This window comes from Thermothelomyces heterothallicus (assembly GCF_042370625.1).
Source record: "Thermothelomyces heterothallicus CBS 202.75 unplaced genomic scaffold P884_scaffold_3, whole genome shotgun sequence".
Lineage (NCBI taxonomy): Eukaryota > Fungi > Ascomycota > Sordariomycetes > Sordariales > Chaetomiaceae > Thermothelomyces > Thermothelomyces heterothallicus.
The window spans coordinates 1,230,828-1,356,006 of record NW_027192564.1 but is presented as its reverse complement, the minus strand read 5'-3'; the positions used below and the strand labels follow the sequence as shown (position 1 = coordinate 1,356,006).

The 125,179-nt window shown below is 57.1% G+C and overlaps 42 protein-coding genes across 42 annotated transcripts; 21 read left to right on the top strand and 21 right to left on the bottom strand.

The window, feature by feature from the left end:
• Positions 1–104: 104 nt before the first annotated feature.
• On the bottom strand, positions 105–2,463 carry P884DRAFT_192482 (serine carboxypeptidase S28-domain-containing protein; the record flags this gene model as incomplete). The annotated part of the gene is made up of 7 exons (XM_069437681.1): positions 105–366; positions 486–840; positions 953–1,128; positions 1,241–1,557; positions 1,669–1,823; positions 1,955–2,090; positions 2,218–2,463. The coding sequence occupies 7 exons, from the start codon at positions 2,461–2,463 to the stop codon at positions 105–107; spliced, it is 1,647 nt and encodes a 548-aa protein (XP_069300755.1).
• Positions 2,464–3,508: 1,045 nt separating this feature from the next.
• P884DRAFT_237404 (uncharacterized protein) lies at positions 3,509–7,561 on the bottom strand. The gene is made up of 3 exons (XM_069440035.1): positions 7,122–7,561; positions 6,099–7,051; positions 3,509–6,039 (listed from the first exon to the last, which is right to left on the bottom strand). Exons 1-3 carry the CDS (start codon positions 7,404–7,406, stop codon positions 3,753–3,755), a joined length of 3,525 nt encoding a protein of 1,174 aa, XP_069300754.1. The 5' UTR covers positions 7,407–7,561; the 3' UTR covers positions 3,509–3,752.
• Positions 7,562–8,372: 811 nt separating this feature from the next.
• On the top strand, positions 8,373–9,835 carry P884DRAFT_267317 (uncharacterized protein; the record flags this gene model as incomplete). Its single annotated transcript, XM_069442096.1, has 4 exons — positions 8,373–8,501; positions 8,581–8,609; positions 8,641–8,981; positions 9,081–9,835. 4 exons carry the CDS (start codon positions 8,373–8,375, stop codon positions 9,833–9,835), a joined length of 1,254 nt encoding a protein of 417 aa, XP_069300753.1.
• A 398-nt stretch (positions 9,836–10,233) lies between these two features.
• On the bottom strand, positions 10,234–11,743 carry P884DRAFT_282875 (uncharacterized protein; the record flags this gene model as incomplete). Its single annotated transcript, XM_069443618.1, has 4 exons — positions 10,234–10,619; positions 10,752–11,014; positions 11,120–11,630; positions 11,668–11,743. The coding sequence occupies 4 exons, from the start codon at positions 11,741–11,743 to the stop codon at positions 10,234–10,236; spliced, it is 1,236 nt and encodes a 411-aa protein (XP_069300752.1).
• A 1,067-nt stretch (positions 11,744–12,810) lies between these two features.
• On the bottom strand, positions 12,811–15,748 carry P884DRAFT_289941 (uncharacterized protein). The gene is made up of 3 exons (XM_069444030.1): positions 15,245–15,748; positions 14,728–15,134; positions 12,811–14,561 (listed from the first exon to the last, which is right to left on the bottom strand). Exons 1-3 carry the CDS (start codon positions 15,527–15,529, stop codon positions 13,013–13,015), a joined length of 2,241 nt encoding a protein of 746 aa, XP_069300751.1. The 5' UTR covers positions 15,530–15,748; the 3' UTR covers positions 12,811–13,012.
• A 1,490-nt stretch (positions 15,749–17,238) lies between these two features.
• P884DRAFT_192654 (uncharacterized protein) lies at positions 17,239–21,560 on the bottom strand (the record flags this gene model as incomplete). The annotated part of the gene is made up of 7 exons (XM_069437693.1): positions 17,239–18,919; positions 18,995–19,734; positions 19,809–19,875; positions 19,938–20,128; positions 20,279–20,683; positions 20,724–21,040; positions 21,101–21,560. The coding sequence occupies 7 exons, from the start codon at positions 21,558–21,560 to the stop codon at positions 17,239–17,241; spliced, it is 3,861 nt and encodes a 1,286-aa protein (XP_069300750.1).
• Positions 21,561–22,364: 804 nt separating this feature from the next.
• Positions 22,365–25,836, top strand: P884DRAFT_267313 (fungal-specific transcription factor domain-containing protein; the record flags this gene model as incomplete). The annotated part of the gene is made up of 4 exons (XM_069442095.1): positions 22,365–22,526; positions 22,698–22,980; positions 23,052–23,501; positions 23,870–25,836. 4 exons carry the CDS (start codon positions 22,365–22,367, stop codon positions 25,834–25,836), a joined length of 2,862 nt encoding a protein of 953 aa, XP_069300749.1.
• A 204-nt stretch (positions 25,837–26,040) lies between these two features.
• On the bottom strand, positions 26,041–27,787 carry P884DRAFT_275255 (uncharacterized protein; the record flags this gene model as incomplete). The annotated part of the gene is made up of 6 exons (XM_069442825.1): positions 26,041–26,505; position 26,665; positions 26,777–27,372; positions 27,452–27,519; positions 27,593–27,631; positions 27,706–27,787. 6 exons carry the CDS (start codon positions 27,785–27,787, stop codon positions 26,041–26,043), a joined length of 1,251 nt encoding a protein of 416 aa, XP_069300748.1.
• A 516-nt stretch (positions 27,788–28,303) lies between these two features.
• Positions 28,304–30,592, bottom strand: P884DRAFT_217808 (uncharacterized protein). The gene is made up of 4 exons (XM_069439361.1): positions 30,361–30,592; positions 30,257–30,288; positions 30,118–30,197; positions 28,304–30,057 (listed from the first exon to the last, which is right to left on the bottom strand). Exons 1-4 carry the CDS (start codon positions 30,440–30,442, stop codon positions 28,716–28,718), a joined length of 1,536 nt encoding a protein of 511 aa, XP_069300747.1. The 5' UTR covers positions 30,443–30,592; the 3' UTR covers positions 28,304–28,715.
• Positions 30,593–32,085: 1,493 nt separating this feature from the next.
• On the top strand, positions 32,086–32,667 carry P884DRAFT_192231 (cyclophilin-like domain-containing protein; the record flags this gene model as incomplete). Its single annotated transcript, XM_069437658.1, has 3 exons — positions 32,086–32,247; positions 32,304–32,410; positions 32,475–32,667. Coding segments are annotated over 3 exons (462 nt in total), but the record flags the coding sequence as incomplete, so codon positions are not given.
• A 261-nt stretch (positions 32,668–32,928) lies between these two features.
• On the bottom strand, positions 32,929–34,512 carry P884DRAFT_327487 (RNA polymerase Rpc34). The gene is made up of 2 exons (XM_069445548.1): positions 34,154–34,512; positions 32,929–34,086 (listed from the first exon to the last, which is right to left on the bottom strand). Exons 1-2 carry the CDS (start codon positions 34,414–34,416, stop codon positions 33,087–33,089), a joined length of 1,263 nt encoding a protein of 420 aa, XP_069300745.1. The 5' UTR covers positions 34,417–34,512; the 3' UTR covers positions 32,929–33,086.
• Positions 34,513–35,299: 787 nt separating this feature from the next.
• P884DRAFT_289935 (uncharacterized protein) lies at positions 35,300–36,303 on the bottom strand (the record flags this gene model as incomplete). Its single annotated transcript, XM_069444029.1, has 4 exons — positions 35,300–35,466; positions 35,523–35,641; positions 35,676–35,756; positions 36,065–36,303. 4 exons carry the CDS (start codon positions 36,301–36,303, stop codon positions 35,300–35,302), a joined length of 606 nt encoding a protein of 201 aa, XP_069300744.1.
• Positions 36,304–37,361: 1,058 nt separating this feature from the next.
• Positions 37,362–38,508, top strand: P884DRAFT_327485 (Ser-Thr-rich glycosyl-phosphatidyl-inositol-anchored membrane family-domain-containing protein). Its single transcript, XM_069445547.1, has 2 exons — positions 37,362–37,782; positions 37,877–38,508. The coding sequence occupies exons 1-2, from the start codon at positions 37,508–37,510 to the stop codon at positions 38,070–38,072; spliced, it is 471 nt and encodes a 156-aa protein (XP_069300743.1). The 5' UTR covers positions 37,362–37,507; the 3' UTR covers positions 38,073–38,508.
• A 1,455-nt stretch (positions 38,509–39,963) lies between these two features.
• Positions 39,964–41,867, top strand: P884DRAFT_193168 (RmlC-like cupin domain-containing protein; the record flags this gene model as incomplete). The annotated part of the gene is made up of 5 exons (XM_069437731.1): positions 39,964–40,043; positions 40,121–40,401; positions 40,504–40,771; positions 40,879–41,384; positions 41,494–41,867. The coding sequence occupies 5 exons, from the start codon at positions 39,964–39,966 to the stop codon at positions 41,865–41,867; spliced, it is 1,509 nt and encodes a 502-aa protein (XP_069300742.1).
• A 1,023-nt stretch (positions 41,868–42,890) lies between these two features.
• Positions 42,891–44,858, top strand: P884DRAFT_192396 (amino acid permease-domain-containing protein; the record flags this gene model as incomplete). The annotated part of the gene is made up of 3 exons (XM_069437672.1): positions 42,891–44,162; positions 44,244–44,641; positions 44,720–44,858. The coding sequence occupies 3 exons, from the start codon at positions 42,891–42,893 to the stop codon at positions 44,856–44,858; spliced, it is 1,809 nt and encodes a 602-aa protein (XP_069300741.1).
• A 709-nt stretch (positions 44,859–45,567) lies between these two features.
• P884DRAFT_289932 (uncharacterized protein) lies at positions 45,568–47,954 on the top strand. Its single transcript, XM_069444028.1, has 4 exons — positions 45,568–45,811; positions 45,882–46,189; positions 46,251–47,485; positions 47,575–47,954. The coding sequence occupies exons 1-4, from the start codon at positions 45,741–45,743 to the stop codon at positions 47,725–47,727; spliced, it is 1,767 nt and encodes a 588-aa protein (XP_069300740.1). The 5' UTR covers positions 45,568–45,740; the 3' UTR covers positions 47,728–47,954.
• Positions 47,955–48,043: 89 nt separating this feature from the next.
• Positions 48,044–49,078, bottom strand: P884DRAFT_297230 (nicotinamidase; the record flags this gene model as incomplete). The annotated part of the gene is made up of 2 exons (XM_069444499.1): positions 48,044–48,700; positions 49,013–49,078. The coding sequence occupies 2 exons, from the start codon at positions 49,076–49,078 to the stop codon at positions 48,044–48,046; spliced, it is 723 nt and encodes a 240-aa protein (XP_069300739.1).
• Positions 49,079–50,943: 1,865 nt separating this feature from the next.
• P884DRAFT_297229 (3-hydroxy-3-methylglutaryl-CoA reductase) lies at positions 50,944–54,561 on the top strand (the record flags this gene model as incomplete). The annotated part of the gene is made up of 2 exons (XM_069444498.1): positions 50,944–54,101; positions 54,189–54,561. The coding sequence occupies 2 exons, from the start codon at positions 50,944–50,946 to the stop codon at positions 54,559–54,561; spliced, it is 3,531 nt and encodes a 1,176-aa protein (XP_069300738.1).
• Positions 54,562–55,741: 1,180 nt separating this feature from the next.
• On the top strand, positions 55,742–57,967 carry P884DRAFT_193238 (major facilitator superfamily domain-containing protein; the record flags this gene model as incomplete). Its single annotated transcript, XM_069437739.1, has 3 exons — positions 55,742–56,384; positions 56,496–57,290; positions 57,408–57,967. 3 exons carry the CDS (start codon positions 55,742–55,744, stop codon positions 57,965–57,967), a joined length of 1,998 nt encoding a protein of 665 aa, XP_069300737.1.
• A 789-nt stretch (positions 57,968–58,756) lies between these two features.
• P884DRAFT_267301 (S-adenosyl-L-methionine-dependent methyltransferase) lies at positions 58,757–59,836 on the bottom strand (the record flags this gene model as incomplete). Its single annotated transcript, XM_069442094.1, has 1 exon — positions 58,757–59,836. One exon carries the CDS (start codon positions 59,834–59,836, stop codon positions 58,757–58,759), a length of 1,080 nt encoding a protein of 359 aa, XP_069300736.1.
• A 2,129-nt stretch (positions 59,837–61,965) lies between these two features.
• P884DRAFT_297226 (uncharacterized protein) lies at positions 61,966–62,328 on the top strand (the record flags this gene model as incomplete). Its single annotated transcript, XM_069444497.1, has 2 exons — positions 61,966–62,058; positions 62,260–62,328. The coding sequence occupies 2 exons, from the start codon at positions 61,966–61,968 to the stop codon at positions 62,326–62,328; spliced, it is 162 nt and encodes a 53-aa protein (XP_069300735.1).
• A 622-nt stretch (positions 62,329–62,950) lies between these two features.
• P884DRAFT_297225 (uncharacterized protein) lies at positions 62,951–64,084 on the top strand (the record flags this gene model as incomplete). Its single annotated transcript, XM_069444496.1, has 2 exons — positions 62,951–63,519; positions 63,682–64,084. 2 exons carry the CDS (start codon positions 62,951–62,953, stop codon positions 64,082–64,084), a joined length of 972 nt encoding a protein of 323 aa, XP_069300734.1.
• A 951-nt stretch (positions 64,085–65,035) lies between these two features.
• Positions 65,036–65,804, top strand: P884DRAFT_255750 (uncharacterized protein). Its single transcript, XM_069441015.1, has one exon. It carries the CDS (start codon positions 65,080–65,082, stop codon positions 65,350–65,352), a length of 273 nt encoding a protein of 90 aa, XP_069300733.1. The 5' UTR covers positions 65,036–65,079; the 3' UTR covers positions 65,353–65,804.
• A 212-nt stretch (positions 65,805–66,016) lies between these two features.
• P884DRAFT_297224 (uncharacterized protein) lies at positions 66,017–67,915 on the bottom strand (the record flags this gene model as incomplete). The annotated part of the gene is made up of 1 exon (XM_069444495.1): positions 66,017–67,915. One exon carries the CDS (start codon positions 67,913–67,915, stop codon positions 66,017–66,019), a length of 1,899 nt encoding a protein of 632 aa, XP_069300732.1.
• Positions 67,916–70,436: 2,521 nt separating this feature from the next.
• Positions 70,437–72,441, bottom strand: P884DRAFT_237371 (uncharacterized protein). Its single transcript, XM_069440034.1, has 6 exons — positions 72,046–72,441; positions 71,846–71,941; positions 71,602–71,769; positions 71,354–71,473; positions 71,043–71,218; positions 70,437–71,022 (listed from the first exon to the last, which is right to left on the bottom strand). Exons 1-6 carry the CDS (start codon positions 72,341–72,343, stop codon positions 70,684–70,686), a joined length of 1,197 nt encoding a protein of 398 aa, XP_069300731.1. The 5' UTR covers positions 72,344–72,441; the 3' UTR covers positions 70,437–70,683.
• A 4,283-nt stretch (positions 72,442–76,724) lies between these two features.
• P884DRAFT_255741 (60S ribosomal protein eL42) lies at positions 76,725–77,696 on the bottom strand. Its single transcript, XM_069441014.1, has 3 exons — positions 77,432–77,696; positions 77,302–77,366; positions 76,725–76,812 (listed from the first exon to the last, which is right to left on the bottom strand). The coding sequence occupies exons 1-3, from the start codon at positions 77,645–77,647 to the stop codon at positions 76,773–76,775; spliced, it is 321 nt and encodes a 106-aa protein (XP_069300730.1). The 5' UTR covers positions 77,648–77,696; the 3' UTR covers positions 76,725–76,772.
• Positions 77,697–78,083: 387 nt separating this feature from the next.
• P884DRAFT_217781 (uncharacterized protein) lies at positions 78,084–80,009 on the top strand. The gene is made up of 7 exons (XM_069439360.1): positions 78,084–78,294; positions 78,377–78,435; positions 78,491–78,519; positions 78,594–79,155; positions 79,223–79,492; positions 79,570–79,659; positions 79,718–80,009. Exons 1-7 carry the CDS (start codon positions 78,258–78,260, stop codon positions 79,976–79,978), a joined length of 1,308 nt encoding a protein of 435 aa, XP_069300729.1. The 5' UTR covers positions 78,084–78,257; the 3' UTR covers positions 79,979–80,009.
• Positions 80,010–80,209: 200 nt separating this feature from the next.
• P884DRAFT_297219 (uncharacterized protein) lies at positions 80,210–81,169 on the bottom strand (the record flags this gene model as incomplete). Its single annotated transcript, XM_069444494.1, has 1 exon — positions 80,210–81,169. The coding sequence occupies one exon, from the start codon at positions 81,167–81,169 to the stop codon at positions 80,210–80,212; it is 960 nt and encodes a 319-aa protein (XP_069300728.1).
• A 1,877-nt stretch (positions 81,170–83,046) lies between these two features.
• Positions 83,047–84,796, bottom strand: P884DRAFT_267294 (glycoside hydrolase family 26 protein; the record flags this gene model as incomplete). Its single annotated transcript, XM_069442093.1, has 4 exons — positions 83,047–83,106; positions 83,207–83,398; positions 83,481–84,484; positions 84,604–84,796. 4 exons carry the CDS (start codon positions 84,794–84,796, stop codon positions 83,047–83,049), a joined length of 1,449 nt encoding a protein of 482 aa, XP_069300727.1.
• Positions 84,797–87,296: 2,500 nt separating this feature from the next.
• P884DRAFT_192252 (uncharacterized protein) lies at positions 87,297–89,442 on the bottom strand (the record flags this gene model as incomplete). Its single annotated transcript, XM_069437660.1, has 2 exons — positions 87,297–88,605; positions 88,769–89,442. 2 exons carry the CDS (start codon positions 89,440–89,442, stop codon positions 87,297–87,299), a joined length of 1,983 nt encoding a protein of 660 aa, XP_069300726.1.
• A 2,203-nt stretch (positions 89,443–91,645) lies between these two features.
• On the top strand, positions 91,646–93,928 carry P884DRAFT_316125 (major facilitator superfamily domain-containing protein; the record flags this gene model as incomplete). The annotated part of the gene is made up of 4 exons (XM_069445277.1): positions 91,646–91,860; positions 92,040–92,398; positions 92,541–92,865; positions 93,036–93,928. The coding sequence occupies 4 exons, from the start codon at positions 91,646–91,648 to the stop codon at positions 93,505–93,507; spliced, it is 1,371 nt and encodes a 456-aa protein (XP_069300725.1). The 3' UTR covers positions 93,508–93,928.
• A 354-nt stretch (positions 93,929–94,282) lies between these two features.
• P884DRAFT_267291 (ferric reductase like transmembrane component-domain-containing protein) lies at positions 94,283–96,862 on the bottom strand (the record flags this gene model as incomplete). The annotated part of the gene is made up of 4 exons (XM_069442092.1): positions 94,283–94,824; positions 94,903–95,378; positions 95,430–96,140; positions 96,315–96,862. 4 exons carry the CDS (start codon positions 96,860–96,862, stop codon positions 94,283–94,285), a joined length of 2,277 nt encoding a protein of 758 aa, XP_069300724.1.
• A 1,135-nt stretch (positions 96,863–97,997) lies between these two features.
• P884DRAFT_297213 (ribonuclease E inhibitor RraA/Dimethylmenaquinone methyltransferase) lies at positions 97,998–98,943 on the bottom strand (the record flags this gene model as incomplete). Its single annotated transcript, XM_069444493.1, has 4 exons — positions 97,998–98,276; positions 98,367–98,537; positions 98,600–98,774; positions 98,882–98,943. 4 exons carry the CDS (start codon positions 98,941–98,943, stop codon positions 97,998–98,000), a joined length of 687 nt encoding a protein of 228 aa, XP_069300723.1.
• Positions 98,944–101,202: 2,259 nt separating this feature from the next.
• On the top strand, positions 101,203–102,730 carry P884DRAFT_297212 (uncharacterized protein; the record flags this gene model as incomplete). Its single annotated transcript, XM_069444492.1, has 2 exons — positions 101,203–101,328; positions 101,405–102,730. The coding sequence occupies 2 exons, from the start codon at positions 101,203–101,205 to the stop codon at positions 102,728–102,730; spliced, it is 1,452 nt and encodes a 483-aa protein (XP_069300722.1).
• Positions 102,731–104,021: 1,291 nt separating this feature from the next.
• Positions 104,022–105,934, top strand: P884DRAFT_255728 (major facilitator superfamily domain-containing protein). Its single transcript, XM_069441013.1, has one exon. It carries the CDS (start codon positions 104,362–104,364, stop codon positions 105,835–105,837), a length of 1,476 nt encoding a protein of 491 aa, XP_069300721.1. The 5' UTR covers positions 104,022–104,361; the 3' UTR covers positions 105,838–105,934.
• A 1,071-nt stretch (positions 105,935–107,005) lies between these two features.
• Positions 107,006–108,238, top strand: P884DRAFT_217771 (flavoprotein-like protein). Its single transcript, XM_069439359.1, has 3 exons — positions 107,006–107,232; positions 107,325–107,410; positions 107,482–108,238. Exons 1-3 carry the CDS (start codon positions 107,206–107,208, stop codon positions 107,984–107,986), a joined length of 618 nt encoding a protein of 205 aa, XP_069300720.1. The 5' UTR covers positions 107,006–107,205; the 3' UTR covers positions 107,987–108,238.
• Positions 108,239–110,261: 2,023 nt separating this feature from the next.
• On the top strand, positions 110,262–112,024 carry P884DRAFT_327464 (nucleoside phosphorylase domain-containing protein; the record flags this gene model as incomplete). The annotated part of the gene is made up of 3 exons (XM_069445546.1): positions 110,262–110,281; positions 110,356–110,696; positions 110,796–112,024. The coding sequence occupies 3 exons, from the start codon at positions 110,262–110,264 to the stop codon at positions 111,860–111,862; spliced, it is 1,428 nt and encodes a 475-aa protein (XP_069300719.1). The 3' UTR covers positions 111,863–112,024.
• Positions 112,025–112,051: 27 nt separating this feature from the next.
• P884DRAFT_316096 (uncharacterized protein) lies at positions 112,052–114,009 on the bottom strand (the record flags this gene model as incomplete). Its single annotated transcript, XM_069445276.1, has 6 exons — positions 112,052–112,135; positions 112,233–112,291; positions 112,362–112,469; positions 112,539–112,934; positions 113,054–113,320; positions 113,382–114,009. The coding sequence occupies 6 exons, from the start codon at positions 114,007–114,009 to the stop codon at positions 112,052–112,054; spliced, it is 1,542 nt and encodes a 513-aa protein (XP_069300718.1).
• A 1,091-nt stretch (positions 114,010–115,100) lies between these two features.
• Positions 115,101–116,196, top strand: P884DRAFT_316094 (uncharacterized protein; the record flags this gene model as incomplete). The annotated part of the gene is made up of 3 exons (XM_069445275.1): positions 115,101–115,349; positions 115,452–115,833; positions 115,922–116,196. 3 exons carry the CDS (start codon positions 115,101–115,103, stop codon positions 116,194–116,196), a joined length of 906 nt encoding a protein of 301 aa, XP_069300717.1.
• A 607-nt stretch (positions 116,197–116,803) lies between these two features.
• P884DRAFT_316090 (uncharacterized protein) lies at positions 116,804–118,404 on the top strand (the record flags this gene model as incomplete). The annotated part of the gene is made up of 2 exons (XM_069445274.1): positions 116,804–117,576; positions 117,690–118,404. The coding sequence occupies 2 exons, from the start codon at positions 116,804–116,806 to the stop codon at positions 118,303–118,305; spliced, it is 1,389 nt and encodes a 462-aa protein (XP_069300716.1). The 3' UTR covers positions 118,306–118,404.
• Positions 118,405–120,830: 2,426 nt separating this feature from the next.
• Positions 120,831–122,366, bottom strand: P884DRAFT_192848 (uncharacterized protein; the record flags this gene model as incomplete). The annotated part of the gene is made up of 3 exons (XM_069437708.1): positions 120,831–122,023; positions 122,107–122,273; positions 122,329–122,366. The coding sequence occupies 3 exons, from the start codon at positions 122,364–122,366 to the stop codon at positions 120,831–120,833; spliced, it is 1,398 nt and encodes a 465-aa protein (XP_069300715.1).
• Positions 122,367–123,439: 1,073 nt separating this feature from the next.
• Positions 123,440–124,051, top strand: P884DRAFT_327461 (mitochondrial 37S ribosomal protein uS8m; the record flags this gene model as incomplete). The annotated part of the gene is made up of 1 exon (XM_069445545.1): positions 123,440–124,051. The coding sequence occupies one exon, from the start codon at positions 123,440–123,442 to the stop codon at positions 123,929–123,931; it is 492 nt and encodes a 163-aa protein (XP_069300714.1). The 3' UTR covers positions 123,932–124,051.
• Between the last annotated feature and the right edge of the window lie 1,128 nt (positions 124,052–125,179).

Here is a 125,179-nt window from a genome sequence, read left to right as displayed (position 1 = left end):
AAAAAAAAAAAAAAAAAAAAAAGAGAAACCAGTCAGTCAGCTTCCCACACCGAGCAATCCGACAAACCTGCCTAAAGCGCTAATTAGGCAAGCAAGGTGCCCGGTCACTCATCCGAGCCCTCCTCGTCGCCTCCGGGTCTGAACTGGCCGACCCACTCCTTGACGATGCCGACGCTCTGCTGCTGTGCCTTGACCACCTCCGGGTTGACGGGCAGGTTGAGGTTGGCCAGGCCCGCCTCGGTGAGCGCGTCGTCGGCGTGCTCGGCGTTCTTGATGACGAAGACGTAGACGTCGCCGGACGACTCGAGCGGGCCGCCGGGGCGGAGCTCGCTGGCCATGCTGGTGGCCCGCCAGGGGTCGAACTCGCTGATAATTATTTGATTAACGCACACACTCTCTCTAGTCGTTGGATATATTATATATGAAAGGAAAGAGGGGGAAACAAAAGAACAGAAGGAACCCAAAAAAAAATAGAGAAAACTCACCCGACGGTCCAGATGACCCTCCTGGACTGCCGCGCCCAGCCGCCCGCCACCGCGTTGAGCGTGTCGGGGGTGCGGACGCCGTCGGCGCTGCCGTACTTGTGGCCGCCCACGGCGGGGAAGTGCGTCTCGCACTGGGCCTGCCAGTAGGCGGCGTCGACGCGGCGCGAGACGACGGAGGGCCGGTCGCGGGGCGCGCCCGTCGCCCACGACGCCAGCGGCTCGTTGCACCGGAACCAGATCCGCGTCCGCCACGGGTTGCCCAGCGTGCGCGCCTCGATGAAGGGGTTGAGCGGGTCGTGCGTGTCCAGGCACCACAGCGGGTCCTTCTGGCCCCAGACGTCCAGGTACGTGCATGCTAGAGGTTTTTTTTGGTTTTTTTTTTTCATCTTGGTTAATCGAGAGGAGGGACGGGAAGGTTTGGGGGAAATGAGGGGGGGAAAGGGGGGGGGGCACGGGGTCACACTCACTCGAGTCGCGAAAGTTCGTCTGAAAGTAGGCGGCGTAGTTGCCCACCGAGGACGGGATGGTGCCCAGCACCTCGTGTTCCTCGGTCGCGTCGGAGCCGACGATGCCGTCGCACATGTCGAGCACGGCGCGGTAGCCTCCGCGTTCTTCCCAGTATCTAAAGGGCGTGGCGATGGCACTGGGGGAGAGAGGGAGAAAAAAAGGAGAGAGAGAGAGAGAGAGAGAGAGGTGTCAGCGTGCTCACAGACAAGGAGTGATAAGTCAATGAAATAAGTTAAATGAGCACCCACTAGGCAAAGTCGTCGTTGGCGATGGGGAAGACGGCGCCGAAATACTGCTTGAGCGCGTCCGTCTCGGTCTCGTTGACGGGCGACGCGAGCAGGAAGCGGTCGACAAAGTCGACGACCTCCTCCAGGGCGGCGCTGCAGCGCGTGTCGTTGCGCAGGGCGTCGATGCCCTTGCGGATGGTGTCGTAGTAGTACCAGTTCTCCGTGTTGGCCTGGACGGTGGCGCTGCTGAGGTGGTACGCGTGGAAGACGCCGGGGTGCAGGTGTTCGATCCAGCTCCCCAGAGTTGCCGAGTACGAGGACCCCCAGTACACCCAGGGCTATTCTCTCGGGAAGAGAAGGGGAGAGAGAAGAGAGACCGAGAAAGTCAGTTCTCGAGAAGATAGACATGCATATGCGTGTAATTAGTGAATCAATCAATGTAAACTCACCACCTTGGAGGCCACGCTGGTCTGCTCCTTGTCAAAGGGAAACGTGACGTTCTGCGCAAAGTTGACTAGATCCGCAGCCGCCTGCTCCAGGGTGAGGTACTGCAGCGTCTCGGCGTCGAAGCCATCGTATGGGGAGGATCCGCCAAAGTAGCGATCTGTGTAGTGTTCCTGGGCCTTAGCGGGCCATTTCCTTGTTCTTGAGCTCCGTTTCGAGTACGAGCACGGGCACGAAAGTAAGGTTGCCGAGGTCAAGCAGGCAGGGTGTGTAAGGTATGATATTACGCACGCTCAACCACGACAGCGGCGGCCCCGAGCTCCTGGGCATACCTGCCCGCCAGGGTCGTGTTTTTCAAATACGAGAATCCGCGCGCCGAGTTGACGGCCCACGTGATGGGCTCGCCGCCGGGCGTCATGAGCACGACCTAGTAAGACATCCAAGAACGGTTTTAGCACAATGGCAAGACGACGCTCGCCAAAGCGGGCGGAAAGAAAGGGGAGAGAAAGAGGAAAAAGGGGGGAGGGGGGAAGGGGGAGGGGACCGCTGCTTACCGGAGCCCCCGGCGTCCACCACTGAGGGTCGACGCAGTAGATCTGCTGCCACGACTTATTATTGCTCGCGTTCTTGTGGTCGATGGGCTGCGTGAACCATTCGCAAGTCGCGCTGGGGCCGGCGGCGCGCACCACCGCCCGGGCCGACTCGGACAGCGGCGTGCCGTCGGGCGCGCTCCGGATTACGGCAGCCTCGGCCGCAATCCAAGCCGCGAACGGCAAGATCGCCCTAGCTGAGACCTTCATCGTGGGCAGCTGCTATTTCTTGTCTTGGTAGCCGCTGAGCTCGAAAAAAAAAAAAAGAAAAACCTGTCAAGCCGCAACTGTTGAAGTTGATGGATGCGGTCCAGGGGAGAGAGGTGGTGGTGTCTTCGAGAAGCCCACACACCGAGAAGCAAATAATAGTACCCTCTCGAACAAGACCCTGGATGGGGAAAGGGGTCAACAGGCTTTATCACTGCTCACGGCTGAGCTGTCTAGACTGCGTGCACCCTGGCCGCACATTCTCTCAAGTACCGAGCAGAGGGTTCTTTGCGGGGAAGCAGTGTAACGGTACGGACGAAGGCGTTGGATAAGTGGCAAGGCCGTTTCGAGAGATATTCCTGGTAAATGGACCCCTAAGGCCATGGTCAATTAGACTTAGAGTGCGTCCATGCATGGCTAGTAGCTTGGCAGGCCGAGTCGCCGGTGGGTGGTGTTTGGTCGGTGTTGTGTACTTGGATCACTCTATCATGCTTTTTTCCTTGTTCCACTGGGCCCGTGATCGGCCAAACCTCTCTGTTTATATACTGTGTGACCCTTAGGAGAGTCTGACGGCCTGTTGTTCTAGAAGATCGCCGTTTTTGCAGAGAACGTCGTTCCTACAGCGCTGATCCGGAATCCTGCACGGGCATGAGATGGGCGGGCTGAGGTCCCTTATTCACCCGGCTAAACATGCATGCCGCCCGCTGCCCTTGTCCGATCTCCTATTGCCGTATTCAAGCGGTAATATCTGTACAGTACCAGATCATAGCCACCAGATCATAGCCGCCCAATGTTATTGCCACCCGCGCAGTCGTGGAAGGGCCAATCTAAAAGCCATCGGGCGGACTCAGAAGAAGAGAGCCGCGTCCGGCTGATGCACACGCTCCACAAATTGCGATGCTCGGTAATATGGGATTCGGAGCTGCCAAAAAAGTCCGGAAACAGGGTCAGACGAATGGTCTGATCTGCGATGAGGAATAAGTACCGAGTCTAGAAACAAGTCGGGAGGTAATCGGAGGGTGCCTGGTTGTGAATGAGCAGGATGGGTAGTAACTATTGCGTAGACTTTGAGCCGATTCTCTTGACTCAAAGTATTAATTAATCAGCTGAGACGACGAACCGAGATTCTGGTCGACCAGTGTTTTCAGACGACACAAAACGACGGGAGAGCGGTGGGTCCTTTTCGTGTTGCCCTTCTATTGCTGCACATGAACGGTTGTAAATAGATTACGTCTCTTTTTTCCTTCCTCTTTCGTTTACCTTGTAATTATTCCAACCTAAGATCCAGCCTCTTATGGCGCGGCGCCACCACGGCCCCCTATACCACCCACCGCCAGGGCAGCCAGCACCTCGGGCTTCATCTCCGGCAGCGGCCGGCCCCTTCCAGTCGGCCTACCCACAAACTTGATCTCGGCCAGGTACGCCAGATACCTGCCGACGTCCTCCCTGCCGATGCTTTGGCCCGTGCTGTCGTCGACCCCGGTCCACCGATCCGCGTCGGCCTTGAGGATGGCCACGGCGTTGCGGTCGTCCATTTCGGGCGCGCGCGTGTTGGCCGGCAGGTCGTTCATGCAGAAGTGGTACAGCGGCATGAGCGCGTGCTGCTCCTGATCCTTCTCCAGCGCACCGGCCGAGACGAACTTCTCGAGCTCCTCCTTCCACGCGTCGTACGTCACCTCGGGCGTCTTGTAGCCATAGTACTCGAGGATGGAGAGATACTCGTTCATGCGGAGGCGGGGGTGGGCCGTTACGTGGACGACATGGACGCCCCCGGGGAGCGGGTTGAGCGCCGACGCCACGACCACACGGGCGACGTGGTTGACGGGCACCGCATTGACCGTGTTGATGATGCGGGGGCGGGCGGATATTTGGATACAGCCCTTGAGCATGCGGATCAGGAAGTCGTCGACATTGCATACGCCGGTTTCGGAGTCGCCCAGGATGTAGCCTGGCCTCACAACGGAGCCGAGGAGGCCGCGCTTTCCTGCCTCCCTGACGAGCTGCTCCGACACCCACTTGGTCTGGCCGTAGCCCGTGCCAAGCCCGGTGCGGCTTCCGCTCATGTCGTCGTCCTCCATGATGGCACCTTGCCCGGTGCTGGTCTGCTGGTCCGACAGGCGGATGTAGTACTCAGTGTCCAAGACGCTGGTCGAGCTGACGAACGTGAAGATCTTGGGCTTTCCTTCGTTGCACAGCCGCATCGCGTCAATGGTCGAGAGAACGTTGGACGCCATCATGTCTTGGTACCGCTTGACCCAGTGGACAGTGGCACCGTTGTGGATCACGACGTCTACCTCCTGTGCGAGGCTTTGCCAAGTGGCGTCGTCGATCCCCAGCTGGGGCTTGGACAAGTCGCCCACGACGGCGCCGAGCCTGCTTCCCCATTCCTCCCTCCAGAGGCCGTAGCCCTGCAGAGACTTCTGGAGGCGCGAGAGCGCCGCCGACGGCTCCTTGACGCCCCGGACATGGGCAATGAGCTTGACGCTGCGGGCCGTCCGATCCAGGATGTCCCGCACGAGGTAGGAGCCCAGGAAGCCGGTCGCGCCAGTCAAGAATATGGTCAGCTGCTCGGCCGAAGCGAGGGCCTCGCCATCGGCAGACTGATACTTCTCCGGCAGCTGGTGCAACAGTTCGTCCAGGGACTTTGCGTAAGCAGCCTCGCCAGCTTCGGGACCCACGGGACCGGTGCCGTGTTCCCGGATCTTATCGACCTGAGCACTGAAGCCGGCAAGACTAGGGTGCTCGTAGAGGGTGCTAATTGGGATGTCGGTGCCCAACTTCTTACGAATACTCAGCAGGAATTGCTGAGCCAGCAGACTGTGTCCGCCGAGGTCGAAGAAGCCATTCTCCCTCCTGACCGTCTTAGGGTTCAGGCCCCGGATGACGTCGGCCCACATCTGGGCAACCGTCCGCTCGGTGTCGGTAAGGAGTTCCCAGTTCTTGATATCTTCTTCCGACGCATCCTCGACGCGCTCGGCGACGTCGGGGAAGGGGAGGTTGGGCTTGTCAACCTTGCCGTTGGGGTTCAGGGGCAGCTTGTTGAGGACGATGTAGATGGTGGGCACCGCGTAGATGGGGAGCCGCGTCTTGAGATGGTCGCGGACCTCGGTCTGCATTCTCCGGTACTTCTTCAAGTAGACCGTGACGGGACCCATCTCGACGCCCTCGTCCTCGACGTCGGCCAGTCCCCGGTCTTCGAGCCAGCGCAGCCACTCCTTGTGCTCGGGAACAAGATAGCTGACGAGAGTCGGTTCCTCAAAACGATCTCTCCGAACAAGCGTCTTGCAATCGCGAATCAGAGGGTTCTGGCTGAGGTTGCTGTCGATGTCGTTCAGCTCGATGCGGAAGCCGCGGATCTTGACCTGGTCATCGGCACGGCCGACACATTCCACGTCTCCGGACTCGAGGTAACGGCCGAGGTCGCCGGTACGATACAGCCTGTCTCTCGGGCCCTTGTAATAGCGCCTCCAGGGCTCGTTCTTGCTCGCCTTGAGGTCGGCTTCGACCCACTTCTGGTTGTCGACGAACCAGTTCATCAAGAACTTCTGCTCGTTCAATGCCGGATCGCCCAGATAGCCCCTGCGTAACCGGATGTCAGTACGGGGGATGCGTGTCGGTAATGACGGCTGGAACCTTACTCGGCAAGACCCGCAGCGCGGACAAAGATCTCGCCCACCTCGCCGACCTTGCACAGCTCGGTCCGGTTCTCGCGGTTGACAACCAAGAGCTGGACGTTCTGCATGCCCTGTCCAGCAGGAACTGTATCCTTGAGCCTATCCAGGAAGTCGGGATCTCTCGCACGGCTGGGAATCTCGTAGTAGCTGACAGCTCTCTGGGTCTCGGTGGTGCCGTACATGTTGATGATGTTGGCGTTGACTGCCAGGCGCCGGAGGGCGCGGCAGTCCCGAGTGGTGAGCACATCGCCCACGAAGAAGACGTGCTCGAGGCTGGGGAACTCGGCGGTGGCGCCGCCGACGAGAATCTGGCCCATGGCCGGTGTGAGGTGTGTGACGGTGGGCTTGTGCTCCCGCATCCACTCGGCGAGCTTCTCGTGCTGGATATCCTCCTTCGAGGGCACGAGGAGCTGCGCGCCGAGGAAGAGCGGGGTGAAGATGTCTCGCTGCACGGGATCGTGCGCAATGCCCGAGAGCAGGGTGTACCGGCTCTCGGAAGAGAGGTTGAAGCGCTCGGCCATCCAGCCGAAGTACTTGACCAAGCTGAAGTGCCGACCCAACACACCCTTGGGGCGGCCCTCGCTGCCCGAAGTAAAAGAGAGCGTGGGGTTCGAGTCCGGGCCGACGAGAACGTCGGGCGGTGAAGCAGCGAGGTGCCGGACGCTGGCGAAGATGTCCTGGCCGTCCACCTCGCCGCCGTAGAGGCTCCCATCGTCGCGCAGTCTGAGCTCGGGAACATCAGCCTTCAGCTGTAACTCGTCGTCGATGTACTTCTGAACCAAGGGCGCCAGGGGCCCGTTCTCGTCGGTAGCCCGGCCGATCCTGAGCAGGGCGCGGGGCCGGGAGACTTCAAGGTAGATCTGCTGCCTCGCCGGGGGATACGCGGGGTCGAGGACGGTCATTGTCGCTCCGGAAGCCTGGAAGTTGCAAGACAAGGGGGGTTAGAAGACAGGCGACCGCAGGGCGCACATGCTGGGGAAACTGTACCAGGATGCCCATCAGGGCCACGACGAGGTCGACCGAGCGGTGGGCCCAGATCATGACGACGTCTCCGTTGGTGATGCCGGCATTGTGCAGGTACCATGCTAGCGTGTTGGAGGCCTCGTAGATCTGGCGATAGGTAAACCTCCTCTCGGGAGTGGTGGACGACTTGGTCTCGACGACGCAGGTTCGCTCGGGGTGCGCCTCGGCCTGGGCGCGGAAGTGATCCTGGATCGAGCCGACGTAGCCCGACCAGTCGAGGTCAATTGTAGGATCTGGCAATGGGGCCATTGTCGACCACTGGCAGGCGCAAGGAACCAAATTGTTCTCGCTGCTTCTTCGGAGGGCTCTTCGGAGGACTCGACGGAGGACTCGACACAGCTCACACGCCAACCAACAAACAACGAAGTGTATGAGGAATTTTCTTCCCAGAAGCAGGCGAGCGAGCGAGCGAGCGAGCGAGCGAGTGAGTCAATGGCTAACACTGGACTGGGCTGGGCCAAAGCTCCGACAACGCGAGATAAAAATTTAGTGGGCCTCGTTGCCCCTCCCCCGCATGGCGCGAGCAATGGGGGAGAATGGGGCCTCCTGCAAACCCCGAGGCCGATGCCGCTGAAACTGTATATACGGAGCACACCACCTACCTAGCTCGGTACTTTTTGACATTGAGGTGTCGTTTCTGATTGGCCGGGTGTCTCACACGGCCTGACACTCGTCACACTATCTAATTCTCAACTTGAATTTTCAGTACCAGCAGCAAACTGACCTATGCCTTTTGTAATGGCCGAGATTGGGCTCCCATTCAGAACCTAGCGCCCACAGTACAAATCAGATGGCGGTCACGAGTAAACTACAAGTGCCGCGCTGCACCCAGCACGCAGCAAATGGCTTGGAAAACACCAGGGCCCTTCTTCGGTCTCTATGAGGATTCCCTCTTCAAAGAATGCCATATCCACCAAGATTCAGCATGACAAGCCTTTGCACGACCCCATGGCTACCGCCGGTTGGGACGAGATATACGAGCACGAATATGGGTGTCACCTGAAGGACGCCGTGATGAGGGGAGGCGTTGGCAACATTTCTATAAAGTGCCTGCCTCTCTAGCCTATTTCCTTTTGGTGCCGTATTCCCATGCCGTCCTCCGCCTCCGTTGTATTTGACGCAAGGGAAGAGGCATCTCTATCACAGACTGAGCCGCGTTCATTCTTTCCCGAATAAATAGACATATCCCCGGCCAGGGTTCTCTGCATTAGAGAGATGTGGACGAGCTCTCAGTTTCTCCGCATTCTGCCGGTGGTTCTCACCATCACCGTCTTCCTCCTGTCCATGCTGGCTCTCTTTGCGGGCAACAGGCCCGGAGTGCTGGAAAGCTACGATATCATCACGGTTGGACCAACCCCTCCACCCTCCTCCTCCTCCGCTCCCCCCCCCCCACCAAACCCCTTTTACCACTACTGTAAAACAGGGTGAATGGCTGACTGACGCAAATCTGTGGTAAGGTCGATACTTCGGGGTTGTGTGGTAGCCCCAAGAACAAGAACGCGAGTCCAGGCTTGATTTCTGCGCGGGTAGTTGATGACGGCTGCGACGGCGTGGGCAGTCTTCTCAGCGGGGCCTGTAATAGCATGACCTCGGCAGCAGCCGAAGTCCTTCCATCTCCGAGTCTCCATCCGTCTTCCCCTCCGCCTCCGCCGCCGCCTGCTACGACAGTGAATGACGGCGACGGCGACGGCGAGAACGGTAGCAAGGGGCCGAATGAGCCGCGGCTCAGCAGCTTCTACTCTTTCTATGCCTTGACCATGTGTGAAGGCGACATGACGGCCGACGGCGCCAGCCGAATCATCAAATGCCACCCCTACTTCTCCAGTACGTTCCCCTTCCCCCGGGGGCATAATTAATGTTTCTCCTGTATGATAACCCCAACTCACTGACACGCTGCTCACCCCCCCCCCCTCTCTTTATCAGAGCACCTCATCACAATCCCCGCCATCAGCAGCGCCACCAACTGCGCCGCCGACCATAGCAACAACAAAACCAACAAGGATGTTGACAACGCGGACGACAGCGACGACCGCGCCGGGGTAGGCTACGGCCTGCAATTCGCGGTCGACAACCTGATCACGCTGCTCAAGACGGTGGCGGCGTTCCAGTCGATCGGGATCGGGCTGACGGGGCTGGCCGCGTTCGCCGCGGTGCCGGCGGCGTCGCTCGACGACGCGGACTGCGGAGACGACGGGTACGGACCCGGCGGCGGGGGCAGCGCGCGGCAGCGGTACTCGTGGGCGGTGTGGTTCAACCTGGCGTGCGCCTCGGCCGCCGCGCTGTTCCTGCTCCTGGGCGCGCTCACGGCCGCCGCGGGGGCCAAGGTGGCCGAGGGGTCGATCGACGAGCTCGGGGCGGTGCGCGCGGCGGCGGGCCGCAGCTGGGTCGCGCTCGCGTGGGCCGCCGTCGCCCTCGTCGTCGCCGCCGTCGTCTACTGGGGGGTCAGGGGGGCCAGGTGGAGGAAGATGCTGAGGGGGGAGAGGGAGGAGCGGCGGGAGCGGGAGAGGAAGAAGGAGATGGAGCAGTTTGCCAGGAGGAGGGTCGAGGAGGCGACGAAGCAGCCGGGTGCCCATGCCCAGACGGGCAAGGAGGGGCCGCCGCCTCGGCCCAGGGTTCGCGTGAAGCCCCCGACGCCGGCGCCGCTGTCATTACCCAGCCCGCCTCCGGGCTTTATTTAGGCACACCACCCCCTTTCGGTTCCGCCGGGCACCTCCGGACAGACGGATCTTCTTCTGGTATTATGGGTTGAGGAGCGGGAAAGTGGAGCAGCCAGCCCTTCTCGTTCACGGTAGGGACGGGGCCCCAAGCATGTGGTAATTAGTTCGGAGAATTTCGGTGTCATCCGGGCCGCGAGCGGGACTCTGAAGTTGATATCACGTACGGCCGATGATTTAATCCGTCAATAATTAGTTACAAGGGAAGGGAAAAAACGAACTCTGGTCGCACGCAGTGAATATAATTATCAACAAAATGCTCCAGCACCCTCCGCTCTGTCCAACAGCTTTGTTTGTTCCAATATTAACCAACCCACGTGCGAACCCTCCGGGTAACCAAGCAGTTATTCCCTCTGCCTCGATCATCCGCGCACACCCTCCTGCTTCTTCCCCTTCCCTCCCCCCAGCCGTGCCCGCTCTCCCCCAGACCTCGCCCCCAAGGTCCCGTTCCTCCTCCTCCCCGCCGTCGCCGCCGCCTTCTCGTCGCCACTGGTGACCTTGATGGCCCAGGACCAGTGCGACTTGGGATCGCGGGCGAGGGCGCGCATGGGGCCGAGGTCGCCGGCGCGGGGGCCCTTCTCGCGCTCGAGGGCGCCGACGGCCTCGCGGGCGTACTCGCGCGCGCGCTCCTCGTGCCCGAACATGGAGTAGAGCAGGGCGGCGCGGGTCAGCGCGGGCGCCATGTAGGCATCCAGCCGCTCCTCGCGGTACAGCTCGACCAGCCTGGCGCCCAGCTCGGGCCGGAGCACTGCCGCCGCTGTTGTTTCGGCCGTCGCCGTGGTTGCGGTCGATTCTTGGCCTCCTGATTCGGGAGACGGCGAAGACGACGTATCTCGGCCTTGGTTGCGGTTGCGGTGGTGGTGGTGATGGTGGCGCCCGCGAGGCGCCCCCTTGGCCACGAGCTCCTCGATCTCGTCCTCGAGCATCTTGATCTGCCGGATCCGGTTGTCGGACGCGCCCGCCTCGGGCTCCGAGAGCGCGCACTGCGGGCACGTACACGTAAACCCCCACTCGCTCAGCTGCTCGAGACGCTCCGCCCGCGCCTTTAGGCCGTAGATGTACGAGATGGTCAGCTCCTCGCCCGCGGGGATGTCGCGGACCGCGACGGTGGTATGCGTGAGGTCCGAGATACGGTAGTGTACACTGTATGGTTTATCCATGCGGTGTCAGACATTCATAGCTCTCATGACATGTAATTAAACAGACGGTGAAATAGAAAGAAGGGGCAAAAAACAAAAAAAAAATTACTTTGGCCGGCAGTCGTGGTTGAACTTGCTCATGTCGGGAAAGAGACCGAGGTGGATGGAGTGTTTCCTGTCGCCGTCCAGAAAGACGCGGAACGAGTTCTTCTCGACCTTGTCGTAGACCGTGTCGCCGGCCTGGCGCAGGAACCGGGACCGCATCGGCTCCGGCAGCCGGTCGACGGCGGCCTGGTACAGCTCGAGCCGCCTCCCGGGCTCGAGGTCTATGTGCGGGACGGACTGGATTAGCAGGGCCGGCCCCCGCTGCATGATGACCTCGCCCTTGTGGATCGTTCGGTTGGCGATCAGGCCGCTCCCCTTGCCCGGGACCTCGGCCTCATAGAAGGCTTCCGGCTCGATCCCCGTGCTCTCGGGAATCTCCTTCGAGGTGGCGATCAGGTGGGCGATGCGGGGTGTCGTGATCAGGGACAGGCCGCCCCCTGCCTCCGAGTTCGAGAAGAGGCAGAACCCTGCGTGACACTGCTCTGGCCCCTTCCACGGGTCTGGAAGCTCGTGTCCTGCCGAGAGTTCTTCATAGTAGTATCCTTCATCCACCTCGCTGAGGGCTCTCGGGAACCCGAATTTGGAACCGGAAGATGCCCGTCGATGTCTCAAGAAGGGCGCGGGACATGTGAGCTGATATTCGGGGGTCAGCGGACTCCATGCGCAACTGTCGATTTCTTTAGATTGTGGTTGTTGTTGTTGTTGTTGTTGGAAAGCAGCGGCCGTTCTCGCAACGGACAATGCAACAATGATAGGAAGCCGGTACATCGCGTGTCTGACCCGCTAGAACAGTCGGGACTAGGATCACACCGATGAGGTATAGGTTGATAGTGAAACTGATGTAAAAGAGAAGGCAAGAAAACACAGAACAAAAAGTAAACGCTTACAGTGTTCTAGCTCTTGATTCACTAAAGTACTCGCATCTCGAGCCTGTCGATCAGTTCCGCGGAACGTGGCCAATGGACGGTGTTATTCATTTGCCTAAATGTTAATTACCACTTGAGGATGCGGCGCTGCCAAGTTGATTTATCGGAGGAACTCCCTCCAGGCTCCGACAACCAAACTAGGGATATGAGCAACGTTTCAGAAGTGCCTTGCTGCTACGCACTGTATCTGGAGGTGCGTAATTAATATTTATCCCATAATTACAGAACAAGTGCCCTCGATTGGAAGAAAAGGGGTAACCCTAACCCCCATGCGAACGCTTCTGGCCTCGAGGACTATCCTCAGGGCATTCTTTGAGACTTGAACGAAGATGTATTTAAAAGCATAAGAAAGAAAGAAAAAAGGAAAAAGGAAAAAGGAAAAAAAAGGAAGTTGCATCTCTTAGCTCTGCAGCCTCCGAAGCCGCCCAATGAAATAATCAGGTACCTTAACCTAAGCACCTAATTTCCTGACCTTAGCCTCACGTCTTCCTTTCTCATTGTTGTAATGCCCATGACTAAAGTAGGTCTAGCAACCTAGTTAACAGTGACTTCATTGGCCTCACACCTTTTGGCGCTCTCTTTTGACCGACGTGGGGGATCATTGGAAGTTTTCACTAACAATGTGGCTCATGGCATTGGCATTGACGATCTTTCTGCATTGGAAAGTGCGGAGGGTGGTTAAGAGAGATGTTGTCATGCAGTTAATAAACAAAGAAAAGGGAACTCTGGAGCACGGGCAATGAACTAATGGAACAAAGTAAATATCTCTGTGCTGCTCTCCAAGAATGATAATAATTATCGTACCGGAGCCACAAGTGCACAACTGGCAACAAAGAAAATACCTTATATAGGCCAATTAAAACCAAACCAGAGGAATTCCAAGTTGCCTGTTGGCAGAGTGCTGTTTAGAATACAACAAGTGTTTATTATCTCATCACCCACAACTAGGGACCAATAGCTAATAATAATGTCTATTTGTCCAGGGTGGACAGGTCGTTCTCGAAGCCGGTGATGATGGTATAGCCGAGCTTGGCAGCGTCGATGCAGCGCTGGGCCATGTCGTCGCGGCCGAGGGCGCTGTAGGCCTCGGCGAGGGTGCGGAGGGTGGCGACGACGTGGACGGTCATGAGGGTGGCGTCGCCCGAGGCGGTGTACATGTCGCGGGGATCCCACCGGTCGGCGGGCTCGCGGGGCGCGCGGAAGCCGAAGCAGCGCAGGACCTGGAGGGCGTAGCGGACGACCTTTGCGTGGTTCTTGCGGCCGCGGTGTGCGGCGACGAGCCAGTTGCAGGGGTAGACGAGTGTCAGGCGGGGGATGCCGTCGGCGTACAGGTCCGGCTCGTGGGCGTCGTCGAGCTGGCGGGTCAGGCGGTCGACGGCGCGGATGGCGGCGTCCGGGACGAGCTCGCGGCCGGGCACCTTCTTGTTGCACAGCCTCTCGATGGCGGCGACCAGCTCCTTGCGGCGGGCCAGCATGTGCTCCGGGCTGCGGGACTCGCGCGCGCACAGCTCGCACGCGCACTCGAACCCCCACGACTCGCGGAGCTGGGCGTTGCGCACGTCGACGACGGTCCGTACGGGCACGTACTGCTGGAACAGCTCCTCGCCCGCCTTGATGTCGCGCGCGGCCCGGCTGACGAGCATGTCGCCGACGAAGGAGCGCATCGTGTTGGGCACGCAGCTGTGGTTGACGCGGCTGGAGTGCGCCCAGAGGCCCTTGGCCATGCCGCGGCGGGCCGGGCTGCCGTCGGGCAGGACGCGCCCGGCGCCGCCGCCCGGGCGGGTGTCGTCGACGGTGGACCGGGGCCCGCTGAAGCAGTTCTTGGTCCGGATCGACTCGACCAGGAAGACGTCGACGACGGGGACGCCGTCGACCAGGGTGCCTTCCGCCCCCGTGCGGGCGTACCCGCCGTCGTACAGGCCCAGCACCGGCCCGGCCAGGGACGGGTTGTCGCAAAGCTGGCGGACCATGAGGGCGTAGAGGGCGGCCGACGCGCGCGATGGCTCGTACTGGTTCGGCATCAGGGTCGCCTTCTCGACCATGACCAGCTCGCCCGCCGCGAGGTCGCGCGTCGCGAACAGCCCCCGCCCGCCCCCGTGCCGCGCCGACTCGCCCACGCGCGTGTTGGCCAGGAACGAGCCGCGGTCCATGTGCACCGACCGGGGCCCCAGCGACGCCCGCATCGCCGCGAAGTCGTACTCGCCCGTCGCCTCCTCGCGCAGTCGTGCCCGGCACCGCTCGAGCTCCCGCGAGACCTTCTCGTGCTGGGACCCCGGTTCGGCCATCTCCAGCGCCCGGCTCAGCAGCTCTTCGCTCTCGCGGTACTCGCACAGCCCGTACGCCGCCCGCCCGGCGTTGTAGTACGCCCGCCAGTCCCGCGCCGACGTTCCCGTCCGCGAGGCCAGCGCGTCCGCCTTGGCCGCGTCGTACCGCCCCAGGATCAGGTTGATGTTCGCCCGCTTCGCGTACACGGCATGTCGGAAGCCCTCATCCTCCGACACCTGCAGCGCCTCGCCGTAACTGTTGCGGCGAAAAGAAGAAGCACAAGGAACTTGTTGTCAGCTTTGGTTGCCCTCTCAACTCTGAGCCTGCTTTCCCTTCCTGCCTGCTTCCCTGGCAAAAAAAAAGTCTTCCTGCATCTAATCTAAAATCATAAGTAAAAAGAGAAGAAATGAAGTCAACGCACCAGAAGACCGAGGTGGGAAAGTCCTTCTCGATAAAGGCCCGGTCGCCCGCGTTCCTCCACTCCTCGGCCGTCTTGAGCAGCGGGCCGAGCCGGAGCGGCTCCGGGATGATGGGGTCGGCGAAGCGCAGCAGGACGACGTCGGACGGGTGGTCGACGCAGACGATGAAGTCGTCGGGCGCCCCGTTGCTCCGGTAGTAGGGCTCCTTGACGGCCACGACGCAGCCCTCGGGCGCGCCCGACAGGATGGACGAGTCGGGCTGGTTGTAGATGGCCAGCCGGACCGCGTTGCCGAGCTCGTCCTCGGCGATGCTCACCGCCCCGGCCCCGACATACGGCGCGCTGACCAGCTTGACGATGATGCCCTTGCCGCGGTGGTGCGTCTCGGCGCGGAGCTCGCTCAGTGGGATCTGCAAATTGCCGAGAGCGAAGAAAGAAGAGAGAGAAAAACAACATCAGCCTGGGCATGCCAAACCAAACAAAAAAACGTTTCGAAGATCTGTTTTTGGATTTCATTTACAATTTCCAGCTCCCGAATCGACTTTGTCGACGCCGGGTACGCCTCCGACATGACGGGCTGCTTCACCGCCCGCGGCGCGTTGGGCGAGCTCTTCTGCTGCTTGAGGTGCGCATTGTGCGTATTGATCAGCTCCTCCTTGGTCAGCCTCCGCGGGGGCACCGTCCCGGCCTTGGGCTTGCTCGGGGCCACGCTCGGTTGTGGTTGTTGTTGTTGTTGTTGTTGTTGTTGTTGTTGTTGTTGTTGTTGTTGTTGTTGTTGTTGTGTGACAGTGACCGTGACCGCCATTGTTTCCGGCTGGGCCTAATGTTGTTTTCCACAAAAGCAAAGACAAAGGGAGAAGTGATGAAAGGGGAGCGAGAGAGGAATTGAGTTTATTATAGTAGAGAGGTAACTGATGAAAATACAGGTTTGAGAGCCTGAGGTGGGAACAGAGAGTTAATGCCTTATGGATCGCAACTTTGAAACAAAGAAAACAAATCAAGTCACCCCGCCGCCATATTAAACCACACCTACACTATTTACCGACAAAGCGTCACGGGCCCCAGCCCGGGATGTTGAAGAAAGGTGTCATTCTCGGAGCACCAAGAGCCGCAGACTGCCTAGATCAGACTTAGCGGCCTCGCTCCATTACCCGTCCTCCCGACAGCCGCGGGGAATGCGGAGAAGCCAATCAGGGAGGCCAAGGCCTTTTTAACGCTTTCTGGGGTTCGCTAATGCCAAGATGCTGCCCTTTCGGGGAGCCCACCTCCATACGGATCAGGCCGTTGTCCGCTCTCGCCCGAGCCCAGATTAACACACCGTTGCTACATGACTTCAGGGGTCCCATATGGGGGGGGGGGGGGCCGACATCTGAGATAGGTAAGGTGCCTCCCTTTTTTAGCCTCTTGTGACCAAAGCAACGCACCTTTTCATCTCCGCATCCGAGTTGTTTAAAGGGAAGAACGGAAAGCTTCGCATAGGTATCTAAGGTAGTAAAGGTCGGATGCTTGAGGACTTGACTCAATTGACCAACTGTCAAGCAATATACTAGGCAATATATCGTACGATATCTTAACTTCTAGGGGACCTTAAAGCTCAGTTCAAAGAGGCTCTTAAATCTTATATATGTACAGAAGAACCAATTGGTGATAGACACGGAGATCATGCATTTCAGCTAATTCCAGCAGTACAACAAAGCATTCTTGTCTCTAATTTATTCCCTGAACTCATTGTAATAAGTGTTTTCTGACCAAGGTAGGCCTCGTCATTATGTCTAATCATGGCATTAGGAAACATGTCATGCCGAAGGCCTTTCAACCCCAGCTAATTAGCATAAAAAGGGAACAAAGACATCGAAACGCATTGTCCGCAATGAGGCTCAAGAACCGTTTCTCTGCGAGGACTTGGTGATGAGAAAGGTATCTCAGGGTATATTTAATCATGAGGCATCAGCACCAACGAGCTCTTCTACTCCAGATGATAGTAACACCATTCGGTTTACATCGAGCAACTGTGGCAAAATAAGATTAGAGAGCAAAATCAGTATAGCAAGGAGCACAACAGTTTGATCGTCCGCCGAACAGATGCGAACTGAGGTCCTGGGCTCCATGGATCCTGCGGTTCAAGACGCGCGCAGAGGCTGGGTGATTGCCAAGGGTGGAGCTACCGTCGTCGTTCTCGCATCATTTCGAGATGCAAGATCAATGATTCACTGCACTGTAGGAGAGAAAAACCAAAACCCCAAGCCTGATTCAGCCCACGTCGGATCTTGCTGGCGAGTATGGGCAAGAAACTAATTCAGGTAGCTTTTGGCTATAGTTAACGCACGTTATCCAAACTTTATCCAAAGAAACCATGCCGTTGTTCTTGGCCTACTGCCTGTCGACCAAAACACCGCGCTTCAAGAGCCTGTACCTCAGCGTTTAGACGCATCTTGCGCCTGACGTGTTGTGTTGATGCCTAATGTAGCAAATACAGGATGACGATATTCGCGAATCCCCAATTCTCAGCCAGTCTCAGAACTCGTGATCTTGTTCTGTATTAGAGTTGAAATCCCGCGCGCCGTATTTGAGAAGGCAAGTTGCGAGTGACCCCCCGCTTGGGAATATCGCGTGCTGGTTTTGGTGCCACATGTTCAAGCTCCACAGTGCCACGGACCGTCGCTGCTTGATGATATGTAGAGGACTCATTCCCCGAACAGATCGGAACCAGCCAAGCATTGGTCCTCTCTCGGGGGTTCCAATGTCGCCACATGGATCTCCGACGTCGTTTGGGTCAAGTCCATCCTCGAGCAACAGGCTCAGTGCTTTAAGGTCCATGGTCGCGGCCGCGATCTGCACCGACCCCACGGCGTAACCTGGAGCCGTTGCTTTAGCACCGAGCCTTAACAGTCGTGTCATAGCAAGACAGCCCCAGCATCGTGGGGCTTCGTTGTCGTGCTGGTGGTTTGCGACAACGAACAACAGGATCGTTGAAGGATCGAAATGGCCGGTGGCGAACTCCAGGATCTCGTAAAGCCCCTTGTGTGCCCAAGCAGCGGTAGGTAACTGGGCATAAAACTCCACCAGGGTGCCCCGAAATCGGAGAACCTTTAGCGTATGTTCCCGTAGTTGCTCCCGACTTTGACGGTAATGACGGGCACGGGGGCCGTAATGCACGTAAGAGGCGCGCGGCTCAAACTCCAGGTCAACTTGACAGGCCAGATCCTCGCTGGTCCGGCCTAGACTCGCCAGCAACGATCGGGCAAGATAGCCTCTCTCGTCGATCTGGAACATGCGCGCCAGCGTCTCGAGGTGTGGCTGAGGCGGTGGCGAGAGCATTCTGAGTTTCTGAATCTGGCGGAACGCGCCAATGGCTGGTGCCAAGGGGTTCTCAAGTTCTATGAGAACATCGTCACGATACCAGTAATAGCTTCCGAGCGGGGTCGGCGCACGAGTTTCCAGGAGCTGTACCACAGGAGGCAGCCAGCTCAATGACGTCCAAGAATTGAGCACATCTGCGTGCCAATGTAGCAGTAGTGTTACCGAATGAACGCAGTACCGGCCAAAATCGCGATAGAACTCCGGCCCTCGCTTCTGAGGCCACTCTCGGCTCCACCGATCTGCAGTTCCAACTGCTCCAAGAACAAGTGCCTTGCTGTGCTCGAGAAGCACTTCCTGTCGATTAAGAGCGAAGAAAGCGGAAGGACCACGACTTATTCGAGATGATTCTAGAAATTCAAGGACGGTGTAGTGTGCAAAAGACACGAGGCAGGTATCCCCAACTTCTGCGTTTTCTACGGCTGGAAGTTTCGTCAGTGTAACCAAGCAGCCACAGTATTCACGAAGGAGATCCTCATCAAACGCGTAACTATCCACAAAATTGGGGTCGCATGTTTCATCTTCAGAGAGGCTTTGCTGAACAGCCGTGAAGAGGACATCGGTTGAAATATCTTCTGCCATCGGAACGTGAACCGGGGAGAAGCTGACGCTCGCCACAGGTTGGAAGCCGGGAATGGCTTTGTGGATGGTCAAGTGGGTGCTCAACCACCGGAGAACATGTCGAACGAAGGCTCGAGCTTCCTCGGGAATCTCCATGAAAGCGCGCTCGTAGGTTTCATCCAGATTCCTGGGCAGATTGGCCAATGCAGTTTCGATGACGCGCTTCTCCGGCTTGAGGCGTTGTATTGCATCGATCTGACACACCACCCAGCGGAACCTTGAAGAATGGTTACGACGAGTTAGAATTCTGGAAGCAGGAGAACATCGGAGGCAGGAAGTTGCTTATACTTACATCCCCTTTGCACTCGTCGTCAGCGCGTCAAAGACCTCCTCCCTAACTTGTTGTGGCCAGCGCTTGAGCTTTGGGTGGCTCTCAAGCTTAGATCGAACGTAGAGAGCAATGTCCTGGTTAACAAGCCAGTTGGTCATCGCTATAGGTGTGGAAATCTCCACCATAACATCTTCAATATCCATGTACTTGCGGCTGGTGGCCAAGAGACGCAGTTTCTCGAACCGGGTATCAGTGGCCAAGATCTGCAAGGTGCTGAGCAGATTTTCCCTTTCTAAACTCTCATCGAGGGCATCAATGAGGATGAACACTCCGTCAAACGCCTGCAAAGCCTGCTCAAGCGCTTGGAGTAGACTGCGAGCAGTGGGGTTGCCCCCATGGCGGTGCAACTCGTAGACAGCAGCGGGCACTCGACCGAGTCTTCGGCAGAGTTCGAGCAAAACCCATCTGAGAAGCGGTTCTGTCTCGTCCTGGCTATGGCCAAAATAGCAGTAATAGTAGGCGCAGGCGTAGCTTGGGCCGCGACATTGGCAATGCCACTTGACCTCTTCGATCAAACGAGACGCGAAAACAGTTTTGCCGGCGCCGGGAATCCCATGGACCCAAAGACAGCGAGATTTCCCGTTGAGCCATTCCTCCCACTCAGGAGAGCGGAATAACCACTCCCCGGTCCCAGGTTCGTATGCTTTGCGGGATCTTTCATGAATATCGGATGGATCCGTGCTGTGTAGCCAGCTGTAAACCTGACGTTCTTGTACATCTGCTCGGAATGTAATTATGTTAGCCAAAGAAACGGCCCGATGCAATTTTGTTACACGGTATACTTGCCATTGAGTGCTGCAAAGATCTTCTCTGTGTTTTGCTTTGTCTCTTTGATATCCAGACTAGAGGTGCATTTTCGTTAGAGCAGTTTACATTCCGCGATAGCTGTGAGAACGGCACTTACGAGGAGTCGGTAGTCAGGGCTAAGGATATAGTAATCTTGTATTCCCGCAACTCGTCTATAAGCGTTTTCGCTCGAGACTCCTTCGTAAGCCAGCTCAAAGCAGTCAAGATGGCCTTTGTCTTGGAGTCCGTGGCGAGCAGAGATTCCGGCGGCAGAAGGCTCTCGAGTTCTGATATGACTTTACGACATCCCTCGATTGGGCCGTGGTCGCGCACAAGAGTGTTGAGTGTCGATGGAAGATGGTTGCACGAGACGAGGAAGTGCAAATCGTCCAGAACGGCTTTCAGCGTCGAGACCTCGACAAGGATCATACGAAGGTCGCCAGGGGCATCTCGCACCACTTCTAAGAATCGTTTGCAGAGGACAACCACCTTATTAGCTGCGTGGATAATAGCTATTATGTTAGCTGCAGCGCTGACGGGGTCCATGATGCGGTGTGAGGGACCATGACCGCTTTCGCACCGACTTGGCAAGCGACTCAGGATGGTTGTACCAGACGGTCGACGCTCCTGGTGAGTTTGGCGATCTGCTGGGGCTGTTGCCGCCTTTTGGGCTACGGAGGCAGCCATGTTGCCTAGCGTTGTGACGGGGCGTAAACGAACGGCGGCTCGTTCGCCAATGAAATCGTCGATGGGGGTAACACTGCAGGTAAAACGGACCGGGGGGTAGGCTTTAGGGGCGCAGGAGAGAAACAGCGCATGGGAATTGCGAACAAATAAAAGAGTCAATCGACCGCTTGTCGCGGCCTCTGTCCCTGGCCTCTTGCGGCTATCCTGCGGCTTGGACCGGAGCCGTTCCCGGTGGTCGCCTCATAATCACGGTGCGCTGAGCTCCAGTGGGGACTGGGCCGGCGAGGTCAACGGCATTGTTCTCCCCCCAGTCGCTGCCGGCCGGCTTGGCTCGGCCCCAAGTCTTCGTGACCTGAAAGTCTAAGACAGCCATATCCTCGTAGCCAAACTTCTTATAAAGACCGTAGCCGACAGGAGAAGCCTCGAGCCGGCTTGGAAGCCCAAGGCGGTCGGCAAGGTTGACACCCCATTCCACAAGGGCCGACCCAGCCCCACGGCGTTGGAAAGCAGGAGTGCAGGCAAGGAGACTAAGATCTAGCTTCGAAGTCAGCGAAAGCCGGCGTGGCAATCACCCAAAAATATTCATAAACTCACAGAGGGCCGCTTCTCCTTTGGCATTGTCCCGTTGAACCCGGTTCATCCCGCCTATGAAGGCGTCCACAACAGAAAGATCGCAGTCTTCGCCCCATACTTCAGTCGTCGCCTTGAATTCCTCGCTTTTCCACTCTTCTTCAGAGAGTGGTTCACGCTGCAGCTGCCACTTAGCGAATGCGACGATATCTCCCGCGCCATCAGTTGATTCGCGATCTGGGAAGGTTTCGGCAACACAGACCAAGGTTTCTGTCTTTCCCCCAGCGTGCTTGACATCGTTCTCGGCGAGGCGTTGTGGGAGAATTCTTGAGCCAAACTTGTTCCTACAGGTAGGTGTGACTCCCCGTGGGTACATCAGCTGGCTCATGACATTATCTTCGAAGGCTGAAAAGTAAACGTCTAAAATCGCTTCGAGATCGGCAGGTGTCGCTTCGCGGACCCGGAAAACGCGTTTCGACTTCATTGTTACCTCACACACTCCCTCGAAGCCTTCTGAAGCAGGTAATTGTCTCTTTCTTTAGCGAGGAAGAACCGGGTTGAGCCAAACGCAAGAGAGCCTTGCCAGAGAAATACTTGCCTCGACCGGCGCACGCAGGGGTTGGACCCCGCTTGAGTCACCGGAGAGCGGGCGGATCCGGTATGTATGCACAACGGAGCACATACACTAAGTAGTGTTCAACCCCCACCAGCTCCATGCTCCCCATAAGGGCTGGAATTCCTCGATCCACTACTTCGTAGCCCTCAGACGAGACGGGCAATCTGCCCGTAAGGCTGGAATGGGTGGATGTTTGAATTTGCCGCCACGTGGTGGCAGCGTCCAGTGATATTGAGTATTGAAACCGCAAACACAACGATTCCAGATACCCATGACATGTATTTGATGTATGTTTATTCGGTAATGATCAGTGTGGCATGTTGGGAGGGAAAGCTGGCATCAACCCATTCATGTTCGGTATTGAGTCCGAGTCGTTTTGCCCACACGCCAGAGCCGGAATTGGCGAACACAGTGTGAGGGCTTGAGCAAACTGGGATGCGCCTGAGGCGCCTTCTGCGCCTTCCCGAAGTTCTCGAACGTTGGGCCCTGGACGCAGGATGGCCAATGGGCTGCGAGTAATTCATAAAGCCCGACCCCACTTAGGTTGCTCGTCGGACAATCTGGTCCCACCCCGACCCAAGCCGCACCTCCGAGTAATCCATATTCCGTACCTCTTGTCATACGACACCTCGTTGAGAGCTTGGGCAGGTTGGAACTGTCTTGCATCTTGCCATGGCCATCTTCACAACGAGGCTAACTATCTCCATTCTGGTTACAGTGCTGGGGTTTATCCTCACCCGCGCACCGTTCATGATGTCTTCAGTCGCGCCCTCGAAGCAGTGGGCCGATGGGCCGTTGAAGCTCATCACCACTCCTCAGTTCCTGACTAAAAAGGTACCAGCACTCCGACGAGGAATTACCGTTCAATTGTGTATACGGTGGCTGATCTGGTTCTTCTATACATTTACAGACCGATATCTTTACGTCAGGAGCAACACACATGTCCTTGCTGCGTATGTCAGCCCTGATCCGCTTGGCAACACTGGAAACCATCCATTGCTCCAGATCTACGAGTCGATGGATCTTTCGAGTCATGAGCAAAGACTCGGACATAGCAGGAAGTTGACTAATGGCAACCTAGATAATTCGATCTTCCGCGGCTATAATTCTATCTACCATCAAGCCCCTCTTGTTGCCGACAAGGACAAGGCCGATTTCGTCGGTTACTGCCTGACTTGGTTCAAATTCGTCAAGTCGCACCATGATGACGAGGAAGTTACGTTGTTTCCGAAGATCGAGGAGCTCCTCAAGGACAAAACAATCTTTGAGGAAACGCACAAGGAGCATGGTTAGTTGACCTGAATGGGCTGTTTAAAGTTTCCACCTGATTGAAGGCTGATGATGACTGGGTAATCGTAGAGTCGTTCCTTCCCGGCCTCGCCGATTTTGAGAAGTACCTCACTGGTCTCAAGGCCCCCTCCGATTTTTCTGGCGACGAGTTGCTTCAAATCATGAAGTCCTTCCAGCAACCTTTCGAGCATCACTTCCACAACGAGATCACAACCATCTCCAAGCTTGCTGACCACCCGAACGCGCCCAAGCAGGGCACACCCGAGAATGACGCCGCTGCGGCCACGTTTAAGGCATGGGGCAAGAGCACAGTGACCAAGGCGGGCGTCACCGATGTCGTTCCCTTCTTCCTGCTCAATCTTGACCGTACTGTTGAGGACGGCATGTGGGCAAATTGGCCACCCATGCCGGCGCCCATCAAATGGGGGCTTATCAACCTCGCCGGAGCCTGGCACTCTGGGTGGTGGAGGTTCGCTTCGTGTGATGCTGCCGGCCAGCCACAGGAGTTGTGGGCTTATCGTGCGGCGGATGCCAAGATATCTTAATGGCATGAGCGTGCGACCGTGTGGGCAGTAAGGTGGTTGGTAAATGCTCTTCCTTTACAAGCATGAAAAAAGATAATTTTCTTCTTTGAAGGCAGGCGAGATTCCGTATGAACGATTATTCTGGATGTTGGTTGTGGGCTTTTACACGTTTCTTCAGCATCTAGTCCTCATATATCCGTCAACGCGCGTCAGCTGCTTGGCGGTACTGTACGGGTCTGTAATATACACATCCGACATGTATTTCAGTACTCACGTTGTACGGATTACATCCGTACACACACGAATTTCGGCTGCCGCGCCGCTGACAAATCGGTCGACTGACACTGCCTTTACTACATTCAGCGGATCCTCGCGCAACCACCATCCAACGCCAAAGCTCGCATGCCACTCCATTATCCACCTACTTTGAGGACATGCATCCCGTGGCGACAAAATCACGAAGTGCTGGCGGCTGCTGGACGTGCCGTCTTCGGCGCAAAAAATGTGACGAGGCACGCCCGATCTGCAAGGGTTGTGTAGCACTCGAGATCGATTGTTTGTACAGCGACGACAAGCCAGAATGGATGGACGGCGGCGAAAAGCAGAAGCAGAAAGCCGACTGGCTAAAAAGAGAGGTCAAGCGCAAGGCTGCTCATCGGCGCGAGCGGCGATACCTTCAGGGTCTCGAGATCAGGCTCGAGTCGCTTGATGCCTCTCTCACCGACGATAGCGATACCACCGCACCGAAAGACCTGATCAACGCCGTCCCGCCAGCTCTCGGTGCGAATGCCTCTTCAACATCAGCCTCGCGCTCCATATCTGAAGATTCCACGCCGAGAACTGGATTCGACAGCGGTTCAACTGATTCCTCGTTGTCAATTCCGTCCCCCGATGAGCACTCAGACAGTCCCAGTCCGCAGTGCGACGAGTCGAAAGAGAGTTTGTCCAAGGAGGAGGAGGCGCACTCGACCATGATGTACTTGGATTATGTCTTCCCATTCTTGTTTCCGTACTATCGGCCATCCTTTGCAGATGTAGGGCGGGGATGGCTTTTGGTCCTTCTCGTCAAGAACAAAGCCCTATTCCACTCCGCCCTTAGCCTGGCCAACTATTTTTACGGCATCATCCTTGGGCACATCCAAGACGCGTCTCATCAGTGCCATACGCAAAACCTGGAAGCTCTCCACAAGCAGCAAGGGTTGGCTCTCCAGTGGCTGCAACGAGAGATGCGAGACATCGTTACCCGCGGCGTGAAAGGAAACCTGGCCGAGGCGAACCGTGTAATGGCAAGTATCATCCAGCTCATGACGTGTGAAGTTGCTATTGCAAAACCCGGCAACTGGGCCATGCATCTGAACGCTGCGGCCGAACTCTTCAACGAGATGATGAAGCATCACGCTGTAACAGAGGCCGGCCGTCATTGCTTCATGATGGTGCTCCTCCAGCTCGGCTCGAAGCCCTTCACGTGGACTCCCAAGAACCACCCCTGGGGTTCTGATCAGGCAATCCTGCGCTTCTTCACTGCCCAGCTTCTCTTCCTCGATACTCTCGGCAGCACCGCCTTGCAGGAGCGCCCACGCCTTCTACAGTGGCATCGGCACTTAATGGCGACGCTTGAGGAAAATGACAGGCATCACATGCCAGGAAGCGAGAAGGAAGGGACGGTACCGCACATTAACCTTCATGAGTTCGTCGGTATCGAAAACTGGGTTATTCTCTCCATTGGAGAGATTGCCGCCCTTGATGCTTGGAAGAAGGAGATGAAGCGGGCAGGGTCCTTGTCCATCACTCACCTCGTCAACCGCGCTTCAGCAATTGAGGAGCGTCTTCAGGCCTCCCTGCAAACTCTTGATGCTGCTATCAGTCAAGGCGGGCCAGGATCCGCGGATGGAACTCAACATCTTCTGCAGTATTTTGCCGGCAGCTTTTCGCCACAGGTGATGCATGGTACTGCCATGAACACCCGAATTTGGGCTCAGGCAGCCATCACATACCTGAACGTCGTGCTTTCTGGATGGCAGCCCTCCAGCCCGGAGATCCGGAACTCCGTCACCCTAACCATTGACATGATGTTGAGTCTTCCGAGCCCTGATTGCCTCCGAACGCTTGTGTGGCCTTTCACCATCACTGGGTCCTTGGCAGCTCCAGACCAAGAACGGATTTTCCGAGAGCTAGTAGCGGGTATGGGTCCGTTCAAAGTCTTTGGCACCATCCGGGAGGGCCTTGCTATTATGGAGAGGGTCTGGGAACGCCGCGCCGAGATCAGTCCGGATTGCTGGGACCTTGCGGCCGCTCTCAACTGCTTGGGCCGGCCAGCCTTGTTGATCTGAGTCAAACAGGATGATACCCGGCCTGCCCGACGAGGTGATACCATATGCGTCATACCGGATGCTTTCAGGAGAAGGTAGTTCCCCGGTCGGCACACCAAACGAACGCGCCCTGGCCGACTGCTCAGCCGGTACCAGTTCCACTATCTTTGTGCGACTATTGTATACTGAGTGCACCTTTTGGCTGTTACCCTTCTATCACGCTCATTACAATACATTGGACCGGTTGTACTCCGCTTGTGGTTCGAAAATTACGCTGGCCAGCGCTCCCCACCAGCCACTTCCCGCCGACTTCTCGTTCACTCTCTTCCTACCCGACTTCCCATTCCCCCCAAGAGCCAACGGCTTTGGAATCAACGAAGGGCGTAGGCAGCGGGGCGAACCGTATCCATTCAAAGGAACCCCCGGCACATCTTCGAGGTCAGCGAGCCTCGATCTCAAAGCGACCGGCTCGGCATCGCTCAATTGTCGTTCGCTGTCACTCCGTCGGCTCTCGTCTTGATAATACGATCCAGGGAGAGTGGCAGTTTTCCCTTCGACGGCTTCGTCTCCAGAAGCCAACCGGTTACCTGTGGGCGCCTTACCGAAAGAGGTGGCTTGGGACCGTAACGATGCGAAGGGCATGGCGCTATGTTTGCTCGCCGTGCTGGACTTCGTTTCGCCGGCATGTATCTATTCGCGCCGCAGTCGACCATCCGCAGAGGACGTCTTCGCTTGCCCCATTCCGGCGAGTTCCGCTCGAATCCAACCATCTCTGCTCTCGAACGGGGCTCTTCTCCGGTCGCCGCTCATCCTCGTGCTTTGCATCCCTTGCTGTTCCATGGCTGGTACCCTCTGGGGTTCGATCACACCCCTCTCACCAGGCGCCCCGAGTCCCTAGGCTATGCGCCGAGATCGGTACGTTCTAGGGGGCAAAGTAAGTGACTCCCCACTATCACCGTACCCTCCTGTGCCCGCATATGAGGGCCCATCCGGGGCTACCGTGACCGGTCTGTTGAGGTCGAGCCGATCCTCGCTGACGCTAGGTCTGATTGAGGAGTAGTTTCCGCCGGCTTCAAACCCACCAGGCTGAGCACTTGACGCTGGGTTGAAGCGTCCCCCGTGAGGCTCGCTCATTCCCTGAGCATATCTCGCGCGACTGCTCCCTTCACCCGGCTCGATTCTGCCTGGAAAATTTTCCTTCTCTGACTGTTTCTTCCCGAGATGCAGAAACCCAACCGATAAGGCACTAACGGTAAATAATGCGGATATCACAACCAATAGCACCCAGACCGCAAAAAGCTTGGTGCAAGAAGCCCTCCCGTCTGAGGGAAAGGAAACTTTCCCGACCGAGCTTCCATGGGGCGCGGTGATCTCAAATCTACCGTTCCGCGCCACAACCGCGCAGTTTGCCTCGGCCATCGGCAGCCCGAGAATGGCAGCCATGGTCACAAACGGAATAAGGAACAACAAGTCAAGGGACAGTGTTTTTGGGTAGGGAAGGTATCGCGTGGAGTAACCGGTCGATGAAACGATCACCCATACTAGTGCTATGCCCGTCTAATAACATCCCCAATTCGGTCTCTATTAGCTACTTCTCCCCAGCAGTAAAGGTAAAAAAGACGGAGTGGGGACTTACGAGGATGATAACAACAATCAGATTCGCCGGGGCAGTCTGATGTCCGCGGGAGGTGATTGAAAGTAAGTCTTTCCCCCTTGTTGTCAGTCGTTTTCTTTCTGTTGTCTGCATAGAATCATCGACGGATAGAAGTTGACATACTGCCTGATAAACCGGTGGAGATGGCGAGACAGATAATCTCTGCGAGAAATTATCAGCATACGTTCTCCTCTTCACGAGGGGTCAAGGGGCCCAGAAGACACCACCAGACTTACGTGCAATGCGACAGACGAGGAAAGCATAGGCGTAGATGCCTTTCGGGCGAAGAGAAAAGGTGTCGTGTGCCACGTACTGCATGCTGAATGGGACCTGTTGTCCGTCTCCAGTTGCTCTGGGATAAGTCCAAAACGTGCTTTGGCTTTGGTTGAAGAGAAACCGATGATGGCTGGGAGGGTTCAGAAGAAAAGGCCCCAAGGAGGCGATAGCTATGGGGGTCAAACTATAATGAGTTGAAGATCCGACACAGCACAACTAAAGGCGCCACATGCGCGAAACCAAGGTGAAGTGTTAACACATGGTAACCGGGAGGACGAAGCCGGCGGCCATGAAGATCATACGCATCGAAAGAGGGATTGACGCAGAAGCTACGGAACATCTTGACGTTAACCGGTCATGTTGCTATAGTACATCACTTCTGGGACACCAATATTCCGTTTCTGGCGCGTCTCGGGCTCCGGGTCCGGCCATCAGGTCAGGTTCAATCCGAAACCCGGAGAGGCCCGAGTTTCCGGCCGGTTTGGTGGGGAAGCGAAGGATGGAAGACAGGGCAGGCGACCAAGCGATACCGAGCGCGACCAGCCAGCGATCAAGGGAGGCCATGTGTTTGCCACGAGACTGTTCAGAAGATTGCGAGTAAGAATGTTACAAACCGTGACTAGTTAACACGGAAAAGCGTGCTTAGACATCGTCATGGCGCTCGCAAACTGAGGGCTACACCGTGTTTTTGCTGTGTGATTGTGGCGTGGTGGATGGGTCTACACCGGCTTTGCGGCGCGGCAGGTCTTTACCAAGATAGAAGACCACAGCAGGCCAGGGTGGCCGGAGCGTTAGGACTCACAAAGACCGTTTGACAATAATGTCACTCTCTGGCGCCGCCGCCACAGGGCCACAGCCCTGGCAGATCGAACCCCCAAATGTTCTCTTTCCTCCAAAGCCGATCTAAATTTCTCACAAACTAGAGAATGGGACACAAATACTCCGCAGCTGAGATAGAACATGCTCAAAACTAGCCGAGCAGGTCATCAAGTCCATTGCCAACCGGCTTGCTACCGGTGGAGCCGCTGCTCGGTGCGGACGGCGCGGGGGCGCCCCAGATACCGGCATTGCTCTTCTCCTTCGCGAGTTGGCCCAAGGCTGGGCCCGGGCCGGCCTGTGTATTCTTCTTTATACCAGAGCTTGCTTGCGACCAAAGGGCACCAAACGCGTCGCCCCCGGCGGCTGACTTGGAAGCCTCAGGACCTCTAGAAGGCTTGGTCCCAACGGATGATGAGGAGCTAGGTGCTGGCACCGAGGTGAAATAATTCGGGGCAGATGCCTGATATCCAGTAGGCTTGGGTGCCTGCGCGGCGGGAGAGAGCGTGCTAGGGGCGAGGGGCGTGGAGAAGGCCGAAACATTGGCGGCCGGGCTGGCGGAGGAGCTTGGTGGAGGGGAAATAGACGACATGGCAACCATACCGCTCAGGTTTGCTTGCTGGGGTGCAGACACAGGCTTGGGTGCCGCTAGTGGCATGCTGGACACAGATGTCGTGATCAGCGGCGGGAGAGCTGCCGTTTGCGATGCTGGGGGCGCGGCTGTCTGCGCAGCGGGAGTCGCCGATTGGAAGTCGTCAAACTCGTCATCGTCAGCGGCGCCGCTATCCAGGGATGCCAGTCCGGATGATTTGGCTGGCGCCGGTTCAGCCGGAGCGGCTGGCTCATCGAAACTGAATAGATCCACCTCAGGCTCCTTCTTTTTCGGCTGGTCCGTCGTTCGCTTGACACCGGCCCGCTCAGTTGTGTCCCGCGTCACCCGACTCGCCGATGCAGCAGGCCGTTCTGCTTCATCAAACTCGTCGTATTCTTCAAACTTGTCCGCCCGCGACTGCGATGTGCGGTACTCGTCAGATTGCCCCCCGAAGCCGCCCCCGTCACCATAGACGCCGCCGGAATATCCGCCGTATGTCGAGCTGCTGCCACCTCCATATCCAGAGTCACTTCCAAAGCCGCCATAACGGCTTGAGCTACCAAAACCACTGCCGCCCTGCATGCTTGTGAATTTGCCCTTATTTGCGCGTGCCTTCTTGCGCTCAGCTCGAATGAGGTCAACGTCACTGAGAAGTTTGGCCAACTCGTTGGCACGGTGTCGGATATTGACGCCTTGGTCCTTGCCGTTCTGGTCAATGTAGTGGAACTGGCGCAGCATCTTGAGCAACGAGATATGGGATCGAGCATCGTCAACAACCCGTTCGGAGCCGTGCTTGATGAGGTATTCCAGCAATTGAAGTGCCTTATAGATTTGGCGCCATTCTTCTGCTGACTTTTCCGTAAATCGTCGGTAAATCATGGGCATGATTTCGTTCAGAGTCTGGCTGAAGCACTGGTTATCAGACGGACCGAGCCACAGCAAGCCTTGAGGGAAAACTACGTACTAGTTGAAAGTGCCATCGGCAATCTCTTGCATCTGCGTAGATGATGCGCCCCATGGTTCATTGTTTGTGGCTTCGCGAACCTGACAAGTAGAATTCAACCGTCAGTGTCGCCCATTAATAGCCTCGGCGAACCACGCACCTTTGCCTCCATTTCGGTGTAGTTCATGACGGCTATCCATCAAGTCAGCATGAACCAACCCTACCAGACTCTGAGGTCGCCCTTTGTAGCGCATATCAACCTACCATTTTGCACCTTCCGCACCCCAGCTTTGATATCGTACAGGGTCAGGTTTGACACCTGCTTTTTTAAGCTGTTCAAATCCATCGTGGAGACTGTGATGGTAGAATCCCGCACAACTGGACGGAAATGTGTAGAGGCGCTCTATAGAGGCCAGCAATGTGCTTGCGCGGGCCTGATCTGGCGTGCGTCAGGTGCTTAATCGGCTGCGTTAACTGATGACTTGCGTTGGAGGATGGGCAGCAGCGCTGGCATGCTGGCACGGGCGGCAAATGTGACCCTGGCGATTCCGCAGATGGCCAAGACCCCGGAGTCCGAAAAAGTGGAGAATTTTCGGATTACGTAACTACGGCGGGCTGCCTCATCTCCCAGGCACGAGTAAGGGACGGCCCGTGCTTTGGAACCTTGAGCTCGGGACAAAAGCTGGGAGGACAAAATTTGGCTATGCGTTGCTGGTCGTCAACAATTCCGCCAGTTCATCGACCGTCATATAGTTGGCGTGTGTACTATTAACTTGTACCATTATTAATTCCAAGGACATCGTCCTAAAACGGTGCGTGTCTCCTTCCGCGTTTTCCATGACGGTTGATACCTGCGCCCTGTTGTCCGGTTTGAGCTCAGCTCTTAGCAGAGCGACCTTCAACCACAGCTGCTTTTGATGATGCGCCTGGTCCCTCCCGGGCCAATCATTGCCTGGTGGTGATGCTCCCCAGATCGCTCATCTCCCCTTCATCTACACCATTGCATGGATGAATGTCACCCCTCGATGAGCTTCCAGCGAGCTTCACAGCGCCGACTAGGAGACCGCAACCGGTCCCCGCTATATCATGCAAGCCCAGAGCTCCGGCACGGGTTCTACCAACCGTTCAACCTACGTGGGATACACTCTCCGAGGTCCCTGGCTGTTTGGGGCTCGCTGCTCCGTGATAGTCGAAATCGGAGAGCTGTGCGGTCCCGGGCGCTCGTCCATTCTCCTTTGGCTGTCTTAATCGCAACCGCTCTTCGTCTGCTCGGCTTGGCTTCGCCGTCCAGAGACGCAATGGCGGGGCGATCTGGCTGCACTTCCTTCGGACAGCGGTTCTGAGTCCGCCAGGAACCATCCCACTTGGCAGCACTGATCGTTTCGATTTCGGACAGCAGCCCCTCGCTGCCCGTGGAGCGCAAGAAGCCTACCCTCCTCGTCCCACATCATCAGTTCCGTCTTCCGGTTGGCTGAAGGAAACACTAACCCACTTGCTCTCAGTGCGGAAAATGCTTCGACCCCTCCTACCCCGCCATTGCTCTTCTTTCCTCCGACCTTCCTCCCTCCTTCGCAATCTCCCATCCGGTCAATTCACCTCGGCATGCTCTCCGTCTCGTCCTTCTCCCTTCAGAATATCTGTTAGAGGCTTCTCTGTATCATCTATCAACATGGCTCAATCCAAAGTGTGAGCAACGGCTCCATCCCGCCACCGAAGCTCCGCTTACCTCGTCTCGTCTAGGTTCCTCGACGTTGAGTGGGTGTACGACAAGAAAGACGACCCGACTACGGATCCCAACAAGAGTGAGTACTTGCAAGATCTCGTCCCTACCACGTGTGTCAACTTTGGCGGAGTTTCTTTCGGAGTGATGCTGCATACATAATCATGCTATACGAGGAGTCTCAGCAGTCTTCGGTTATTATTTGACAGTGGACGCGTTCTGTGGCGTAAAATGAATAGCAGCATCTAACACAGTGAATAGCTTTCAGGGGCCGCATCAAATTGAAGCTCTTTGACGATGTCGTTCCCAAGACTACCCTTAACTTCAAGACCCTGTGCACGGGTGAGATGGGCTTCGGTTACAAGGGTTCAACCTTCCACCGTGTCGTCAACAACTTCATGATTCAGGGTGGTGACTTCACTCGCCACAATGTGAGGACGCTTGCCTAATCAGATGCGCCCAGCTTATGCAGCTAACTGTCTGTCAGGGCACCGGTGGCATGTCTATCTATGGCGAGAGGTTTCCCGACGAGAACCACCAGATCAAGCACTACAAGCCTTACTTGCTCTCCATGGCCAACGCAGGCCCCAACACGTAAGGAAGCTTGCCCCTTGTCGAGCCAGCCACGATACAACAAGCTGACACTTGTATGTTGCAGTAATGGCTCCCAGTTCTTCATCACCACTGTAGTGACTTCGTGGCTTGACGACAAACACGTCGTTTTCGGCGAGGTCCTCGACGAAGAGTCGAAAAAGGTCGTCAAAGCCATCGAAGCTACCCACGACAATAAATCAGAGGCGAAGAAGCCCACCATCGTGGACTGCGGCGTGCTTCCGGAGGAGGAAGCGTAAAGCGTCTCTACGCACAAGAGGAAACTTGAACATCAGCAAGAGGTGGAAGGTTTCAAGGTACCGATATCGATCGTTATCCTCGAACCGCCCGAGCACATTTGCCGAACATTTTGGATACTTCCCAGGTCATGGAGAATTTGGATAGAAATTGGATATCAAAGGAGCCAAACTGAAGCCTGCTGGCATGAATTCGTTTTCTAATACAGTTACAAACCAAGGTGCTTGCCCTTTGCGGGACGTCAGAAACAGGGTATATAATCTATGTATCATCAAGGATGTTGTGCGTCAACAACCGTGGCTCTTCGTCAATTCGCACCGTCCTCCCTTGTCTTTCCCCAATGGGGTCTCTTCCCGGCCCTCCCCTCCTTCCCTTGCAGCAGCCTCACACCCCTCCCCTTGCAGCAGCCAAGCCCGGTTGTTCATGGGTGAACGGCCACATTCGGCGCCGCCGCCTTGGGCAGGTCTTCGAGCTCCAGCCACTGCAGAAAATATACACAGTTACTCGGGCTGACCGGCCCTCCTTCCTCGCACAGATCAAAGACGGGACAGCGGCCGCACGGGGCCTCGGTCAGGCCGTTGCTGAGCGGCTCGGCGCCCACGACGAGGGGGCGGTCGAGGCCGATGCCGGCCTCGCGCTCCTTCTGGCGCTTGTGGAAGGGCACCGTGTCCTGCTTGGCGGCGCGCGCGACGCGGTAGCCGCGGCGGCGGCCGACGCGCACCATCTCGACCAGGCCGTCGTAGGTCAGGACGTCGACGAGCTGCTGGATGTCGGCCTCGCCGAGGGTCGTGTTGTTGGTGATGCCCGTGTCGTGGATGAACTTTGCGATCTCGGCCACGGTCGGGTAGTGCTTGTACCCGGCAGGCATGGGCAGGAAGACGGTGCGGGATTTGGTCTGCGTGCCGCCGGCGCCGCCCGCGCCTCTTGCCGAGGGCGCGGAGGCGTCATCGGTGGAGATCTCGGTCGCGGACCGTTTTGTGCCGCGGGCCGTCGTGGTGGTGGTCTCGCCCCCGGCGACGGCACCCTTCTTCGGGGTCTTGGTGGTTCCGCCGCCTGCGGCGCCCCCCGGAAGTGGTTGAGAGCCCCGGTATGCGCTCTTGGTCTTGATGTACTCGAACACGATGCCCTCCAGTTCGGTGATGAAGGCCGTGTCGAGCTCGCCTTCTGTGAACCACGGCCCGCCGGTCGCGCGTTCGGAAGGGCGGAGGTTGGCCTTGATGTACATCTTCTTGTTCGGGTGCTCGACATTTTTCATGCTCGCAATGTAGCCTTTGGACTCGAGGAACTTGATACAGTTCTTGACAACGGCCTCGTGCATGTTGAGCTTGTTCTTGATCGTCCGGTTCCATATGCCGTCGGCGCCGGCCTCGTCGATTATCGAGTACACCATGACGGTCTCGTCGTTGGGCAAGGTCGTGTACCTATGATTCAAGGCCGTCAGCGGAGGTGCCCATGTGTCGTGGGAACAGCAGAGGACAAGGAGCCTACTTCTTTGCTTCCTCCCTGCTACGCCACCTCCATGCCATCCCAGCATGATGGTTTGTTATACCGACCAACAGCTTGTCGTCGCATAGCCGCTGTACGACCTGGAGGAGGAGCTCGAGGTTGCCATTGGGGATGATGTTCAGGTCGAGGAGGTCTTTTTGCGAGAAAGGGCGTGATTCGGAACCATGTTGCCTCATTTCCTCGTACAGAGCATCCTTGAGGATCTGGATCTTGACGGGGTCGTCCGCCCTGCCGTCGCTCGCCATGGCGTCGGATTGCGGGATTGCGGGACGGAAATGGGCTACGGAGTAGAGAACGTGTGAATGGACGAGGGAAAGGATCGTATCGGCTGCAATCTGGGGTCAAGTCGATCTGGAACAAATGCAGTCTCGAAAATGTCGTCAGGGCTCGCGGCAGTTTGTGGATTCGTAGCGGTTGGGGTCAACAAGTTGGTGTTGTTCAACTGGAGAATTGTATGGCAAAAAGTTGCCCCTCCATCGTAGTCACAGCCTTGCGAGTGGAGGTCGCATTCCATTCGCCGACGAGAATAAGCAGTGCGAGCGCAGCAGCTGACCCCTGCACCGAGCCTTGCATGAGTGGCCCCACTTTCAGTGTTGAACCCGTGCTTGATCACATCGAGAGCTTGGCATCTCCGTTGGCCAAGCCGAAACCGAATGATCGACCGGTATCCCGTAGTGTACTATATACAAAGCACAGTACGGACGTACACGGTTTCCTCCGCGGATTCCGCTGTTGGCACACCTGTAACGTTATTTTTTTACTGGCACAATCTGATGTCCAAGTTTTGCCATCTACGGAGTACCATTGTAGCATATCCGACCGAGCCCCCCACTAGGGTTCCCGGACCCATCAGGGTGGCAGCCATCCACATCTTTCTGCGGGGCGGCCCTTGTCAGCTTCCTTTTCTTCCATCAGCACCACCAATCTACCATCATCAACGGCCGTAGCAGAGATACGAAGACCGCTCAATCCATCCATCTATCCCCACACAAATCGATCAGCTTCTTACCATCGAGCAATTGCCATCGATACAGCTCTCGATTCAAGCTTCCAGACTGTCCAAATTTTCATGCGGATAACCTCTCGCCGGTCTTGCAAGTCGGAACACAAAATGATCCGCCAGCGGGCCTAGACGTGTCTGATCTTCTCAGCGAAAGGGATGAAGACCGCCATTCCCGGGCCGATTATGGCAACAAATATCCCGGCTTGGGAGCCAAAACAGTTTACGCAGCCGACTTTCTCATCCCAAGGCACAATTCCGTAGAGAACGCCAAAAGCCACGACGTTCTCGAGCCCTGCGACCAGTCAGCGTCGCTCATCGTTGCAGTCGTCCGAAAGGAAAGTCTCTCACCGTTCACGAGCATCGAGGCATCCGAATTGACAGGCAACAAGCAGTTGGGGACATTTGCCATGGTAATGGCGGGGTTTGCCGTCAGAGCAACCGAGATCATACCATAGCCGATGAAGAGACTCGTTCAGTGCAGTTTTTCTCTCCACTCCATACCCAAAAAGGATGCATCCGGCGCCGGTGATGAGCAGCAGCAAGAGACACGAGTACAGCCGGCTTTCGGGCTCGAAGACACTTCTGTTGCGTCGGGTCTGTCAGTCACAGAAGACATCCACCAGCCAATCCACCCCCAGCATAACTGCCAATAACGTTGCCGAGAAAGCCCGGGATGTTGATCAAGCTGTTCACCATGGGTGACCAGCCCGTACGGCGGCGCTTGGAACACGAAAGGGTTGAGTATGTTGACCGACACGGTCAGAACGAGCGACAAGCGACACGACGTATCCGAGGAACGCGTAGACAACGCAGGGGTATGCGAACATGCGGAGCGGCTGGACAAGCAAAGCATCCTGAAGAAGTTTGTGTCCCGTGCCACTCCAGATCACAGGCTGAGATCCTGCACCCAGGTCTTCCCGGGCATCTGTGGGGCCGCGGCGTTGGCCTTCTGTCCCGTCCCTGCAGGATCTGTTGCTACCTCATTCCCTTCAGCCTTCTCTGTCGACGACGGCGTTGACGACGACGCGGTATCCGGGCTCTGATCGGCCTCATCCTCGCCCCGGTAATACCTCGTCTCAGGCGCAAACAGCAGCCCCGCCACAAAGTTGATCCCAGTCAGGATGGCCATGATCCACTTGTGCCATCTCCGGCTGAGTCCATGTTTCGTAGTGTAAAGGGTAGGGGCCGTAGGACGGCCATTCGTACGTGCCTCAGTGCCAAATGCATCTGTTTTCGCATGGCTATCTCTTCTGTGGTTCTAAATTATAATTTAAACGCCGCTGACTACGGTACCTAGGGACCTAGGTGGGTGAGTAGCTGTAATACGGGTGTTGCATATGGCTGCCGATCTAGACATCCTGACCCATTTGAATCTTAATTACAAGGTACTGCAACCCTTAAGCTTTCCAAATGGGCAATTGATGACACGAGTAAATCGCACTCTGCTTAATCTTGTTTTCATATCGCCAGCGAAACGATCAGCCATGACAACTAAGACCAACTAGACTTGGTCCAACAACCGGTGATAGAACGGCTGTCACTAACTTGGGCATCTGTAAGTGTCTATCTCAAGTTATAATTAGTCAACTTTCCAAGATTATGTGCGGTCAAGCAGCATGGACATCTTCTGTTCCGCCCTCAGATAACTGTCTATTTCCTGATGTCGAATGTGCTAAGATGTTCGGATTCAGCATCTCCTTTGTACCATACCATGCACAAATTTTCTGAAGGCCTTCGTAGCCGCGCGTGTGTAATTATAGTCATTTAGCTCACTAAGTTAATTTAACCTAGTCACTTGTGATCGGAGCATTCTTACCTATGGTGGAACCTGCAAGGATCGCCACCACGTGGAAAATCAACCGGCCTCGCGTATCGTCGATCAAAGGAAGCACATTGGCTCCAAAATAGCACATAAACCCGAGCACTTTGGGTGCCGGGGAACGGTTTTCTTGTTTGCATTAGATACACGACATCGCCCAGATCTAGATGTTTTGGTTAACGTTTGACATAATTACTCCTGGACAGGGGTTATCCCGAAGCGACGGTGGAGAATTACTCCGTATCGTTGGACGAGCTTGGGCGGCATGGGGAGAGAGCAAGGGTAAGGATGGGGCCATTCGTATAGTTAACAGCTATCCGTATCATATACAAAAACAGAAAGCTCGATTTCGCTAGTATCTTGGCTATTTCTTTCTTAACCATTCCCTCCTTTGCCGTCTTTTCCACATCCAACTTGATTTCCGTTCGTTTGCCGCTACTTCGACTGCAGTCACTCTTTCATTCATTCTTTCGTTTTCTTTCCCCCTGTCGTCGGCCGCGGTCCCAGGCAAAAGATGCGTGTTTTGCCCCTTTTCGCCCTCGCGGCGCCGCTCGTTTCGGCCATCCAATTTCTCGAGCCCGTCGCGAACTCCACCCTGATAAAGGGGGAGACGTACCGGGTGACCTGGAGCAGCGTCGACACCGATCCGACCAAGTTCAGCATCTATCTGGTCAACTTTGTGGACTGGCCCCCGTTCTACACCCAGGTGGCGTCTGACGTGCCGACGACTGCGGGCGAGCACGAGGTAACCGTTCCTTGTGATGTGAACACCTCGTGGGGTTTTCAATTGTGAGTACCTCAACCTTTTCCAATCACCGTCCCAACATAATGGAAGCTTCGTCGGGGGAGGGGCATGGGCTGAAACTTGTTTCACTGCTCTCAGCAACGCCATCAACGGTACCAATGTCTACGTAATCTACGCTCAGACTCCAAGGTTCTTCGTCCGTGACTCGGATGGTGACTGCATAGATGCCGGCCCCGTTCCTCCGCCGGGGGACTCGAGCCCGACCTGCAAGCCCGTGACTGTGACGGAGACCGTCACTAGCACCGTATACTCGACCATGTATCCCGACGCATGAGAGGAGGCCCAGGGCTGAGCACATGCTTGCGAGGTGTGTGCGACAGAGAGCGAGAGAGGCCCGAGGGCACGCGGGGGCAAGGGAAAGAAGAGGAGCGGGTTGCCGGCTATGAAGGAGGGGCATGGTTAAGTTGACTGCTTGTTGAGGAGAGAAACGGGATGAAAGTCTGCTCAGGGAGAAGAGAGTTGAGCGCTGACCGAATTCAAATCGAGACAAACGTGAAGTACGGACAATGGCAGCTTGTCTCGAGCGCCAAAACCGCCTTCTGTCTGCCAATTCATACACGATTGCCCCGGTTTGCTCCATTTCCCCATATTTGCCTTCAGTGCAGGGGGTGAACGCGGATCGGATTACCCTGCTATGCCCTTACTTGCTACGCTCACAGCCTTGGCTTGGTTACAGCTGTCGCGTGTGCCCGGCGGGTTGCAGCAATGCCAGTGTCAATCTATGGGGTTGCTGCGTCATAACCCTTTTGAGCACCGCTTAAGCCTAATTACTGTGTATAATTATATACGGTGAGAGTCGCCGGTTCCGAGACTGCTCACCGGTTGCCCCTGTAAGCAGAGAAAGATAGGGGAGCCTGAACAAATGGCTTGATTGATTGATAGGCCGTCAAGGTAGGAACAACAAATCCAAATGGATGAGGTAGGTCTAATCAGAAGAGCAATGGAAACCTGTTATGTCCCGAGAAAGAAAAGAAGCTCGAGTTTTCCCAGCCACACGGGCCCCAACTTTGTACCCAGTTGTACCCTAAGGGTGCTCTTTCCCAGGTCGAACCAGCCATGAACGAGAAGCGCACGGCCTTGAAGTGGCCTGCTCTTACCTACCAGGTAGCTACCGACTTGCCTGCCTGCCTGCTTTGGTGAGGTGATTACTAGTGGGCAGGCACCCAAGGGAAGCTTTGGGTCAAAGCATCTGCGGGTTCATGCTCGAGCTGACACGGTCCGTGTCAAACCTAGAGATGTTCAGGTACCTATGCGTCTCCGTGCTCCGTGCCCGATGTTGATCGTCGTCTCAGACCAAACGTTTTCGGAAGACCGGGATTCGAAGGAAAAGGGTAAATTACTGCGGCATTAGAAGCAGGAATACAATTGTTCGAATCACTGCACGTGGTCCGGATGCACAGAACACATGCACACAATGCGTGGACATGTCTCGGACAGTTCGGCTTTGGAAGAAGAGCTAAGGTATTGGGCGACCTATCTCCTCGATACGCACGACGGGAACTTCAAATTGTTAACCTAATTACGTATGATGCAGCGGTGCGTGCAGCGGAACTGTCATTTGCTCTTAATTAATTATTGTATCTAGCACAACCTAGAATGTTATTATACCAGACCCCGGGACCTGGAGAAAGATAATTATGACTACTATGGTATTGGAAGCTTCAATCAGGCAAGCGTTCGTTCCTCTCTCACAAATGGCCCTGTCCCATGATGCGGGAGGGGACCGGACTGGTGTAACTTTGGAATGATTCGGGAGAGATTCGGCGACTCGGGGATAAATAAGGACTTCACTCTATGCACATGCGGACATCCCCGAAGCAGGGTCATATACAACAGGACCTCGGATGCGACCAAGCGCAACGGTACAAGGTAAACGTGGCTAAGGGGGACGGTGACTAAGTGCACTGTATGGAAAGGGCATCTCGAACGCGCCGAAGTAATGGTGACGAATACGGGTTCCTACCACAAAGATATGGAAGGAAAGGCAGCTAGAACAAGTGTGAGTCCGGGAATAGGATCTATGAGTTTCAGGGATAAATGACTGGAGGATTTCTGGTCCTGAGCAAATCTCTGTCTTTCAACTCCGCTCCAAGAGCACATCGTCACTCGAATCCTCAGAGTAGCAACACACCAGACGCTCTTTTATTCTCCACAAGTCATCGGTCATGCATCGTTGGCAAGGGGCCCTGATCGTGCTGCTGAATCCCCTCCTCTGGCTCGGCGCACTAGCACTACCCAGACCCCAGTACGTGCCTGGAGTGCTCCACCGTCTGAAAGGCATCATCATTAATGTAATTATAAGCGGAGACTGACGATATCTAGAATTGGCGATTATGGGGAGAACGAGGGCCCCGTGGGTGGCATCAGGCCGCCTATCCCGACAGTCACGTCCAGCAGCGGCTCTCTCCGAGGAGACTCGGGCCTTCTAGGGGGCAACGCTCCGCTGCCCGACCCGGAAAAGTCCGACTCGGCCATTGTCCCCAGTCCGCAGCTCGTCAACGGGCAAGAGGCGGACGCGAAGCTCGGGCTCTACCTGGACTTCGACAGCGCCGATCCTCCACAGCCGATCCGTGGGGAGAACGGGAACACGGATGCCGGCCCACGTGCGTGAGCTCCTTTTGCGCAAACGGTCCCTGCACGGACACGGCGCCGGAAGAGTTCTGCTGACCATTATTATCGTATGAATTGCCTGGTCTGGGCTGTAGGCACCTTTGACTACGAGAAACTCAATCCCGACCTCTTCGCGCCCCCCGGGACCGACGCGGGGGACATGCCCAACCTGATGTGGCCCATGGGGCTGTCCCACAACCGCCCGGGCACGGGCAAGAACTCGGGCTGGGCGAGGCAGCAGAGCATTGACGTCCTGCCGGCGGCCAAGTCCATGGCGGGCGTCGACATGCGCCTGGCCCCGAATGCCTACCGAGAACTGCACTGGCACACGGCCAACGAGTGGGGGATGATTCTCAAGGGCTGGTATGTACATACCTTGATAAGGAAGGAATGAAAGAAAAGGAGGATGAGAAGAAAAGAGGGAAACAAACAAAAGAAGAAAAGAAAAAAAAGAGCTGACGAGACTGCAGCGTGCGCGTGGCCGCCGTCGACGACGAGGGCCGCAACTTCGTAGACGACGTCTGCGCCGGCGACGTGTGGTTCTTCCCCGCCGGCATACCGCACAGCATCCAGGCCTTCGAGAAGGGCGCCGAGTTCCTGCTCGTGTTCGACCAGGGCGACTTCACCGAGGACGGTACCTTCCTCGTGTCCGAGCTGTTCCTCCGGAACCCGGTCGAGGTGCTCAGCAAGGACCTGCGCGCCGGCGTCGACGCCTTCAAGAACCTCCCCAAGGACCAGCTCTACATCTTCAACGGCACCCCCGCGCCCGCCGACATCTCGGAGCAGAACGTCACCTCGCCGGCCGGCGCCATCACCGGCAACGCCTCCTTCACGTACCACTGGTCCCAACAGGCCCCCTACACCGTCCCCGGCGGCTCCATCAAGATCCTCGACCCCCTGACTTTCCCCGTAGCCAGCATGTTCTCGGCCGCGATGGCCGTCGTGCAGCCGGGCGCCCTGCGCGAGATTCACTGGCGTATGTCTGTCTCTTCTCTGGTTCCCTCGCTCGTTCCCTCCCTTTCTCCCTCCCTTTCTCCCTCTCTTTTCTCTGCCCCGAAAGAGCTGACAATATGCGCGCAACAAAGACACGACCTCGGACGAGTGGAACTTCTTCCTCCAGGGGGCCGGGCGCATCACCGTGTACGGGGCGCCGGCGTCGTCGCGGACCTACGACTTCACGGCCGGCGGCGTGGGCTACGTGCCGGCCGCCTGCGGCCACTACATCGAGAACACGGGCGAGGAGGACCTCGTCTTCCTCGAGGTCCTGCAGGCGCCCAAGTTCACCGACATCAGCGTCGCCCAGTGGCTCGCCCTGACCCCGCGCCAGGTCGTCAAGGACCACCTGAACCTCCCCGACGCCGTCCTCGACGCCCTGCCCCGCGAGAAGCCCATCATCCTGACGGGCAACCAGAACTTGACCGCTCTCGCCGGCGGCGGCAGTGCTTTCTCGGTTTCGTAGAAGTGCCATCTTTGTTATCCTGATCTTGTTCTTTCCACAGGAAAGAGGTTTGCACAACAACACAGCAGCGCTAATTAGAAGTACAATAAATCCGATCGAATAAGCCCATACATTTTTTGTTCGTCTCAAAATGGACATATCTTATATAAGCCCGTCATCTCGAGGCTTGTTCAAGCTATTGATTCCAAAAAGAAGGTCATACGTACGGTTCGGACGACGTACCTGACCAAAGAATGTCTTCCTTGCTAGCCAATAACGTTACAGGGGTTGGGCATGTATATTATGGGAGAAGCCGAATGAGATAACATGACAATTAATCCTTGGTCGTCATTGGACAAAGTTCAAGTCGTAATACAGAGCCTGCTGATTGAATAATTCAGTCAATACCACTTTACTCGTGTCCCCTGCTCGACCCGATGGGATAACAACTTACTGAAACCATATCAAATGTCCAAACTATGCCGCTGAAAAAATCCCTCTGTCTTGCCAAAGAGGTTTGCGTTGTGAAGATAAAGCTCATCGAACAGCAGGCAACCTGATGATCGATTCTGTATAGCCCTATGCATTGACGTGGCGTATTAATAAGTCAGCATCATTCGGCCGCTGTCTTAAGCACGCAATCTCGCGCCTTATACACGCGAACAAGGAAGCAACGCGGGCGCTGTTTCACACGCAATATTCCCCCCCGGTTTCTCATGTAGTACTCCGTGACCCCCTTGGCCTTGCGGCCAAACCTGACAATTCCCAGCCCATTCGTCATATCACCCTCATTGCTTATCGGAATTCCCGTTCGTCAGGAACCCGAAAGCGAACATGACTGTCATCATATATGGTTGTGTGCCTGTTGGACTACGCTGCCGCCTTCCCATGCCTTTTCTTCTTCTTCTTCTTCTTCTTCTTCTTACATCTTAAACACCCTTGATGTGTGGGTTTGAGAGTTTCAAAGTTCCGAACATCCAAACCAGAAAAGAAGATATTAATAATCAGAGAAAAGACTGACCCGTGATAAACAAGACCTCGACCATGAACTTCCCCGTCGAGGGAGACGAAGAGACACCGCTGCTCCGCAGCACCACGAGCCCGCGAGAGCTCTCCTCGGCCCCGCGCTATGACGACGACGACGACGAGGAGGACGACGACACGCTCTCTCCGACCAAGACGGCGGGCCTCGTGCTCGCGCCGCCGCCCGGAGTTGGCCAAGCGCCCGGCCGGTCCGTGGAGGACGACGTGGTGCCGGAGACGGCGGTGCTGGGGCGCAACCTGGGGTGGAGCAGCGCGTACATCCTGATCGTGTCGCGGGTGATCGGGAGCGGCATCTTCGCGACGCCGGGGGCCATCTTCGGCGCCGTCGGGAGCGTCGGCCTCAGCCTGCTGCTCTGGCTCGCCGGCGCCCTCGTCAGCTGGTGCGCCCTCGTCGTCGCCCTCGAGTACGGCTGCATGCTGCCGCGCTCCGGCGGCCAGAAGGTCTACCTCGAGTTCACCTACCGCCGCCCCCGCCTCCTCGCCTCCTTCCTCGTCGCCGCCCACGCCCTCCTCCTCGGCTTCACCGCCAGCAACTGCATCGTCTTTGGCGAGTACCTGCTCTTCGCCCTGGGAAAGAGGGAGGAGGGGCCGAGCGGCACCGCGGCGGCGGCGGCGGCGGCGGCGGCGGGGGAAGAGGGCGCGGCTGCCGGCCGCCCCGTGCAGGTGCGCCTTTTGGCTATTGGTCTCATGACGGCCATCACCGTCCTCCACGGCGGCTTCATGCGGGCGGGCATCGCGGTGCAGAACGTGCTGGGCTGGGTCAAGATCGGCCTGGTGCTGCTCATGACCGTCTCCGCGGGCGTCGTCGTCGTGACGCGGTACGCACCCGGCGAGCCCAGCGCGGTCGTCCCGGGCGGCGGCGGCGGCCTGGACTCGTCCGAGTTCGGGCCCCGCGCCTTTCCCACGACGTGGGACGGCTTCTGGGAAGGGTCCGTGTGGAACTGGAGCATCATAAGCGCGGCCCTCTTCAAGGTCTTCTACAGCTACGCCGGCCTGGCCAGCGTCAATAACGTCATGAACGAGGTCCGCGATCCCGTGCGGACGCTCCGCTCGGCGGCCCCCACGGCCCTCGTCACGGCGTGCGTGCTGTACCTGCTCACCAACGTGGCGTACTTCTCGGTCGTTCCGCTGGACGAGATCAAGCATGGCGGCGAGCTCGTCGCCGCTCTGTTTTTCGAGAGAGTATTCGGTCAGAATCTAGGGAGGCATCTTCTGCCCCTGGCCGTGGCTGTCTCGGCAGCAGGCAATGTCATGGTCGTCACTTTTGCTCTGGTATGCGTCTCCCCCTCCATCCTTCCCTCTTCAACACGAGGAATTCGGATTCTTATGGTTTCGTCGGTACGACGTGAATAGGCGCGCCTCAATCAGGAGATCGCACGCCAGGGTATCATTCCCTTTGGCGAGGCGCTCTCATCTTCCCGTCCCTTCGGATCGCCGCTTGGTGGTCTGATCTTGCACTATATCCCATCTGTCATCGTCATAAGCATCCCCTACAAGGACATCTATTCGTTCATCCTAGAGGTCGAGGGCTACCCAGGCCAATTCTTCTCGCTTGCCACCGCCGCCGGTTTGATTCGCCTGCGCTGGACTCGCCCGGACCTGAAGCGTCCGTACAAGGCCTTTCTGCCCGCTGCTTGGTTCTCCGCGGCCCTGTCCATTGCCCTCTTATGTGCGCCATTTATTCCCTACAACGGAGAGAGCTGGGGAGCGCATCTGTCCAGGGTTAGTTATGCGTTGGTGGGCATCTCGGTGTGAGTGCTTCTGGCTTATGTTCCCTGATTGTCTGCCGAGAGCTGCAGCGCATTTAGGCTAACTCGGTGTACACGCAGGCTCGCATTCGGCGTCATGTACTGGGCGGTGGTGACTATTCTTCTGCCGTGGTGGGGGAATTATCGGCTCGAGGAGCGTGCTGACGTCCTGCGGGACGGGACGACCATCACTAAGCTGGTTCACGTTCCCTTGGTATAGATACAGATCACTGCTCTGATCACTGTTCTTGTTGACGGTGGGCAAATTAGAACCGCGATTTGGGTTGGGGGGGGGGGGGGGGGGGTTGTTCCAGTCTTGGCACGGAACGGATTTAAGAAGAAACCCTGCTGTGACGTGATACATCGTGGGACCTGTCCTTCCCTCTTGTTTTGTTACTGACATCAGGTTGAATGAACGGTCTTTATTATTCAGCGTCGGAGGATGCTCCAGCGCTTCAGCTTGAAACCTGCCAACTGCTTGTAAGCTTCATGGAGCATTGGCCGCATTTTTGCTGCTTGATGACGGCCTAGAGGGAAACAATTCGTCAATGCTCCTCATGTCGAAAAGAGATCTGATCATTCCATCGACGCTCGAGGCGAGCTTGTTGGCGTCCGGTTGAGGCTGGCATGGTCAATTTTCGCAGCAGTGTTCCGCAAATCTTCGAGAAACCATCGAAACAGAAAGATAGTGCGTAAGAAGGGTGTTCAGGCGCGATATACACATTAAGAACGTATTATCCTGCTAGATGGGATTATGCGAGACCCCTGTTGATAATGAATTTTGGAGTTGAGGGGCTGCATTGTCTCGCCAGGAACCCCGCCAAACGGTCGGGAATTGCCCCGCCCCTCTCTGTGGAGAGCTTGTCAGTTGGTAGCCGCCAATCACGAACTTAGATCCTCATCGAAGGGCATCGAAAGTCCAGAGCTTTCCACGAGGCTGCCATGTCGGGATACTGAAATTCCTCGACGACCAAGTTGTGATTGTTTGGCTATTTTTTTTTGGTCAACATTCGACAGTTTGACCTTCTGAAAGACGAGCAAGATACCCAACAGGTTATTACCCTTCTTCTTTTCTCGTCACCTCACCTGCAGACCTCACACCATGTCAACCGCGGAGGAGCTCAAGGCTCTGGGTAACAAGGCCATCGCGGCCAAGAACTTCGACGAGGCCATGTAAGTTGAGACGCCTAGCCTTGGCATGTATGTCACAAAGAACGGGACAGTAGCTGACTCTCTGACGCAGCGACAAGTTCACCCGGGCCATTGCCCTCGACCCGAACAACCACATCCTCTACAGCAACCGGTCAGCTGCATACGCCTCCAAGAAGGACTGGGATAAAGCCCTGAGCGATGCCGAGAAGACAACACAGCTGAAGCCTGACTGGCCCAAGGGCTGGGGCCGCAAGGGCAGCGCGTTGTACGGGAAGGGTGATCTACTGGGGGCCCATGACGCCTACGAGCAGGGCCTGAAGCTCGACCCCAACAATGCCGGCATGAAGAACGACCTGGCGTCGGTGAAGAGGGCCATGGAGCAAGAGGCGGGAGGTGCCGGTAGGTTCCCTCATTTGGACAAGGAAACGCAGACGGGGGTAGCTAACAGTGTTTATGCCAGGCGGTTTCGACCCGACGGGAGGTATTGGCAAGATGTTCAACGACCCCAACCTGATTCAGAAGCTCGCCAGCAACCCCAAGACGAGCTCATTGCTTGCCGACGCCAGCTTCATGGCGAAGCTGCAGTCCATCCGGCAGAACCCCAACAACATGCAGGAGCTCTTCAGCGACCCCCGCATGATCCAGGTCCTCGGTGTGCTGATGGGCGTCGATATGGAGATGCGTGATACGCCGCCCGAGGCAGCGGCCAGCTCCTCGAACTCGCGTGTCGAGCCGGAAGAGGACGTCCCGATGACGGATGCCTCGGCGAAGAAGCCCGAGCCAGCGAAGAAGGAGCCCGAGCCGGAGCCGGAACCGGAGGAGCTGGACGAAGAGGCCTTGGAAAAGAAGAAGGCGAAGGAGGCGGCCGACAAGGAGAAGCTTCTCGGGACCGAGAACTACAAGAAGCGCAATTTTGACGAGGCGATCAAGCACTACCAGGCCGCCTGGGATCTGCACAAGGACATCACCTACCTCAACAATCTGGGCGCCGCCTATTTCGAGAAGGGCGACTACCAGGCCTGTATTGACACGTGCACTAAGGCGGTGGAGGAGGGCCGTAACCTGTACGCCGACTTTAAGCTGATCGCTAAGTCGTACGCCCGCATCGGTACCGCGTACGAGAAGACGGGTGACCTGGCCAAGGCCATCGACTTCTACAACCAGTCTCTCCGCGAGCACCGCACACCCGAAGTGGTTAACAAGTTGCGCACCGCGGAGCGCAACAAGATTGAAGCCGCGCGCAAGGCTTACATCGACCCCGTCAAGGCCGAGGAGGCCCGCGAGGAGGGCAACAAGAAGTTCAAGGAGTCGGACTGGCCCGGCGCCGTGGCCGCGTACACCGAGATGACCAAGCGCGCGCCGGACGACCCTCGCGGGTACAGCAACCGCGCGGCCGCCTTTATCAAGCTGCTCGAGTTCCCCAGCGCGCTCGAGGACTGCGACACGGCCATCAAGAAGGACCCCAAGTTTATCCGCGCCTACATCCGCAAGGCCCAGGCCTACTTCGGCATGCGCGAGTACAGCAAGTGCATCGACGCCTGCACCGACGCCCTCAACGTGGATACCGAGCACCACAACGGCGCCAACGCCAAGGAGATCGAGCAGCAGCAGCAGAAGGCGTTTGCCGCCATGTATGCGGCGCGGGAGAACGAGACGGAGGAGCAGACAAGGGAGCGGTTGATGCGGGATCCCGAGGTAAGTCATCCCTTGCCACACGCACTCGACGGTGGCGGTGGTCCGCGGTGGTCTCGGACAGGTTTTCTTCTAACCGTGCGAACTTACAGATCATGAACATCATGCAAGACCCCGTCATGCAGGCGATCCTGCAGCAGGCGCAGTCCGACCCCGCCGCGCTTGCGGAGCACATGAAGAACCCCAACGTGCGCACCAAGATCCAGAAGCTCATTGCCGCCGGCGTTATCCGCGTGGGCCACTGAGCAGATTTTGGGAGTGGGGGATGGAGTTGGGGCTGCGGAATCTGGCGCCGGAACCGGAGGTCCTTGAGGTATCGAATCGGCAGAGCTAGAGCACATTCGTGAAGCTTGCTTGTCTGCACTGGTTTCTTATCAATTGTATACAAGTTAATGATGATGCATGAGGAATGAAATAATCAGCATTTTCTTTGTGTCTGGCACATAGAGTGTACAAATTATTGTATGGCCTGAGCTAGTCGAATGCCGGATAGCTAACGAGGGTGTGACCCGAGATTCGCTTTACAACATAATTATTCCAATTTCTGTCGAGGTAACTAACCTATCCCTTCTCCTGTCCCCCCTCGAACAACCTCCTCACATCCGGCCCTTCCCACGCCACAACCCTCACGCCCGCCCCTTCCATCTCCCGCTTGCACCCCTCCCACCCGGCGGGGTCAACCGCCCTCGTCGCCTCCTCGATCACGTACGCGACGAAGCCCTCGCGCACGGCGTCCTCGGCGGTGCAGCGCACGCAGTAGTCGGCGGCCAGCCCGACCACGTAGACGTGGGTGACGGCGTGGGCGCGCAGCAGGTCGGCGAGCCCGCTGTCGGACACGCGCGGGCGGGTGAGCGGGTCGTAGAAGGCGCTGTACATCTCGACGCGCGGGTCGGTGCCCTTCTCGACCGTGTGCGTGAGCCGTGCGGCGTCCAGCTCCGGGACCAGGCGGGCCCCCGGGGTCGACTGGACGCAGTGCACCGGCCAGAGGCGCGTCGTGTACGACTCGGCCGGGTTGTGCGGGTTGGTGACGGTCGCGGTGTCGACGAAGGGCCGCTTCGGCGGGTCGTCGCCGCCGTGGTTGCTCGCGAACGAGACGTGGTCCGGCGGGTGCCAGTCCTTGGTGGCGATCTTGAGCGGGAGCGTCGACGACGGCAGGGCGAGGAGGTCGTTGATCAGCGGGACGATGTCCCGCCCTTCATTCACGGCGAGGGCGCCATTCTGATGTGATGAGCAGCGTCAGCGTTTGTTTTGGTCAAACTGATTTGTAGCGGTGCAGAAGACGGGGTAGCGCGGCCTCCGAAGAAGAATGGGAGCCGGTTGAATGACAATCAAGCGCTGAAACGGGCCATGCTCCCTTGCATAGCAGATTGACTCCTGGCAATATCACCTCAGCGGCGAGACTGGGGTACCTGGACAACACATCGGGTGCTTGAGATGCGGGATGTGCCGCTCATATACAACAAGGGAGAGGGGGGAGGGGTTGAGGGGAAATCTCGCGATCGGAATCCGAGGCGTGTCCGAATAGCTTACCGGAGGGCAAAAGTCCTCTTGCATGTCAACAACCAGCAGCGCGGGCCTGAACGCGGGGTCGGCCATGGCTGAAGTTTGGGCTAACGGCAGCGAGTTGTGATGATTCGGATGGACCTGATCTAGAGACGGGTCGTTTCGTGCGAAGCGCAGCTAGTGAAATCTGATCGCATTTCGAGATCTGAGTTACATTTCGTGCCTAAGTGCTCTCCGACCACGAGCAACCGCTGGAAGCGAAGCTACATCCACTGCTTCGTACCAGGCTAGAAAAAGTTGTAGCGTCGAGTGCGCAGGTGGTATCTCGCCCATGTGGATGGAGGGGTACTGGTACGGCCCCGATAAGATAGCCGTGCATGGGACTTGTCGCTGCGCGCGGGGCGTCTTGGCACTGCAGCACCAACAAACGGCTTGTACCTGAAACGAGAGCGCTTGGCAGGGTATCCGTACTCCGTAGTCCGTCGCTGATTATTAGCTAGTTACTGCTGCGTTAGGACATGCACGGATCCAAGACATGGGACGGAATAAGGATTACATCACGCAATACATCCATTTCGTTAGCACCCGACAAAGGCGGTGACGTATGCTTAGGGTAGGATGAAGACGGGAAACTGTGGAATCGTCCACAGACCGCGAGGACATGTCATTATTTCAATGGAGGGTTGGATTCTGCGCCCCCGCGGGAAGTTTTGCGTGGCAGAGCGTGGCAGGGCCTGGCAAGATTACGACGACCCTCCTTCTTCGTCCGTTTCTCAAAGCGGGTCCGAGTTGGTCTTGAGCGCCGGTCTGCTGCCGGTGGGTTGCCGTGCCGTTCGGTGCTTTGATTGAGAAAGCAGGGGGCCCGAGGCCGGGCGTGACCAACTCCAATCTTCCGAAGACAAAGGGGAGATCAAGAACGATATCAATCCATCGATCAAGACAATCATTACCTGCCAAAAGCACTTGACCGCCTCTCCAGGTAGAAAAAAATGGCTGGACTACTTCATATGGAGCAGATCACTAACTAACTGGAAAGAGGAAGGAAACAAGGGTCGAGGACAAAAGAAGGCTGTTGGCGCTAGCAGCTGCCTGCCAGACGGGGAGAACTCTTCGACACTTTCGCCAAGCCACCGTTTCCCTCCCCCCCACCCCCCACGCTAGCCTGGATTGGCTAGACCTGGAGCCAGACCAATCGCTGTTCGATGGTCGTTGCATGGCGCACACACTTCTCGGAAGTGCTCTCAGGCGGTCGAACCAGAAAACGGTGATGGTCGGAATTCTTTTTTAAACTTAGATCACCGCCTCAGAAGCGAGACGAGCCCCCGGGCCTCTTTCGGTTGTTTGCTTCCCGCATTCCTCCTCGGACGCCAATTCAACATTTTCAATCGTCCATCAACTGGGAGAGGATACAGCATAGCAACAGCACTCGTGCCTGACAGTCCGTCAGTTCGTGTGCACTCGCCCGTCCCGAATTCTGCGCCGTCGGCCCGCTACGATCGCCCGTGATAGGTAATTGCCGAAATCTTGACCAACGTCCCCGATACCACACGAACGCGACGTAGGGCGCTCAGGCCGCATATTCTGACGTATTGCGCGGTTGTTGCTTCTAGTTCAACTGTATCTAGGCGATCAACGGCTGCCGCTAGTTGCACTTCGGTATGTTCTTGTGCTCCCCCGTCTCTCCTTTTCTTCGATCGCCATTGTGCGGCCCGCAGACATCCTTTCTCTATGTGCCAGTCCGACTAGTCTCCGAGCCCCGTGGCCCCGTCTCTGGTGCCCGCCCAATGGGCCCCGGCCCATGCGGAGTATGTCATGGATATGGCGTACGGATCGTTACGCGAGTCCAGCGATGCCGGAGGCTAACCGCGCGTGTCTTGGCTCAGGTTCCGTCTTCATCATCCACGAACACGCTCCATGTCCCCTGAGCTCCGGTAGTCGCGTGCTCTTCCTACAGAATCATGATCGGCTCCAACTTCCTCCCTTCGCGCTTTCGCGGGGGTCAGCCGGCGTCGCAAACCGTCGCGCCGTCTTGGCTGAACAAGAAGGTTACGCCGCTTCTGCAAGTCCTTTCTCGGATCACCTCGACGCATCCTATTCATACCATTGTCATCGTCGCCTTGTTGGCGAGCTCCTCGTATATTGGCCTGCTCGAGGAGAGCCTGTTCGACGCTGCACGGAGCGTGAGAAAGGCGGACTGGTCCTCGCTCGTCGAGGGCAGCCGCCTGCTGCGCGCCGCTGAGGATACCGCTTGGAAATGGCAGCCCTTCGAGGCCGACGCTCCGATTCCCCCAAATGCCGACCACCTGGCGCTCCTAACGCTCGTTTTCCCCGACTCGATGTCGACGGATCCTTCCAAGGCCCCTCCGCTGGTCAATGCCGTGCCGATTCCCCAGAACCTGTCGATCCGGGAACTGCCCGCCACCTCGAATTCGTTCACGACCTATACCCAAGACAGCGCCCTGGCTTTCTCCGTTCCCTATGACCAGGCACCCGAGTTCCTCTCGGTTGCGCAGGAGATTCCAAACGGCACCCCTTCGCAAGAGACACGAGAGACGGAGCACGGCCGGGAGAAGAAGATGTGGATCATGAAGGCTGCCAGAGTGCAGACCAGGAGCAGCCTGGTGCGGTGGGCCAAGAACGCCTGGGTCGAGTTCCTTGACCTCCTGAAGAATGCCGAGACTCTCGACATCGTCATCATGGCCCTGGGCTACATTTCCATGCACCTCACCTTCGTCTCGCTTTTCCTCTCGATGCGCCGCATGGGCTCCAACTTCTGGCTCGCCACGAGCGTCCTCTTCTCCTCCACCTTTGCCTTCCTGTTTGGCCTCTTCGTTACTACGAAGCTTGGCGTCCCGGTTTCCATGGTTTTGCTTTCCGAAGGCCTGCCATTCTTGGTCGTGACTATTGGCTTCGAGAAGAACATCGTCCTCACGCGAGCCGTTTTGTCTCACGCGATCGAGCATCGCAGGCCAGAAAGCGGGTCTAAGAAGGCGGAACTTCCAGGCAGTCTCATCCAGTCCGCTATCTATGTCGCGATCAAGGAGAAGGGCTTCGGTATCGTCAAGGACTACGCCATCGAGGTTGGCATCCTCATTCTGGGCGCCGTGTCCGGCGTTCAAGGTGGCTTGCAGCAGTTCTGCTTCCTGGCCGCCTGGATCCTGTTTTTTGACTGCATCCTGCTCTTTTCCTTCTACACTGCTATTCTCTGCATCAAGCTCGAAATCAACCGCATCAAGCGCCACGTCGAGATGCGCAAGGCTCTCGAGGACGATGGCGTGAGCCGTCGGGTTGCCGAGAATGTGGCTCAGAGCAACGACTGGGCCCGGGCCGATGGCAAGGATCAGCCGGGAACCACCATCTTCGGCCGCCAGATCAAGAGCACTCATATTCCCAAATTCAAGGTCCTGATGGTTTCTGGATTCTTCCTGGTCAACGCCCTCAATCTCTGCTCCATCCCTTTCCGGAGCGGCGATTCCATCTCTCACATTTCGTCCTGGGCCCGCGGCCTGGGCGGAGTTGTCACACCCCCTCCCGTCGACCCATTCAAGGTCGCCTCAAACGGGCTGGACATCATCCTGGAAGCGGCCAAGTCGGACGGCCGCGAAACCATCGTCTCGGTACTCACCCCGATTCGCTACGAACTCGAGTTCCCGTCCGTTCACTACGATCTGCCCCACAACGTTGGTCAGGGCGAAGATGATGGCTTTACCGAGCTTGGGGACTACGGTGTCGGCGGCCGGATGGTCGGCAGCATCCTCAAGAGTCTCGAAGACCCCATCTTGTCCAAGTGGATTGTGGTTGCCTTGGCCATGAGCGTGGCGCTGAACGGATATCTCTTCAACGCCGCGAGATGGGGCATCAAGGATCCCAATGTGCCTGACCACCCCATCAACCCCAAGGAACTCGCCGAGGCCCAAAAGTTCAACGATACCGAGTCGGCCACGCTGCCGGTTGGAGGGTACAGGTCCCCGCCATCTCCCCCGTCTGTTCCACCAACGCCTGCCTTGACCGACGACGAAGGCGACGCGTCCCAGGCTGCTTCCCGATCCGAGACTAAGCCTTCCGGGCAGCCTCCTGTCATGCGCAGCAAGGAAGAGATGGAAAAGATGCTGATGGAAAAGCGCGCTCACGAACTGAACGACGAGGAGATCATTTCTCTCTCGCTGCGCGGCAAGATCCCCGGTTATGCACTCGAGAAGACGCTCAAGGATTTCACCCGCGCCGTCAGGGTTCGCCGGAGTATCATCTCTCGCACCAAGGCGACGGCCGACTTGACGGGCATGCTGGCGGACTCTAAGCTTCCGTATCTGAACTACAACTGGGCGCAGGTCCACGGCGCCTGCTGCGAGAACGTTATCGGGTACATGCCCCTCCCGGTTGGCGTCGCCGGGCCGCTGGTTGTGGATGGGCAGAGCTACTTCATCCCGATGGCTACCACCGAGGGCGTCCTGGTCGCGAGCACCAGCAGAGGATGCAAGGCCATCAACTCGGGCGGCGGCGCTGTTACCGTTCTGACCTCGGACGGCATGACACGCGGTCCGTGCGTTACCTTTGAGACTCTGGAACGGGCCGGCGCGGCCAAGATCTGGCTCGACTCGGAGAAGGGTCAGTCGGTCATGAAGAAGGCCTTCAACTCGACCAGCCGCTTTGCTCGCCTCGAGACGATGAAGACGGCTCTTGCCGGCACGAACCTCTACATCCGGTTCAAGACGACGACTGGGGACGCCATGGGCATGAATATGATCTCGAAGGGCGTCGAGCACGCGCTCAGCGTCATGAAGAGCGAGGGCTTCGAAGACATGAACATTGTGTCGGTCAGCGGCAACTATTGCACGGACAAGAAGGCTGCCGCCATCAACTGGATCGACGGGCGTGGCAAGAGTGTAGTTGCCGAGGCCATCATTCCCCCGGAGGTTGTCAAGACGGTCCTCAAGACGGATGTCGACACCATGGTGGAGCTCAACGTCAATAAGAATTTTATCGGGTCTGCCATGGCAGCCTCGGTCGGCGGATTCAACGCACACGCAGCCAACATTGTGGCAGCCGTATTCCTCGCAACGGGCCAGGACCCGGCGCAGGTGGTGGAGAGCGCCAACTGCATCACAATCATGAAGAAGTGAGTTTGCCACACGCCCCCTTCTTCCCCTTGGTGCTCTTGAGCAGCAGACCGGTTTTGCTAACTTGTGTGTGTGTGTGTGTCAAGCCTCCGCGGATCCCTGCAAATCTCTGTCTCGATGCCCTCACTCGAGGTCGGCACCCTGGGCGGCGGCACGATTCTCGAGCCGCAAGCGGCCATGCTCGACATGCTCGGTGTCCGTGGTCCCCACCCAACGAGCCCCGGAGAGAACGCCCGTCGGCTGGCCCGGATTATCGCGGCGGCCGTCCTGGCCGGTGAGCTCTCGCTCTGCTCTGCTCTTGCTGCTGGTCACCTTGTCCAGGCGCACATGCAGCACAATCGCTCCGCCCCGCCGACGAGAAGCACCACGCCGGCCCCTGCGGCTACGGCCAGCGGCGTGGAACGGACTGCGTCGACGACCGCGCTGAGCGCGGCTGCTATCTCGCGCGCGCGTCGCTGAGGTATCACCTTGTTCTGCATGCTCGTTTGCACAGAGTACATACTATGCGCGACCTAATGTAGATATCGGATTGCATGACCATGGCGTTGGTTAACGCGGCAGCAGCGCGGCCAGCCAGCGCAGGTGTGATAGAGAAAGCCTCGCAAGACTCGCGGTGCTCTGGTGACGTTGACGGCAATGCCAGTTGGATCCTGGACTGTTTGAAGACATCTAATAGAAACAATACGACCGAGTTACTTTGCTGTCGTAACCTAGTGGCTTCTCTGGACCTGCCCTTTCGAAGAGGGAGAGCGTGTTTGGCATCTTTTTTCTTTTTTTCTTTTTTTTTTTTTTTTTTTTTTTTTTTTTTTTTTTTTTTTTTTTGGCAGACTTGCCAGACCGACGATCTTTTACGGTCCGTGCGCGTTTTGGCTGGGCTTCTGGCCGAATTAGTCACCTGCCGGTCTGCAACTGGGATCTTTGAAAATTCCGCAACTGCCAGTGCCGGTCCTAAGTCGGATATACGAGCGAACTTTGGTTTGTTGGATAAAGTCACCCTGGACACACGGCGCTTGGAGGGAAAGAAATATCTCACAGCCCAAGCCATCCAATCAATCCGCCCCGAAACGGACCAGGAAGAGAGAGCGGAGTCTCGTGTGACATGAGCTTCGCCGGCGATGCCCTTCTGTTCCTCATGGCCTCGTCATGGGTCCGAGTTGACATCTCGGCGCTGAACACCGATGCCCTGTTCTCCGCCCGGGTATCGGACCCGGCCGGTCTCCACACCCCCTTTTCGGGGGTCCCAGGGCCAAAGCCGTCTCGGGGTATTTGGGCAGACCTGCGCGCTCGTGTCATTTGACCGCCAGTGTCTGTCATTGGGAAGCAAATGCCTGTCTGTCCCGCCAACTTTTTTTTCTGTAAATTTTTCCTTCTTCCGCCAGGAGCCTTAACAACGCGGAAAACGAAAACCGCCTTCTCGGGCCCATATCGTGAAAGGGAAAGCTGCCGCACTTGGTTCGCAAACACTGAAGCTGGGTTCTGGGAGTTAATAATATCGTCTTCTCGGACAAGACCGCGCACGTGGCGTCCATTCTTGGCCCAGGATCGTCCCCGGCCGAACAGACCGGGTTGGACGAATACAAGGCACTTGATCTCAGCCTCTCGAACCACAGTCGCCGCGCGGGCGCATTTAAGGGTCAAAATGACCGTCCCCGGCTCCGACCGGGTCCTCGGACCGGAGGAGAAGGACACGGCGATGCCAAGCAGCGATGACACGGCCTCGTTGTCCGCCACACCCGTCAACCAGACTGACCCGGAGCCATCGTCACAGCAACTGCAGGGCAACTCGGAAAAGTACGACGACGACGATGGCTCGAAAGATGAACCCGCCTCCAGCACGGACACTGCCGCCGCGGCCCCGCCAGCACCAGCATCGGCGGCGGCGCCCGAGGAGACGCGCACCGCCCTCCAGACGGCCGCCATCATCCTGGCGCTGGCGTCGGCGCTGTTCCTGGCGGCGCTGGACGTGACCATCGTGACGGTGGCGGTGCCGACCATCGCGCAGCAGTTCCACAGCACGGCCGGGTACACGTGGATCGGGTCGGCCTACATGCTGGCGACGGCGGCGGCGGCGCCCGTGTGGGGCAAGATCTCGGACATCTGGGGCCGCAAGCCCATCATGCTCATCGCCGTCGCCGTCTTCTGGGTCGGCTCCCTCCTGAGCGCCGTCAGCGTCAACATGACCATGCTCATCGTCGCCCGCGCCCTCCAGGGCGTCGGCGGAGGCGGGATCGTCATCCTCGTCAACATATGCATCAGCGACTTGTTTTCGATGAGAAAGCGGGGTGAGTTTTCTTTTTTTTTTTCTTTTTTTCTTTTTTTTACTTTTTCAAAAAAAAATTAAATAAGTAAAAGAAAAAGATGAGGGGAACAAGGGAACTGACCGGTGACGCAAGGGGTCTACTTTGGCGTCATGGGCATGGTGTGGGCGGTGGCGTCCGCCGTCGGCCCCGTCCTCGGGGGCGTCTTCACCAGCAAGGTGACGTGGCGGTGGTGTTTCTACATCAACCTGCCCATCTCCGGGGTCGGCATGGTCGTGCTGGCCCTGGTGCTCAAGCTGCACAACCCGCGCACGCCGATGCGGCAGGGGCTGGCGGCCGTCGATTGGCTCGGGTCGCTGACCATCGTGGGCGCCACCCTCATGTTCCTGCTCGGGCTCGAGCTCGGCGGCGTGACGCACCCCTGGGGCTCGCCGACGGTCGTCTGCCTGCTCGTCTTCGGCATCGTCACGGCCTGCATCTTCGTCGCCATCGAGTGGAAGGTGGCCGAGTTCCCCCTGGTGCCCGTGTACCTGTTCGCCAAGCGCTCCAGCGCCGCGTCGCTCGGCGTCGGCGCCCTGCAGGGCATTGTCTTCATCTCGGGCAGCTACTACCTCCCGCTTTACTTCCAGGCCGTCCTCGGAGCCTCGCCGCTCATGTCGGGCGTCTATATCCTCCCGTGGGTCATGTCCCTCTCCCTCACGTCCGCGGCCACGGGAATCGTCATCAAGAAGACGGGCAGGTACCTGCCCTGCATCATCTTCGGCATGGCCGTCATGACGCTCGGCTTCGGCTTGTTCACCGACCTGGAGCCGCGCGCGAACTGGGCCAAGATCGTCATCTTCCAGCTCATCGCCGGCACGGGTGTCGGGCCCAACTTCCAGGCGCCTCTGATCGCCCTCCAGACGACGGTCGAGCCGCGCGACATGGCCGGTAAGTTCTCAATGTCCCCCCCCCCCCCCCTTTTCCCCTCTAAAACTACCCTAGCTCCGAACGTTCCGTATTCGCACCAGATCGCTGATGGTTTCTTTTCCCCCTTCCCCCCTAAAGCCGCGACGGGGACGTTTGCCTTTATCCGGCAGCTCTTCACCTCCATCTCCATCGTCATCGGCAGCGTCGTGTTCCAGAACGGGATGGAGCGGCAGTTACCCCGGCTGGTCGAGGAGGTCGGGGCGGACGCGGCGCGCCTGCTGTCGGGCAGCAACGCGGCGTCGAGCGTGGGGCTGGTCGGCACGCTGCCGGAGCCGCAGCGGCGGGTGGCGCGCGAGGCCTACTTCGACAGCCTGCGCAAGATGTACGTCATGTACGTCGCCTTTGCCGGGCTCGGCCTCCTCGTCGCCTGCCTCGTCGGCTCGCGCCAGCTCAGCAAGGTGCACACCGAGCACAAGACGGGCCTGCACAACATGAAGAAGCGGTCCAGGGAGGTAGAGGAGGAGGAGGAGGACGACCGGGAGGCCCGCCCCGACCAGGCGGCCGGCGGGGACGAAGAGAAGGGCGGCGTGTGGTCCGAGGGGGTCGTCGGGGACGTTTCTGGAAGTTCTTCCGACGGTCCTGTTGGGAGCGGGAGCGGAAGCGAAGGAACGAAAGGGCCGCACTCGGGCAAAGAGTAATAAGTGAATCTCTTCCATGTATTAATGTTGAATTATCAGTCCCTACTCGAGATAATTAATTATTATTACCTCTTGTTCATTGATATTATTACATCGTCTGGATGTCTATTCTGCCGTCTCACGTTCCCTGTCAGCTTTTGAGAGAAACAATTCAGAGCAAAAAGCAGGATCTGCGTCCTGCGGATCCCTTCTCCTAATAATTGATTATATGTTATTTGAAAACGTGTACGGGGCCTATAAGGTAATGACGAGTTTCCCGAACTCGTATTGCGTTCCGCAACACTTTGATAAGGACTTAATTAATTAGGAAGCGATTCTGTAAATCAGGGCTCCGGTCTGATTAATACTATTAATGGTCAACGTGGGACTCGTGGAGAGGCTTAATTAGTTAGAACACGTTTATATAGAGGACTTCATGTTCGTAAAGCTAGGAGGCTATTGTGTTGCTGACTACAGATGAAGAAAGATTTTGGTATCAAGGGTCTGCAACGGAGGCTCCAACGCGCCGCTAGGAAAAGGGGGTAAAGAGAGAAACAAGAAAACAACAAGCATCCTCTCAAATAATGAAATGCAGCAGCACTCCATCTACCCAAAAATACCTTACTCCCCGTCCGTCCCTTGATTGAGAACATATCATTCCTGAAAAAACATGTCCTCTTTTTTCTCACCAGTAGTACCGTTCTCCCTGCGCCGCCGCCCCCCCCCCCCCCCCTTTTCCCCTCCCCCCTCTTTTTCTCGTTTCTTTGTCCAAAGCCCCAAGAGGAGGGGGGGGGGTGATTATTTAAAAAATCATTTCTCGGGTTTCTGGGCGGTGATGACGAGAAAGTCAAAGAGGGCGTGGGTGTCGGCCTTCTTGGCGGCACTGCGGACGCCGGCGTTGAGGACGGCGATCTCGTCCTTGGACCAGCCGAGGACGTCGGCGAAGAGGGCGGCGGTGAAGGCCTCGACGCCCTCGGTGAAGTTGACGGCCAGGAGGGTGCCGATCTCCTTGAGGCGGGGGTCGCGGGGCCAGGCGCCGACGGGGAGGGGGAAGACGTGGACGCGGACGTTGACGAAGCCGGCGTCGCGGACCCAGCGCTCCATGCTCGGGGCCGGGTTCATGGTGCGGCCGATGCGGTCGCAGGCCTCCATCAGGCCGTCCATCATGCGGACCATCGGGTTGTCCTCGGTCAGGGAGCCGTCCTGGCTGTAGAGCGTGTTGACGCTCTCCTGCAGCTCGAGCCAGCCGCCGGGGACGAGGTTGTTGTACATCTGGCGGATCAGGCGGGGCCAGTCCTTGATGGAGCCGGCCATGTAGCGGCAGTGGATGTAGTCGTAGGGCCGGGGCTCGGCCCAGTCGAGCTCGACGTCGTCGACCAGGAAGCGCACGTTGGGCGGGCACCAGGTCGGCTGGATGGGCGACAGGTCGTTGCCCACGATCTCGGCCGCGCCCGGGTGCTCGTCGCCCAGGTGGATGGCCCACAGGCCCGTCCCCGTGCCCACGTCGAGCACGCGCAGGCCCTTGTCCGGGTCGATGGGGGCCAGGAAGAGCCGGTCGTGCAGGCAGCGGTAGAAGGCGTGGTGCACCATGTCGAGCCGTTCCTGCTCCTTCTCGTCGTTGGGGAACTGGTACTTGCCCGCCTGGTACGCGTGGTACCGCCGCCCGTGCTTCCACTCGTACCGCACCACGCTGCTCTTGAGCGACGTCGACGCCGTCGATGTCCCTTCCTCGTACGCCGAGTCCCTGTCCCCGTCATCCCCGGCAGCGGCAGCCTCCGTGTCCACCTCCACGTGCGCCGCGCGCTCCACCTGCTCCGCCTGCTCCGCGCGGCGTGGAGAAGACGACGACGACGGAGAAGCGGCCGGCGCCGCAGAAGGAGGAGAAGACATGATGATGGTCGGGCAAAGGTAAGAACAAGAAGAAGAAGAAAAAAGGTAAAGCAAAAAAGGCGAAATAAAAAAGATGTATGAGATGAGCGAGTTAAAGGTGTTGTGTATATCCCTTGCCTAGAAAAGTATGTGTATAGATATAGATACTAGGATGATTTTCTTCCTAGGTATGTTGTTGTGTGCCACGGATCAAAGGGTAGGTGTGAATGTGGGTAGGCGAGATCGGCAGGGTACCCTGTACGGATTAGCGTTGGAGGTTTGATTAGTGAGTGAGAAGGTATGGATGGATATGGAATGGTATGTTGTTGGACTCCTCCGGGGCGAATGCTCACAAATACTCCGTACTGATTAATCACGTCGTCAGGGATCCTCGTCAGGGATCCTCGTCAGGGATCCTTGCCCCACAAAACTTTTGGCGCCTTGCCCGTGCTCCCCCTCCTCGGCGGGCGATTGTTTTTCTCGAATTTTTTTCTTTCTTTGGGTTGTGTCTTGGTTCTTGGTGTGGAGGGACGGGAGCGGAAACACTCTACACTACGCAGTACGGAACACCCCTCTCTCCTTTTTGAATTAATTATCTCCGGCTAAGAAGCAGGAAAAACCTGCCAGTGGTGTAGTCCGTGCTTTTAGCGTGTACTAGGAGTGCGGACGGAGCCCCGGCCCAGGGAAGTCAGGCCGCGGGTTTAGTGGGAGACGGTGCCCAATCACGGCGAGAAGATCACCCTAGCCCTGTAGTGTACAGACATATACCTGCGGGATTGAAGTCCCTACGGAGTAGTCCGGCGCTTGCGAGCGCACGAGGAAAAGCAGGAGTGTACTATAGGAAAGAGGTACACTCGGGTGTCCAGCATTGCCCCGCAGATGCTCGCATCGCGGGGGACAATGGCGTGGAATCCGATTGCGCAAACCGGGTATCGGCGGGGTGGCTGGCCAATTGCATGCGCCAATTGCGAAACCGAGAGGAACAACATTCCGTGTCTGTGATCTGTACTCGGTACATACAGTTCACAAACACACAGGCCAAGGACCCGATAAAAATTCAATTAGGATCAGGTTTGTCATCGAAATAGTTCTAGAAGCATACAGCACAGAAAACGGAAATTGCGCCTAAGAAAAGGCTGATGTACGGATTAGTGCGATATATACTTGGTAAACACAGTACGCACAGTACGGAATATATCCTTACCATACTGGCTTTGAATTTATCAGTATGTTACGCCATGTGCGATGGCTACTGTGCTTGGCAATTGATGAGTGCATGATCATCAATGAGACAGGGGAAAGCTTCCGGGCTGGCTGCACATGCGGGAAGATCGCGTGGTGGCAATCTGACCTACCGCGCTCCAGCACGTGGCGTGCTCCCACTCAACAGAGGTCCCGGCCATCGGTCTTGGCGAGGGGGGCAGTCGCACAAAACTCTTAGGGTTGCAAGTATTACCGAGGGAAAAAAAAGGTGATCGCTGTGCCTGAATGTTAAGCGTTTCGAAGGGTAACATCAAACATGGATAAATACAGCTATACGATAGAAAATGTACTAGATTATGATGGATGCGCCTTCTTGTAACTTAATACACAGTATATTGAATCCGCACTTCGTCCACACATAAGGGATCTTGTTTTCCCCGCTCTAACTCCGTCATGCTCCTACACTTCTTCAACCGGGATCCCTCATGCATCCCATTCCTCTTATGAACGCTGACCATGGATGGTCTGCGATCAATACATTGCCACTGTTTGAGATCGAGGCACTAAATAAGACAAGCACTCCGGATTGGAGCTCCCAGCTAAGTACATCGAGGTATTCTAGCTTATTCACCTTACGTACATACGTCATGTCGCGCCGGGACATTTGTTCCGAGAACCTCGGCTTCTCTCGAGGGGCATACAACACAACAGTAGAACGGCAAATGCCCAACAAATACCAACAACTTTTCGATCGGATCAACCCCACCAAGCAAGTCTCAGGCCCAGAGATACACACCAGGATCACTTGTTACCACGCAACCTTCCCGTACAATCATCTTCAGCATCTATATCTCGGGGCTTGACGATCCTCTTCGAGGCCGGATCAAAGTAGTTATCGAGTACCAGGGCCGAGGAATCGCATCAACCCGCGGAGACAAAGAGTCAAGATGGTCGTCCGCCAGCTCCTCCTCGTGTCCCTCAAGCCCGGCGTTTCCATCCCCGCCTTCCTCCGGACCCTCTCCCGGACCGGCGTCAAGCCCGTCTTTTAGGCTCGCGTCCTGCGATGGATGATCCTGCCGAAGGCGATGTCGGCCGGCCACCTGCTCGCCTTCCGCCCGACGTGCACTACCCGACCATCCGGCACTTTGCCGCCATGGCGGCCAGCGAAGACTACCAGGAGGCCAATAATTAGGCGGTACAGGCTCAGCGCCCTCGGGGATACCTTCATCTTGTGTTGTCAGGAGATGGACGGCGACGGCGAGCTTGCCGCCGCCGCCGCTATTGCGAAGCCGGGAAGCAGTAAGCTGTAATTAGATCAAGTATCTCCGCTTTGGCTTGTACATAATTAGAATAACAGAATTACAAACTCATTCCTCTTTTTTGGTTTGGTTTGTTTGTATGTTTAATTTGGTTTTCTTTTCCCCTCTTTACTAATGAATAATTTGATTGACGATTGAACCCGAGAATCTGAAGTGGTGATTCTTGGCTCCTGTCTGTTCCTCGATTATCAGGCCGCGATTAGGCGTGGCCCAAGCCCGAGGAACGGCCTAATTAGGCCACCAGGCCTCAGGCCTTATCCCATCCCGTCCTTCCTCTCCTGGCTTGCTCAGTAGTTAGTAGGTATCCACTACTAAAGCCAATCCGCACGCCATTATTGAACCTCACGACCGTTATGGCTACGAATCACCTCCCGAGCGGTGAGTGACAATTTTCAAACCCACCTTAGCTAATTACAGACACTCCTTGGTTCGAATTATGTTCTGCCTCGAATCACGTAATCAACCACCCTCTCCCGCTTAATTAATCAATCAGTTAATTATTATTTTTCCTTTAGCCTTTGGTTGTTTCCCTTCAGTTCTGCCACCACACAGCAGGTCATTAAACAATATCCGGTATTTTTGCATTTCCTAGGCACTTAAATACCGCAGCATCATGGGAGCCGGCGTTGAAGGGCAGCAACACGATGCGCTCGCTGAGGGACGCCGCATCTACCTGGGCAATCTTCTCTACTCGGTGAAGCCGGATGACGTCGTAGACCTGCTGCGCGAGGCCGGGTTCGCCGACTCGTTCGAGAAGCTGCACATCTCCATCGACCCCGTCAGCGGCAGGAACCCGGGCTACTGCTTCGCCGAATTCCGCACCCGCGACGAGGCCGACCGGGCGCTGGGCTCCCTTCCCGGCAGGTCACTCTTCAACCGCCCGCTCAAGGTCGGCCCCTGCCACCCCAAGTCGTCGTCGTCCACCCCGTCTCGCCGCGGCGCAAATGACCGGACCGGCGGTGACGGCTACACTCCCACTTTCCAGCGCTGGGGTGACTGGCGAGGGAACGACGCGGCGGCCGAAGACGGGGAGCAGGGTCCCTACGCCGCCCTCCGTCACCTGAACAGCCGGCTCCAGCGCAGCGCGGAAAACGCTCAGCTGTACATCGGCGGCCTGGGCAAGATGACCAACCAGCCGCAGCACGACGCCGAGATGCAGGAGATCCTAGCCGGCTACAAATAGTACGTGACTTTGATTACCTTACCTAATTTACCTTGACCCCCTGGTCCAGAAACCTTTGTATTCTTCCCTTAATTATTATTATTTGAAACTTTAAATCCGGGAACGTTTGGCTGCCGGCTCTCGAGACTTAATTATTACCCAACATATTAACTTCTCCCCAGTGTCGCCATCGGCAAGCGCATCACCCCGCGTCCCGATACCCGGGCGATTCCCGGCAATCACCATTACTGCTTTGTCGACTTCAGCTCCGCCGACGAGGCCGAGCGTGCCATGAGGGAGCTAAACGGCAAGCCGATCAAGGGCGGCGGCACCCTGCGCGTGTCGCTGGCGAAGAGCAAGGGCCCGGCCTTCGAACCGGAGGGGACCAATTATGGCCACAACTGGCGGAGCTCGGCCGTCCCGGGGGCGCCGTTGGGCAGGCGGCAGGAGAACGCCAGGCGAGAGGGGCAGGAGGGGCAGGAGGGGCAGGAGGGCCACAAGAGGCCGGCACGGGGCGAGCCGACGGAGAAGCAGAGGTCCATCATGGCCTCCAACAACTGGCGGTCTCGCGTCGCCGCCAACTAGAGTTTGAGGGGGTAGGGAGAGAAAGGGAGAGAGGGAGGGATGCAGGGGTGTAGAGCAGCAGACAAGGTCGACCATCCACCACCACTTCCGCACCCCCTACCTACCTGGTATCTATTCTCTGCTTCCCAAGTTGATAAGACCGCCTACGGACTCCTCCACCTTCGGACCCCCGCAGTTAATGCAAGCCAAACTCATCATACCCGCCCATACACGCAACAAACACACAAACACACACACACACACACACACCTACCGTGTCCGACTTTACATCGAAACTTCCAGAGTAAAGAGAAGGCCCAAAGGCTGCTAGATGCAGCCGGTCACCCCAGTTTCAAAAAGGATATAGGGAGGACGCAAGGACGCAGGTTCAACATGCAGAGAGCCGGTATTACAGCATTTAGCTGTCAGTGGGTCAGATCCGACTGGCCCACCAACAGGGATGATGAGCCAGGGGTTAACATGTATTTAGACAGCATCCCCAAGTGCATCTGGCACTTGGAAAAATCAACGCATCTTATCACCACTTCTGCAGACCCGTACCAGTAGGTCCAGGAGTGCCGCCCACGGCGCGAATACCGCTGTGGTGTCGTATCTTGCAGCCTGTCTGAGCTGTAGTCATTTGTAGCCATTGAGCTGTAGCAGCCGGACCGAATAATAACCGGCACCTAGGGAAACACTAATTATTATACCGTGTCCTCTTGACGATTTAATTACTTCGCTACCTAAGGCTGACTTGATCCTAACGAACAACTTTTGCAGAAGGGAGGCCCTTTTGACTTTCAATTGTTTTTGTTCGTCCCTTACTTTCTCTCATCCCTTAATTAATAATTACAATTAATCAATCCTCCCCCTGCCAGACCATTAATCCGCCCCTCCGCGAGACTCTCAGTCCAAACGTGTCACTCTGGTCTTCCTACGAGGATGAAATACTTTAAAAAAAGGATAAAGCACATGAAAGCACCAAGCTGACAAGGGCAATTCATTGATAGCCTACTATGTACCCGACCCGGATGTGCCTCAAGCTCTGGCTACTACTAATTATTAATCGAATCAGCCTGTACGCGATCCGGAGCAGCGTAGTCCATCTGCGTTCCCCTTCCATTAATTACTTTCCCTTGACATCGTGGACGTCCGGTGAAAAGCTCCACCACGGGGCCGGATACCAGCAGGTAAGGACCCTATCGGCATGCCAAGGCACCTATCATACAGCAAGTACCGGGGCTACCATGATCAACGTATCCGGGAAGACGGAACACACCACCCTCTGACTGATTAGCAGCGACTAAAAGAAAACAGGACCACCCTAGTTCCACACAACAAAGAAGAGAAAGAGAGAGAGAGAATGACGGGAAACAACAACAAAGGAAAAATCAACGTAATAAGAAGAAAGACAGAGAAAACAACGAGAAAACCAGAAAAAAAAAGGTCTCCGTTACGCGAACGCCCACCCAATGATTCCGGTCGTCGTCGTCGGGCCATTCCTCATTACGTCACATACATTCCGTGAACCATGACCGTGAATATTCTCCCGGCGCCGATTCAGGAGGAAAAATAATGAGGAAGAAGGGAAGATGAAAGAAGGATCGGCTGTCATGGCCAGAAGGAGCCAACAACTCCTCCGACCGAACACACGACGTCGACACACTAGGTGAGTGCATAAGAGGTGGAACACCTGCCTCTTCCCCGCCTTCCATGGCCCTCCCCCCCCCCAACCTTTTTTGTCATCAACAAACGCCCCATGAAAGCAATACTTCCCCCGTCCCGCTCCCCGGTAGCAGGCCCGGCATCCTTCGTCAAGGTAAGAAAACCTTTTTGTCTGTTTTTTTTCTTTGGTTTCGATGTTCTTGTCTTGTTGACATGTTCCCTCTTTGGGGTTCATGTTAATAACAACAATAACAACAACAACAGCAGTCGACTGGCCGGGGACCGCAATCATTCACCATTCAACCGACCTCTCTGCCCACCGGGCCCGGAAACCGCGATCCCAGTTCCCGGGCTACGCAGGGGCATAGACATGGTGACGGGGACGGGAACGGGCATGGACATGGACATGGACATGGGCACGGGGTTGTGCACGGGAGGGGGGCCGAGCAGGGGGCCCGGGGTGGTGGCCGTCGGTGTGGTGGCGGTATTGGCGACTGATGCTGCGGTGGCGGCGGCGGCGGCGGTGGTGCCGAGGCCGAGGCCGGCGCACGCGCGTTCGGCCGCGTGGGTCAGGTAGCCGCGGATGAGGGGGCACTCGCAGTCGGCGTGGCGGAGGAGCTCGTTCTTGAGAGCAAAGACCTCGTCGCGCAGCTGGCCGGCGCGCGCCAGCAGCGTCTGGTGCCGCGCGCTCGCCTCGCGCTCGTCCGCCTCGAGCTGGGCCGACGCCGCCTGCGTCTTGGCCCGGTACCGCGACGCCGCCGCCCGGTTGCGCGCCCGGATTGCCGGCTTCTTCCGGCTGGTGCCGGTTTCGGTGGGTGTCGTCGTCGTCGTCGCCGCCGTCGTCGCCGCCGTTGGCGTCGTTGGCGTCGTTGGCGTCGTTGGCGTTGTCGTTGCTGATGCTGACGTCGACGCCTTTGCTGTTGCCGTTGCCGTTGCTGTCGTGCTGGCCGGGACTGGGTTGCTCGGTGCTTCTGTTGCGTTCTTCCCGGCTGGGCTAGAAGGCAACTCCGGGCTTGAGGGTTGGTGTTGGTGGTGGTAATGGTGGTATTGGTGAAAGTTGTTATTTTGCGGGGTGGGACTCGCCGGGGATGGAGTGGAAGCCGTGGTTGCGCTGCTGGCGCGCCGGACCGTGCTCCGTTTAGGGCTCGTCCCCTTGACGCTCCTCAGGCCGTCGTCGTCGGGGCTCGCCGGGGTATTGGTCGTGTCACTGCTGGCACCATTGAAGGGGTACGTGTCGGCCGAGTCAAAGGACAGGGCCATGGCGCTGTTGGGGGCGGATGTGGCGTGGCTGGCGGAGGAAAAAGAGTTCCGCCCGAGCAGGGTATGATTGGGCGTGTACCTCGGGAACTCGGCCGCGTCGAGACCCTGGGTCTGGAGGGAGATGCGTGAGCGTTTCCTGCTCAGCACCCTGTGGCCGTCGTCCGAGTCGCGCCATCCCCTCCGCTTTCTCCCGTCGGCGACGCCGTAGTCACTCGTCAGCTGGAGCTGATATTCGCGCGACTGCGCCAGCTCGTCCGAGTGCCACTCAGCCGAGAACAGGCCCGAAGTTGCTTCTGATTCAAGCGGCGGTTGCACCGAGTCGGCATTGTTGTTGTGGTTGTTGCTGTTGCTGTTATTGTTGTTGTTGTTGATGTTGTTGTTAATGTTGTTGATGTTGTTGATGTGGCTATGGTTGGGATTGCGGTTGCCGTTGTTCCCATTGTTGCTGCTGCTATTGCTACTGTTGCAGTTACGGTTGCAGTTGCAGTTGCCATCGCCGTGGTTCAGCGAAAGAATGGATCCGCCCACTGTTGCAGCTTGCCCGTTGGCTCTGGAAACCGCTGCGCCCGGGTCCCAGGGTACCGGCTCCGGCTGGGGCCAGTCGTCGAAGCTGCCGTCGTCGAACGGGGACTGCTGGCACCAATCCGCCGTCATCCGCGGGACGTACTGATGCAGGGCCGGAGTGGATGGCTCGACCGTGCTCGGAGTCCCTGCGGCCGTATGCAGTTGCTTAGACCAGTCAGACGGGACGGCTGCTTGCTGGAACTGTGCCATGGACCCGCGGCCGCCGTCGTTCTCCAGTCCCCAGCTGACGAGCGGCAGCGAATCATCCGAGGGAAGGTGGTGCAGATGCCCGACCGAACCATAACCCTCGGTCTCCATCCCCGAGTTCGCATAGGTCGCCGGGTTCATCATCGGATGGTCCATCTTGGATGGCGGTCTGGCCTAATTAGGTGTCGGATGGAGAGGGAGGAGGGGGTAGGTGACAAAGGAACCACCGCCCAGGCCCGCCCTCGAGCGCTGCGCCGGGACTAAAGGACCTTCAAGATGTCTGGCTACTCAAGAGGGGGAGGAGAGAAGGAGCGGGCGCGGGTGGGGGTTATCTAAGGCTGCGAGTGGCCCGAGGCTGCCCTCCGAGCCGAATGTCTCGTTCTCACGGCACTCAACGAACGTGTGTGGGGAGACAAGGCAAGGGGCATGGGAGCACGAGGAGCTTCCACTCCGAGCAACAGATTTCATCCCACCCGACAGGCACACAGTTCAGCTGCAGAGGCCATTCATAAGGACGGGCAGCGGTGGGGGAAGAATGGGGGGCGTAAGCCATGATATTGCGTTGTCAGGGCTAGGCCTGTACGATGTGTACCGCCAATTAATGTATGCATCATCCCGCATGGAGCGCACGCGAATCACCCTCCTTCTGTCCGGGTAGGCTGACTGCTCTGCGACGCTGGGTGCCGGCTACGCTACCAACAACAAGGTTGCATGGAAGCGGCGAAGAGTTGTTGGCTCGGTCGCCGTGGTCCTTGTTTGTTCCTGCAGCCCGTCATCTCAGACAATACTAAAACGGTTCAGTGCCTTCCGGGGTGAAGGGGGGGGGAGGGGGGGGGGAGGAGAGGGGAAAGAGCAGTCTTGACAGTCATCGCAAAAAAAACAAAAAAGTCGTACTTACTTCGACACCTTGCAGCAGGTTGCGACTCGTACTCCGTACTCCGTACTCCGTATACACTACTCCGTAGTCTGATGAAATCGAACGGATTGGCAGGACCTTTCCATGGCAGGGAAACGATTGGTTGTTTGAGATCGGAGGCCCCTGATTGGCTTCTGCATGGGGCCTCTGGGCCTGGTCGCAAATCGTGCCCCGCCCTGTCGGGCCCAAACGGTTACGGAGATTCCCTGCGCGTCCATCTGCCACACCTGCACTCGATTCTGCAAGCCATCGCATCTTCTCAACCTTTTTCATCGAGTTAGGCAACCCTCCTACGCCACCAAGCCCTCGCGCATCGAGCCGACAGATTGGGCTCGGCCAATCGACTCCCAAGTTGCAATCCCTCCTCCCCGGTATCTGGTCCTCGCCTTTTTCGCACTTTTGGGGGGGGGGCACCACGGATTTTCCGCGAGCTGCCCATCTCGCCTACGGCCCTGGCCGGCACCACCAGTCTCAGGTCAATCCCGCTCGGCTGTTCTTGGCCTTCACTTCGCTCAAACTTGACGTCATGCGAAAGCAGGCTGCGCTCAGCAAGAGAGGTGGGAAGGTCAAGTCTTTGCCTCTGTACCTTCGAAGTAATGAGAGACGGATTGAAAACACAGGAACTGGTAACTGGATTAGTGTTCGCAACGCAAGCCCGCGCGTCGATCATGTCTCACCACTCCTCAGCTCCTGTTTGCTTGTTTCGGCCAGTCAAGCACGCCACGCACCCAGTAGGGATCGTCTGTCCGGACGTGCCTTAGTTTCCAGCACCTCCCTCCTCTACTCCGTACCGGCCTGGCGTAATAGGTTGGGCGCCTGGCATGGTCAAACCACTCGAGTGCTGGCAACAGTTGGGTTGGTAACGACAGTCGGTTCGAATCCGGCAGCGGGACAACCTCGGGGGGAGAGGGCCCTCGAGGCAACCATGGAGTGAAAAAGCTAATTAATCGGGGGATGGAAATGGGTTACCTAACGACCGGGTTTTCGTCCAAGCCTTGCCTCAAGGATCGCTACGGTTTTCCCTGGTCATCAAAATGTTACCTATGCCTTGCCGCCGTCGAAGGCACGTCTAAGACCCGCTTAGAAGGTAGCCAATAGACGGAAAACCATCCATAACCACCACCACCACCACCACCTCCCTCCTCTTTCAGCCAGATGGGCTGGCCTAGAATTCCTCTGCCGGGTTCTGCATCCACTCAATAGACCGCGACGATCAATACGTCTTCAGCTCGAGATTACCACGCTAGTACGGAGTAGTTGATGAACCTCGACCGAGTTTCGCGGCACCACGGATGTGCAGCATGCACCTGTCCAACTTCGGGTAGTGGCGCACGCTCGATGGACGCAACCAGGGTCGCCGTGCATTATTATTATTATTATTATTAATCCTACACCGCTATGCTAATAAGCATGCCGGAGCCTCTCTAGTTATATACAAAGGAAACCGTGCCTAATAGGCCGGATAAAAACCTCTGTCCCTCCTTTAACGCCTGATCTGGAATGCTAATACACTACAAAGGGGTCGCCGTGCATCGGCAGCGGCCTATCACAAGTGGCGATTCCACTCCCCCCCCCGCTGACCGCGAGCCGAGTCCCGGTGCTCTGCTCGGCCATGGTTACATTACCCGTCCGCTATTCCCTGCATACACTCCACTGCGCCCTCCACTACTGTATGTAATAAGCTGCGCACACAGGTACGCTGACGATCTGGACATCGGGCCTGTCCATTAATTCTTTTTTTTTTTATAGCGCCCACATGGCAGCCAACGGAAGCACCGGGGATGAACGGGCTGCCTGCAGACAATACCTTTTTTTGCTCTCTTATCCTAATTAGCTAGTGCGTGCCCCGACATTGCATGCCCGCAACGAGCTATGCTAGTTATGGGGGAAGCATCTCTCGTGGGCGTGGATCGGCGGCGGCCCGGCAATCCGAGAGGTCCATACGCCCCATCAGGGTGTATCCCGAGAGCCTCGCATCTCGAGCTTACATTGTTCACTCTTCACTACACTATGACCACGGAACGGTACAGCCCTTCTCGTGAGATTCCCTCGCCAACTCGATGATCCTCAGGCCGTCTCTTGCCGTCTCGGGCTTGACCAGAACCTCTTCCCGGCCGAGAATGGCAGCCGAGACATTCTCATAGTACCCCCTGTACCAGCCTCGGAGACTGGGGTACTTGCCAACGTACTTCTTGCTCTGCTCGTCGAACTGCTGAGTCTTGGGGTCGAACTCGGTCGTAGTCGTCAGCGTACCCCAGATCCGCTCGTCCTCGACGCCAAAGTCGGGGCTCGTCGCTGGTTCGCCCGGGGCCGCAATGGCCTGGCTTTCTTGCGGACACGTTCCAAACTGTATTATGTATGTATCACCGGCATTAGCATCGCCGGATAATCGGAGAGACAGCGGGTGTGGGGATGCGGGGTGTTGTTTGCCTTGAGGTAGGTGCCCTTGTTGCCACGGACGAAGAAGCGCAGTTGGTCCTTCATGTTTGTGACGATGGCCGTCTTCACCGTTACCAGCAGGTTCTTCTGCTCGCCGGAGTACTCTGGTCCAAACCGCAGCGACGTCAGTCGTTCCTTTCCTCATCGGGGCATCGAGAGCATGGCCATTGTCTCAGAAGGGGCTCCCAACGCGCGCCAAGAGCCGCCACGAGCACCCGAGAAGGACGAATTTGACATACGAAGAATGATGGTGTGGGTGTCGTCAACCTCACTATCAATGCCGCGGTTGGAACGAAAGAAACCTGTTACTGAGGACGGGCGCCCAAACAGGTACAGTGCTTGATCCAGAGTGTGCGTGCCTGGACAGGTCAGGTCAGTCAGTCATCGAGCCGTCCCTCCTCCCCCCCCCCCCCCCCTTTTTTTTAACGGAGGACCGTACGGCCACTGGCCCCTCCGTCCTTCACCACCTTGAACAGCCGGCTCTCACCTAGCGCGAACGTCATCCCCTGCCCAGGGGTATACTCTTTCATCGTCCATCCGGATATCCAGCTAGGATCCGGGTAGTCGAAGTGGATATCCGCCTCAAGGATATCACCGAGGGCACCGTGGGCCACGAGGTGGTGGAGAGTGCGGAAGTCGCTGTCGAACCTGCGATCTGCAAGGTACAACTCAGCCATTACCAAACTTGGGCAAGACAGCTGTGCCGGTAGGTCTCTGGTGGATCCACTAACTGTGAAACACGGTCAAGATCTTGCCCTTTTCCCTAGCCAGCGCGATCAGCCTGTCGGCCTCGGCACTAGTGTTGACGAAAGGTTTCTCAACCACCACTGTTTGGTTTCGGTCAAAACAACTCGCGCCTGGTTAGCGTCGGCGACTCCAACCCAGACGCGTGACGTTGTCCGCCTCTCGGATGATCGAATCGCCCACCCACCGTGTTTTCCCGCCACCAGAGCCCTCTCGGCGTACTCCCCGTGCGCCGTACTCGTGCACACGACCACCAGCTCAATCAGCTCGTCGGCGAAAAACTCCTCCGCCGTCCGGTAGTGCTTCGCCCGGGGGAAGTCGATAGTGCAATGGCCCCAGCGCGGTGTCTCTGACGGGTCGCTGGGCGGCGGCGCCCGCTGCAGGAAGGCGTAGACTTCGAGCTCTGGGTTGGGCAGAATGTAGGGCAGATGAAAGCACTTTGTCGCGAAGCCGTAGCCCACGATCCCGACCTTGATGGGCGCCATGTTGACTATTAGATGTTAATGAGTTGTGATTCCTTACCGTCGAGTCTCAGCAAACTGGGGATTTCCGTCGAGCGAGTCGCCTGATAATAATGGTAGGAGGCGGCTCGGGTTTGGAGACTTCCATAATACCTTACGGATATATATATACATATATAGACCTCAACAAGACCACGGCAGGTCTTCTTTGTCTATCTCGCATTTAACCGGCTTGGACCTATTGGCTGCAAGGACATATGCCATTCCAGAAAAAGTAGGCAGCTGCGTCCAGAGAGAGAGGAGAGATGCACGTCCTAGGCTGAAGGGATCATTAATTACTAATGTACGTTGAGGAGTATCTCTCTGAAAATCGACCAGTGATGCAGGACCCGTGGGCATGCATATTGCCCCTCGAGACGCCATCGTAGTAATTATACATGCATCGTCACCTTGCGCGCCAGAAGCATATTTATTAATTACCCCACACACATTTCGAGGTCGAGTGTATCAGCCTCAGATAAGGCGGAAAGAGGTACTTACTTATCATCAACAGCGTAATATTATTATTATACCGTCCTGCGTTCCTTTTTGGATTGTGGTGAGCGCCCAGCGCCCATCCCAGTCATCCCACGCTCCCTCCCTGTCTCATCACACAAAACCCGTGCGCCCCAATCCCATCGCTCGATATCTCCGGAAAAACAACACAAGTCGACTGTTGTGCGACTGAGGCTGAGTCGGCTCCTGTGCTTCTCTCGGGACCGCGTAGATCACTCCCTTCAATCACGGGGCCATCAGCACAGCCGTCACAGTCGCGAATTGCAGCATTTCTGTTCAAATATCTAACGCAAGCCCCCAGCGTAGCCGTGTGCCAGTCAACTCTTCCCCTTTCCCCTTTCCCCTTTCCCCCTCCCTTATCCTTCACCTCGTAACTTGGATATCATCAGAGCGCGAACCGGTCGTCGAGCGCCATCTGTTCCTCTCCCAGGCCCTTGAGGCCCTCGAACAGAAGAAGTCGCTCGAACCCTCCCATCTCACCGTGGCCTCTCTCGAGGTCGGCCGGAGGATTACTCTGCCCAGGGTAGGCAGCCGACCGCGACAGAAGGGAATCCCGCTTGGGACCCCAGACCGCGCCGCCGATGCTCTGCTACCTTCCACCTCTACCCCAGCGCCGGATTGCCGTCGTCAGCGGAAGTAGAGGGATCGAGGTTGTTCTTCTTGCTACTGCTACCGAACCGACGGCGTCTGGGTTCGGCGGCCGGACGAGGGATGCGTGCGCAGGCGGTCGTTATTTATGCGAGACCCAGGAGCAGACAACGATGGCGCTCCTCAGCAAGCCCGGAACGTCACGAGAGGGTTGAGGAGCAGGTGCCGATCGGGGGGTGCTGGTTTGGGATTGGAAGTCACTAGCACCAACAGCAGGGAACACCCAGAGAAGCCAAGCCAGGTCTCCCGACGATGAACGCCGACGACGATGACGTTGACTATGGCGATATGGTTGATGACGAGAGCAATCCCGGCCGTCTTCCACTGGAAGAAAGAGAGGACGGCCCCCGGGGGCCCGCCAAAGGGGGGGGGGGGGGGCATGGGCGCGCCAGGACTGCGTCCGGATCAGCGGCGGTTGGGTTCGCGGTGGTCCCGCGGTGTTCAGGCGGTACGGAAGGGGGTGTGCGCCGGTCTTCTTGTCGCCGGCTTTGTTGGTGTTGTCGTTGGCGCGCGGCCAGGGCTCTCGAGCTGCGTCATCATCCGCCGCCATCTGGTGGCACTCGCCGGGCGACGGGACAGGACCGACGGTGAGGTCGATGGATGACCTTAGCGAACCGATCATGCCTGCCGTCAGCCTTCGGTGGTTCTTGATTCGAACGGACTCCGGGAGCCCCTGTTCCCTTAAGAAAAGGACAGGTTAACAGCAGTGCTCGAACCGCTTCCGCTGCCTGCTGCGGCTGGTCGGGAAGGGTGGTGAGGGGAGTCGGTCTGTGAAGTCATGATATCGGAGAGTGCTGTGCATTGGGCTGTTCTCTCGATCGAATCCGTAATCGCCATGCCCTCGTCAAAAGGTCTACGTGCCGGTCGGCGGCATCAGTGACGGCGAGTGTTTCGCGCGGCCCAACCCGGACGTAGTCGGTTAGTTACCATTTCGAACACGCGACTGGCAGGGCGGACTCTCACTGCACTTGAGCATAATTATGCTAGTGGAATACTCGGAGTGGCAGCGTGGCTGGTATTAGTGCTGGGTGGAAACAGAGATAATAACGAATTACTAGAGATGAGTTAAGCAGAGAAAGGGAAACCCCGGCTGCCGTGCGAGAGGGAAACCTTTCTTTAATAGAAGATCAATAAGTAGGGACTAATATAGGAGAAGTTCCGCTCGATGAATTGCCCACATCAGCTAGTTGTGATGGAAGAACGCGGCTGGTGCTGGGTGCTAGGGCCCGCGTCGACAAGTAATTAATTAATTATCCCTCCGTGGCCCCTTTATAATTGAATTATGCTTCCTCTTGAAGCGTCCATCCCAATTGAAAACGCAACTAATTAGAGTTTGCGCCCCCGAGGTCAATCCGTTTCACCTCTCAAGATCTTCGCGAGCGAAACTTCCTCTGAGTATCGTGACGGTGGTTACAAGGACCACCTTAGGCAGGAGGTCGAGCTGCCTGAGAATCTCAGGGTGCAGCTCTTGCAACCTGTTGGTTCCTTCCCAGCCCGCTCCTTCCTCCGGGGTTTGTTCGACGTCTAATACGGGTGGCTAATTATTGCTCTGCGACTCGATTCTTAGACCTCTCCTTCCTATCCGGCCGCTCTCTACCTACTTTATTATTCTACCAAAATTGCGAGTTACAATAGATCTGGGCCCGCTGAGGGTTGCGTGAGATGCGCGGGGGAAGAATACCTTCCAGGACCGATCCGGGACCACTAGCGACGCCTTTACCGCCATGTTACCTGCTCGAGAACCACTTGGGAGACTGGGGAGATCAGTGACGGAAACCAGAAAAGTGCCCGGTTTTGAGTTATTGCTGCCAGAGATCGACAGGGTAATTGTCAAGACTTCAATGGTGATGTTCATGTCGTTAGGCTCATTTCTAACTACACTCTGTAATTAAGGGTGATTTCGCTGTTGTGGCAGCTCCTGACGCAGCCATAGGCCATGTCGAGAAAAACGTATTAAGAGTTGCTGGCAGGGTCGAGCTCTTAGCGATAGTAACTAATGAACGTCGACCTATCTACAGACCTCGGCGTATTTATAAGAAGCATCCGTAATACGAACCGAATGTTAGTCGTTGTCGACGCCTGTTTGTCGCTTCACGCGACTTTCCACGAATGTCACGAATGTCCTCCTGACTGAAAATGAGAACGAATTTCCAAATGTCGGCCTCGGCACTCTCGTCATATTGGGCGCGTGTGCTCTCCCTGGCCGTATTTGGGCGGTAATTGTTACAGGATTCAATCAACCATCGTCATCACCACTTCTGAGGCTCATACCAGAGTTCTAGCAGTGCCTGTTACAGCGCTTACACCGCTGTGGTTGTCCCGATTGCAGCACACCCTGCCGTGCTGTAGCAGCAATTAGCCATCTTGGACTCGATTCAGTCTCCACGTTTCGCCTTGCGATTGCCCGGTAGCTTTTTGGCTAGGACACTCTTGGGTGGCGGATAATTATGGCTGCAACAGGGCTGGCACCTTGCCACCACAGGAAACACATCGTTTCGGATCTCCGTTTTGAGTTCTCTGTTGGATTGGCGATGGGAGTTGAGCCGGCCGTGGTGTTTAGCACAGAATTCGACCACAATCCAGTCAACGACCAAGACGTTTTTGTGGTTGCAGCCTTCAGTGATGGCGAGCATCGTTGCCGGCCACGCTTCGCGGGGAGGGGGCGCCAAAGGCCTGGCGGTGCCCAAGTCAAAGCCGGAAGACGTTGCCATGAGCAGACAGTGGTTGATGACGAATTCTGCAAAGAACTTGTCAATTTGGTGGGCAAGAACCCCGTGTAGCCGGAACGCCGGACATGTCAAAGACACCTTGTATCACTTATACAGGCCTCATCTGGACCCCCGGGCCTCTCTCTCTCTCTCGAGTTTCCTTTTGTGCTGCAATGATGGACGGATGACTTGGCATTCGGCATTCGACAGCTACATGCGCCGTCTTCCCCTACCACCAGATGCTAGCCAGGACACGAGGGCTTGATGGGTACCAAACACCGGACGCGCGGGGAACCAGAAGCAATAGTCGTGAATGAAAGCGCAGACGAAACGCCCCAAGGATGGTATTGTGCTTGTTGTCCCGCGTCCGAACCACCCATGCCCATGTACATGTTCCTCTATGCCCGATTCCCCCATGTCAAGATCAAAATCGCTCTCTGGATTCCCACTGCATGGCGGGCAGGGCCATGCAAGGCCAGCTTCCGAAAAGCCGAAGCCACGTTCTCATCTCGTCAACACCGACTACCCCGACCGCAAGGCGCTTAGAACACGAGGGCGGCACCCTTGGTCTTCTTGTCACCACTGTTTCCGGTGTCAGAATCCTCCCGCCTAAACGCTGCATGATGTGGTTGAAGAGGGACCGCTGTGACCGAGTCGATGCGATGAAGGTGACGGACGCAGAACCGGCGAGTAGGGAGCTCTTCGGATGCTCGAATCGTCTTCCCCGCCCCAGACAAGCAGTACCGATGACGGGATGGCTCATCTAGGAGCTGCCAGGCAGAGCAAGACAGCATGTAAATGAAGCGCGGAAAGTCATGCTGTGCTCCGGAGCCCTAGAAATGTCCGCTCCCCACGTCCACGTACGCTTCCAGGCATCTGCTAACCACAAGGAATACCCGGCGTATCCCGTTTTCCCCTCCGGTGCCCTCGTGCACGATAGGTCGTCACTCGGCTGCAGTCGGATGCGCCACGGGTAGGCGGTCGTCGGAAGTCGGGAGTCGCAGTCTCGGGTCGTTCGGCGGTCCCTCTCAAAGCAGACAAACACACGATGGACAGCGGGGAAAAACTTACCCAAGCTCGAAGTGCTTGCAGCGCTTGAGCGGAAGCTGCTTCTTGGTCTTGCATTGAGAGCACTCCTGTTGAAGCCAGCTTAGCAACTCCGAGCCCCGCATCCTTCTTGTCGCATCGGGCACCATCTTACCAGCCGGAGGACGACCTTCTTGGTGGTCTTGGCTTTCTTGTGGAAGACGGGCTTGGTCTGACCACCGTAACCGGACTGCTTGCGGTCGTAACGGCGTTTACCCTGCGCGAACGCCGAGGCCTTTCCGGCCTTGTACTGGGTGACCTTGTGCAGGGTGTGCTTGTTGCACTGGCTGCCTTTGCAGAAGGTCTTCCGGGTCTTGGGAATGTTCACCATTTTGACGGCTGGATCCGGTCGTGATGTGGTGAGGGTGGTGGTCGTGGTGGTGTCGTCGGTCGATCGGTCCCTCTCTTCGTGGGTTTTCGCGATTTTGCAAATTTCGACCAGGGCTACCTGCGTGTGTGGGCGCACGGCTGAAAGATGACCCGTGCCGCGACTGGGGGATGCCCAGACCCATCATTCCCGCCTTTCCCTCCCACAGGCCCCACTTGCGCCCATGCTTTCCCCCTTTGTCAGCTGCAGCTCGCTCGAACTCTAATTGAGGCCACGGATCAGGGGGTTGCGCTTTTGGGCCAATCAAGCCAGAAAGCTGCCGGCCCCCAACGACCCTCAGGTTGCTGCGGCGAGCAGAATGCACAAGGCATCTGCGGCGTGAAGGTCGAAACGGCGCCCTCGGCGCCTAACTCACAATGGGCAGATCAGCAGAGCAAGGCTTTATTTAGAGAAATACATCGCTGCCTCAGACTCTTCTGCGCTCCCAGCCTACCTCCAAACATCAGCAAATGCTCGAAGCGTCTTAATAATCAAATCCCTCTCCGTATTCTCCTGCCCATTTAGGCGGACTTTGCTTTTTTTGGCGGCCTCCGGGGCTTATCTGAGACCCAACATGGCATCAGGCCCGGAAATGACTATCCTCGAGCCCTGTGCGTGCCATACCCGCGACTCATTGAGTCTGTACAACTTCATTAGAGACGGGGCGGCAGGCTAACGGGGCATACCGAGTAGGCGCTGGGAGCAGCAAGTGGCAACTGAGCAAGAAGCCCTTCTCCCCGGAAGCAGTAGAGGTTTGAGATACAGAGCCAGACAGTAAATGCACTAATTATGCTAACCAGGGCTTAGCCTTCCGTGTTGCCGAAGCAGTGTTACATGTAAGGTTCACCGCATCATCACGAATGGGCTCTCTGCGGAGTTCAATGCTAACCACATTGGCCGGCCGCGACAGCTTTCTGGATGTACGCGACTACCCACCCGCAGACGGCCGTCGTCAAAAGCTCCTCGCCCATTTTGGCGTACCCGAATTCGTGGCGAACAGAACATGCTTTGAGGTGAACGGCTACTTTGGAAACAAGGCAACCCACGCTCAAGACCACACTTCTACGAAATATATTACCAGCTACAGTGCGATCCCAACTCCCTGTCAAGCAGGACACGGGCAGGAGCTGACAGGTGCAGCGACTTGGTTTCGATGTCTGGTAAAGATGGTTAAGAAGGTGGAGGAAGATGCCCACGACAACGATCAAGAATACGTGACCAGCAGCAAGGGCTACAAATGGTTTGAAATGTCCTTCTTCACCCGCTGGGATCACCCAAACTCGTCTCGAATTCTGTGTGTCGACTGTCCGCCCGACTTTCCGGACGAGTTGCTGAAGCTTCTTCAAAAACGAACTGAGCCGCTCGACTTCCGAGACCCTTATGCGATGCATACGAACCTTGTGGACCAGCTCATTGTCTACGCGGACATCGCCGTGTGGCGGGTGCGAGATCCGGTCCGGCTTCTCGAGAAGGTAGAGCACCTAGACGACATCCCCGTGGAATTAATAGCGAGCTGCTGACGTCAGGCAATTCTGCTAGTATCGCATGAGGACCGGCGCTATCTTCGGCCCAATCCACGAGATGTCCCGCCACGCTATCCACACGTCTGAAGTGCTTGAAGCCACTATCGAGACACTCACAGAGATGCAAGAGTGTCGAACCGCGATCCAGGGCAAACTACTCGAAGATCTGGGTGAAACGTACAAAGATCAGGCCAATGGCTACGCGCAGTTTCAGATTTCGCTGGTGAAGAGTTTGAAATTGCGATCTGAGTCGAATCACAGGCGGCTGGAGAACGAGATCAACCTGGTACGTGATGCGCCCGAGATTTTACCAGTGCATCGGCAAAGGCCGGCACATGTCTTAACATGATGGAAATCGATTAGGCTTTCAACAACATCGCACGCCAGGACAACAGCGTCATGAAGTCCATCGCGCTGCTCACTATGGTCTTCCTCCCGGCCACCTTCATCTCGGTATGGTTCACGACCCATTAATATTGCCAGACCTTTGCTCTCTCTGACCGGACCGCAGGCTATCTTCAGCACCACCTTTTTCAACTTTGGCGAGGAAAACAAGACCTGGGAGGTGTCGGACAAGCTGTGGATCTACTGGGCCACCACCATACCGGCCACCATCGTCACCGTGGTGCTCTGGCAGGTCTGGCTTGTCTATGGCGACGCCATCGCCAAGTTTTCGCAGACCCAGTACAAACAGGCTCTTGCGCGATGGAAGAGCCTGAGGGAGCGAAGGGTACAAGCACAGCGCGCCTCGGACAAGGTGGAAACTGCGTAAGAATTGTATCTGCCTATAAAATGGTTCATCCGAGAGAACGGTGGTACCGGTTCGATGACAAAAGAAAAACACATATTTTCTCCTATTGCCATAACACTGAAATGCCATTCTCGCATACGTATCATACCTGCAACACACTCTCTCATCTAGGCCCTCCTTAACAAACCCTCCCACCAAAACCCCCCCCCCCCCCAACCCCGGGGGTTCGCCACCAGCGGGACGACCGCACCCTTAGGCACCAGAAGGGGTAACGGCGGGCCAAGGCACATCCATCGCTTTCAAAACTTCCCCCAGCAAGTCATATCTCGACACGCCGGCCAACGCCTGGTACCAGTTGGCGTCATCCACTCCAGCGTTTGCCAAGAGCAGCTTGCCAACCGTGACCTTGCCGCACGTCTTCGTCTCGCCCTCACCCTCACCCTCACCCTCATCCTCGAAGCCCAGCTTCTGGGCGGCCGAGTAGTATTCCCAGGGCACCGTCACGCCCCGGCTGACGCCCACCACCCACTCCCACGTCTTGTCGAGGAGCGACACGCGGCAGAGCACGACGAACCCGTGGTCGACGGGGCCGCAGCTCCGGCCGGGCCGCGGCTCGATCCCGTGGCGCAGGACGAAGTTCTCGATCGCGCCCACGATGAGCGTGCCCACTCCCCGGTCCTCCACCAGCGCCGCCCGGCGCTCCTCGTCGCCCAGCAGCGCGGCCACCGCGTTCACGGCGCGGTTGAAGGCGCCGCGCGGGCCCGCCTCGTCGTACGGCTGCTCGCCGACCCCCGAGTCGGCCTTGACCTGGCAATAGCTGAGCTGGACGTGTGCCGGCTTGGTGGACGAGAGGCGGGAGCACAGCAACTCGGTCTTGGACTCGTTCGCGGTCGGGATCACGAGGAGAACCTTGTATGGGTCCAGGGCCGGGGCTCCGTGGCTGGAGGTGGCATGGTTGTTGTTGCCGTTGGATATTAATGATTCAAATAGGGAGGAAGGGGGCCGAGGGATTTTGTAAAAGTTGGGATGTTGACTGAGGTCAAGCGCTGGCACTTGTTTCTGGCGGAGGTGGCTGAGATCGGTTGGGAGGCTGGGGTCGTAGAGCTGCGGAAGCGCTTCTGGTGCTTCTGAATCTGATGCTTGTGGTTTCGGTGCTGCTTGTTCGAAAACTGGGAGTGCCTCGCTCCTTTCCAAGAGACTTGGTTGCGACATCTCTGCCGGCATAATAGCTCGTAGCGTTATTGGTTGCTACCTCTGATGAAAATCCTCAAACACGAAGTCGCTTTGAGTTTGCGAAGTGGGTGACCGTTGATTGTAACGATTGAAAGCGGGCGCTGTGCTCGAAAAATTAGCTGGTTCGGGGCTCAAAAATAATGAAATACTGAAGGACGTCAGAATGCTGTGGCCAGTTAGTAATAAAGGTGCTCAGCCAAGACCCCGTGGCACTTTTGGGGGCGCAGCGACCAGGCCTGGAGGCCTGTTGGGGTGTTGGTAGGTGTGTAATCTATATCCGTAAGGCGTTTCACGAGGCAGTTGGGCCAGCGGCGGATAACTATGAGGACTAATTAATTAGGCAACGTAATTAACCGACTTTTCCTATCGTCGGGTTTTTTTTTTTTTTCGACTTCGACCTGTCCTTCAAATCAGCTCCCACTGGAACATCGGCCATGTATCGTATCTTTCATCTTTTTTTTTTTCTCTCTTTTCATAAGAACGAATCAGACGGATCTAATTAGTGGACTGCGGCCTGGTCCGCAGACCGCAGGTGGCATGTGGTTGTTTTCCAGGATCATGTTACTTTCGCTAAATCCCGTTACACGCGTGAAGGGTTGAATTCGTTGAGTATCCACCCATATGGTTGTAGCACAATTGGACTGGACCAAGCCAAAATGGCGAACAAGACCCCTACTGTGTAAGCTTACTCTATAAGTATTGGTGGTGACGAAGGCCACTCTCGCGGCTAGGTAACAATTGAATATTCCATTCAGTAATATATCCCCAGTATGCATAATACTTCTGACAAGGGAGGAGCGAATAGCGAGGTGCCCCTCCCTTTCAATGTCAAGGATATATACATTCCGGAATTATAATTTTGTGCTCCGGCCTTATCTCTGTGTAAACAACCTGACCTAGACTGGTAATTATCTCAATGTTTCGTACTATTAGCACAAACCAGGGCTTGAAGGGGAAATAATAAATCAATCGGCACAAACATTGGGCATTTCCCCTGGCTGCATCGACACTCAAGCTTATCACTTTCTTGAACGATGACAGGCAATGGCCAATATATTTCAATTGATGATGTTCATTGGCCGTGCTTTAGGCATTTAACCTTCTTCCGGCAGTTTTTTTTTCTTCTCTTTCTTTGACCTGAGTTCACCCATCCCGTTGAGAGCCAATTGGACTAACATGCTCAATTCTACTAATTAGACATCCGGCGCAGCTAAGTGTGTACTGTCACTGGTGATTCCCGAAGCAATTTGCCTTCGTCATACATACGGCCTCGAGCTGTCGCACGGTGGCGTGTTGCCCTGAACATGCGAGTCAAGATGCCCGTTCGGTGCCACTACTGCACTCATGAACAACATTAGAAGGAATAACGTGATGCTTTAAGGAACTGACACAGCGCCGATGCCTGCCCAGGTCCCCAGAATCACCACTTGTTATAAAAAAAAACTCTTGTTCGCCACCAGGCCCGTCACATTCAACGGCGTAATTAATTAATTAGCCGATGCCTGCTCCTGGCTGCGACGGCCGTGGCGGTATCATTGACTAAGCTGATCCGAATGTCGCAACTGTCGAACCTGCGGTTATTATCTCCAGGCGCCCCCGGCCATGCCACTAGTGCGATCAGCAAGCAGCAGACGAAATCAGGAAGAGACACGCAGCAGGGTGAGATAGAGGGGCGAGCTGTATGGCGTAAGACGATATTTACATAAGGTCGAATCCAGCCTGGCCGACGGGCTTAATTAACACCAGACGGCCCCAGATCCTCGTTTCAACGGGGGCGAACTCCACGGTTGCAGCTCCTACCTACCTAGCCGAACAAACCTTCCTAGGTTCTAAATACCCTCACGAATCATGCACCCTCACGAATCCTGCCAGCCCTGAATCTCGTCCAGGGTGAGGACGTAGTCGCTGGTGTAGACCTGGTCGGGAGTAGTCAGTTTCGAGTTTTTTTTTTTTTTTTTTTTTTTTTTGCTTTCTCCCCGGGAAGGAAGGCCCGTCTTGGGATCGTTTGAAACCTACCGTCTTCAGGACCTCGGGCGAGTTCCACTCGGCGTTGTTGATGAACGTGTCGCCCCAGACGGCGAACCACAGCCAATGGGCTTCGTAGGCCTGCAGCAGATCCGGAAGCGGCGCGGCGCCCACCTCGGCCGCGGCGATCATCTTCTTATCCTTGCCGAGGTCAATGAGCTGGTTGTACTGGGTAGACATTGGCTAATTATTATTTGAAAGGTTTGTTAGCCACCTTTTTTTCTTTTTTCTTTTCCCCTTTCCTCTTCTCTCAGAATGAACTTACCCCGTTCCCCTGAGCGTAGACGTCGGCGCTCAGGATGTCGACCGTGTCGTCGCCGGGATACCAGTCGGGCGAGAGCGAGTTCCAGACCCAGACGAGGTTGTTGATGCCGTGGTGGTTGACGAGGCGGTCGTAGAGCAGCGCGTACAGCTGCTTGGCCGGCTCCGGGCCCTTGGCTCCCCACCAGAACCAGCCGCCCTCGGCCTCGTGGAGGGGCCGCCAGAGGACGGGCACGCCGGCGTCCCGGAGGCGCTTGAGCTGGACGGCGATGGCGTCGATGTCGCGCAGCAGGAGCGTGTAGTTTGCGTTGTCGGTCGAGCTCAGGGCCGCGGCGACGTCGAAGTCGGTCGCGTCGGTGTAGAAGCCGCTCCACCAGGGGTGCTCGTCGGTGTCGTACAGGCCCGCGGGCGCGTTCCAGTGCCAGAGCGCCGAGACGATGCCGCCGCGGCCGGCGTGCGTGATGGCCTCCTCGACCGACGTGCCCTTGGTCCCGCGCTCGACCCGCGAGGGCGAGTAGTCCATCAGGTCGACCGACACGAGCGCGGGCGTCTTGCCCGTCTGCCGGGTCACGTAGTCGGCCCAGGTCAGGTCCTGCTGGCCCGCGAGGATCTTCTTGCCGTAGATGGAGCGCAGGTAGTCGTACAGGGCCCTGGCGCCCGCGTCGGCCGACGGGTTGTTGAGGGACGGGTTGATCCGGTGCTCGGGCCGCGGCGCCGAGGGCGTGAGCGTGATGGAGTCGACGAGGTACCACCCCCAGTTGCTGACGATCTCGATCGTGTTGGCACCCTCGTTCAGGAGGACCTGTCCGGCCGGGACGTCGGCCCACGTGTCGCCGGCCGGGAACGACACGTCGCTGCTCGCCCCGCCGTTCAGCACCACCGTGGTGTGCTTGTCGCCGTAGATGGCGGCGATGCGGATGCTGAGGTCATAGAGCTTGGTGGCGTCGCTCTCGACCTCGAACGTGATCTTGTCGCTCGCCTCATCGAAACCGGTCACGTAACCGGATCCTGGCACGGCGGTCAGCTCCTCACCATCCTGTGATCCGTCCTTTCCTCCGTCCTTTCCTCCGTCCTTTCCTCCCTCCTTGAAACGGTCAGGGGGGGCTCTCCGGTCATGCCGGACTCACCGGTATATCCCTCCTGAGCGGTATCGACGGTGGTTCCGCTCAGGATGGCATCTTCGGCCTCGTATGTCGTCGCACCAGTGCTGGGCTCTGCCGCCGGGGCTGCTCGGGTCGAACCACGGGCTGCAGGAGCCGCATTGGTGCCCGCCGCTAACGCGAGGATGCCGCACAGCAGGTATCGAAGCCTTCTCGCCATGGCCTACTAGGGTTCGTTGTCGCTAATTAAGGGATAATTGATAATTAGCATAATTAACCAAGGAACCCGCGAGCTTGTCGTGCCCTAATCATGTTCTGCCGCGTGCGCCGTCCCGCTGGTGTCGTCCGCGGCCGGGACTTATATGCTGCTTTCATCAACTGACAGTGCCCCCCGACCGTGTGGGGCAGGCTGGTGCCAATGTCGGAGCGTGAAGCTCCGTGAAACCGTCTAGGCCTTTGCGCCGCCGCCGCCGCCGTGGTTCAACAGTCTCCTGCGGTAGCGCATTCGTGGAGAATTCGGCCATCAGGCCGTTGCTATCCCCTCAAACGCCGGACCATGTAATTATGGATTCATTGTGCGGAGCATCATCACCCAAGCCATGTATGAAAACGAAAAGGGACAATACTCGTGTTTCAAGAGCTCTTTTTTACTCGACTAGTTCGTCCGGAATGCCGACGCCCAGAGCAGCAGAGAATAAAAAAAAACATCAAAACCTCAAAAACGGCCTCGGTGTTTCGCCAGTCCGCCTTGGCACCCACCCGGTCTCCGGGCATTGTATTCGGTTGTTTCGGAGTAGGTGGCTGCATCGTGACTTGTGCTTCTCGCTCGCTTCTCCACGCCAAGCATTTCACGGTGTAATTAATTAAACCTCACAAGTTTCGCGCATCTAGGAGATAATTGCGTCAAAGCCATCCCATGATCCGTAATCATGTCCTGAGTTTGGGGGCGGCTTGCTTCTCTAGTAGCAAAATGAATAGAAAATGCCTCAAGTGCTCAAAGCCCAGGGTGATAGTCACCGACGAACGACGTCTGTTTCGATATATATATATATATATATATATATATCTCCAGGTGGTGATCCCGTCCCGTCCGCATTCCGAATTGATTTGGCCATTTTGTGTTGTTCCGCGAACCTGATTCGTGGCCAGGCTGGAACCATGGCGGCCCAGAAACAGATCGCCAACGTGGTGGAGAGCCAGACCCAGCAGCCGGAGCGACGATGAGAGCCAAGACCTGTTAACTTGGACCGAAGACCAGGAGAAGACGCTGGTTCGGAGGTAATAAACAACACGTGCCGCAACACCTACACCAAAGGCTTGGGTGCCACAGCACATGGCTCGGACCAATGCGCTGACACGCCCACTAATTACCTCATTTCCCTAGGCTCGATGTCCTGGTCATGCCGTTGCTGATCCTCGGCTTCTTTGCCCTGCAGCTCGACAGAGAGAACATGTAATCCGTACGTTTGTTTAATATGACTCCAGTGTTTACCCCGTTCCGCCCCTCCTTTTCTTTTCTTTTTTTTTTTTTTTTCCTCGAATTATCAGCCCGAATCACTGCTAGCGGCAACGCCTCGACGGACAACTTCTAGGATGTGGGCATCACGCAGTTTCAGTTCAACATCGGCCAGCAGCTGCTGTCTGCCGGCATTGTCCTGCTAGAGGTAATAAGATAACAAACAATACGGTCCCTTAAAAGAGAGACCCCGGACCGAGAAAGGGGAGAAAGAAGAGAGGATACTAATTAATCAAGATGTGTTTTGTGCCGTTTAGGTTCCGAGCAACATCATCCTGTACAGGATAGGATCAGCCGTCTGGATTGGCGCGCAAATCGTAGCCTGGTGAGAGAGAGAGACATCGAGAATCCTGTCCACCAATCTGACTCTCTACTAATAATAACCGGTCATGTCTTATTCAGGGGTCTCGTCGCTACCTTCCAGGCCTTTCAGAAGGGACTGGGTCCGTATCTGGTTACCCGACTCCTGCTTGGGTAATTAAGCAATGGATGTTTCTTCTCCGGGTGGTTATCAATTAATCAATCAAGCTGGTGTGTCTTACGGCGGCGGTCTGGTGCTGACAAGATGGAAACCAGGCTCTGTGAGGCCGGCTTCATCCCCGCGGGCCGCCTCTTTACCATCACCCGTTGTGGCCGGGTCTGGGCGCCCTTATAGCCTACCATCCTGGCTGTGGTTCCCTAACGGGAGCCGGTTCTCCCTTTTGGTTCCCATACCCGTTGGTACAAGCGCGACAAGACGTCCAAGCGCTTCTCCTTTTACTTTAATTATCGGCAACACGACTTCCGCCTCATGCTCCTGCCTCGTCGCGTACGGAATGTGAGTGAGCATAGCATGACTTATTACTCCAGTGAATTATTAGGTTTCAATGGGACCACGAGGCGCTGACACCTGGTGGTGTGTGTGTGTGCGTACCTAATTAAACAACGCCGAGTCCCTCGCAACAAACAATACAAAACTCCCTCTTATGAGATGTGTGTTTGCCTTCAATGGTTTGTTGTGTATTTACCTTCCCGTGACCGATCTGATGTTTGCCGATGTTTCATTCAAGTCATCGGGTTTAATCAATCTATCAACGCCCTCTCCTTACCAATGTTCCCAGACAATACTCTCCCGGGCACATACCATGCGCTCCTTAAAAGAAAAAGAAAATGTGTCCGTGTGCACATGCGTGTGTAATGCATAATTAGTGCCATATTATGCTTCCTAGGCGATGCCGCAATAATAGTCCAAGTTGGCGAATAGTTGGGTGTAGTCGTCGCTCGAGCCCATCGTGAAGCCTTCCCACAACCCGTCCAGGCTGAACGGAGGCGGAGGGCCGCCGTCACCACCAAGAATCACGGGCGGACCAGGCTGCGGAATCACGTCCGGAATGGGGAGGGGGAACCGTCCTCCGTCGTCCATCTGGTTCGCGGGCGTCCATGAGGGTGGCACGATTTGCTGCTGCTGTTGCTGATAATGCTGGTGCTGGTGGTTGTGCTGTTGCTGCAGCCCTTGCTGCTGTTGCTCCCTCTCCTCCTCCTTCATCAAGTGAGCGCCGCTACTCCGGGTACCGCCACCACTGCCATCACCATTTTTATCATTTACCATCGGCGCCGCTCCCTGCTGGACCGGGGGGACGCGGTAGCGGTTCAGGAGGCCGACCAGGTTCCGCAGCAAATCTGCGGCGACGGGCGACTCGGTGCCGAGGGCGCCTAGGACGCGGCAAGCCTGCGCCAGCTCGTGGAACATGGCGGTCCGGTTCAGTTGGTCGTCGTCATCCTCCTCTCCATTCTCCAATCCGTTTCCCTCGGTGAATCGTCCCTTGCTGCTGCTAGCACTGCCGGTGTAGATGGCCAGGACGGTGCAGGCGGCCGAGAGGTGGCTGATGACGAGGCCGAGGCGGTGGACCGAGAGGCCAGGCGTCTTGTTGAGCACGGGGTTGTCCATAGTTGTTGTTGTCGTTGCTGTTTCTGTTGGTGCCTGGTCAACGTACAGGGAGCGTTGGATGATGTCGATCCCGAGGGAGACAACGGCGCGGGTGGACTGAAGGCAGATGTTGCGGGACCGGTTGCGGTGGAAGCCAGATCCACCATGCCGGCCGTGTTGCTGCAGGAGAAAGGGGCGGTGCAGGCGGGCGCGACGCGAGAGTAGGCCGAGCTGGAGAAGAACGAGCTGCAGGTCAAGCATGTCGGGCCTCCGGGGTGGGAGGCGGTCCTGGCGCCGGAAGAAGGCGGGCAAGTCGGATAGGGCCTGCTCGAAGAGGCGGTCGAAGGCGAAGACCTTGTTGTAATCCGAGATGTTCACGTCGGCGTCTCCCGGACTGCTGGCATCGAGAACGGCCCGGATGATCTCGCCGATGCGGATCCGCTGGAGAAAGTACGACATCTGGGTGAAGCGGTGGAGGGGCACATCCACCGAGTCGTCCAGCGTCTCCAGCTCGTCGTCGTTCACGTTCTTCGGATACCGGACGCTCATGTGGCGCAGCTGCACTGAGTACGTGCCTTCGGTCGGGCCCCCGGCGAAGCCGAGCAGCCTGTGATCTCTAAATTTAGCGTTCTATCCCCCCCAGTTTAGCTGCTTTCTTAGTTTTTTTCTCTTCTCTTTCTTTTTTTTTTTTCCCCTTCATCTTCTGCGCTGGTCCGTATTCTGTGACAGAGAGTTTCCAAAGTTGATGAAAGGGAGCAATATTCTCTTACCAGTCGGTCACGGCAATATGCCACCAGATCCTCCGCTTAAGCTCGCAGTTGATGGGGTTCTCGTCGCCGGCACGGTTCGAAGGATCTGCTTTGGTCGGGCTGTCGACGAGGTGGAGCGACAGCTCGCGCGCGGCGGCGAGGGAGCAGTTGTGCAGGAAGCGGAAACGGTGGGAGGCGCCCTCGGCAGTCTGGACCAAAAAGGAGAGCAGGGCCCAGGCCTGGACGCCCTCGAAGGTGCTGGTTCCCGGCTCTTGGGCCGTGTTGACCAAGATATCCGAGGCCCAGTCGCGCCAGATGAAGGAGGCGTCGACGGCCTCCTTGACGGCGGCGAAGTAGTTGTGACGCCCGATGTCGGGCTGCCAAAAGTAGGCGCTGACGGCGGCCAGAGCCAGGAGGAAGGCAGCCGTATGTGGCGCGAGGCGATCTCGGCGGGCGAGCCCATCGTAGAAGTCCCCGAGGAGTTTCCGTGTGGTGGGGCCATGGATGATGGGCTGGAGGGGGTAGACGTGGTCGAGGTAGTCCTGCAACAGGTTGGCAGCGGCAGATCGGGACATTATCCAGATAACGCCCGTCTCTAGCACGGAGGTGCCGAGGAATGCGAGGGGGCACCCGGCCCGGTGCGTGGCGATGCCGACCTTAAAGTTCCGGAACCGGCCTAGCGGTATGGTGGCCATATGGCCGAGCTCGGGCTCCTGAGGGCCTACTGTGGCAGCTGTCTCTGCTGTCCCTGCTGTACCTGCCGACCCTGCCGTTTCTACCGTCGTCCCTCCTGTAGAGGATAGCGTTAGCGGGGGAGTGTCATCAGAGCTGCTGGCCTGCGAAGTCTGGTCCCGCTGAATATGCCCATCCGGGCGGTACCCGTTCTGTGGGTAGTCTCCGTGGTCGCCATTGTCCTTGAAGTCCCGCTGATCCTGGTGGCTACCAAAGACAGCTTTCTCGAGAGCATGAAGCCTCCGCAGGATGGCATCAGTGGTCGACGACGGGTCAGAACTGCAAACGGTTAGCCGTGGCACGCTACGGAACTAGAAAAAAAACATAAGAAGAAGGAGGAGGAGGGGGGGGGGGGCACGGGGAGAAAGAGAAGGTGAAAACAAAAAAAAAGTTAGAGCTGAAAATAATTAAAGCTCAATAGAAAATGGAATAAAAGACCTCCACGCCACAAGTCACGAACCGTGAAATTGGAGGGAGCTTGAAACCAGAAAACAACAGCACCACCAACAATAACAACGGCCAGACCTTTGTTCGATGGCACCCCCAGCGGCATTCGGCTGGCCATGGCAGGGCAAGCCGCGGGTCACACAGCTGGAGCACGGCTGTTGGCGGTCGCACTTGAGCTTCCGCTTGCGGCACGAGTCGCACGAGGTTTGGGGTTGCCGGCGCCCGTAGAACGGGCCACCACGCTGCTGCTGCTGTCGCTGCCGGTTGGGGCCATTATTCTGCTGCTGGTGGGGATTCTGTTGGCCATTCTGCTGGGCCAGGGCATGTTCCGGCAGGGCGTGCTGCGGCTGCCCGTTCTGGGCGGGCTGTTGTTGGCTCGGCTGCCGCTGCCGGTGCTGAAGCGGTCCGAGAGATTCGTCGTCGGCCGGATCAACGGCTCTCCGTTTCATGACGAGAAAGCATTAAAACCGAAGGGAAGGGGGGATAAGAGCATGGGAGATAATTAAATAGCCGCGGAATATCCGTGGAGCCGGAAGTGGTTCACGAAGGATTCTGCGGGGTCCAAGTAATAACTAGGCAAACTGGCACACTGCAGATTGTTGAAGGGCGGAAAGAAGGGCGGTTGTCGGGGACGTGGTTTCCAAGCGGAAGGCGGTCAAGGGGTTGTTGCCATTCTCAAGGTGCGCCTGAGCGTGTTAAGAGTGTGTCCCCGCAGTGTGTTCGCGGAACATCCTCGGACGGTCCGGAGCAGGCAACGCAAAGATGCAGCCAATCACTTGGCTTAGTTCGGTCTATTAACCGAACACTTTGCCCATAATAGGTAGCTAGATCCCATGTATAGCGTGGTTGCTAAAGAATCATCAAGAAAATTGCCTAATACGGAAATATTTGTAAGATTACGGATTACTACGTATAGTCGGACTAACCGCCTTCACTCTGAAAATATTTCAACGAGCTCTGCTACCCTCCTCCCTCTCTCCGTTCCCAGCTTATGATACAAGTACTTCCCTCCTGGTTATTCTTTCCATTCTACTGAAGAGGAGGACAGGAGGACAGGTATTATTAAAAGACTCGTTCGATAATTATGCGCACTTAAGCAAGGTTAGAGACCTAGCTAGGTAATCTGATCCTCCTTCCTCCAAGGCAGCCCCGTACACAAGGCAAACCCCTCCTTCCCTGGTGCCACGCCTTCCAAAAAATATCTGTGCTATCCCGGCATGATGATCCAGATAATAATTAGCAGTTCAGCGCGCTTTGAGGTCTGCAATGCGTGCAGAGCGAGGTCGGATGATCCGCGGGTCTCCCCGGATCTTCCGCGGCCGGCGTGCATCTGCGCCAGTTGGAAGGAGAGACTGAGATTATCCAACGACAGAAGGAAGCGGAAGCGGTGCGAACCACACGAGAAACATGACATGCATGCGGTGGTACACTGCATGGGGTGTACGGGGCAGGGTTTTCAGTTAGAAAACAGGTCGATGGCTCGCGCAGTTGTCTGCGCGTTAGGGATTCTCTAGTATTAATTAATTACCCGTCTCTTGGAGAACACAAAAACACCATAATTATCGGCAATATCATCAACAACAACGCCAAAAACATTAATAACAGTGACGAGGACAACAATAACGAAGACAGCAGCAACGACAGTAACAGAAAAAGGACACCCGTTTCTTCTCGGCGTAAAATCTCTGAAACGCTACAATTCGGCGAATCACACACGACATGGCTGCAGATGCGCGGCCACATGACCACAAAGATTCGTCTCTGACCTCGACGCCTTCCGACAATGATGCCGCTGCCTTCCGGGAGAGCACCCAAGAATCTTCAATGGCCCCGGCCCCGGTTCCATTTGTGCCACCGGACGGGGGCATGCGGGCTTGGCTCACGGTAACCGGAGGATGGCTCTGCCAGTTTTGCTCATTCGGCTTCATCAATGCGTAAGAACTCGGCCTTGGTTCTTTTTTTTCTTTCCTTTTTTTTCTACTTTGTTTGTTTACACGCCTCTTTCATTATCCCATTTCCATGATGTTGCGCAGTGGACGAGCTCATCATTTGTTAGAGGGAATAAAAACGTAAAAGAAGCACAGAAATAGGACACGCTAACACGCGTCTGCAGGCTCGGGTCCTTCCAATATGTCTACGAGAAGGAGATTTTGCCCGATACGTCCTCGTCTAACATTACGTGGATCCTTACCACCAAGCTATTCCTCATGTTCTTCCTCTCCCAGCCCGTCGGCGTCGGTGTCGACATGTTCGGCGTGCGGCCCATCCTCATCCCTGCTTTTGCCTTCTGCGTCGGCGGTCTCATTGCCCTGTCCTTTGCCACCGAGTACTGGCAGATCTTTCTGGCCCAGTCTATCTGCTTTGGCCTGGGCGCCGCCGGTGCCTTCGTCCCGGGCCTGGTCGCCGCCGGCCAGTACTTCAAGAAGAGGCGGGCCCTGGCCATGGGCATCGTTATTAGCGGCAGTTCCGTCGGTACGTCCTTTTCTTTCCCTTTGCCTTCCTTTCTTTTTCGGTCCTTTCCGCAGAACTTTTATTCTTTGTCTTGTATTCTTCTGTTTTTTTTTTTTTTGTGCGTGGTATGATGATCTGACGACTCGCAACAACCGCGCTCCAGGAGGTGTCGTGTTCCCCATCATGCTTGGCCGCCTCTTTGAAGAGATCGGTTTTCGCCAAACGATGCGCTGGACGGCTCTGATGATCGGCGTCATGCTTGCCATCGCCAACCTCCTGGTAACCAGCCCAGTGCCGCCAAAGGGCCTGACCGTCCGCCGAACCCTCATTAGTCTGGAGCCCTTCAAGATGCCCACTTATCTCCTGTTTGTTTCTGGCAGCTTCCTCTTCTACTGGGGTCTCTTTGGGCCCTTTGACTACCTACCCCTCTTTGCCGAAGGGGACGAGTCGACCAAAAGAATCGCCCTCTACACAGTCTCCATCGTCAAGTACGTGTCCAAATCTTCTCACCCTTGCTCCAGCTTTCATGTTTCTTTCCTGTTTTCCTCTTTCGTCCGCTCGAAGAGAGTAGACAAAGACATATAAGAAGTATACAAGACATAATTCAGTGACTGACTAGTCTCCCTTTTTCTCTATTTCTCTCTCTGCCTCTCTTCAGTGCCGCCTCAATCCCTGGCCGGATCCTGCCCAACATGTACTCGGACCGGGTGGGCTCGTCGCTGCGCACCATCTCGCTGTGCGGCCTGCTGGCCGGCATCTCGGTGCTCGTCATCTGGCTGCCCATCAACTACCGCCACTCTCTCGCGGGCCTGATCATCTTCGCCCTCGCCTTCGGGGTCACGTCGGGCGCCTTTGTCTCCCTCATGACCCCGGCCATGATTGAGGTCGCCGGCGGCGACACCACCAACCTCGGCGCCATGATCGGCACCTTCTTCGCCATCATTGCCATCGCCAGCCTGACCGGCCTCCCTACCCAGACCGCGATCGCTGGCGGCCACGGTGGCGGCGGTGACACCGACTTGATGGGCCTCATCGTCTTCTGCGGCGTCGTCATGCTTGCCGGCACCGCGCTCGTCTACACTGCCTCCATCTTGAGCGCCAGGAACAAGAGGAGGACCGCCGACAAGTAGGCCGTCGAGGCAAATACAAACGGCCACATAGCGAGCGGGGACGCAAAGGCCTAATTAGATCCTGTACGCCTGCCTTACTACAAATATCCCCGAGTTCTATACCCGCGCGCACGTGTGCGTCTGAAGACAGAGGAAGAGCATACTTTGGAGGAGAGGGAGAAGGGATTGAGGAGCATGGTATTGCGCGGAGGTGGCACTGTATAATCGCGTTTATCATTTTGCTCATATTTTCCGCTTCCCCGCTCTCATATCTAACTACAAGTGATAATAGACTGATCATTTGATTGCGTGTTGGCGTCTTGCGACAATAAGTTAGGACTCTCAAAACACATCGAGAAGATTCGCATCAGCTCCCCGAATAGTCTGATTCTGAAAGCATGCATTGTGGGCTATGTATAACCCATACTGTAAGTTGCCATTATATCATTTAAAATATGTCCCAGATAACCACGGGGATTGACCGAGGGGACTTGTCCACCGGAGGATCCAAGCAGCTCAGAGCTCGGCAATGGAGGATGAGAGGCCTTCTCTCGTCCTCCGGAATATGAATATTCGGAGCCTAATTAATTAATGATCCCACTTGACATCCGCCCGCTTATTTCGCTATGTTGGCTGTTCAAGAACGCAGGGCTTGCAAGTCGAGGGATTGAGTAGGGGGGGAGAAAGGGGGGGGGGAAGATGGGTTGGGTTGCATGTTAATTATTAATTATCTGATTTTCTCCTGATCTTTTTTTTGTTGTTCTTTTCTCTTCTCTTCTCTGTTGCCTGCCTCCTCCTACCAAGAATACGCATCCACCTCGAGCTCGAGGACGACGCCGCGCGGGGCCTCGCGCCGGCCGATGTCGGCCACGACGGCGCGGACGTCGTCGCAGAGCCCGCCGGGCCCGCACGCGACGACGCCGATGCGCCGCCACCCGGCGCGCACCTCGGCCTCGACGAGCTCGCGCACGTCGAACCGCCGCCCCACGCGCACCTCGCGGTCCGCCGCTCCCGCCCCCCGCGTCTCGATCGCCGGCCTCAGCGCCTCGACCAACCGCTCGCCTCCGCCGTGGTCGGACCCGGCCCGCACGCTCCAGCACAGCCGCGCGTTCGGGTGGCGCGAGGTGGCCCACCACGGCAGCACCCCCGTGATGCCGATCCCGCCCGCGACGAGCAGCACGCGGTCGCACCGCAGCACCGCCCCCGTCCGGTTGTTGGGGTACGGCCCGTCCAGCAGCACCGGCAGGGACGCGTGGGCGCGGAGCCGGCGGGTGAGCCCGGCGGATTTGCGGATGAAGAATGTGACGCCGGCTTGCGTGCGGGTTGGGGTCTCTGATTCTGTTGTTGTTGTTGTTGTGGTGGTGGTGGTGGTGGTGGTTGTTGTGGTTGCTGCGGCTGTTGCCTTGTTTGCTGAACGGTGGTTGTTAGTGTGGTTAATATTGTTGGCGGTAGAGGTAGTGGTATTAGTGGTAGTGGTGATGTTGCCCTTTTCCGGATCGCCGGCCTTCTCTGGATCGTCTGGCTCCGCGTCTGACGGAGCGGACGCGGCGCTGCCGTGACTCTCCGCAGCGGCGGCGGCGGCGGGAGCCCGGGAGAGGATGGAGGTGGGGAGGAGGGAGAACGGGTGGTTCTCCCACGGCCGGAGCGGGCTGAGAGTCGGGAAGTAGACGTAGGCGTGCCGACCCGGCGCGGAGCCCCAGCGGACACCCTCGATATCGACGCGGACGTAGTCCTGGCCGACCTCAGTCACCCGGGCGCGGCGCACGCCCGTCTTGAGGACTCGCAGCAGGCGGATGAGGCGGTCGAAGAACCAGACCGCGCACGCCGCGTATATCCTGAGCGCCGCCTCGTTGTGAGTAATCGTTATCACATTCTGAACTGGGGTCGCACAGCTAACCAATGGTTTGGGCAGCTTGTAAGGGAGGGAGAGAGAGGACACATACCACTGCTCGTAGCCAAACATCCTCATGAACCTCAGCTCGACGTGATACCAACAGCCGACGATGACGAAGACGGCGAGAAGCACGTGGGAGACGAGGAAGATCTCGTAGGACCAGCGGCGCACGTACAGGCCGCTGGCGACGAGCATGACGCTGGCGGCGACGGTGGCGACGGCGCCCCAGACCCACCAGGGCTTGCTCGTCTCGCCCTGGTAGAGGCCGGTGCGGTCGTAGAGGACGAGGGCGAGGAGGGAGTGCAGCAGGGCCTGGAGGGCGAAGAGGCGGGCGACCCAGCGGTGCAGCAGCACGTAGGTCGCGTGGGACCAGTCGCTCAGCCAGAGCAGCACGTTGTTGCGGCCGGCCAGCAGGAGGGCGAGCGGCAGCAGGGCGAAGGCCAGCACGCCCGTGCGGTACATGACCCAGACCATGACCTCCTGGTACCGGTCGGCGTACCAGGCGCTCGGCTGGAAGGAGCGGTACGACACGGCCGTCAGCACAACGTTGAGCACCAGCAGCACCGCCACGTACAGCGCCTGCCCCACGGTCGGGGGGTTGCCCAGGTGGTAGGGCAGCGGCCGCACCTGGCGCCCGCCCCAGATGGCCGGGTAGACGGCGTAGGGCTTCAGGCGGTCGAGAAGGCGGTTCATGTAGGGGAGGTAGCGGAGGGAGGTGAACAGAATCGGGGTGCCGAAACCGACGAGGACGATGGCGATGCTTTGCGTGTTGCGCGAGAGAGAGGTGGTTAGCAGACAGCCACCGAGACCAAAAAAATAACCAGGGAGTATAGAAGAAGGAAAAGTAGATTTTTTTTCTTTTTCTTTTTTAAAAAAAAGGGGGGGAGGGGGGAGGAGGGGGCGAAAAGGGGGCGAAAAAGGGGGGGGGACCTACCCGTATCTCTCATGCATCGTCTCGACAAACTCCATGGTGGTCATGGTCCCATACTGGATCGTCCAGGCGTCCTCGGGCACTAGCGCGGTGGCGTTGAGCGTGTCGCCGTCGGCGATTTCCTTGGTCGGGGGGCGGTCGGAGACGTTGGCGAGGGCGGCGCCGTAGGTCCATTCGGGGGCGACGGCCGGGTCTGCGGTGGCCTGCTCGGCCCAGAACTTCTCCAGGTCCCAGGCGGGTACGGCGGCGTCACCGGTGCACCTGGTGTGCATGCACCAGGCCAGCGTCGTCAGGTAGGCCCGGTCCCCGGCCCGGCAGGCCGGCGACGTCGTCACCATACTCGACATGTCCATGTCCATCTCCGAGTCGTCGCCCCCCGCGTGATGATGGTGGTGGGTCGAGCACGACAAGGGGAAGGTCGAGAGGGCGTTCACACAGGCGTATCCGCACGCCGGGTAGTACATTTGCTGGCCGAGGCCGATCAGGGCGACGGCGGTCCATGGCAGGATGCTCAGCAGCATCAACAGTCCGGAGAAGGGGTGCGGCCTCATGGTGATCATGTCAGCTCAGCGAGCTGTTGGGCGTCCCATGCAGATCGTCGTCTCTTCGAGTAAAACGAAAGAACAGGTATAAGGGGGAAGCCGAGAGACAACCAGGCGGAGCGAAAGAGGGGGGGGGGGGGAACATGGCCGAGTCTCTTGTACACATTCCTTATGTACACTACGGCCGCCGGGTGTGCGGCGGTTTCCCAACAGCATTGTGCGCGGGAATGAGCAAGTTTACTCTGGGGGTGTCATTGATGTGCCCAATGAGGTAGGGGGACGTCTGGGATCCGAGCCGGAACCCGAATAGGGAGCTCTCGGTTGAATCCAAATGAGCAAGTTTCGACGAAATCCAGGGTTTGGGGAAACAGCCCCCCGATATTAAAAATAAAATGCCACCCAACCACGCCTCGTGGTTCCGGGAATCTGATTTGCCGTCTTCCTGGCCGTGTCTGAAATGCGAAGAATTATGGTGTAATATCCTCTTTCGCAACCAAGGTATGCCGTACGTATCGGCACGTTCACAAGCTTGGTTTCCATCTTGGCGGCGGCTGCGTGGATTCGGCTGTCCATGTGCAGCGGCTCGCACCGTAGTATGATATAATGAACCCGAACGCATGTAACTCTGTTTTTGTGACATGGCGGGATAATATGGGCAGAATTTCATGGTATTTTTTTTTTTTTCGCATGCAGTAGTGAGGACACCGAACCAGTCCCGGCATCGGTACACGGCAGGTAATTAATAAGCACTCAAATGCCTTATGTATGTACATACATACCTGCAAACACGAGGGAATTTAAAAAACGCGAGACGGCCCTGCATTGAATATCGTTCGTCAGCCGCATACGTTCCTCTCATTCTTATCATTGCGGCGACGGGGTAGAGTACCCGGTCATTAAAAGCCCACCTTGCCGTTGTAGTTAATTAAGACTTAATTAGCCAACTGAGGGTGAGTCTCTAGATTGATATGTTCTTTGTTACGGCCGGGACCGTCATCAGATAATGTGAAAGCGGCCGCCTTCCAAATGGGTTGGAGAATTTTCTTTTTTTTTAAAAAAAGGCTGAAAGGTCGTAGAATGGCGCGTGTCTAATTCTCTTATTACTCTTGACAGGGAACGATTAATATTTGACCTCGCGTGCCGTTCAAGATCTGAACTTCTTGCTGGCCTCGGTAAAGGTCATACCCCGCTGAATCTCCACGGCCATCTTGGAATCCGCCTCGACCTGCTTGGCCATGAGCGGCAATGCCTGCTCGGCAAGCCCCCTCGGGAGGACGACCACCCCGTTCACATCGCCAACAAGATAATCCCCGGGGTTGATGACAATGTCCTGCCCGTCGTTGCTGACTCTGACCGGCTCGTTGACTGCGACAACCTTTAGCAGCGAGCCAGGCGGCGTGGTACCTACGTCTCGCGCAAAGATCTGTTCCCTGAGCTTTCAGTCTCCTGCCTCGTTTTGTTTTTGCCTTGGCTCGTTATCCGCGATGCGCAGCGGGAGAAGACGGCTACTCACCGGGTAGTTAAGGTCTTTCTGCTCCTGCAGGTCGCGGAAGCGGCCGTCAATGACAGAACCCACGGCACCGCTGGCCTTGGCCCGGGTGCTCATCAGGCCACCGTAGAGAGCGTTGGAGGTTGCGCGGGTGGATGTCACGAACACCACCGCACCGGCCGGTACCGAGTCAATCTGCCTGGCGTCTTTAGCCACCTCTTCGCTCCAAAGACGGCGTGTGACCGGGCGAGGCTCACGTAGTGACTGGGCCACTTGGGTCTCTCGTCGTCCTTGGGTGCGTACTGCACCGTGTACGCCGGTCCGACAATCTTGGTCGGCCCGTCTTGGCGCTGGGGTGACCACATGGTGATGCCGGGCAGAAAGCCGCCATTGGGATGGTTCAGCTTGACGAGAGCGTCCGAGACATCACATCTGTTTGAGACGCCCGTGAGCACACCGACACGGACAAGATGATATTTTTTATTAAAAAATAAATATTTTGAAGAAGAAAGAAATGATGCAGGGAGGTGCGAACCCACGTTGTGTACTCCTGCAGTGCCTTCACAATGGGGTCCTCGTCGCCCGATGTGTTCGCAGCCATCGTGGGCGCTCTAGAACTGAGTGAGCGTGCGGATGACGACAGCCGAGGTCCGATCTCCGGTTGGCCGGCGGGGATGCTAATCGAACGGGAAGGAGGAGAGGACCAACAAGCGTGGGCGAGTCCCAAGGAAGTTCGTAGTCGCCCTTTCACTGGAAACTTTGAAGGTGTAATAAGCCCAACGGAATGTTCAAGGTGACGTATTGCACGCATGTCGAGCGATGACTTGGCGAATGAGCGAGGTTCGGGCCGTCTCATGCCGGGGAATATGGAGTTGTGCCCCAGGTCTACTATTAGTAGTCCATCAACTCGGGCATGTGGGTGTGGGGCCGCTAGGCCGATCCGATCCGTCCCGGGCTCCGGCTTTGGCCGGGATTAAGCTGTCCACTCCGGCAGTCGGAAACGCTAATAGTGTATGATGTAAGGTACTATAGTAATCCGTATATATATGATCTTTTGGGGATTTCCTCGTACACTACGGAGTAGTGTGCACATCCCTACTATGGTACGGATAGCATGCTGTGATTCGTACAGACCGTCCGTCTTCACTTGTAGGTATTTACCGTAGTGTCTGTCGGTAGGGCCGATCTGTGTGCGAATCACATCCTTTTTTTTTCGCGCCTCGCTAAAGCACCAGCCGAATACGTGCTGACCGTATTGTAATCTGGACTCCGTCAAAGAGCGCAACAATCGTCGATCTTAGTGGTTTGTCGACGGTTAGCACTGCAAGGCGTGACCAGCGATTGGATGGGAACCGAGCGGCGCAACCCAGTAACGGTCGATGCAACTCCCTGGCCGAGATTGAACTTGCTTAGATTGATGCTGTGGTCTCGGATTGGCCTGCTAGCTGATGATTGCTCAAGTGAAGGATGGTGTTTGTTGCAAACTTGTAGCTGCCCGTATCTAGGACGGACGATAAAAAAAAAATGTCTGCATCCCTGATTTTGTTTTGTCGAGGGATACTGGTTCTGTTGTTTCGCTTTTCGCTGCAAGCCAGATGCAAGGGAGGGACCGTGAAACAAACCTTGAACATTTTCAAAGCTCACCGGTGTGGCGCGAAAATCAGGTAATGTACATATACATACGTTCGAGATATAGGCATAATTAATGTCCTCAGTTCTGAAGTATTTCGTACTGCCACGCAGAGGCCACAGCTGGGAGGCGGTCGTTTCATCTGTCGCCCAGCCACAAAGAGCGCCGCTGATCTTGCAGCACCCGCAAGCGCGCTTGTCGCGGACAAGGTAGACTTATGAACGAGTCGAACAAGGGTTCGAGGTACGCAGCCCCGAATTGGGTTGCTGAATAAATCCAACTCAAGATATCCTGCCAACAGGACGAGACATATGCGAAGGGCCGACGAAGAGTGCCAGAGAGTGCGGTGGAAGTCGGAGTGCAATGCATTGTGTAGAGGTATAACAAGCGCTAAATAATAAGATCCGTACTGTTGTTCACTATGGAGAAACAGCAGATCGGGCCCGCTCGCTGAAAAAGCGGAAAGTGCAAGGGGCTTTATGGACTCCACCCTAATGGAGCTTCTGTGGGCTCGCCAATTCATCGGACAGCGAACGCTCATTGCTAGGTGCCCTTCTCGCTGCTAGCCGAGTCCCACGATGCACTACTCCGGCCCCTGGTGTTTGGTCCAGATGGCCAGCCTTACCACTCAGATGAAGCCCGACCTTGGCACCTGCAGCAGTGCCTCGACCGCGCAGGTCCCTCACAGCCAAAAAAGACCAGCCAATTACCGCTGCCGCGGCCCGGCTGACGTCCTCTCTCGATTCGGTCAACGACGAGTAGTATTCCGTACATCCTCCCATAACCTTGCCAAACCTCCGCCCTCAACAATGCCATCTGCTCGCACTGTCGACAGCCCACGGCGATCTTGAGTTTATGGTTTATTTTCCTTATCTACGACTGATTTGGGTGGCGATCACCAAACACGACATACGAAAGTAACGTCTCTGACGGATCCATTCAGCGGAGAAGAAGAGAAAGGGGGAAAAAAAAAAAAAAAAATAAGCCACCGAAAAACCCCTCCCCCAGGCTCAGCCCCAATCTCACCCTTAGGTACTGCCCGAGCCCCAAACTCACGGAAAACTCTGGTACATCACAGTATCGCGGGTCGGCAACACGTTCGTCCGTTTCCCCCGCGGGGAAGTCCACGATGCGGACGCGGCCTTACCTGAGGTAGCCGGGTAGACAGCTTTCCTCGACCGACGGCGTAATACCGACGCGGCTTTCCTGCTGCCCTCGTCTCTCGTCGCCATGGCCCCGCACTCTTTCGTCGAGGCTGTGTTGCCTCGGGTATTAGTAGGCGGCGATAGACTGAGCGACCCGACCTCGATGCTAGAGAGCCGTGATGATGGGAAGAGCGCTTCGGGGCACAACCGGGTACGTCAGAACCACGTCGGCCTCGGTCGGCACCGCTGCCGCCGGACTGCGCACTGATGGATCTACTCCTACCCAGCCTCAAAAGATTGTGATCTTTGCCCTGGCCGCCATCCTCACCGTCATTATCCTCTTCTTCGTCCTGCGGCATCTCTACGTCCGATATGTCCTGGAACGGCACGCGTACCACAAAGCAGGCCGTGATGATGACGAACGGCACCACCGCCATTACCCGACCACCAGCCAGGCCAACCTCGAATACGCCCTTTCCGACTCCCACGCGCAACCAGACATCAACAACAACAACAACAATAATAACAACAACCCTGCCGCCGGCGTCGACCGCAGCACCTCAATCCGCAGCGTCATGACGCTGCCCGTCTACCGGCCCAAGCCGAGCGAGAACGAGCTGGTGCTCGGGCGCGAGGGCGAGCGCGACGGCATCGACGTGGTGGTGGAGATGCAGACGGCCGAGGAGGAGGAGGCGCTGCGGGACGAGGAGATGGAGGCGATGTACCGGATCCGGGCGGCGCGGCGGCGGCAGCTGGAGGAGCGGGAGGCGCGGCGAGAGGCGCGGCGGCGGGCGCGCGAGGCCAACGACGAGGCGGCGCTGCGGCAGCTGCGCGAGGAGGCGCGCGCCTCGGCCGAGCGCGGCAACTCCGAGATCGAGGAGCTGCGCGACGAGCACGAGCGCATCCGCGCCGCCGCCCGCCAGCGCGCCGTCAGCAGCGTCTCGTACGCCGACGTCGGCATCGCCCGCGCCGACGGCACCCGCGTCCGCGCCAACAGCGCCGAGAGCACCGAGCGCGTCGGCCTGCTCTCCGACGCCGCCAGCATCGCCGCCGACAGCCTCTTCCGCCGCCGCGACCGCAGCGCCAGCGCCACCCTGAGCATAGACACCTCGCTGACCGCCCACGGCCGGCCCGAATCCCCCGGCCTGAGCACGGGCGGGTACAGCTTGGGCGGGCAGACGTCGAGGTCCAGGGCGAGCTCAGCCGGGACGACGGCGCCGAGGATCCCGACCCCGAGCCCCGGGATCCCGACCCCGCGGGCCGGGTCGCCGCCCGAGATCATCGAGCCGGGGGACGTGGGCGACATGGGGATGCCGCCCCCGCCGGGGTACGACGAGGTCAGCCTGGGCGAGCTCACGCCGCTGCACTCGCGCCGCCAGTCGGACGCGCCGCGGCCGGCCAGCCCCTACCCGGACCCGCCCCCGGAATACCCGGGCCAGGGGCCGGCCGAGAGGAGGATGAACCGCCTGTCGGCGCGCATGGAGGAGCTGGCCGCCCAGCAGACTCAGGCGCAGGCCGATGAGAGCGCTGCTGGTGCTGCTGCCGCGGAGGGGACGACGAGGCCGAACCAGGTGCCGCAGATCGTGATAGATCCGTCCGGCGCGAGGCCTTGATCTTTTAGCTTAGCTTAGCAACAGCATATACCGACCGCGTCGTGTGAGTTCATACACCGCACATCCTAATGGAACCATGAGCCCGGGGAGAGAGAGAGAGGGGCTGTCATTGGGGGAGGTTGGAGCAAGGACGGCGTGCCGAAAGAGTAGCAGGGTAGGGCGACCAAAAATTGGGCGATTGGATACTCTGGAACGGTGACAAGGCACGGGGATTTATCTTGTACATACACCACATACCTTCCTTACCTTGTTCTGCTTGCTGCGGAGTCTTGGGGCGTCGGATTTGGGCTTGGTTTAGGCTGGCCAGGTTCGGCTTCAAAGTTCTAATGTGTCTTACTACATAGAGAGGGGCGGGTTTGCATTACCACAATTGCCTATATACCTTGACTCAATTTTGGAGTAGGAAGTGACCGACATAAGTCCCTATCTATCTTCTCAATGCCCCTTGCCAGACCAGGGTCGGCGACATCCCACTGTGTGAGGCCCGCCTGGCTTTGCTTACCTACGGACACCTACGCTGCTGCAAACACAAGTGGCACGCTTTTCAGCGAAGGAAAACAGAGTGCATTATCTACATATGGCATTTTCCGTACAGAGGTAAGCGTACCTCTGCTGACCGCACAAGACGTCGTCATCATGGTCTCTGGTCCGTCGGTATCTCAGCAAAGGCTCTTCTCTGCGTGTTGTTCTAGGGAGGAGTGTAACTTGCAGTAAGCAATCGGACCCATATCATGGATTAGTAAACAAGCATTACTAAACAAGAAAAAAAAAGGTCAAAACGACGAGGGTATTGGCGAAAGTTCATCCAAATGCGGTGGGGCAGGGCGCCGATAGTATAATCCGTCATCCGTACATTCTACGGATTGCTTTTCTGTCGAGTTTTGCAACGCCGTTCGGCAGGTGGAACCCCTTACCCGTCCGTCATTTTGTCAAGTCCCGAGGCCCCCTTCGATAACTAATCCCCAACAAGCGCCCGGCCTCAGCAAAGCGGGCATGTTCCGATTGCTTTTTCAGCGCAACTGCGGATAGGAAAACAAGGATGCTCCACACCAGTGCGGATTCAGCGGGAAAGAGGGTGGATTGCGTGCTTTGGGGGTATTGTGTTGCTTGAACCCAGAGAGGCGGGAAAACCTTCTCCAAACCTGAGGCCACGGGGCCCGAGGTGCGGAACCGAGACCCAGGGTTCCAGCGGGCCGATGGTGCTAACCCACTTGCGGATGCGAAATCCGAACCCGCCAGTTCAAGGCGGGGGGGTGGGAAGGAAGTGCACAAATTGGAGAACCCCAACACCTCCTGATTATATCCGAGCGGCGGCGGGTAGTTTGCAGGGCGCAACCCCAGGGCTGAATCAAAGGGAACCAACGTCCGTGGTGGACCGGACGAACCATCACGTCTATAAGAGGCCCCGAGACGTAGCCTCACTTTCGGTGTCTTCAGCCCTGGACACGGAGGGGCCTGGCCTATTTTTTATAACACAGTCCGGGCCTCCGTGGACAAACTTACCCGTCATCGCTTTCTTGCCGCCCGAGGTTCCTCGACAACGTTGGATCTAGGAGCAGCACAGCACGACCACGTCCGGTCCGCCGTCACTCCGGGAGCCAAGCCGGCCCCCGAGCGCGGCCGCCGCCGCCATGGAGAAAGACATGGAAAAAAGTGCCTACATCTCCGAATCCGACCAGACGGATGGCGAGCTGATCGGCCAGTCGCCAACAGATGATAACACGACCGATGAAAAGACGACGATAGCCACTTCCAACGGTATCACCGACGGTATCACCGGCACAGCTCGCCCAGATGTCGCTGGAGCTGCCACCAAGACCGAAGGAGGAGAAGCGGTAGCAGTAGAGGGTGCAGCTAATACTGCTGCTGCTGCTGCTGCTGCCGCCCCCGCAGCGGACACGGTGCCCGATGGAGGGCTTGTGGCGTGGCTGCAGGTCGTCGGGTCAGTGGCCATCCTGGTCAACACTTGGGGCGTCATCAACACCTTCGGCGTGTTCCAGGCGTACTACGAAGCGGAGCTGCTCAGGGACCACTCGTCGTCTGAAATCTCGTGGATCGGGTCGACCCAGTCGGCCCTGCTCTTTGTGGTTGGCGTCTTCGCCGGGCCGCTCTACGACGCGGGCTTCTTCCGGCACCTGCTGATCACGGGCCTGTTCCTCATCGTGCTCGGGCAGTTCATGACGTCGCTGTGCACGGCCTACTGGCAGGTGATGCTGGCGCAGGGGATCGCGATGGGGATCGGCATGGGCATGACCTTCCTGCCGTCGGCGGCCATCATAAGCCAGTACTTCTTGCGGCACCGGGCGCTAGCGCTCGGCCTGTCGAGCGCCGGCTCGCCCGTCGCCGGCGTCGTCTTCCCCATCCTCTTCGACCGGCTGCAACGGCGCGCCGGGTTCGGCTGGGCGACGCGCGCCATCGCCTTCATCCTGCTGGGCATGTCGGCGATCCCCATCGCCTGCATGCGCACGCGGCTGCCGCCCTCGGCGAGGCGGAGGTCGCTCATCGACCGGAGCGCCCTGCGCGACGTGCCGTACGTGCTGTACGTCGTGGGCGGCGTCTTCGCCTTCCTGACGCTGTACGTGACCTTCTTTTACATCACGCTGTTTGCGACGTCGCGCCACGTCGCGAGCGACAGCTTCGCCCCCTACCTGGTCACGCTGCTCAACGCCGGATCGGTTTTGGGGCGCATCATCCCGAACGCGCTGGCCGACCGCTACGGGTCGATGAACCTGATGATCGTGTGCAACTTTGTCTGTGCCGTCTTGGCGTTTAGCTGGCTGGGCGTCCGTAACCTCGGCGGGGCCGTGGTCTACGCGCTGCTCTACGGCGCCTTTTCTGGCGGCGTGGTCAGCCTCATGCCGAGCGTCATTGTCGGGCTCTCGCCGGATATGGGGCGCGTGGGTGCTCGATTGGGCATGGGCTTTCTGGTCATGGGCATCGCGATCCTTGTGGGGACCCCGATTGCCGGGGCGATCCTGGGGAGCGAGGAGAATCCCGAGTGGTTGGGTACCAGGTTATATTCCGCGTTTGGGCTCCTCGTGGCCACGGCCTTGTTCTGCACCTCAAGGGTCCTGGTGTTCAAGCGGAAGAGGGGCTGGAAGGCTTGAGCTGGGCGACCGTGCTCGCTGTCCTCCGGTGCGCCTTCTTAGCGCTCATATAAGGATGCTTTTTAGAGCCCGGTAGATAAAATTGACTCAATGCAGCAGCGCGCTTTCTTGTTCGTGATTCCGTCAGTCGGATACCTGCGCCAGACAGAGTTCGGAGTGCTGCAGAGCAGCTCGATGCATCTCTTTCTCGGTGAGGGGTGTTTCTGCCCGTCAAAGTTGCGCTTCGTGCCTGCAGTTGGCTGGTATTTCGAAAGTGATTCGTTGGGTTCGCCCAGGAACAAGCAACACCACATGGCGATCAAGCGGAACTGGTGCGCCGACACCGGTATCCCGATGCAAACAACGAAGCCCTGGAGGAAGAACAACGCCGCACCAGGTTATTGCAGGGTTGATGAGGAGAGGAAGCGCCATTTTCCCCTTCGATGATGCATTCAGCAGGCCGTAAAAAGCCCTCTGTACAGCCCAGAAGCCCCTCGGATTTCCATCCGAATTGTCTCGGTCAGCGCTCCAATCGGAGGAACCCAATGCGGGCCAGCTCAGCAAACTCTAAACAAACAACATACTTGCCCTGTGTAACACGCTTGTCGACGCCATTGTGCATCGCTGATGAAAGCCCGTCCGTCCTGCTATCGATACTGTGATGCTTGCTGCAGTAAGCCCTTACTCAGCATTAGACAACAAAGTCGAGAACCTGGCGCCAAAACATTGGCGGGGTAGCGGGAATGAGGGGTGATGGCGGCTCCATCAGGGAGTCTATCAGATCGAGATCGTCTGAACAAGTACATAGGTACTTACCACGGCGGTTCTCCCTTGCGAGGAGCTTGTGGGCCTTGAGCACGCAGCGAGTGCACCGGCTTCTTACCGCATAGTAATCCGTTCTTGCGCATTCTCGGGTTACCTCTAAATGGATGGGTACCTTCCAGGTTGGGGCAACAGTGAAAAAAAGCAAGCCCTGTATCGGCGCGTTTGCATGCAAAGGGGGCCCCGGCTCCTGACACGGCCGGGTTGCCCCTCCCTCTTGGAGACGCGCCGCGATTGCTATGGATTATCCGATCATGACGAATGCAAGCCCCGGCTGGTTGCAACGGTCCCCGTAAGGCTCTCCAGGTAGGATCCGCACTTGGGGAAAGTGGGCGGTCGGGACGTCGCTTCCCAGACCCGAGCTGACGGTGCGTTGTGTAAGCGGGTAACCTAGATACCTACCTATATGTGCATGTTGCTACCTGAGCCACAGGTATAAAGACGGTAGAGGAATCCGCCTGTTTGTGTCATGATTGCTCTTTTGCTCCCCATCCTCAGCGAAACAACCCCGCCCATCACCCAGACCCCAATTCCAGGTTTGTGACGTCCAGCTTCCTGTCGCACAAAATGGCTCCGAAGATTGCTATTGTCTATGTAAGTCCCAGCCCTGAGGCCTCTTTTCCCTTCCTAGAGGACGTGTTGCAATGGGCCGGCAGGGCTAGCAGAACGATCTGCTAATTAATTAGTACTCGTTGTACGGCCACATCCGGCAGTTGGCCGAGGCTGAGAAGGCTGGTATTGAGAAGGCTGGCGGCACGGCTGATGTGTACCAGTATGTTTCGTCGCACGCAAGCATGGCATAATGACCCTTTCAAGACAAGATGCTGACAGATTCAATGACAGAGTCCCCGAGACGCTCTCTCAGGATGTGCTGGAAAAGATGCACGCCCCGCCCAAGGCGGCCGACATCCCCGTCCTCGAGGATCCCAGCATCCTGGAGCAGTACGACGGCTTCCTCTTCGGCATCCCCACACGGTACGGCAACTTCCCCGCGCAGTGGAAGACGTTCTGGGACAAGACAGGCAAGCTGTGGACCTCTGGTGCCTTCCATGGCAAGTATGCCGGTCTCTTCATCTCGACGGGCAGCCTGGGTGGTGGCCAGGAGTCGACGGCCATAGCCGTCCAGAGCACGCTGGCCCATCACGGCATCATCTACGTCCCTCTCGGCTACGCCAAGGCCTTCGGCATCCTGACCGATTTGTCGGCGGTCCGCGGTGGATCGGCCTGGGGTGCCGGTACCTTCGCGGGCGTCGACGGCAGCCGCCAGCCGAGCGAGGCCGAGAAGGAGCTGGCCATCATCCAGGGCGAGTGGTTCTACAAGACGGTCGCCAAGGCTGTTGGTGCGTAACCACTCTTGACGCGGGCAAACGAAAGGCATGACCGGCGGTGCTAATAAGCGGTCGGAAGGAGGCCTGGCGGAGAGCGCGGGTAACACCGTGCCAACGCAGGCTGCTGCGACGCCGGACACGAAGAAGAGGGAGGAGCCGAAGGAGGATCGTGGTCCTGCCAAGAAGGAGTCGGCTAAGGAAGGCCCCTGTGGACTACCCGTCAAGTGCACGATAATGTGAGATAGTGGAACAATGCAAATGGAAAATGTATTACTACAGACGGCCCATCGAGTCTCCGTGTTCCAATCGGCGATCAAGTGATTGAAGTGAAGCCAGCGGCTAGAGTTTTGTCAAAAGTTGAAACTGGGAGCTAGGTCTGGAAGCTACATGAGCTTGAGAAGTTACGTCATGGTATCCACCTTCATTTTTATTTTGTCCCTCGTCGAGACTCTCTTCAAGTGCCTTTCATCATGCTCTAATTACCTTCCAGCACTTCCACATCATGATGAAGATGGACGTGACCTAACCCACTAACCTCCCTCGCTCGCATGTCGTGAAGGACAAGGCCGTCTAGGGAACCGTAATGTTCTCAACCAACCGAAGTGCTGTTAACTACGGACGTCGCCACCGAACTGGCTCACCGCCTTTGTGTACGTACCATACAAGGTCGCTAAATTTTTAGAAGGTATTTTCACTAACAATCGGCCATAGTGCCTAGGCTTTAGTGGCTATAGTGCTTTGCCCCACTATACTTTATGTTACTTTTAGCGGATTCATTCTGCCGGTCAAATTTGGCGGTGAGCCAGTTCTTTTGGTAGCGACATCCGTACAGGGTTTGACGTATCTGACTGACCCACCAACAGGGAGGATAGACCAGGGTTCGACATGTATTTAGACAGCACTTTCAAGTGCCTCCGGCACTTGAGAACAATCAACGCATCTTTTATCACCACTTCTGAGGCTCATACGAGAGTTCCAGGAGTGCCACCCACAGCGCCTATACCGCTATGGTGTCGTATACAATTGCAGCCCTTGAAGCTGTACCAAGTGCGGTGGATGTTCGGTAGGTGTATTGGGGGGAGGAAAAGGGGCAGTGCACTCGCTCGCAGTTGCCTGCTTAAATAGATCGAGGCCGCGTTTTCAGGAAGAAACAGAAGAACGCCGCACGTTTTCCCTTCGCGACCTCAAGCACGCTTGTCTCGCATTCGTGGAAGAAAACGAAAGAACAAGGTTATCATGTATAAATATGTGATCACTTATCGAAAACGAATCTTACACGGGTAAACTGCCGGGGGTCCGACCTTCCCTTGATCCAGAGCGGGCCTTGAATTAATTAAACCCAAACAACGATACGGTTGGCAGAGACAGATGGTTGATGAATGTTTTCTCTTAAGCAGCCCTCGTCTTCGGAGAACTTAAGGAGAAATTGCGATAATGTTGTGGAACCTGGGTAATTCCTGGGTTGATCCTCTTCTCGATGCGCCCGTACAGAAACATAATTAGTTAACTATGGGAAGGAGCGCTCTGGATAATTAAGCACTCTAGCAGCACGGTTGAGGGCGAAATCAAGGCTCTTAGGCAATCTTTCAGATGGGCTTCTCTGAGGGGATAATTTCGCAGATGAGTGCCTCTGTCCTCACTTTGTCTTATCCGACGATGAGCAAGCGAAAGCATCAATAATCCGTGGGAAGATATGCCGCCAGCCAACAGTGTTGTAGGTGTTTTTGAGGGTCCGGACCTACCTACTTTCGAGAGGGGTTCTCAAGGGCCGTAGCTGCTGGGTTGGAGCTATGCAAGATTGCCTAGTCTCTGTAATTACCCCAACGGCAGGAGGACAAGAACACAGCTACGGAAAAGAGAGACGGGTACTAGAAGTTATGGCAGCGGACATCTACCCAACGCCTCATACTTCGGTCCAATCAATCCATGTATCACACTCCAGATTAGGTAGCTATACCCAAGCCAGGCTCGGATATTACGTGACTAGGACCCGCGGGGAAGTTAATCGCAAATCACAGGCATGCATAACAACGTTCGGGCAGCGCTCTGCATTACCAAACTGGTGCGCGAGGCTGGTCGGGCAGGCACGCACAACTGTTGGGTTGAGCTAGCTTGCATGAGGTTGTAAGTACCTGGCATGTAGCAATTTCTTTTAACCTGATTATTCCACAAGCCCGGCACTTGGACAGGATTCAATGCGCTAATTAACACCAAGCGCAGGCAAATCTACTCAGTCGGTTAGTTCAATGACAACTTGACAACGGCTAACAGCGGATCCCTCGTTCCCAAACCAAGATGGCGAGAGACCAGAAACTGTAAGGTTTCCACTAATGATGCGCCAAAACCCTTCCTGGGCTTGACTGGCGATATATTAACTTACGCGAATCAGGAATGGCACGGTCGAAGTAGCCTGGATCTGCATTCTCCCGTGCGAATTCGACGCGGCCAAGGTGCTTCTAGATGCGCGATACGACGACGTGACGTCCGCCACCGGGGAGAAGTACGTCCTGGGCCGGATGGGCCGCCACAACGTCGTGATCGGATGCTTTCCCGCCGGATTTCTGGGTACGGCCCAGGCCGCGAGGGCTGCACTCAGTATCAAATACGAGTTCCCAAACGTTCGGTTCTGTCTCCTTGTTGGGGTCGCCGGGGGCTGCCCCGACCCCAAAGATAAGGACAAGGACGTCCGTCTCGGCGACGTGGTCGTCAGTGAGCCGAAGGGGAACCGGGGTATGTGTCTCTGTCCGGGCACAGCCGTGCTCTCCTCACCTTTCTGATTTTGGAATGGTCTACTGACACGGAGCGACGCGGTGTTGAGTGATTATTTAGGCGGAGTCGTGAAAGTCGACGCGGGCAAGAATACCGATGGCGGATTCAAGATCTTCTCCCACCTCAACAAGGTTCACGGTGAACTTCTCTCCGCAATCCAGTCGCTCAAGAGCGACCACCGCACAAAGCGGACCAGGGCAATGGACGAATACATGAGCGCGGCGATGGCCAGTTCCGAGGACTACTCGGATCCGGGGTATTTTAAACGGCCCCCGCCAGAGAGCGATCGCCTATTCCGATCCGACTACCCGCACCCGTCTGGAGAACCCGACTGCAAGAATTGTAGCAACGACCACGTCCTGAGCAGGCAGCAGCGGGCACAAGTGGGCGGCGGTAGAACTGCGGCGGCAGATTCCCCCAAGGTCTGGTATGGCACGATCGGCACGGGCGATCACGTCCTGCGGTCCGCGCGGGAGCGCGACCGGTTGAGCCGCGAGGAAGGTATCCTGTGCGTGGAGATGGAGGCGGGGGGCGTGATGGAAACGCTACCGGCGCTGGTGGTGCGGGGCGTCTGCGACTACGCCGATAGCCACAAGAACAAGCAGTGGCAGCCATACGCGGCCCTCGCCGCGGCCGCCTACGCCAAGGACCTGCTCACCTACGTGGAGAAGGCGCCCGGCCCCGGCGCGGGGCCCCACGGCGCCCACTGCGTCCTCGGTACCGTCCCGCTCGACGCGGTCCAGCGCGCCTTCGCCGCCGACCCGGTCGGCTTCCGCGAGGACCTGAGGAAACTGGGCACCGCCATGTCGAACACGAAGCTCCATTTCTCCACCCAGCGTCTGCCGCTCTTCCACGAGTTCTTGCGGAAGCACGGCCTCCCGAAGATGATTAGCAACTGGGTGGCGCCGGCGCACCAGAACCAGCTGTTCTGCGGGTACAGCGTTGACAGTGCCAAAGCCGTCCGTGACGACGACCGGAGGGACCCGCGCGAGCGGCTCGCGGCGGCGCGGGCCGTCGCATTCCTCTACGCCAACCAAAACTCCCTGGCCACGACGTACTTGGTGCAGGACACCGTCTTGAGGATTTGGGACTACGTCGAGTCAGGGGATCGTGAGGCACCTAGGTAAGAAAACGGCAAGGTGTACTGTTTTGGTACGGTTCTGGTCGTGTAGTGATCTCCAGGAGGCGGTAGTTATGAGAACAGCACCACCTGGCTCCCTTTCATTGATTGGAAGACGTTGGATGGCTACTCAGATTGACCGGAGATTGGCAATTTCTTTCCACATAGCCTGGATTCCTTCGTTATTTGTGTCGCTTCATTCTTCTCTCCTCTCGCGCCGTTGTTTCTTAACAAAATCCGGCCCCCAGCGATAGATGGGCTCCACAAGTGTCTTGAGCAGCTGAGGGGAGCGTCATTAATTAATAGCTCAGGGCTCTCCAGGGGGCCTAGTGGCCCCTTCTCTTGTTCTCTCTCCCTTGGTCCGGGGGAACACTCACCCATACTTCCAATGCTCTTTCGTTGTTGCGCTGGGTCTCGAAAATATCATCGAGTCGGTCTGCGAGTTTGGAAACCGAGTTAATACCTCACACGTTGTTCGCTTCTTCCGGTCGGGGAACACTGATTACCAGTGGTGACCATGAGTGTGTCGCTCAACTCGTCGTCATTGCTCAGCCCGAGGAGAAAACTTTTGGCAGCTTCCGAGTCTCCGATCTGACTTATCTGGAACACGACAGCTGTTCTCATCATGAGCAGGAAAAACAACATTCACACTTTTGTGCAAAAAGGTGGATGGGGCAACGTACTATACGTGGGGTAATTGTATTTGTCCAGCCTCTCTTTACAGTTGAGAATGGCATTCTTTAGCGTGTCGCGATGCTCCTGGGTAGGATCGCCGTCGGTGATGATGGAGATCAGAAGCGGTCTTTTCAGACCCCCCGACTCCAAGGGTTTGTACACGAACGGGAGCAGTATCTTTTTCTCCAGATTCGTGCCGATCTTCGTGTCACCATCGGGGCTGATTGTGCCGAGTTTCTCATCGATCTCCTCCTCGCGCAGGTCGACGTAGTCCTGAGAATGGTTAATGAGGTGCAGATCCACCCCGACGCCTTCCGGCACGAGCTTGGTCGTAACACTGCAGATGCGCTTGACCATCTTCCTCTGACACTCGTATCCGGCCCCCCTCATGGATCCACTATCGTCTGCACCCCATCATTAGCCAGAGACGCTCCCGTAACTGTCCGTAGGTACAGTTTTGTTTTCTTTTTTTTATTATATTTTCCGGTGTCTGGGCAGGATGCTTTCTCGTTTGAGTACTTACCGCAGTAGAGCACAGGCTTGTACAATGCCAAGTTGATCATATCGGACAGGTTTTCAGGCTGGCCTAGGTCAGTGTTGATATCCTTCCGAAGGGCCTTGGTTTTCTCGACCAGCGTATCAAAGAAACGGTCGTCCATGCCGGTGAATTTGCTCAGGTTGGACTCCTTGATTTCGTTAGACAGCTGATCCAACTGTTTATTGATCTCCCTCTCTTGCGTTGCCTCTGGTGTCTCCTCTGGTGTTAGGGCGGGCGGCTGACCATGAATGGCTGGTTAGCTAGTTTCTCAGACGGCTTTGCCCAACAGGAGACATGAACATTCATACTGTACTGGTCGTTGGGCGGGAGCGAATCTGTGGTAGATAATTGTACATCCACGTCAGAAAACGGACACCGGACTTGAGAGGCTCATTCAACAGGCTCAGGGCGGTCAAGACAATCTTGATGAACTTCCTGGCCGCCCTGGAGAGCAGATTTCTTCCGCCTGTTTTGCTCCGCAGAGCTGCAAGGACTACAGCATCACTCTTGGCGAGGTCCTCAGCGGTCTCTCCGGCGTTGTTCTTGGCCGACAACGAGGCACCCTTGTTGATCAACTCGGATATCGAGTCCAAGTTGCGGGTCTGGACGATCACGGTCATCAGCGGGGTATTGTTGCCCAGCTTCGGGTCGGTGGCATCCACGGAGGCACGGGCCTTGAGGAGGGCGCGGATGATGGCGGCCTGGTTCTTGGGCGCGTAGTGCGCGGCAATGTTGAGCGCCGTGGCCCCATTCCTGTCTTTCAGGTTGGGGTTTGCCCCCTCATCGAGGAGAACCTTCACGGCTTCGAGGTGCCCATATCTCGCTGCCAGGGTAAGGGGGGGGATGCCGCTCGCATCCGGCTGGTTGATGGATCTCCTTGCCTCCCGGGCTTGGGCTTTGGTGAGAGTTCCATCTCGGGCGAGCTCGTGTATGGAAGCCATGATGATGGTCAGTGACGGGTGGGAGATCGATTGCTGCTCGATGAAGAAGACGAGAAACACGAGCTAATAAGGTAACAACTAGTTACAGGCAGACACTACCTTACCGGCGGTTGATGGCTACGCACTCGTGCCGTTGCCGTTAAGACTTGGGACTGGGACGTACCCAGGGGAACAGAGCCGCATGCGGTCGAGCAAGGAGCAGGAAAACAGAAGCTGCACGCCGTGACCAGCTGAGGTGTCACGCGCAGAGTTCGGCACTAGGCTCTCCAATAAAGTCCCACCGCCCGAAAAGGAAGTGTCGATCAATTGTTAGCCTTCTGTGTAGAAACACTTCCTCACCGGCTCATGATGCCGGCGCACTCGGGATATGGCTATTGAGACTTGGGAATCGGTATCCTTGCATCCACAAAAAAGAAAGAAACGAAGAAAATGAGTCACCTGAGGTTAGCGAGGAGCAGGAAAACAGAAACTGCATGCCGTGGCTAGCTGAAATACCGTGTGAACTGCAGAGGTTGGCACCAGGCCTTCCAATTTCGTCCCGTCACCCGCCAAAAAAAGGGTCGATCAACTCTCAGCCTCTTGCACATTTGGGCCGGACGACTGCAGGATGAAATGCAGTGCTGCCTGAACCAAATATTTGCTGTGTTTGCGGATTAATTGGCGTGTTTTTCTCTTCCGCCTGAATAGGTATTGGGGGGGAGCAAGCGTCAAATCCTAATCATGACAAAATGCACAAAGTCACGCTGCCCTCTTCTTGCGCAGCACCAGCCGGGAAGGCAGAGAATGATAGGTTGGACTCGTTTGACCCAGTGCTACAGCTCCCAAGGCTGCAATCGTGTACGACACCACAGCGGTAAGCGCGCCGTGGGCGGCACTCCTGGAACTCTCGTATGAGCCTCAGAAGTGGTGATGAAAGATGGTTGATTGATCGTTCTCAAGTGCCGAAGGCACTTGGAGATGTTGTCTAATAATTGATAATCACAGTCGAGGCAAAGCCGAACCGCCTTCCCCGTTTCCATCAATTTCCTTCCTTTTTCCAAGCCCTGTCGCCCTGTCTCCCAGAACATCAAGAGAAAGCAGCCGCCGTTACCATGAGCGCCGCCGTCAACCAGTTGGTGAAGTGCCTTACTTCTCTTGCAGTCGCCTCGGGAGAGGTAGCCGATGAGTACTACATCATTCGAAGGAGCGGGCCGAATCTCTGCCAGGTTTCGGTAACCGTCAACGGGGCGGAGGATATGGGAACGGCAGTTACCCTCGACGCCAAAGAAACCAGTCCGGCGCTTTACCTGGTTGCGCGGGGTGCTTCATTCGTTTTTGGGGAAGCCGATGGGAAACATGAGGTAAGATCGAAAACCAAATTCGGGCAACGTTGACTTGCTCGATGACTCGGACGGTGTTATCACTTTCTGACCTGTCGCCGCGCCGCCAAATCATCTAATCAGCGGCTAGTGTTTTACGTCGACAAGTCGGACCATCTTCGCTGCACCGCTTGGAACGACGAGGAAGAGTTCTGGGACGAGCTCGAGATGAACGGGCTCGAGGCACCCATGACGGTCCATTCGGAGTCTCAGCTGAGCGGGGCCACGGGCTCGCACGACGAACTATGGGTGGTTTACCAGAACCCGAAACTGGAAACGGTGGCGCTGGCGAGACGCGAGGGCCGTTGGAGCACCGTGGGGGTGGTCTCGGCTGATGTGCCCCCGGGAGCAGCCCACGTAGCTCTCGCCGACCCGAAGAGCGTGGACAGGCTGAACTTGTTCTTCGCCACAGAGAAAGGGGAGATCTGCCATGCCTATAGTGACTTTGTCAAAAGGGAGTGGACCAGTAAGTATTCCTTTGCCCGAAGAAATCAATCAGAACGCTGGTAAGATGTGTGTGCTCGGACTGACGCTTTTTGGCCTAACGAAACAAGGAGCCATTGTGAAGAACTCTCTATTCCCCGGCGGAATCTCGCGCTTCACCGTCGTTCCCACAGAGCCCGATGGATCCTACAACATATATGGCACCACCCGTGACCATAAGCTCTTCCTGCTTTCGTCGGGCGGCGATCGGGTTGAGCTAGGGAGAATCGACGGCGACCGCTTTGTGGGCGAGAGTAGGGCGGAGCGGGGCTGGAGCTTCGAGATCAACTTGGGGCTTTTCTCATTTCGCCTCGTTCTGGGAGCAGATCCTGGCTACCTGGCTTAACCAGAGTCACCCAGGCGAGACTCTTGGGCTGGGCTCGATCTTATTCTTAATATACACTCTATATAGTTGGCTTACGTCTCAGACATAACTAGCTCAGATACGCCTCCTCTTGGTTAGTGTGAGCTTCAAGCGTAGATGTCCCATCTTAGGATAATACCTGTACAACACGCGAGAGGAGATGTAAACAACAGGTGATTCCTGCAAGATAATAGTGCAGTCGCCGAGAGTAAGTTGTAGCCTCTGCCGTAAGCATCCTCTTCCTTTGTATGGCATGAAATTAGTGCCCGACGCTGCCCAATTATGTACCTTAGGTAGTCGGCACCTTAAATATCCAGGTAGTTGAGCTCGAATCAAAAGCATGCTCATCCCCGAACCGAAACGAACCAATGGTGCGAGCGATCTGAGCCCGCCTACGTCCATGCTTCCTTCACTTCATCACCAGCTGACTAGCAAAAACAAGTCCACAACCATCAACTCCTGATCCCTAGGGCGGGTTGCCCATCTCTCAGAATGAGCAGTGAATCTGATTTCGACTTGGATTCCTTTATCTTGCCCCCGGAACTCTGGCACAGCGACTATACGGGCCCACCGAAATCCTCCTACCAAAATGCCGAGCGGCTCTCTGCGCCAGCTCCATGGGCGCCCCTCGTGGCACAACTTCAATTCCAGACCGAAACATCCGGTGAGCAATGTTTCCTTGCCATCTGGGCTTTTGCTCTCCCCCATGCTGTTCCATTCTGACCCACAATCATCTCCAACGGCAGCGGCTACGAACTACGGGACTGGCTTCTACATCGACATTCCTAATGCGAAGTACCAAGGTGCTGACGTTGACGTCATTCTCACCGCCGGGCATAACCTCATCAGTCAGAACAAGGAAAAGAGCAAAAACCTGAGGGTGTTTTCGAGGGATGATGACGAGAAAGGGTGGCCAGTCCCCGAGGACAACGTAAAGATATGCCCCGAATACGCGGACAAGCCGAACGAAACCGGCTCGGCCTTCGACTGGGCGGTCATATTCAAGCCCAAAAGCATAGATCCCAAAGACACGGATAAGAATACGCGGAAAGACTTCAAGCCCAAAGACATAGGTAAGAAGACGTGGAAAGGTTTCCAGTTCAACTTGGCCTTTGCCGCCAACCCGCCGCTCAGTGGGGGTGAAGGCTCGCTCCAAAAGTTCATGGCCGCCAGAATCTGGGTATCGGGATACAGCATCCGCAACACTCCTTCCAACAGAAAAGGGGCACTCCGTTACAGTGCCGAGAAAGGGTGGCCGACCGGTCTGAAGCGGCTGAGCTACAAAGTTCGGACTGAGCCAGGCATGAGCGGCTCGCCCGTCTGGGCTGTTTGTGACGACGAGTTAACCGTCGTGGGTATCCAGTGAGTGGAATCCAAGCGTAGTGGAGAGTAAGGGGCCTACAAGAGTCGAACGGGCAAGAACTACGCATAGTCACTGACGTGGGTCGATTGCTCCATCAATTCTTCATCAACAGTACAACCGGCGAAGATAGGGCAAACGCGCCAAACGTCAGCCAAGGGGTCAGGCTCGACCTGGACATCCTAGAAAGGCTATTCGACTGGACAGGTACAGCGGTCCGCTCCAAGAAACTCAAGGTTGCCACCGCCCATCCGTTCTCCGCCGATGGCCTGTACCTCAGTTTCTCCTCGTCCAAGGATCCTGCGCGTGTGCGACTCGGGGCTGACGGGCTCGACACCGTCTTGGACACCCTCCCATTCGGTCGCAGACTCGTCCCGGATGGTTCGAATATAGTTTCGAAGAACCCGGCGACTTTTGTTTTCCGCCTCCGCAGACCGTCAGATACCCCAGCGGCCGGGGAAGAGAGCCAAGATCAATGGGTTTTGCTGGATACGGTCCGAAATCGCGTCCTCCTCTCCCCGACGCTTCAGAAGCATTGCGCTTTCACCTTCCAGAGGAAAGGAAAGAATGGCCCGTTTGGCATATGCCCGGCCGAGCCAAAGGACCAGCAGCTTACCCTGGGATCAAAATATATCCGCCGCGAGGACTCCTGCTACGGACCAGTGGAAAGCTCTGAAGTCTCGTTCACCCCATGGTACGGGACACCCACGAGCTTGTTTTGCTTTGAATAGCGCGCAGGTCAGGGCCTGTGTTGAGAATGCTGCAGCGGGCTAGGCCAGCGGGAGCGCCCGGGCTGGCTGCATGGTGAGGGGGCTCGTGTAATAAGCTAGAAGGCTCACATAATTCGAAGAATGAGCACCTCCGCCATCTCCTCCAGATGAAGAGTCGACTCCCTATAGTATTAGGGTCTACTATAAGCAGTTCCCGTTTCCCTAGTAAAGATAGCTAAAGGTACACGTGCCTAATGCTATATATAGTAGTCTAGTGGTAATTACTGAGTTAAGAAAATAATACATATAGTAGTATATGATCTGTAAGTATCATTCTGTGCCCAATTTATATATAGTGGAGGTAAGGGTAATTGTAACAGCCAATTGTATTGACCTCGAATCATTCGACGTGGAGAGTTTGCTGACCTAGAAGCCCACTGTTCCCGGTGCACTTAGCTGTCCTTCACGCGGGTACAGCCTGATGCACATGCGTATGGGCAGCAGCGACCGGTGAAGGCCGCCTAATCCGACGCAACCATCAAGACAACCATCTCTGACCGTAGCTGATACCTGAATCGGTTTACAGCCCTGGCGACGGTTTGGGATTGGGCTCCTTGTCGGCTTAACCACCGGAACTCGTGGGCAGTTAACATGACTTCTTGGGCGGTCATCTCGCTAGACTCCGAGTGGCCAGACCTCCCGGAGTTACCCAGGGTTAGGGTTGTTGCTTTGTAATTCACCTCAATCGAGCTTTTCACACACGGGTTTGCAAACCAAGAGAGTTTTCGCATCATCTCCAACAACCAACCAACTGGGTCCCTCTCAACAAAGTGAACCAACAGTGAGCGCCAACGGCCTTGGTTTCACTTTTTCCATCTCATTTGCCTTACTCGGAGCCAGCATGCAATATGCTCCTCCGCAACGCGGCCTCTCAAGACAGGGACCTGGACATTTTCCACACAATGACCTCGCACAATCCGGCCGTCTCCGGTGATGGTGGTGGTGGTGGCGGTGGCGACGGCGGCGGCCACCCGCTCGACGACATCCCCACGGCGCACCCGGCCGGGACCGATGGGAACAGCAACAACAGCCTAGACGACGTCTGGGGGGGCTCCGACTACGACCACCCGCATTATCATGGCCCAGCAGCCCAGCAGCACCCTTACCCCTATCATCATCAACAACAACAACAACAACAACAACAACAACAACAACAACCCACCCCCCACCAGGCCGCCCTCGACCTGGTGGTGAGCGACGTGCCGCGCCTGGCGCGGGCCCACCAGACGGCCGGCTACCGCGACGGCATCGCCCTGGCCAAGGCGCGCACCGCCCAGCAGGGCTTCGACGAGGGGTACCCGCTGGGCGCGCACCTGGGCGCCCGCGCCGGCCAGCTGCTCGGCGTGCTCGAGGGCCTGGCCGCCGCCCTCGGCCTGCACTCGCTCTCCCTCCTGCCAGCAGCTGCTGCGTCTTCCTCGTCGTCGTCGCCGTCGTCGTCGTCGTCGTCGTCGTCATCAGAGTGGCGCGGCGTGCTCTACGACGAGGCCCGCCGGCTCGAGGCCGTCCTGGGCGAGGCCAGGCGCGAGCTCGGCGTCGTGGGCGTCTTTGACGGGCAGTACTGGGCCCCCGACGGGACCTGGCGGTATCAGGTCACCGGTGATAGTAGTAGTGGTGGTGGTGGTGGTGGTGGCGATTATGGGATGAGTCGTCAGGAGGGGGAGGAGGTGGTCTTCCCGGACGTGGCTGAGGCACATCCGCTACTGAGGAAGTGGAGCCGGATCGTCAGGGCGGAGGCGGCGAGGTATGGGGTGGACTGGGAGGTGCTCAAGGACGATGCCGGGGATGCGAGGGTCAGGAGAGGGGAGGAGGAGGACGACGACGAAGAGGAACACGGGAGGGGACGGGAGGGGAGGATGGGGAGGGAAAGGGCCGGGCAGCAACAACCGCAGCCGGCCGTGCGGGGGAGAGAGGCGTTGGCTTGGTGAGCCCGGGCGGCAGTCGTTCGGGATGAGTTGCTAGGCGCTGGTCGCCAACATTAGAAGAGACAAAAATGTCTCTTCAAAAAGCACCCACCTGTGTGCGTGCATCAGCAGCCGCCCTGCGGAATGCCAGGTTCAGGTACGGGCGGCGAGGGTTCCAGGGCCCCAACAGGGCGAGCCTGGGAACTAGCTCGGCGGCCGCCGTTTTGTTCGAACCCGAGTCGCGCCCTGGCTAGGCCGACAGGCGTAACATTGGGGATTCACGACATCTCGATGAGACGTCCACTGAACTACCAATGCTGGGAACGGTCGATTGCATGTTTACGGAGTTATCGGGGGCAAGAACAAGATATTTCCGTAAAAGACTCTCGATAGAAGACGGAACTGCAAAGTTCGCTCATTTTACGGTCTTCTCCGAATGGACCAGACCCCCTCCCCCCCCAAGATTCGCAACGGTCATTGAAACTACAGCTCAACGGGTAATGCGCGGCTCCCTGCCATGAAAAATGAAATGAAACAAAAACGAACCATCACCGTGACTAGAGTGTCCAGACTATCACTCCCGTCTCAACCAAAGCGCTTCTCGAACTTTTTCAACATTCCGGTAACACCCCTTTCCAGCTTTGCCGCGTTCTCCTCCAGTTTGCCCCTGGTTTCCTGCTTTGGCTTGTACTGGTTCTCGGGGATATAAAACTGCTGGTGCACGGCATACTCGTTCGGCACCTGTCCTGCAGCAGCTGCAGCAGCAGCAGCAGGAGGAGGGGGGGGAGGGGGAGGCACCCCTACTCCCGCTGCAGGTGGCGTCGGCGTATGGGTGACCCAGGGCACGTATTGGGCGTGGTTGGGGAACGAGTTGACGAGATACGGACTCGCGAGGCCGGGGCTCGCGAGCGGAGTGCCTACGCCGTGAGCTGGCATCGTCGCGGCGCGGGATATGCCTGGTTGTAGGGGCGGCTGCGTTTGAGAAATGGCAGCTGCTTGCCCGCCGAGGGAGCCGAACCCCTGCGGCGCAAACCCGGGCGAGGTGACGCTGTGTTGCGGCGGGGCGGGAAAGGTCGGGGCACCGGGCGGGTGTTGGATGTTCGGGGGTGGGACTCCGGGACTGAGCGGGCCATGACTGCTCGGGCCGAGAGCGCTCGGGGCGAGGCCCGGCGAGAACGGCGTGGTAGCATCGTAGGCCAGGGTCTGCTGCAGGGGATTGGGGGCGCAATCTTCGGGCGGCGGCGTCTTCTCACGATGGCGAATCTCCTCGGGGGGCGGCGGGGCCGCCGGGTTGTAGGCAACGGGCGCGAACTGCCGAGGCTGCGCTGATGTCGACTCTCCCGAGCTAGTGACGGCCACGGCCGGAGGACCGGGGAAGGACGGTGCTCCAGACGGCGCTCCGGCAGCAGCAGCAGCAGTGTTGGGCTGCAGGCCGGCCGGCGTAGCCTGGACGGAGTTGGACTCGGAGATGGCGGCCTGCTCGAGTTTCTGCACCACGGAGCTCACCTCGGCCGACTGGCGCGGCGGCGGACCGGGCTCATCCAGGACCTCACACTGCTCCGGTGGCAGCACGCGCCGGATCCCGTTGACGAACTGGACGGCGTCCTGGGGCCTCCAGAAGTAAATATCCAGCGAGTGGAGCTTGTAGTGGTATTTATTCTGGTTGTGGGGGTCATAGGTCGGCAGATGCCATTCCTCAGTGCCCTCGACCTCGCCCACGGTAAGCGTCACGAGGCAGGTATGCCTGTACGAGTAGCGGAGGTGCACTCTGTCGAGATCTGAGGCATTCACCCCAATCAGCGCATTGCCAATTTCGAGATTGAGGTGCTCCCTCCCTCTTCGAGAGAAGAACGGCGCTTACAGCCATCGAATGCGTCCTGGTCCTCGGTGCCGGGCTGGTTGGCAATCTCAAGCCGGGCGCGCCCTTGGTTCGCATCCTCAAAGAGGTAGACGTAGGAGCCCTTGTCGAACCGGTGATGGAGCGGCTTATCAGTTTGCGGTCCGTAGAAGTAGTGTATGTCTCCGTAGCTTTCGGCGGTCAGACTGGCTTGCGCTGCCCTGAGGTAGTGCTGTCGGCACTCACAGCGTGGCTACGTTCTCCTCTCCCGGCCGGGCGGCCATCTTGCGGCTGGCGCACGACGAAGGCGAAGAGGGCGATGGCGAGGGTGAGTGCGAGTCGGGAAACGGGTGTTGCTTGGCCCTGAGAAACGGGTATACGAGGGTATACCCAGGTTCCAATTTGCTAGGTTAAGGAAGCGAGACACAAATCTCTCAGGATCGTGGGATTACATCCACATGAGAGAGCAAAAGAAAAAAAGAAAAGAAAAGAAAAGAAAGCCGATATCCTTCAATCGCGACGGAATCACGCAGACGACGAGATGCATTTTGTGACCACAGGAAAGCTGCCCGTGCTGCAGGAGCCGTCACTTGGCTCATGGAAGTGCCCCGCGCTGCCCGTGGCACTCCGTCAGCAAATCAGCTTTCGCATGCCCTGATGATCCCCCCAACTCCCCCCGGGGCCTGGCCATTGAGCCGGCGCTCGGGAGCTTGGAGCTGTGTGGTGGTGACATGGAGTGTTCTGCCGGGCGCTTAAGTGTGGGATGAGAATGGGCCAATCGAGTTCGGACGAAGCCGCATGGACCTGGGTGGGCGCGCATGGAGGGTAGCGGCAGAGCACGGGCCCTTTCAAAAGGTCGCTGCGACCCCTGCTGGTGCTTGCATTTCGGCCGCCCGACGGAAGGAGCCGAATCCAGCTGCAAAGCCGTGTCGGACCCATTGAAATTTATCACGACCGCGAAATTGAGGATCAAGAAAGACACCCCGGCGCAGCACCGCAATTGGCATCGCGAATAGCCCACGCTGCCTCAGTCAGCCCGGCCTCCCGACTAACCTTATCTCCATCTGACCGCGGGAACCAAGTGGGTAAGAAAAGAAAAAAAGAAAGAAAAAAAACACCACCCGCTTCTCGCAGCGCCAAACCTCGATCCGAAGTTTTATCAATCAAACCGACCTTTCCGATCAAGAAAGAAGAAGGAAGGCGAGCGGCACCAAAACGAACCACTTCTCACGAGGCCCGTTGCCTCCGAAAAAAAAAAGATCCGAGAGATCTTTACACGCCACTCCTAACAAGACCACTCTCGTCGGGAGGAAAGGAACAATACGAATACAACAAGAGCCGTCGCCGTGTCTCGAAGATGGGCATCGCCTCGGTCGTCAACGCGTGCATCCACCTGCAGAACGCGGCGCGGGCCCGGTTCGGGCTGACGTCGATCCCCAACACAAAGTACAACCTCCGCCTGGTCCTGGCGATGCACCGGGCCGGCCTGCTCGCGTCCGTCACGCGCGGGGGGCCGCGCCCGCCCGAGCCCGGCTCGCCGCAGGCGGCCGAGGAGGCCGAGGAGCCGGTCACGTCGGCCAACGTGGCCACGCGGCGGCTGTGGGTCGGGCTCAAGTACTGGAACAACGAGCCGGTGGTGCGCAACATCAAGCCCATCAGCAAGCCGAGCCGGCTCGTCACCGCCACCGTGCCCGAGCTCGAGAAGGTCTCGCGCGGCTTCAGCGTCGGCCAGGTCAAGGGTCTGACCCTGGGCGAGACCTTGTTCCTGAGCACCGACCGCGGCGTCCTCGAAGTCCGGGAGGCCCTTGCGAGGAAAACGGGAGGGCTGGTGCTCTGCCGGGTTTCATGAACGCCCCATTCGGCCCCCGGGAAAAAAAAAAGGGGGGGGGGGGGGAGAACTGTTAAAGTTGTGTATATAGAGGTGCAGCTAGGTGTATGACTGCCGGGATACGCCAGAGAGAGAGATGAGAGGGGGGCGGGGGGAGGGAATCGACGGGTCTTTATCTGTAGGTTACGAGCGGGCAGGCGAGGAGCTGTCAGTTCCGGTCCAGTGGGCAAAGGATGGAACATACCAGAGTGCAGAGCAAACGGCAATGCCAAGGCAGTTTGGCAGCAATTCGCAGTGTTGGGAAGCCTGTAACTCACAGCCGAATGTACCATATATCTCTTCAATTTTTAGAGTCGTTTCTTGTGGACAAAATTTCAATTCCTCGAACGCTCAAACGCCTGCCTGGTGGCCAGCTATTCTACCTTACATGCTCCCTCGCCAACTCCCTGCTTACAAAACCTGTCATTTTCCCACCAGGTATCATGGATTTCGTCCCTTCAACAAACGCTATGCCCCCCCTAGTGAAGCGGAACGAAGAGAGGAATTAAATAAAAAAAAGGCTACGGAACGCTGCAAAATCAACACACAAAAAAGGAGATAGAAAAGGGGAAAATAAAACCCAAGAAAGTGAGTTCTAGCCTGCCACTGGCAGCCTGTAGGACTGACTGGCTGAGACCGATGTTTCACCTACGCAGCCGCCGTCTCGGGGGGGTTTTGCTTTTCAGCCGCCGCTGGCTCCGCATCTCCCGCAGAAGAGGCAGCTGCTTTCCCCTCTGGAGCGGCAGCCGCCACCTCGTCCGCAGGGTCAGCGTTGGCCGGTTCCTCGGCGACAGCCGCTAGCTCGGCCTCGGGCTCCTTGGCAACCTGATTCTCATCAGCAGCCGCCGCCTCGGTGTCCTGGGGCTGCGCAGCCTTATCCTCCTCCACCTGGGCTGCGGCGGGGGCGACCTCCTCCGCCGCCTCACCTTGCTCCGTCGCAGTCGCCACCTCTTGAGCTGAGTTCTCTTCACCAGCACCGACATGGGAGCTAACCTCGCCCTCGGCAGCCTTGACCTCCTCGGCCGTCTCTTCAGTCGCCGGAGCATGTTCGACAGCGGCGGCAGCCGCGGTGGCTGCTTGGTCGCCGGGCGAGGACGAGTCGGCATCTGCGGGCTTGGACACAGCCTTCTTCGCGGGCTTCGCCGTCGACGTCTTCTTGGGCGCCGCCGCTGCCTTCCGAGGCGGCGTGCCGTGCACTTTGGTGGCCACCTTGGATGCCGACGAGGCCGT

Bases quoted from the DNA above. Each gene is read 5' to 3' on its own strand.
- P884DRAFT_217808 (XM_069439361.1), bottom strand. From the start codon at position 30,442: ATGGATTTGAACAGCTTAAAAAAGCAGGTGTCAAACCTGACCCTGTAC. The intron at 30,198-30,256 runs GTGCGTGGTTCG...TCTACTTGTCAG, and splicing joins ACACCGAAATGGAGGCAAAG to GTTCGCGAAGCCACAAACAA. The intron at 30,058-30,117 runs GTACGTAGTTTT...CCAGTGCTTCAG, and splicing joins GCCGATGGCACTTTCAACTA to CCAGACTCTGAACGAAATCA.
- P884DRAFT_255750 (XM_069441015.1), top strand. From the start codon at position 65,080: ATGTACCCGACCCGGATGTGCCTCAAGCTCTGGCTACTACTAATTATT.
- P884DRAFT_289932 (XM_069444028.1), top strand. From the start codon at position 45,741: ATGTCAACCGCGGAGGAGCTCAAGGCTCTGGGTAACAAGGCCATCGCG. The intron at 46,190-46,250 runs GTAGGTTCCCTC...TGTTTATGCCAG, and splicing joins GCAAGAGGCGGGAGGTGCCG to GCGGTTTCGACCCGACGGGA. The intron at 47,486-47,574 runs GTAAGTCATCCC...GCGAACTTACAG, and splicing joins GGTTGATGCGGGATCCCGAG to ATCATGAACATCATGCAAGA.
- P884DRAFT_217771 (XM_069439359.1), top strand. From the start codon at position 107,206: ATGGCTCCGAAGATTGCTATTGTCTAT. The intron at 107,233-107,324 runs GTAAGTCCCAGC...CTAATTAATTAG, and splicing joins CGAAGATTGCTATTGTCTAT to TACTCGTTGTACGGCCACAT. The intron at 107,411-107,481 runs GTATGTTTCGTC...ATTCAATGACAG, and splicing joins GGCACGGCTGATGTGTACCA to AGTCCCCGAGACGCTCTCTC.
- P884DRAFT_217781 (XM_069439360.1), top strand. From the start codon at position 78,258: ATGGCATCAGGCCCGGAAATGACTATCCTCGAGCCCT. The intron at 78,520-78,593 runs GTAAGGTTCACC...CGGCCGCGACAG, and splicing joins TTGCCGAAGCAGTGTTACAT to CTTTCTGGATGTACGCGACT. The intron at 79,156-79,222 runs GTAGAGCACCTA...CAATTCTGCTAG, and splicing joins CGGTCCGGCTTCTCGAGAAG to TATCGCATGAGGACCGGCGC.
- P884DRAFT_237371 (XM_069440034.1), bottom strand. From the start codon at position 72,343: ATGGCGCCCATCAAGGTCGGGATCGTGGGCTACGGCTTCGCGACAAAG. The intron at 71,770-71,845 runs GTTAGTGGATCC...TGTACCTTGCAG, and splicing joins GATCTTGACCGTGTTTCACA to ATCGCAGGTTCGACAGCGAC. The intron at 71,219-71,353 runs GTATGTCAAATT...GGTTTGGACCAG, and splicing joins CACCCACACCATCATTCTTC to AGTACTCCGGCGAGCAGAAG.
- P884DRAFT_237404 (XM_069440035.1), bottom strand. From the start codon at position 7,406: ATGGCCCCATTGCCAGATCCTACAATTGACCTCGACTGGTCGGGCTAC. The intron at 7,052-7,121 runs GTACAGTTTCCC...TGCAACTTCCAG, and splicing joins TGGCCCTGATGGGCATCCTG to GCTTCCGGAGCGACAATGAC. The intron at 6,040-6,098 runs GTAAGGTTCCAG...CCGGTTACGCAG, and splicing joins CGCGCTGCGGGTCTTGCCGA to GGGCTATCTGGGCGATCCGG.
- P884DRAFT_327485 (XM_069445547.1), top strand. From the start codon at position 37,508: ATGCGTGTTTTGCCCCTTTTCGCCCTCGCGGCGCCGCTCGTTTCGGCC. The intron at 37,783-37,876 runs GTGAGTACCTCA...CACTGCTCTCAG, and splicing joins ACCTCGTGGGGTTTTCAATT to CAACGCCATCAACGGTACCA.
- P884DRAFT_255728 (XM_069441013.1), top strand. From the start codon at position 104,362: ATGGAGAAAGACATGGAAAAAAGTGCCTACATCTCCGAATCCGACCAG.
- P884DRAFT_327487 (XM_069445548.1), bottom strand. From the start codon at position 34,416: ATGGCGAGCGACGGCAGGGCGGACGACCCCGTCAAGATCCAGATCCTC. The intron at 34,087-34,153 runs GTAGGCTCCTTG...CTTGAATCATAG, and splicing joins AGCAGGGAGGAAGCAAAGAA to GTACACGACCTTGCCCAACG.
- P884DRAFT_289941 (XM_069444030.1), bottom strand. From the start codon at position 15,529: ATGGCGGTCACGGTCACTGTCACACAACAACAACAACAACAACAACAA. The intron at 15,135-15,244 runs GTAAATGAAATC...GGCAATTTGCAG, and splicing joins CGATTCGGGAGCTGGAAATT to ATCCCACTGAGCGAGCTCCG. The intron at 14,562-14,727 runs GTGCGTTGACTT...TCGCCGCAACAG, and splicing joins TTTCCCACCTCGGTCTTCTG to TTACGGCGAGGCGCTGCAGG.
- P884DRAFT_255741 (XM_069441014.1), bottom strand. From the start codon at position 77,647: ATGGTGAACATTCCCAAGACCCGGAAGACCTTCTGCAAAGGCAGCCAG. The intron at 77,367-77,431 runs GTAAGATGGTGC...TGGCTTCAACAG, and splicing joins AGAAGGTCGTCCTCCGGCTG to GAGTGCTCTCAATGCAAGAC. The intron at 76,813-77,301 runs GTAAGTTTTTCC...CACCGGAAACAG, and splicing joins TGCAAGCACTTCGAGCTTGG to TGGTGACAAGAAGACCAAGG.